We start from the raw sequence: 104,819 nt of genomic DNA, 5'->3' as shown, positions 1-104,819 counted from the left end.
CCTCGGAGACGCAGGATGGCCTCCACACTGCACCTGCATCTTGTGGGTTCAAGAGCTTCGGTTCCCCCGAAGGGACATGAAGACCCCACAGGGAGACGATGGGGTGCAGCCCCTGGATTGGGGTGAGCATCTCTCTTCCTGCAGCCTGGGTGCCTGCCCAGGGCCTTTCCAGAGCCCTGGTGTTTGGCACCTCTGGGGGAAAAGCAGCCTGAGCCTCTGGCATCCTGGTGGAGGGATGGGTGTGTCTGCCTGGGCCCGCCCCTTCCCGCCAAGGACCGGTCCTGCAGCTCCCCAAGCCCTGAGTGCCAGCCTGTGAGTGTCCCCAGCCCCGTGCTGGGTGTGCCCCACCCACCGCTCAGCCCCTGAGGACCTTCCCTGGAGGTGCTCCGAGCCCCTCCCCACCCCGGGACCAGGCCCCCCAGCCTCCCTGTGCCTGGTGCCCGGTGCGGGCGCCAAAGGGTTAAGCCAGTTGGTGGGACCTTTCCTCCCGGCTGGTCCCAGCCTGAGAACCTTCCTCCAAGGCAACTTCCGGCCTCTGGGCCTGGGCCAGGCCCACAGTGACCACCCCCATGGGTCTGAGGCCACATCTGGTTTGGATTAGCCAGGGCTGGTGACGCTGCCTTTTCCTGTCTGCATCCAGTGGCCTTGAATTCCTTGGACCCAACGGGGCAGCGGTGGGAAAAGACTCAGCCTGGGACAGGCTCTCTTCTGCCCGCCAGGGAGGGGGCATCTCCGTGGCTGGCACGGACAGGGAGGGCACGGTGGGGGGCACAAGGTGTTGGCTGGCACTTCTGCCAGGGGGCGCCGGAGGCAGGGTGGCCGGTGCGACTTCGGTTACCTCCCATCACAGGCTGGTTGAATCCCAGCCCTCCTGGCCCCCGCTGGAGCCTGGAGATGATTTGGCCATCGTGCCTGCGGGGAGGGGTGGGGGTTGGCTGTGGAGGCCTCCGGAACCCCAGCGGGTGGGAGGTCGGGATCAGGGTGAGGCAGGAAGGAAGGACCTGAGAGGGGGCCAGGACCCCAGTGAGAGTGACATGAACTGAGAGCAAGTGAGGAGAGTTGTTTTCCGGAGAGAGGGAGGGGGGCGTCCAGGGCAGAGGGGATCGGAGAGAGGATCGCATGTTCCCAGCCTGGGAACCGACAGCCAGCATGTCTGGGCCCTTTCTTTGCAGACAGTAGGAAAGAGGAAGTTGGTCTGGGGGGGGTTACTGGGGTCTCCAAGGCTAGACCAGAGAGTCCCAAACTTATCTGGCTGACTCTAATCATCCCCCTTCTCGGAAGGAAAATGACCCTGAAAATGTGCCATTGAAAGCAAGCAGGTAGCGAAGGTGCCCAGTTGCACCTGAGGCTGCAGGTTCCCCCCCCTCACCCTGCCCTGCCCCCATAATGGAGCAGCGTCGCCCACCTTGGGGAAGATCCGGCTACACTCACTGGGACAACAGGGAGTCACAGGAGGTTTTCGAGCAAAGGAGGGTCGTAGTCCAATGTGTGGTTCAGACTCCTGCAGCCACAGAGACCAGAGGGAGGGGCCCATGTCCACTGGTGCGACTGCCGACACCGTGGACTCAGGGTCAGGCGCCCGCAAGGTCACAGGCTGAGACGCGACTCTCCTCAGAGCAGGCTCCAAACCCTCTCCCCCCCACCCACCTTTGAGCTGCAGCTTCTGGTCCGTAGCAGTCGTGCCAGCCTCCCAGACTCGGGGCGAAGGTTAGCTGAGCTGTGTCATAGGGTATCTGGCACGGGAAACTGGGATTTTGTTGGTTATCACACCCAACAGTGCTCAGGACTTCCTCCTAGCTCTGTTCTCAGGGTTGACTCCTGGCAGGGTTCAGGGGGCCCTGTGGGGCACTGGGGGTTGAACCCAGGCCGGCCACAGGCAAGGCAGACACCCTAACCGCTATACTATTGCTCTGGCCTCTAGGTCTGAATTCTTTTTTTTTTTCCTTTTTGGGTCACACCCGGCGATGCACAAGGGTCACTCCTGGCTCTGCACTCAGGAATTACCCTTGGCGGTGCTCAGGGGACCATATGGGATGCTGGGAATCGAACCCAGGTTGGCCGCGTGCAAGGCAAATGCCCTACCCGCTGTGCTATTGCTCCAGCCCCTAGGTCTGAATTTTACTTCTGTTTATAATAAGTGCTTTGGCAGGGGCTGGAGGGGTAGCACAGCTGGCAGGACACTTGCCTTGCACGTGGCTGACCCAGGCTCAGTCCCGGGCATCCCATATGGGCTTCTGAATCCTGCCAGGATTCATCCCTGAGCACCGCCGGGTACCGCCTCCCCACCTCCCAAGAATAAAATCGGCGCTTTCTGTTGCTCCCCCTTCCATCCTTCACTGTGGTTGCCAGGGAGCATGCGCACACTTGGCTACACCTGTACACTTGCTCACAGGGTCCCCTGTTCGAACGGAGACGCTCACACACGCGCCGTTCCCACGCACTTGGTGGCTGTGTGTAGGGCAGGATACACACTGTGGCAGTGCCCATGTCCGGGGGGGTGGCGGTGGCCCCAGGGGTCAGACTCTCAGCCTAGCGCCCCTGCAGTGCTCAGAGCTGCCCCCCTCCCCCCCATCCTTGCCACCTGACCCATGTTTTGTTTTGTTGTGTGTTGCTTTGTGCCACACCTGGCTCTCTCCTGTCTCTGCACACAGGAATTAACTCCTGGAGGTTGAACCCGGGTGCCAGGCAAGTGCTCTACCCTTTAGACTATCTGTCCAGCCCCTATCTAGTCACTCCTATTTCTGCTGAGGAAGAAACAGGACTCAGAGGGGATACATTCACTTATTCCATGTCACACGGCAAGGAAGTGGACATGTGGGGGACTGAATCCCAGTCTTGTCTATAGAACTTCTGGACACTCCCTTGGGGGTAAATCAGGTTAAGGGGACGCGTCCCCAGAGCCAGGTAGCTCCTTCCCTTAGTAGCACTCAGAGCTGTCCACCTGTTGGACCCGTTCTGAGAGGACAGAAACCTGCAGGGTCCTCAAGCCCAGTTCTGGGGCAAGGGACTAGGTCCCATAGTTCACAGCACAGAGAGGAGAGCAACTGGCCGGGCCACCCCACCAGCAAGCTGCAGAACAGAAGCCGGGGCAACACACCCAGCGCTTCTGCCCCGGGGCGCTCCATCTCCACCTCTGCGGCCCCTGCGGCTTGGGTGCTGGGGGGGGGGGGGGGGGCTGCGGTATCCCGGAGCCGAGAGCTTGGGCCAGGGCCTGGATTCCTGAGCTCTGTCCACTCCCGCCGGCAGGCCTGCCCAGCAGCCAGCATGGCCTCCCCCGTCTCCTCATTACAGCTCGGCCTTGGGGCGCCCCACCCTGTGCAGGAGAGGGCCCCCCGCCCCTGGCCCGGGCGCAGTCTGGGCCGTGGCAGGAGCGTGGGGCTGTGGGCAGTGGAATGCCTGGACGGGGAAGGAAGCAGTGGGCGGAGGGGGGTGGGAGATAAGAGCTGGGTGGAGGCTGGAGGTCCAGAGAGGTGGCCTGGCTGGGGGTGGGGGTGGGGGGGAGAGAGGGAGGTGGGGGGTATGAAGGGGGTGGGGGCGGGGGCCGGGAGTGCACCCCACCCTCCACGCCTGCAGGTGAGCTGGCCCACATTCTCTGGGAGCTGCCGGCCCCTTTTCCCGGAACCGTGTGCTCCCCGCTCCTCCGCAGAGAGGGGCTGCAGAGGCCGGGCAGGAGACGCCCCGCACACGGTGCCAAGAATCTGAGCGGCCACGATTCAGAGGGGAATAGCTGAGCCAGAGCCGCTGCCAGCAGCCTCGGTTCCCACTTTCCCGATGCCTGCAAAGCCCAAAGAGTGCCCTGGGTGCTTGCACGGGCTGGCGGGGGGTGGGGGGGTGGGGGTGGGGGTGGGGCTGAGGGGCCCGGGCCCTCTGCTGAGAGCCGCAGCATGAACGAACGAAGGCAGCCGAGGTCCGTGCTTCTGCTGGGGCCTTGCTGTGTGCCTTTGCATCAGTCACTTACCTTTTCTGGTCTCGGTCTCACCGTCTGAGTCGAGATGCTCTCTCTGGCTCAGCTCGGTTTAGGAGTTGAGAATTTCCCCAAGAGCTCTGTGCCACACCCCCCCCCCAACCCCTCCGACCCAGCATACATCCCCACCCCTGCCCAGGTGGGGGTGGTCGGGCTGAGCCAGAGGGTGTCTGCTGCTTGTGGAAAGAATGTGAGGGCAGGAGGCCCAGAGGGTGGGGTCCCAGGCCGGACAGCACCGAGGGCAGCGTGAGATTACGTCGTCTGGGGCTCCTGCCCAGCCCCTCTGGGGAGGGTGGGGGGGGGTCTCTCCAGGCCACGCCCCCAGGTCAGAAACAACCACCTGTCCCCTGTCTCCTGGGGACCCAGTCTGTCCCGCCCTCCCTGAGGGCCAGGCCGTCCCCCTTCCGGCTGCCGTAAGCCCCCACCCTGCAGGTCTCTGCTGGGCCCAGGACAGGCCCCGTCCAGCCCTTGGCATCGTGCAGGCCCTGCACCAGGCCTGAGTTGCAGCGGGCAGGGAGTGCTGGACCCTGTCCTCTCCTGTTGACTAGGGAGGGGGTCCGACGGGAGAATGAACAGTGTGGACAATGTGGGCCGCTGCTCTTGACTGACCCTCCCTGTGTCCCCCAGGACAGGATGTGTGTGTGGCGGGGGGCGGTGGGGGGCGCAACTTTGTCCTGGCTAAGCCCCCCACTCCAGTTAACGTGCTGAGCTGTCAGACGGTGAGCAGGGCAGGAAGCAGGGCCAGCCTCCCCGTCCTCTGAGCGGGTCAGGCGGGAGGGGACTGGGGTCACCAGGTCTCCCCAGGAATGCGCCACAGGAAGCAGTGCCCGACAGAGGCCTCTGTCCCTGACGCAGCTGGGGAGGAGCCCCAGTCCTGTCTGTCTGTCCGTGTGACCCCCCCCCCCCACAGGTCCACAGGCCCACACGCCATGGACAGGCCCACCCTGCCCCAGCCCTCCCCGCCCCGGCTCTCCATGGGGTCCCAGTCTGGGATTCAGAGGGTGCAGTGGGGACCCCACCATGGGCCAGGCTGTCCCCCTCTTCCGGCTGCCGTGAGCCCCCACCCTGCGGGTCCCCATCCACCCCGCTGGAGTCTGTGGGAACCAGACAACCGGGGCTGCCCAGCAGACTTGCTTCCTCCCCAGCCCCAGGGGACCCGGCGGGGGAGGGGCCGGCCCTGCGGCTGGCCATGGCGGCCTGCCCGGGCCGGGGCCCCTAGAGAGGCCTGGGCTGCCTGCCTGGCCCCCGGCCCCCCTGGGTGTCACCCCGTGAGACTCAGGCCCCCTCCAGGCCCCTCGGCCCCAGACCAGAAAGAGGGGTCTCTGCCTGTCTCTGGGCCCCCTCTCTGCTCCCTGCCAGCCCTGGCGTAGACCAGGGAGGGGAGGTTTGGGAAGAAGGATGTTTGTTTGCCTCCACGCCGTTGGTACTGGGGATCAGGGTGGTTCAGACCCCTCAGGTCTGGGCCAGAGAAGACCATGAGCCATCCAAGGTCACACTGTCACTTCTCACCTGCCCTCACCCGGCAGCACCCAGCCTCCCCCGCTGAGAGTCACCCAGGCCATCCGGGGAGCTGTGTGTGTGTGTGTGTGTGTGTGTGTGTGTGTGTGTGTGTGTGCGCGCGCGCTGGGTGGCGATGGCAGATAGGAGGTCGGGGCTTGCCTTTCGGGCCTGGTGCTCCACGCCCCCCTTCTAGGGGTCACTAGCTCCCCTGTGACCCCGTGTCCTCAACCAAACTGTAGCTCGGGGGTGGTGGGGAGTCTCCGAGCTCTGCTTTCCATTTCCTCCTGCCACTCAGAGCCGGCTGAAACAGGCGGGGGGAGGGAGGGGGGCGGTGAGCCCCAAACCCTGAGCCTCCCAGGCCCTGCCCCGGGAAGGGCTGCTGCCACATGGGGCGCAGGGAGCGGACGTGGCCAGCTGTGGGGCACAGCGTCACCGCCCTCCGTGTGGACCCCGTGTAGTTCATCCCTGCTGCAGTCATGGTTTGGGACAGAGGGACCTCTGCCCCCGTGGCCTGGGTGGGGGTGTTCATGGCGGGGGTCCTCCTCTCCCCTGCCCCCCTTCCTCTGTCTCCCTGGGAAACTCCCCAGAAAGTCCCCAACTGGAGAAGGGATCACGAGGGACACTTGCATCTGGGGTCCCCTGAACACCCCACCACCCCGCCCCCGAGAGTCCCCAATCAGCCAGCAAGTGGACCCTGAGGATCACATCAACTTTATTGGCCCCGAGAGGCGCAGAGCAGACTTGCCAGGGGCCCCGCGCCCTCACCCCCAAGTCGCCCCTCCAGTCTTGGCTTCTTGTCCCGGGGCCGTCGGCTCGCCAGAGAGAGGTCCTCGGAGGGCTCCCCGGAACCCGGAGCCAGGCGCGACCTGGCAGGAGCTGCCCAGGGCCAGGCCGGCTTCATTCAAAGAAGAACATTCCTGGTGTCCGGTAGAGGCAGGGTGGCAGCCCCAGTGGGTAGCCAGAGCCTCCCTGGACAGGGAAGCCTCCGGCCACCCAGGATTCTTTGGGGTCAGCTGGCAGGGGCAGGGGGGCTCGGAGCGAGGCTGGCGGGGTGGGGGGCGCCGGAGAGGGGGCTGCTGAGGCCAAGAGGTGCTCCAGGCCCGAGTCGCTTCCCACGCAGAAGTTCAGCGTCTGCAGCCGGCACTGGTAGCTGCTCGCGATGCCCGTTTCGGGGGCCAAGATGGGCGTGGGAGTCTTGCCGAAACCCTCAGCCTCGGAGAAGCCCGCGGGAAAGCCGAACGCTGGGCAGGGGGATGGCGAGGTGCCCACGGCGAGCTCCCCGGGACCCGCGGGCTTGGGGGTGGGCATCTCCTTGGGCTCCGCCAGAGGCCGAGACCTGCTGTCAGTGGTTGCCGGGCACAGGGGCCCTGGCAGAGACCCCACCAGGCCCCCGAAGCCGAGGCCCTTAGGCTCGGGCAGCTCCAGCGGGAAGGGGCACTGCCTTCCCGTCGCGGTGCCCGGGGCACCTGCGTCCTGGCTGCCGGCTCTGCCGGCGCCGCGGCGCGCCTTGGCAGGGCCCCTGGTGCCCTCGGTGCCCGCCCGCCGGGTGAAGCGGCGGCGACGGCGCAGGAAGCTGCCGTGCTCGAACATGTCGTGGCAGTCGGGGTCCAGCGTCCAGTAGCTGCCCTTCCCGGGCTTCCGGTCGTCGCGGGGCACCTTGACGAAGCACTCGTTGAGGGACAGGTTGTGGCGGATGCTGTTCTGCCAGCCGGGCCGGTTGTGGCGGTAGAAGGCGAAGCGGCCCATGATGTAGCGGTAGATGCCGCTGAGCGTGGCCCGCTGGCCCGGCGAGCTCTGGATGGCCATGGCGATCAGGGCGATGTAGCTGTAGGGAGGCTTGGTGGGCTCAGCCGCGGGGGCCGGGGGCCCGGGCGGGGGCGGCTGCTGCATGCTGGCCGGGCGGGCTGGGCTGCGGCGGCTGGGACCACAGGGGCCGGGCAGGGCGTCCAGAGCTGGCGGCCGGCACAACTGCCCGGCTGGTTAAAAGGCCCACTGGCCCAGCCTCCCAGCCTGGAAAGGCAAAAAGGGGTGGGCCCCGGCTCGGCTGCCCTCCCTTTCCTCCCTCGCCCCCTCCCTCGAGGCCCAAGAGGGGCGGGCAGGAGAGGCCTGGAGGGGGTGGCTGAGAGCAGCCGCCAGGGGTGAAGAGAGGGGAGGGCAGGGACGAGGACGACGGAGACCCCCAGCCCTCATGCTAACGGGCTGCGTGCTGGTAGCTGGGAGCTGGGACAGGATGTGAGGCAGTGGGACAGAGATGGGACAGAAAACAGACAAACAGGCAGGGGAGGGGGAAGAGAGAGAGGGAGGAGAGAGAGAGGGAGAGAGAGAGACACAGAGAGAGAGAGAGAGAGAGAGAGAGGGAGAGAGAGAGACAGAGACAGAGAGACACAGAGAGAGAGGGAGAGAGAGAGCAGAGGGAGCAGAGGCAGAGACATAAAAAGAGGGGGCAAAAAGCAAGCTGAGGTCGAGGCATGCAAGACAGGAAACACACACACACACACACACACGCGCAAACGCACACGCACACACACACGCACACGCACACGCACGCGTGGATCGGAGGCAGACCAGACCCATCCAGAGCCATGCAGAGAGAAATAGTATACAGAAGGTTAGAATCACCGAAGCACAGATGGGACAGAGAGAGATCAGAGACGCAGACACGGGGAGGGAGGGAGAGGCAGAGAGAGCGAGAGCCCCCAGGCTTCTCAAGGCCCCCCTGGCTCCCCGCCTTCTCACTCGGTGCAGAGCCGGCAGGCCACCCTATTCCCAGGCCTCCTCGCAGTGGGTGTTCGCCGGACGGCTGCCCGCTGGCCAGGAAGGCTTCCTGACCCTTTCTGCCGAGCCCCAGCGCCCTCTAGTGTCCTGCGAAGGTAGGGCAGCCACCCGTCCAGACTTCAGCAAGTCCCTGTCTTGGTGTGAGCCCCAGTTTCCCCTTCTTGAAAGTGGAAACGGGGACCCCTCAGCTGTCTGGGCCATGGCAAGGAGCACTGGGATCCCTTACAGAAAGAGAGTCCCTGGAGAGTTGCACACAGAGAAAAGCAGGGTAAGGCTGTGGCTCTGGACTGCAGGGTGGGGTGGGAGGGCTCTATCTCTGAAGACTGCAGCCTTGGGCTGGGGGACCACCAACCCGGCACAGCTGGGCCTTCTGATAGAGGCTCAGCCTCCTCTAGCCTCTCCCACCCCCGAGGAGGGATGTTGGCCAGGCAGCGAGTGTTGCCACTCGACGAAGACCAGCTTCCTGCGCCCTCCTCGGGATGCCTTTGACCCACTGCACCAGAAAGCCGGTTTATTCGAGAAGCACAAGAGGAGACAGAGCTCATGAGTCACAGCACCAGGATTTGTATCTGGATCCTCTACCTCCTTTACACCACCCCCTTTTGTGAGGAGTAGGGATGGAACAGCCCTGAGATACACACACACACACACACACACACACGCACACACACACACACACACGCACGCACGCACGCACATGCTGAAAAAAGTGACTGTGAGCCCCAAGGGAGTAAGGACCTTGCTCTGCTCTAGCAGTTCAGTACTAGACTGGAACAGAGGAGAAGCTCAAAAAATATTTTCTGAATGAATGAAAAAAAATTAAAGATCCAATTGACCTGCATCTTCTGTTGGATCAATGCTCCCTGATAAAAAAAAGGCTAAGAGAAGTATTAGATCGTCACCTGAGTTATCTTTATTTCACTTTTGTTTTTTGGGGGACACACCCAGCAATGTTCAGGTGTTACTTCTGGCTCGGTGCTCATGGCAGTGCTTGGGGGCCCATATGTGGGGAAGGGGACGGAACCTTAGTCGGCCACATCAAAGTAAGCACACTACCCGCTGTACAATCTATTGCTCCAGCCTAAAACACCCGAGGCTAAGCTCAGTTGGGCTTACTTTTGGCTCTGCACTCAGGAATTACTCCTTGCGGTACTGGGGATGGGGACCTTGTTTCCTGTTTCACTGTCCCCCCCCCGCCCTGTTGCTGGAGATGGAATCCCAGGTGGGGCACATGCAAGGCAAATGCCCTGCCTGCTGTACTATCTCTCCGGTCCCTTATTTCTAATAGGGGCTACCCCCGCAGTGCCGGAGGGGCGTGATGCCCAGGATCACACCTGGCGATGTTTGGCCTGGAAGTGGGACCTTCAGTGCTCAGTCTGGGTAACGCAATGTTGCTCAGGCCATGGTGCTCAGGGCCACGAGGGTCATATTCAGTTTGGGAGTTTGAAGGTCTGCGTCAGTTTCTCCAAAGATGGTCTGGGCAGGCACCAAAGGTCGCATCCTCGTTTTAGAGTTTAAGTCTTCTGTTTCTTTTGTTTGTTGGTTTGGTTTTTGGGCCACACTAGGCGATGCTCAGAGGTTACTACTGGCTCTGTACTCAGGAATTACTGTTAGTGGGGCTCGAGGGACCATATAGGGTGCCAGGGATCAACCCCAGTCCAGTCACATGCTAGGCAAATGTCCAACCTGTTCCCGTTGCACTATCTTTCTGGTCTTTAAGTCATCTGGTGTTGAAAACCCTTCCCACCATACCCCCAAAGAGAAGAGACTTGTGGGAGGTGGGAGGGAGGGTCTGGAAATCCAGAGACCCTCCTCCCCACACACATACACAGAATACTCTGCCAGTAGGTGGCCCCCTCCAAACAGCCCTGAGGAGCTGACTATTGCTTGAACTCACTGCTGACTGCGGTACTGAAATTTGGGTGAAGCCACAGTCAAGTAAGAGCCCCACAGGGCACAGCGGTACCACTTTGTTATTCAGCAAATGTGCTCATGGGCTCCGGGGCAGGAAAGGCATGAGCGAGAGTGGCGTTCTACAGCCTTTCCGCATCTGCAGGTGGTGCTTGTCGTGCGGCAGCTGAAGGCCAGGCCATCCCGGCGAGGCCCCCAGAGATTGAGTCTTGTTTCCTCACCAGCAGTTCCCGGAACCTCCAGTGTAGCTGCCATTTCTGCCTGAGGAGCCGGGCCCAGGCCCAGGGCCAGTCTACCCGCTGCTGAGCTGTCAGAGGTGGGGGCTTCCACTGTCCCCCTGACCTGGGCCATGTGCGGTGAGGGGTTCCCTGGTTGCTGGCATGATGTGGGCAGGGCTGCAGGTAGTGTCAGCGGCCCGCTGCGCTGGGCACACTTGAGGGAGAGAGGCTGAGCTGGGCAGGGGGACTCTGAAGGACAGTCTGAGAGGAGGAAGCGGCTCTTCAGGCTGACTCGGCTGCAGACTCCGGGCCACAGAGCCCCCTTGGTTCAGACCCTTGGAACGAAGGAGGAGTTCTCGGGCGAAGAGGGGTTCCACCTGTGGGTGCAGGCGGTGAGCCAACCCTCTGTGGCACCCACCCCTGCACCCACCCTGAGCTTCCTGTGGAAATTGAAGCCCCCAAGGTAACTTATGTGCAGAGGCACAAACCATAGAACCTGCCAGCCTGCTGGGCTGGGGACCGTGAGGGACAGTCTGACAGGAGCTGTGCTGGGGGACTGTGACACAGTCTGTGACAGGGGCTGGACTGGGGACGGTGATGGACAAGGCTGACCGGGGCCGGCACGTGCAGTCGGCAGCTAGAGTGGAACTGACTCACGTGAACCATGATCAGCCGCTCCTCAGGCTGGCCCGGGGGCCCCGGGTACTCCTCCCCAAAGCACAGTCGGATCTTGTATTCGGGCTCCGGGCAACCATCCAGCAAGTGGGCATGCAGTTCTATGGCATGAGACAGCGGGTGTTGGACCCAGATGGGTATCCTACATGCCCCAGTGCCCACCTTGTGCACATAACCCGTGCCATGCCCTATAATCCCACCCTCACTGTGTGCCCAGGCCTTGCACCTACTTGCCGTCCTGATGCCTGTCTCGGGGGCCCATTTATGAATCGCCTTCAGCACCCAAGCTCCATGTCCTGTGCCCCTTTGCCCCAGCATTCTCTCTCTCTCTCTCTTTTTTTTTTTTTTTTTTTTTTTTTTTGCTTTTTGGGTCATACCCGGCGATGCTCAGGGGTTACTCCTGGCTTTGCACTCAGGAATCATTCTTGGCGGTGCTCGGGGGACCATATGGGATGCTGGGAATCGAACCCGAGGTGGCCACATGCAAGGCAAACGCCCTACCCGCGGTGCTATTGCTCCAGCCCCCCCCCCTCAGTATTCTCTTATGCCCACTCCATATCTACTGCCACTCTGTGCCTGGTAGTGGCATACATTGCTTGTGCCTGACCCGACACCCACATTAGGCTTAGTTTTCTAAGCCTACCCACGTGCCCATGCCCGATACTGGCTGCCCACCCCAGTGCCAGACTCCTGTTCACTTCCGGATGCACCTGCCCCAGACCGCTCCCAGTCCTGGGCACCTGGGTCCAGCCGAGGTCCCCGTCCATCCCCGTCAGCCCGCGTCCCTGCACCCACCTCTTGCCGGCCTCCCCTGCTGCCCGGCCGCGGGCTCCCCATGGCCTCACCCGCGAGGAAGCGGCGCGTGTCCAGCAGCTGGAAGGTGCGTTCGCGCTCCAGCTTGTTCGGCCGCGTGCGGTGCGGGGCGAGCGGGCCACGCCAATATACACGGCCCTGGCACAGGCGCTTGGCGAAGACGCCCTCGGGCAGCACCCACAGCAGCACGCCGCGCTCCAGGTGTGGCAGCAGGCGCCGCAGCACGTGGGCGCCGGGCGGGGGCTCCGGGAAGCAAAACTGCGCCACATGCCGGGGCCACCCCAGCAGGTGCTCTGCAGATCCGACGGCGGCCCGGGGGCACAGGTGGCAGCCCTCAGCCGTGTGCACTGTGGCCTCCCTCACCAACTCCGCGCCGTAGAACAGCCGCACGTGCAGCCAGCAGTCTGCCAAAGGGAGAGGGCACCTGAGACCTCACTGCACGCCCCCTCCAGCCCTCCCTGCAGAGGGGCTCCGGGTGCCTCCTAGGAAGGCATAGTGACTCTGTGGTACGGCCGCAGCAATAGTTGGAATGGCGGTGGTCGCAATAGCGGTGAGAGTAGGGTGGTGGTGGTGGCCGTAGCAGTAGCTGTAGTCAAAGTAGCAAGCATGGTGGTGATATGGCAGTGGCAATGGTACTGATGGGAGTAGCGTGATGGTGGTAGCAATAACAGAAGAGGAAGCAGAAGCAGTAGTAGCAGTAGCAGCTGTGGTGGGAGTAAATAGTGGTAGTAGTAGAGTAGCAGTGGCAATAGTAAGGGTGGCAGTGGTGGTAGTAGTAGAGTAGCCATGGAGGTAGTAGTAGAGTAGCGGCGGTGGTTGTGGTAGAGTATTAGCAGTGGTAGTAGTAGAGTAGCAGTGGTAGTAAAGTAGTATCAGTAGGAGTAGTAGAGTAGTGGTGGTGATAGTAATACTAGAGTAGTAGCAGTGGTAGTAGTAGAATAATAGTGGTAATAGTAGTAGAGTAGTAGCAGTGGTGTTAGTAGTAGTGGTAGTAGTAGTAGAGTATCAGCAGTGGTAGTAGTAGAGTAGCAGCGGTGGTAGTAGTAGTGTAGCGGTGGTGGCTGTGGCAGGGGGGGTTGATAGTAGTAGTAATGGTGGTGGTGGTGGTGGGAACAGTCATGGTGGTGGGAGTAGTGGCGGTAGTGGTGGGAATGGCAGATGGTGGTAGTAATGGGGGAGTACTGATAAGTCACTTTTAGTAGAAACAACTGGGAGTTGGGCTTAGGATCATCTGTACTATGGGGCACAAGCAAAGCCCTCCCAGACTCAACTTCTGGAATTCTTCTGGAGTAAGCGTCCACCCAGCAAACTTTTAATCCTGGAGGAAACAGTTGCCACCACCAAGCATGACCCTCACACGAGGTGCCAGCAGGGATCACGGCGGTGAGAGCCGTGGACTTCGCATCCCGACCTCTCACTGAGCCTCAGGGGTTCCCCAGCTGTGACAGGCAGTAGGTCCCGCAAGGGGCATGGGCGGACCGCACTCCCAGTGAGTGTCAGCTGTGGTCACTGCGGGTCTGGCTCCTGCCCTGTCTCTCCCCGGTTCTGTGCATGGTCAGCGGGCAGGGGCTCCAGCCTCCTTACCAGAGTGGCCAAAGTCCTGCCAGGGTGAGGGCATCCAGGGAAGAGACAGCTCCTGAGCTTGGTACCCTGGGGACAGAGCAGAGTGTGGCCCACCTCGTCCTGGGCCTGCACCCCTACATCCAGGTCATGCAGGGGACATGAGAGGTGAGGGGGAGCCCCGTCCTCGTTCTTACTGTGGTCAGCCAGAGGATCTGGGGGCAGGGCAGCTGGTGGCAAGGAACCCCTCTGGGCCCCTCGGGGATGCGGCTCCTCATCCTTCACGGTGGCTGATTCACAGCCATCCTGGGCGTCAGGAGAGACAGTCGTGAGGATCACAAGGGTGGGAGAGGGCGACTGTGGGCACAGATGTCCCCCGACTGTCCCATTGGGGTGGCTGGGGTGGGGTAAGACTTTGGGGTTCCCAGCCCCTGCCCCCTAACCAGAGGAAAAGAGAGAGCTGAAGACCCACTGAAGGTGATGGGTTGGAAACGAAGCTTGCAGGGAGCGAGTGCTTGGAGGGACCAGGGTGGGAGGTGCTGGAGCCATGGGACCAGCACCGGGATGGCTGCTGAGGGGCCCTAGGGATGGCGGATGGAACCCGGGTGATGGGGACAGAGAAATGAACCTCGTCAGAGATGCAGGTGAGAGGTAATGGGGCCAAGGTGGTGGTGGTGAAGGGGGTTCGGGCGGAGGGAGATGATGGAGTGATGGCAAGAGCGAGATGGGCCGAGGGCATGGGCAGGGACTGAGTGGTAGGACTGGAACTGCTCGGGAGTGGAGTAGTGGACGCTGAGGGAAGTGTGGGCAGAGGGAGGGCGGCAGGCGATGGAGGTGAGAGCGTAGTCGGGGAGAGGAAGCAGCTGCCCAGGGTGGGGACAGGGACCCACGGGGCTGGAAGGTGGGGACATGCTGACCTTTTCTGTGCTGTGGTCCAGCCCGGTCACTTCTCCAGGGGGCGCCTGCTGGCTCTGGAAATGGCCCTTCTTTTCAAGGGGAGCAAAATCCTGGGGAACTGGATGGAGTAGAGTGACCTGGTTGCCTTCTGGGTGACAAGAGAGAACCCTCCCTCTCCACCAGAATGATCCCAGACACGAGTCCCTCCCTGCAATCCTGGGCACGCCTGGCTCTCTCTGGGCCTTGGTTGCCCCCTTCTTGAATGGGGAGAGAACTGGGGTTGGTCTGTGAGGGGCTGAGCGACCAGCCCAGGACGCGCGGCTCCGGAAGCCCACCACATCCCATCCATCTGGCAGAGTGGTAAAGTGAGCTCGGCTCAGCCGCGTGGCAGGGGCAGCGATACCTGGCCGGGGGGCTCCATCTGACACAATCCGGTAGACCTTGTAGGGGTCGTCACAGTCCAGCTGGCTGCTCTCCCGCACCTCGAGGAAGTCGGTGCTCTTGTTGAGGGCACAGCGGAGCCGCGTTTTCCAAGCAGGGGGGTCCTCCTTGTCAATGCCCTCCTGGTGTTTGCCCTTGTATATGGCCCAGGCCTGGGGGTAAGCAGGGGGCGTTTGGGGGGAACAGCCTGGGAAGGCAGCAGCACCCCGTGGAGGGGGAGGACGGCTTTGCCTCCCACCCTTCTCTGAACACCCCCATGTCCTTCCCTCTCACACACATATTCTGGAAATTTTTTTTTTTCTTTTTGGGTCACACTGGGCGTTGCTCAGGGCTAACTCCTGGCTCTGCACACAGGAATCACTCCTGGAGGTGCTCGGTGGACCATATGGGATGCTGGCAATCAAGCCCGGGTTGGCTGCGTGCAAGGCCGCCCTACCCGCTGTGCTTCACTCCAGCCCCATATTCTGGAAAATTTAAAAAATTTAAAATTCTGAAAACTATTGGGGGATATACCAGGCTGTCCTTGGAGGGGCTGTGTGGTGCTGGATTTGGGGTTCCCCACATACAAAGCATGTACTGCAGTCAATTGAGCTATTTCCCTGTTCCCTTGGGAGCTGCTCTTAATTACCAGAGCTAGAGGTTCAGGGCTGAATGGGGGAACACTATGACATGGTCCCTGTTTCCAAGGAACTCAAGTCTAAAGGATGCAAACAGCTGAGTTTATTACAACTTCCAAGGAATGGATTGTGATCAACAAAAGCTAGAGGGAGGTGAGATAAAAAACCCATGGTAGCGATTTGCTATCCGGAGAAACATCAAACAAAATCCTGACCCATTGACACAGATGATTAAGAAAAGCAAAGTTAAGAGGTGGAACGGGGTGGGGGGCGGCTGGAGCAACACACAGCCGGTAGGGCGTTTGCCTTGCACGTGCCAACTCGGGTTCGATTCCCAGCATCCCATATGGTCCCCTGAGCACCTCCAGGGGTGATTCCTGAGTGCAGAGCCAGGAGTAACCCCTGTGCATCGCCAAGTGTGACCCAAAAAGCAAAAAAAAAAAGAGGTGGAACGGTAAAACAGATAGAAGATAATATAGGAGAAAAATCTACAGGCAGAGAGGGTGCTTCTTAAATAGAACTTCAAAGGCATGAACCACGAGGCCAAAAAAAAAAAAAAAACTGTAAAAAATCCACAAAGAAACAAAAACCAAATCAGCAAGAAACCAAAATCTAGAAGCTACAAGAAACTTCTGCAAATCAACAAGAAACAGAACATTCCTCATCACACCCCTGCAAGAAAAAAATTTCCCTAACAAAGGAGAAGAACAGTTTCCAGTACAGACACGAAGGGCAGCAGATTATATGATCCCATTTATAAGAAATCTTCAAAATAGAACATTGTTAGGAAATAATTAGTGATTGCCGGCTGCTGGGGAGGGTGGAGCAGAGAGTAACCATACAGGAAGCAGAGTTTCTTCTGGTGCTAAAACCACTCTGGTGTTAGCATGGAGATAGCAGCTTGACTTTGAGAAGATCCTAAAACCCTGCACTGGGTTCATTTCCTCAAAAGGATGAATTGTAGAACATGTGAATTATAACTCAATAGAAAAATCTACGTGGTTAAAAAACAAATTCGTGCTTTACGAAGGAAGCTGGATACGTAGAAGCACACAAGAAAGTCCTTAAACTCACTGGTATAGACAGATGCAGATAAAAATAGGAGCTGCCATCTCCAAGTTGACCAAGACCAGGGCTGGTCAGGATGTGGACACGATGGGCGGAGCTTGGCACAAGAAAGTGCTTCTGGGTGGTGACCTTAAGGGAAAGTCTCTTCTCTGAGCAGAAATTTCAATTCCAAAGGAATTCTCACAGATGCAGGGACATCCACAGCAGGGTGACTTGGTGTCAGAGAGGGACCTGTGTCCCTTCTGAAAAGGACTATTATGGCAGTAAGGAGAACAGGAGATCAGGAAAAAGAAACTGTGAATATCCTCCAGGCCAAGTTTTTATTCTAGGGACCCAGGGTCCCTGAGGGGGTTGGAAGTCGGGTGTGGGGGGGAGTTAGTGTGTTAAGGGATGGGTCAAAACAGCTGGAAGGGGGGGGGGCTGGAGCGATAGCACAGCGGGTAGGGTGTTTGCCTTGCTTGTGGCCAAACTGGGTTCATTTCCTAGCATCCCATATGGTCCCCCGAGCACTGCCAGGAGTAATTCCGAGTGCAGAGCCAGGAGTAACCCCTGTGCAATGTCAGGTATGAACCAAAAAGCAAAAAAAAAAAAAAAAAAAGCAGCTGGAAGGAAGTGGGGGACAGCCCTCAGTATTTCCCGCCTCCGAACAGCACATACATCTCTATCTAGGAACAGATCATGCAGCCAGATGCTCTACACTAACTAAGTACACCCTGAGTAGTGCTTAGCATTCCCAGGGAAAGTTGTGGCAGTGGGTGGGGGTGGGGGAGCAGAAGGGAGCAGGGGTGAGTTGAGGGAAGCAGAGCTGGAGCTGCCTGCACGCAGCTCCTCTGAGAAGCAGCTGTTTGCGCTGAGCACGAGGGGTGTTGGCCAGGCAAGGAAAAGTGTTCCAGGCAGAGGGAAGCACGTGTGCAAAGGTCTGGCCGTGGACCGAGATGCGAAACATTTAGAAACCGAAAGAACCGTGGAGCCGGGTGTAAAGTTGAGGTGGGTCGTGGAGAGAGATGAGGCCAGGGAGGAGCCATTTCTGCAGGGCTTAAGGTCGTGGTGAGGAGGTGGGACTTTATCCTGAGGACACTGGGGAGCCACAGAAGGATCCTGAGGATGGGAGTGTCAAGGCAAGAGGGACACTTAGATCCCTCTGAGCAAGATGAAAGCAGTGGCTGGAGTGGTGGAGCGCTTGCCCTGCATGTGGCCAGCTGACTCGGGTTCGATCCCTGGCACCCCACACAGTCCCCTTAGCATCGCCAGGCAAGTCCCCTAAGCACCACCAGGCATAATTCCTGAATGCAGAGCCAGGAATAACCCCTGAGCCTCACTGGGTGACCCTCCCCCCAAAACAAAAACTATGAAATCTAGCAAATAACTGCAACATGCACAGAACAAGAGGGTATTAAGCCGAGGGAAATCATCCAGAGGGAGAGGGACAAACGCAGAATGAGCTCTCTCAGGCGTGGAGCATAAGGAAACCGAGTAAGGGCATCACAGATGGCCAAGGTCCTTCCTCCGTGGTAAGACCCCGGGTCTGCCCAGGGGGCAGGGTGGGGGCAGGGGGAGACCTCGGGACTTTGGTGGATGGACATTGGCACTGTGGGTGGATGTGGAGTTGTAACATTATACACCTGAAACGCTAACATTAACAGAATTTTACATCACGGCGCCTGAATAAAACTGAGGGGAGAGAAAACTCCCTCTGAGGGACCGAGGGGGGATGAGGAATGGGTGATGCAAGAAGCCATGGGCACTGTGGCAGTGGGGAGGGAGTGTCTTGGGGAGTAATGGTGGCAATGGGTCCAAGCTGCAGGACTGGAGGAGGCACCACTGGTCTCAGTAAGGGATCGGGATGAGGTTGGGACAGCAGTGACAGGTTGGGGCACCTGCCCTGTGTTCGGCTGTGTGGGCCTCATCTCCCACAGGGGAAAGGGGAGTGAGTAGGGGGGAGCTGAGGTGTGTGGTCCGGAGCTGTGCTGAGTGGGAGAGGTTTGGGCCACTGAGGCACAGTGTCCAGAGGCCCCTGACCAGGAAGCGTGGGGCTCAAGGCTGTGGTGGTGGAAACGCAGCAGAACAGGAATTTAAGGGATTCAAGCACAGAAGGAGATTGGAGGGTGCGGGTCTCTGGAAGAGGAGAGGCTGGGGTTGGAGGCTGAGAAACATGGACCAAACCGGGAAGAGGAAACTGAGGCAGGTGAGGATGAGAGGTAGGGACAGAGGTTCTGAGAGCATGGAAGAGGGAGGGACCCCAGCCTCTGCCCCCCCAGAGGTCAGAGTAGACAAAGGCAGTTGATCCCAGCCTTAAATCTAGTAACTGGAGAATTGGGCAGCAGCTGGGGCGGAGATGGCGGTGGGGATGGGATCAGGAATCGGGGGCCGGCAGAGATCAGGGGGGCTGAGGTGGAGGCGTCTGTGCGTGGGGTGGGCTGGCCGCTGCTTACGCTCAGGGCAGAGGTTCCCGCGTTTAAACTTTCGGTGGGCGAGAGCCTGCCCGGGGCAGAGAGTGAGTGAGGATTGAGCAAGGGAAGCGACGCCCTGCGGGGGAGGGGACCCCTGAACACGCTTTCAGCGGGGAGTTGCCGGAATTTCCAGCCCGCAGTTGGCGGGCTGTCTGATTTCGCCCTGGGGAGTGGTGCAAAGAGGCATCGGGAAGAGCCCAGGCGGTGTCCAGGGGCGTCCGAGTGCCCCTTCGGCAGGACTTACCCTGAAGAGCGCCGCGTCCCGCTGCGCCCGGTAGTCCTGCTTGGCCGCGTGCTTCCAGGGGATGCGGAACACGGTCTTGGCCGCGTCCTCCCAGCGCAAGCCCGCGTAGCGCCCGCTCTCGATCTGCGCCACCAGCCAGTCGCGGAGACGCAGGGGTCGCGGGCCGCCGGGGCCCTGGCCCTCCGCCGCGCGCCAGGGGTCGCGGGCCATGCGCGCGGGCCATGGGCGCGGGCGCGGGCGCGGCCACCTGCAGGGTGCGCGAAAGCGAAAGTCGCCGGGGCCCGGCCGGTCGGGTTTCACTTTCATTTTTTGGGCTCCCCGGGCCGGCCCTTTCGAGGTCGCTGGGCGCGGAGGGCGGACGCGCGGGTGCGGGGAGTTTTCCTCTTCCCAGGAAAGCGGGCGCTTTGGGCTTCTTTCTCGGGATCGGCGGGGAGGGGCTGGCAGGGTTTCAGGGCTTCTCACTTCTCCCAAAAGACCCGGGGACACAGAGGCAGCTAAGGGCGCCTTCTCTACTGCCCACCTCTTCCAGAGCAGCACGCAGGGAGCAAGCAAGCTCTGAGCACCACCAGGTGTGCCCTCCAGCCCCCCTCCCCCCACACACAGGCTCTTGGGTCAGACATATAGTTCCCTGGCTGAGCACGTGCTTCACATGCTGCAAGCACCTTTGGGTGACCCCCACCGTTGCCCCCCTCCTTTCCCCCACCCCCATCTTGCATATTCTTAGCCTCTGCCTGCAGATCTGCAGAACCAGATTTTCTGGCCAGGAAGCCCAGCAACCCATTCTAAGGAACCCCAGTCCCAGGGGACGCTCCCAGCTCTGTGCACAGCCACACTCGAGTATGATTTCCTTCCATAAAGCCCTGACACACCCATGTACTGGCTGACCCCCACAGTGCCAGGCTTTGCTAGAGCCTTTCCTGCATTTACTGCTTCTGAGAGGAGGTTCTGAGAGCACCAAGTTCTGTAACAAGGTTCTAAAGAGGTGCCAAGCTCCCAAGAGGCGAAAATCTCTTCGTGGGATTCGAACCTGTGTCCCTTGGCACCAGGAGCCTACCCCGCCTCTCCGTGTACCCGGCAATACAGCGAATGAATTCCTGGTGGTCTGTGATCTTCTCTTGGCAAGGGTTCTGTTAGCGTTTGCATCACTCCTTGCCGAATGGGGTAGGTGGGTGGGAAGAGGGTCAGGAGTTCCGAAGGAACCTCCTTGCTGAGTATGTGCAGAACAAACTGGAGGGCAGAGGCTCCTTCCTGTGACCTCCAAGTCTAGAAAGATCTAGAAGGATCCAAACAATCGCCCTAGGATTAGTGCTGCTGAAGTTCAAATCCAGTACTTCAGCAGCACTGTTGCGGTGTAGCTCTTGGGGTTTTTCTCTGAGCTCTTTCCCAGGTGGGGTGGTGGTGGTGGTAGTGAAGGGACCACCTGCAGGGAGAAGTCGGTGTAGGGGCTTCTCCAACTACATCTAGGGAATATAAGGCTGGGGGCGGGGAGTGCAGGGGCGGTAGCCAGGTAAGGTGTTGCCCTTACCCTCAGCCCGGTCAGGCCAGGCGCGACCCCTGAATGCAGAGCCAGAAGCCCTGAGCAATGCCAGGTGTGGCTCAAAAAAAAAAAAAAAATCAAGAATGGGCGGGGGTTGAGGAGGTGGAGAGGGGCTGCAGAATGAGAGAGACCGGGGTTGGAGAAGAGCAGAGCCCCAAAGCCTTGCTAAGACGCCGGCGGCGGCGCTGGGGGAGAGGTGGAACGCGCGCGGTCGGGGAACCGGTACCCTCTCCGAGTTCCTTATGGAGAAGGGCGGATTCCCGGGCCTTCGGGGCTGCAGACCTACCCCTCTCAGCCCTGCTTTCTGTGGGTCTCAGACCCTTCTCCTGCCTTCGCTGAATGATCGAGAGACGCTCACACAGGCAACTACTGTGTCTCTTTAATATCCACCAGGCCGCGTCCAACCCACCGCCCACCCGCCCCTCCCGCCGCCTTTAAGGGGAGGCCCCGGGTGCCCCCTTCACCAGCCCCAGGATAAGGCACCAGGTGGCTGCAGCAGGCCGCCCAGACACAGAGACCGAGGACACAGACGCGGACAAGCGAGGGGGGGGGCGGGGGGGCCTCGGGCTCTGGGTCCGTCCCGGGAGCCGTGGGAGGCCCCGGCAGCCCCCGGAGGCAGGGAGCCGCGGTCGGGAGCGAGAGGGGAGCCGCGGCGGGCGGGCGCCTCACTTGCTGCCTTTGCGGGACAGACAGCGCGGGAGGCACGAGAAAGTCTGCTTGACGCGCGCCAGCAGCGGCAGCGGCCGGTGGGCGTCGCGGGCGGCTCGCGGCACCAGGCGCTGCAGGGCGGCGTCCGAGCCGCGGGGCTGCTGCGCCCCCGACGCGCCCGACGACGCCGAGCCCTGGCGGCAGCGCTTGCACAGCGGCAGCAGCGTGCGCACGTCCTCCTCGTCGCGGAACGGGCTCTCGCCGAAGCGCTCCTCCAGCTGCCGGCGAAGCTGCGGGGGGCGGGGGGGCGGCGCGCGCCGCCTCGGTGGGTGGCCGCACCCCGGGGCCCCGCTCCTCCCCGCCCCGCTCCTCCCCGCCGGGGGTCTCCAGCCCCTCCAGGAGTCCCTGCCCTGGCCCTGAACCACCCAGCTCCAGAGAACACAGCGGGGACCACTGAATCCCTCCGCCACGGCACACACACACACACACACACACACACACGAATCCCTCCCGCTGCGCCCCACGCACACGCGTGCACACACGTGAATGCTTCCCGCTGCAACCCACACACACGAGCGCGCGCGCACACACACAAATCCCTGCCGCTGCGCCCCATGCACACGGGTGCACACACATGAATCCTTCCTGCTGCAACCCGCGCACATGAGTGTGTGCGCGCGCGCACGCACGCACACACACACACACACACACACACACACACACACACACACACACCTGCCTCCTCCTTTGCTTCTTTCCCCTCCAAGGGTGCGGCAGGACACCTGTTGAGGGCCTTCAGGTTTCCTTCTCTCTTGCTTCTCTCTCTCTCTCTCTTTCTCTCTCTCTCTCTCTCTTTCTCCTTCCCTCCCTTCCTCCCTCACTCTCATTTGCTTGCCCTTACTTGCTTGTTTTCCTTCTTCCATTTCTCTCCTTCTGTTTCTGTCCCCTCCCTTCCCCTTCTTCCCTCCCTCCCCTCCTTTCCCATCCCCTCCCCTCTTCTCCCTCCTCTTCCCTTCCCAGAGCAGCTCAGTTTCAGACTCTGTATGTGCTTTCTGCCCCACAGGTATTAGAGAAGAAACTACTTGGGCTTCCTCAAGGACCCAGAGATGGGACAGGAAAGGGACAGAGAGATATTTCTCCCCAAGGGGTCAAACACTCAGATGCTTTCAGGGTCCAGGTAGGTGGCTCAGGCGGCATTGGAATCTGGTCAAAGGGAAGGGTGAAAGGTAGGCTCCATGGCCAAGCTCTGAATTAGGAAGGGCAAAGAGACCGTCCTGGCCAAAGAAATCATACCTGTGGGGGTTTAGGCTAGCACAAGAGTCATGAGGTCAAGAGCCCAGAAAAAAAAAATCTTTGGATGGAAGATAATCTCTTTTCCGTCCATGCTCAGAGGGCAGGAGAAGGCTGCCAGCCCCCACCAGCCCCTGCCAGTCCCTACCTTCCGGGAATTGCCCCAGCCAAACTCTTCAAGCTGCTGCCGAAAGCCAGGGTTGGGGTTGGCGATGGGCCGCGTGGCCTTGATAGCGTCCAGCACGTCCCTCCAGCCCAGTCCTGTGACTGTCATCACATAGGCCGTCACGATGGTGGTGCTGCGGGAGATGCCTGCAAAGCTGGGACGCCCCCACCCCGGGCTTCAGGTAAGGCCCACTCCCCTCCACCAGACACCCCAGCCTCCACCCTCCCACCCCCAAGTGGGCCTCCCTGAGCTCTAGCCACCGCGGGCAGCTCCTGGCAGCCACCTCCACACGTGCCCCTCTGTGCCCTCTGCCCGGAGCACCCCAGGTGTTCTCGGCTTCAGCTCTACTCAGGCATCTAGCTCTTTCTCAGGTACTGGAGAGACGGTGGGGAACGAAATGGACCTGGACTCTGCAGCTCGGGCCCTTACCTTACGGCTGCGGGGAGCAGACACTGACCCAGGAGATAATTCCAGGCCAGTGGCCATGGCTTTGAAGATGAGTCTAGGGCCAGGAGTTTGTATAGGAAGAGATTTTAATCTAGTGGGGGTCAGGGACTGTTAGGGAAGGGACATCAAACAGCCCTGAAGATGGGTGGCGAAAAATGTTCTGGGCACTGTGAAGATGATGAGAGAGGAGCCCGGGTGGATTGAAGAGCAGAGGGAGAGGCCGGGGAAGTGAGTGCAGGATGCAAGATGGAGCGGAGCTCTCGCTCTGTCTGGAACTCAGGAGAACCACCCAGCAGTGGAGAAGGCAGGGGCTGGCTGACATCCATGAAGCCAGACACCCGGGGGAAGGTTCCTGGGTTCTTCCTCCTAGCCTGGGTACCAGTGTGTGTGCACCATCACCTCACAGGCCAGACAAGAGCCAGGAGTATGGGGGTGGACGGTGGTGCTGGCCTCTCAGAATGACCTTACCTCTCTCTGACCATAGCTTGCCAGATCTTCGTCCCCTCCCCCACCCCTGCCCTCCTTTACAGAGGCAGAAGTTGAGTTTGGGGGAGAAACAGCTCTTTGGGCCAGAGTCCCCCAGCTGTTAAGGGACAGAGCCCAAATTGGAGCCCCCCCTCCACACTTGGTCTCTCAGCAGGCACTGTGCTCCTATGTCTGGAGGATACCCCCCCCCCACACACACCGCCCCTGCACTCTCCACCCCCCCCCCCTCACCAACTCACCAGTGCACCAGGCAGTTCCCCCCATTGAGGCGGCAACAGTGGATAAAGTTGATACATTCTTTGAAGTGTTTTTTGCTGGAGAGGAAAAAGATAGTGTCCCCGCACTGGCAGGCAGGAATTCCTGGAGGTGGGACTTCCCATTGATGAATTGATGAGAGTCCCAGTTCTGGGGAGCTCTGGTCAGGCAGGGAGCGGGTGCCAGTACCGTTGAGGGGGGTGTGGGTAGTGATGGGGGCTAAGTCCTGTTTAGCAAGGGCAAACCCTGCGGTCCAGGCAAGAACAGCTGCTTGGGGCCTGTGGATTCTGTTTCCACCTTTGTAGGGAGCCGGGGGTCCAGGGGGCAGGATTATCTCTTCCAGCAGCACAGACGTAAGCCGTTTTGCAAACTCTGGGGACCTTTACCCTGTAGGACCTGACTGGGAACCTCAGCTCAAGCCATTTGAGCTTGGAAAATCTCTTATTTTATTTTTTCTTTTTGAGCCACCCTGACGGTTCTCAGGGAACCATACACGATGCCCGGGATCAAAAGCAGGTTAGCACATGCAAGCAAGAGCTCTCTACCTGCTGTACTCCGTGATGGTGGCCGCACCCCCCACTTTTTCCTCTCAGAGAGAGGTGGTATGCCTAAGGTCACACAGGACTCAAACGGCAAAGGCCGGCCAGAACCCAGATATCCTCTGCATGGCTCAGCCGGACCCTTGGGAATCGTGGAGGTGTATCTGATGGGGGTGCGGGCATGGGGGGCACTTTCTCCACTGCGCCACTGCAGAGGCAGCTGAAGGAGGGCAGGTTAAGAGCCAGTCAAGGGGTGTGAGTGAGGGGGTAGCTGAGAGGGGGCAAAACCCGGATCTGGGTCCCCAGGACAGCTCTCTGGCCTGTGTCCTCTGTCCTCCCCAGGACACCTCCGGCCGGCCCCACCCCGCCCCTTGCCACCCCCACAGCGGTGGCTGCCTTGTCCATGTGTGGGTCCATTCAGAACTTACATGTGTACCTCAGGGGTGTCACCCACTGGGATGCGAAGGTAGGTTATGTCCTGCAAGTACAAAACAGCTTGGGCAGTGGGTGGTCCTTACCTGTGCCCCCTTCCCCAGCAGGGCCACCCAAGCACCTTGAAACCCCAGGCCAGCTCCTGGCCAGCTCCTGGCGGGCCACCATTGCCCTCTCTGGCCAAAGAGGGTGGATGCCACCTATCAGGGCCTTCTCGCTCTGATGGCAATTTCAGAGCCTTCTGAGCAGGTTTTACTACATAGGTGACTTGGGCAAGAGGTCTTACTTGAAAGGACCCAGAGGCCCTTTTATTGGACAGCCCAGAATGAACAGCTGAAAGTGACTCTTCTCCAGATGAGGCTTAGAGTTACACAGGAAGAAGGGCAGAGCAGGTTTTTTTTTTTTCTTCAAAAACAGGTGTTTTTATCTTGAAACTAACAAAATAATCCATAAGGGCTGGAGTGTTAGTATAGCGGGTAGGGCACTGTGGTTTTGATCCCCAGTACCCCGTATGGTCTCCCAAGTCCTGCCCAGAGTGATTCCTGAATTCAGGGCCAAGAGTATCCCCTAAGCATTGCCCGGTGTAGCAAAAAAAAATTTAAAAAGTCCACAAATGGGATTTTAAAACTATGTCCTACATATCAAAATGCTCCACCTGAAAATTAAATATTTGTTGGGAGGGTCACACCCAGCAATGCTCAGGGCTTACTTGTAGCTCTGCGCTCAGAGATCGCTCTGGGCAGGGCTCAGGGGTCCCTATGGGCTGCCGGGGTTCCAACCCAAATCAATTACATGCAAGGCCTTACCCACTATAATTTCTCTCTGGCCCCTAAAATCAATCATTTTAAATATTAAAATAATCACTGTCTGTAATTTCTCTAATAAACTTGCAGTAATAGCCTTTACTTTATGCTTGACCCTCAGACAAGATTATAAAAGTCGATTTTGCCATGTTCCAAGGATCTCATCATCTTAACAAGGACCTCTCCCATTTTTTTTGGGGGGGCTGCCATCTCCGACCGTGCTTAGGGGCTACTTCCAACATAGTGATGGGGGAACCAGGTGATGCCCAGGATGAAACTCAAGGTTTCCACATACAATGCATGTGCTGCGGCCCTCTGAGAGATCTCTCGGATCCAAGAATCTCTCTTAATCCTGTGATTGTCAAATGGCCCTTTTCAGATGCCTTTTCCTTTGCTGGCTTAGAAAGCCTGGGCAGGTCCTCATTGCTTATGGCTGTGTGTAAAACTCCTGTCCTTCCCTAACTCACTTTCTCCAAGGTCGCAAATTCCAGCATCTTTTGCAAGGTTTGCGATTTCACTTTGCAATGCATTTGGCCTTGGGTTGGCTGGACATTATCAGACCCTGACTAGTAATCTCACTGCAGAGAGGGGAGGAGAGAAGCTTGTGAGCAGAGCCAAGGGCTGTTAGAGCAGAGACTCATTTTGTAAGCAGGTATTCCATTAGTAAATATATTCATGACTTGACAACCTTCTCGTACAATCTAATGACTTTCTACCCCAAACACTCAAAAATAAGCCTGCCCTATGAAGTGAAATTGGACTCCAGTGACCTGGAAAGCTCTTATTGGAATGACACCGGGAATCACAGATTAGGGGCGACTGCTCTTAGCTACTATCCCACCTTACACGTGGGGAAAGTAAGGCCTGGAGAGAGGACCCATCCTGCTCAAGGTCACACCTCAAGCTGTTGACAAAGCCTGGTCTGGATCTCAGCTGGCCAGTGCCCTTTCCTGCTCACAATTCTTTTCCTTTAGCTGGTGACACGGGCTCTGAAGAGCCAAGGAGGGGACTCTATTCATGGGCTACGAAGATGATTAACTTGGCTATTTTAGCAGCTGTCATTTGTCAAGAATCTATTATGTGGCTCGCAATAACTCAGATGCTGGTATCAAATTCCCTTTTTACAGATTAGGCAACTGCAGCTCAGCGTGATCAAGGTCACTGAGCACAGTGGGAGGAGATGGACTTTCCCTAGTATGCGTGTGGTCTTAACGGGCTCCTTGCCTCTTGAGACTCACAGCACCCTTACCCTCCTTTTTTTTCCAGGACCTGAGACTACCAGTTCTAATCTGCTGATGGGGACTGTGCCTGGCAGCAGATAAAGCATCTTCACTCTTCCACAGCCCGTTTGCAGCCTTGTGACAGCCCTGAGTGGCAGAAAGAGCTAAGGCCCAGAGTCCTGGAGTCGAGGTCACACAACCAAGACCCAGAATCATCTACTTGGAATGGCGTGTTCAGCCAAGGCAATGGGAAGGCCACGTGGGGCCTTTGAAAGGCTCAGGCCTGTGAGGGTGGACGACGGACTGTGTCCAAATCCCACTCTTTAGCTTCTTGGATTTGTGGCCCTAGGTGAGGTAACCTACCACTCTGGCCTCAGATGTCAAAGAAGGATGCTAGTGTAAACCAGGCCCGTGTTTAACCAGAGGTACCAGCCTGCATCAGGAAGGTCATAGTTTCAGATAGCTGATAATCTGGTGTTGCAGGTTAAGTCGGAGCACTTCTTCTGACCTAGGCAGAAGCTTGGGGGAGGGGACAGGAATACCTGGAGTAGAGGCTGGGGGGACTCATGGATGGAAATGATGTGTGTGATCTTATTCCGGCTCAGCTGATCCAGGTCTTTGGCATCTGAAAGAAACAGGAAGCTCAAGCCAGTCTGACAGGTGTGACTTGTTCCCTTCCAAAGCCCAAGCTCTCCGCTGGCTCCTCCTGCTCCCAGAGCCTCACTCTCTGTGGGCTATCTCTCTGCGGGCTGTCACTCCTCAGGCCTTCCCCACCTCCTCCTTGGTGCTACCAAACCCCAAGGCTTCAGTCTTGTGACTGGGAAACCAACAGCAACTGCCCAGCCTCTCCCTGGTTTTGCCTGTACTGTTTATTGTGTTTTTTTTTTCATTGCCAACATGTTTCCCTGGCATCTTCTTGACCCTGTAATTCTACTTCTAGGAAACTTGTCTGCAGAACGCTTTGCTGACGCAGAAAGTTGAGAGGAGAACATGCTGTTGGATGCAGTGCTGCCTGGAACAACAAACCCGCTGGAATCGTTAAAAAAAAAAAAAAAAAAGGGAACGCCAGGGCCATAGTACAGCGGGTAGGGCGCATGCCTTGCATGTGGCTAACCCAAGTTCAATTCCTGACACCCCATTTGGTCCCCTGAGTTGAATAAGGAGTAAGTCCTGAGCACCACCAGGCACGGCCTCCAAACAAGCAAACAAACAAACAAAAAATGGGAACAACTTAAGTGTCCACCCAAAGGGAATGGGATAAACAACAACCCACTCATGGAGTGAAAACCATTGAAAAGGTCCCATGTGCTGATGCCAGGATGTCCAATATTTTAGTGAACGGGAAACACAGCTTACACAACAGCATGCAGCATCAGTTTCTGCCTTTAAATATTCCATCGTGGCTGTCTCCAAGGGCGAGCTTTTCAGCACATGCAAACCTCGTATAATCAGTGACTTATAACCAGCTACGTGACTAAGTGACTTCTCCCCCTCTCACTGGAAATATCCGCTTTCTCCTTGAACACATGCTTCCCAAGCACTTGCTGTGTACAGCCTGACCAGGGGGCTTGGGGTCAACTACTTGGTTCCTGCTCTCTCACTGGCTACCTGGACAGAAGGTTCAGGTCTCACTGAGCCAGATTCTCCAAGACCAAATGGCGTGAAGTGCTCAAGCCACTCTCAAGAAAGATGGGGACCCTAAAACTGTCCCGGGTTCCATCTCCTGCCCTTTCTGCGGCTTTCTCTAGTTTCACAAAGGCAAATGACTTTTCCCAACTTGGGATCTCCCAAGTCCCAAACCAGCCTGTCTTCTGGCCTAGGACAAGGCCCCAGGACAGAATAGGCCTGGCATGGCCAAGGACAAGGCCTCAGGACAGAACAGGCCACTGAGGTCCAGCCAGACTCCAGAGATGTCCTCTTCGCTTAAGAGCTGGTGCGGGGAGGGGAAGGAGGAGAGATTCCAGCTTTTCAGCTAGAAGCAGCACCCCCCTTCCCTCAAGTTCAGATGCTCAGGCAGCAAGAGCTCTTAGAGGCAGGTGGGCCTTGCGCTGAGGGGGGCTGAAGCTTGGAGCAGACTGGCCCAGAGTCAGCACGCGAGGGAACCTCGTGGACTCCACTCCCCTGGTCCTCAGGCGCTCTGGATACCTCCCAACCTGGCATCTCTGCCCTGCCCCCCCCCTCCCCAGCCCCCCAGCCCTCCTTGGAGCAGAGCATGAAGGCAGGTTGTGGGCCTGCGGCCAAGGGAGGGAGTTCTCACCAATGAAGTTTCCGAGGTAGAGTCCAGGAAGTACCTAAGGAAAGACAGGCAGGCCTCGCTTAGGGGCTGTACCCCAGGCTCACAGCCCCCCCTTGGTCCCAGGAAGGCCAGCTGGCTGGATCGCAGGACTGGGAGAGTAAATCCTCCTCTCCGGGCCTCCGCAGGGTGAGAGGGGCAGGGGAGGGGGCCTGGAGGGAGGCTAAGTGGGTAGAAATGAAAGGGGAGGGGGCAGAAAGATCTCGAGGGATGGGAGGAGCAAGCGGGGAGGGGCTGGGCCGGACCACAGAGCAAAGGGGAAGGCCTTTGCCAGCTCCCTGCTGACCCCAGGTTTGGGTCCCAGCACCCCGCAGGATGGCCCATGCATCTCCAGGAGTGATTCCTGAGCACAGAGCCAGGAGTAAGCGCTGAGCAGCACGGGGTGTGGCCAAATATAAATAAATAAATAAAAGCAAATGGGGTGGTGGTGGGGGGGGAGGTGGACTTGCGGGTGGGTGGGGGAAGCCGAGATGGGGAACGGGAAGGCAAGGACAAGTGGAGGGTCCTGCAGATGGGGGCAGGGGGAGGATGAAGCGCCAGTTCCACAGAGCCGATCCCAGCGGTCGGAAACGAGGGGGACTGAGTCTGGGAGGGGCAGCCAGAGAGAGACCGGGGGTGGTGGGGTGGGGGTGGGGGAGGAGGACAGGGACAGGCAGGCACAGGTCCCCAGGCAGGGCAAGCCAGTGAGCCCGGGCGACCCGGCCTGACACCCGGGGAGACCCGAGCAACGGACCCGGCGAGACTCCGAGCCCCGAAGGTCAGAGTTGGGGGGCAGCGCGGCCGTCCGGGGCAGACCCCGGGCGGGCTGCGCGCACCACCCCCCCCCACACCTCCCGCCGTCTTACCTTGGTCATGCCATTCCCCATGGTCCTGAGGACCGGGGGCCCGGCGCACCCCCAGATCGTCGCTGGGACGGCTCTGGGCTCACAGCTGCACGAGCGGCCCAGGCTCGGCGCCTGCAGCCTGCCGGGGACCCGCGGGCCTGGCGCGCCCTGGCCCGCCCCGTCCTGCCCCGCCGCCGCCGCCAGCAGAGCCGGTGCCGGGCTGGGAGATGATGGTGAAGCCGCCGCCGCCGCCACCGCCGCCGCCGCCGCCGCCACCGCCGCAAGCTCCTCCTACCCCCTCGGTCATGTGGGCCCCCCTCCCCTCGGGTCGCGGCGGGGGGCTGGACAAAGCCTCAGTGTGCCGGGCCCCAGGCCCGCGGGACAACGGCAGCTTGTTGGGGCCGCGTGGGGCCGCCCCCTCCCGGGTGGGGGCGGGGAGCCCACCCTCCTCCCCTCCCCCCCACCAGCCCTGGCACTGTCAGGCGCGGGCCGGCCGGCGCACCCCTGGACAGAGCCCCTCGCCGCCGAGGACGCGGGGGCCCGGGGCTGAGTGCGGGCTCTGCCTGCTGCCTCCCTGCGGGGGGCCCCCCCGGGACGACCCGGCCAGCTCCTCAGTCCTCAGGCCTCTGCTTTCCAGCAGAAACGGCAAGGGGGCTGGGCTTGGAATGCTTGAGTAACGGTGCTCTTGAGATTCTGTTGGAGATGAGGGAAAGCGGGTACACCTGTCTTCTGTACATCCCCTCTCCTGCCCCCGCCAGGCCCTCCGACTTTCTACCTGCCAGCCATCAGCCTCCCAGACTCAGTCATCGCTTCCTTCCTTCCTCCTTCTTTCCTCCCGTCCTCCTTTCCACTCAATTAACCATTCATCCAGTTCAACTAACCATCCATTCATCCACCCATCCATCTATTCCTCCATCCACCCTCCTCGTCTATCTATCCTCTATATACTGAACCATCCACCCACTCAACTATCTATCCATCCTCTCCATCTATCTATCCTTCTATACATTCAACCGTCAGTCTGTCCATCAATCCATCCATCCATCCATCCATCCATCCATCCATCCATCCATCCATCCATGTATTTCTCCATCCATCCTCCTCATCTAGTCTTTATACACCCAACCATCCACCCACTCATGTAAACACCCATCCATCCATCCATCCATCCATCCATCCATCCATCCACCCATCCATCTATCTATCCACTCACCCATCTATCCATCTTCTCATACCTTTCTTCTATCCTTTGGCCCCTATGAGGATGGTCCCATTTGGGTCAGCTCTGCTGGAACCAAGCATAACTTCCCTAATGGGTCCCCTAAAATCAGAGATAAATAGGAGGAGGAGGAGGGAGGCAGAGTTACAGTCACTTTAGTCCCTTGGAGGAGAGGAGACTTCAAGGGATGGAGTGAAAAGCAAGAGTCCTGGACGATGAGTCTGGAGACCACAGTTCAAGAATCTGTTCACCGCTTACCTTCTGGGCAACTGTGGACAAATTCCCAGGGTGGTGTCAGGAATGGGCTCAGTGCTAGAGTTCATGCCTTGTGTTCTATCCCCAGCACCATATACATGCAGACAGGTCAACTTGGGGTCCCAGCTACCCTGTATGTCTCAGTGTGTTGAAGTTGCCCTTCCTGGCTTCTAGGACCAGCTTAAGAGTGTCAAGTAAGTGAGATCAGAGGGACTGAAATAAAAAGAGTGGAACCAGCTTTGTTTCTCCAGTGATCCCCTGTCCCTACTCCTTCGACTATACTAGTGATCTTCGTGGGCAGCCTGATGACACATAGCAGGATGCAGAGTGGAGAAAAATAAAACCCATCAGCAGATTCACAGTGTACACAGGCCTTACTCAAATTATGCAATTTCTCTGTGCCTCGTGTTCTCATAAAGACCAAGTTACTTGGCCAGAGAGAGCGAGTATAGGGGCTAAGGAACTTGCCTTGCATGTGGCTGAACCAGTTTGATCTCCAGCACTGCACGGTTCCCCAAGAACCTTAGGAGTGACCCCCTGAGCACAGAGCCAGGAATGGGCCCTGAGTAGCACCAGATGTAGCTCCATTCCCCTCTCCATCCCCCAAATAGCAATTACTCTATATTTAGGGAACATCTACCGTATTGTAGGTACTAGGGACACAGAGGTAGGCAGAGACAGCTCTTACCATCATTGGTAATACTCTAGCCAACGTTACCCAATAGGAATATAGGAGGCACTTATGCAATTTCACATGTTCTAGGAGACACATTATAGAAGTAGAAACAAATTGTTAATATTTGCATTTAACACAACAGATCCAAAATAACACATCAACACGTTTATCAGTACTCATAAATGACTGATGACAACTTTCACAGTCTTTGATTATATTAAACCTTAGCGTTTCAGCGTGTCTTTCAAATGGAGCACACATCTCGGTTCAAGCTAGCTGCAAGTCAGATGCTTCATAAAACCCTGTTTGGCCAGTAGCCACGCGGTGGATATCCCAGCTTAAAGAGGGAAGGTGAAGGAACAAGTGAGGCAAACAGAAGAAGCCTATACAAATGGAAACATTGTTCTCTGAGGAAACAAAGGCAGGGCAGGAAGAATCTCTCTCAAGAGATGACATTTGAGATGAGACCTATCTCTGAGCTATTTAAAGACTGCAGAGAACATTCTCCAGCAGATGGAACAGCAGGGGCAAAGGCCCTGTGGTGGGAAAAGTTTGACCTTTGTGAAGAATTAGGAGAACTGGAGGAATGCAGACCTAAGGAAGTGGCACAAGACCAGAATAAAGAGGAGAGTGGGGGACCCAGTATGCGTGACCATTTATGGCTGGGATGGGTTATTACATTTCCTGGGGAGACCAGGGAGGCTGACTTACCTGGAGCCTGGAGTGAGACGGGATGAGGGGATAGTGAGGAGGTAACTGTACAGCCGGGGAGGACGAAATGATGCCCTGAGACAGAGTGGGAGCTAAGAAATGAGACGCGGGAATGGAAGGGCCAGATTCAGCATATATTAACCTTTCAGCAAGCTGCTGACAGCACTTGCAGATCGAGTGGATGTTGGGCAAAGGAAGGAGTTTTGGGACCATTTCCAATGCCCTGCCCTGTAAATCACTGTCGGGGCACAGGAGGAAAGCTGGGATTATTTATCTGTTCATCTGATGTTTACCAGGTACCAAGTTTTACATGAAAAACTGCACACAGAATGTGCTGCTGTCTGGCTCGTTTCCCAGAATGCCCCACCCCATGGCATAAAGAAAAACTGAACAAGGGACCTGATCAACGAAGCCCTTTGTACCCATACTTGGTTGCTGGGAGGAGAATGATTTCACAGACACAGAAAAACTGCCGTTTAGTTAAACATCCTTTAAAAAAACACAAATGTAAGGGACTAGAGTGATAGGACAGTGGGGAGCATGCTTGCCTCGCACACAGCCAGCCCAGGTTTGATCCCCGGCATCCGATATGGTCTCTTGAGCCCCGCTAGGAGTAATTCCCAAGCATGGACCCAGGAGGAGTCTCTGAGCAATCCCAGGTGTGGCACCCAAACCAAAATAAAACAAAATCAAATGTAGTTACACATTTAATATGTACATACTATTGAGCCTTTGAAAATGTGAGTTGTCTCAAAGTCCAATTTGCCTTAAATAAGTCATGAAGTGACTGCTTTGTAAAACCAATTATATGAAGAGGCTGAGATGTCAGGTTTCACTTTGTCATTTCTTAAAACCCTTCAGTGATTTATTATGATGTGCCAAGTAATTGAGGCAACCAGTAGCATGAATTTGGTATTTATCTGTGTTTTTAAACAGATACTAATATTGCCATACCCATATGTATATTGAATTACTTTTGAGTATGTGTTTATATCTAACACAGAATGTAATCTTTAAAAAGTACTTAGCTTTTTACAGCTTATACCTAACACAGACTGTAATCTTTAAAAAGTACTTAGCTTTTTACAGCTTTCTTTCATGCATTTAAAAAGTTTGGAGGATATTTCCATATTGATAAAAATCTGAATATTAATTTATTATATATGTATGTATATATGCTATGTTTATGCATATATATTTTTGCAGTGCCGAGGATCAAATCCAGGGCTTCACACATGGTTTACTGTGGAGCCACACCCCCAGCCTTTAAGCATTTATTTTTACCACTGTATAGTATTTTCTTATCACTTATCCCACTTTATTCATCTCTCTTCCTATAAGTTACATTTAAATTGTTTCTGATATTCTCTATAATGGAAAATGTTGCAAAGAATACCCTTATACATATGGCATACATATTTCACACTTGTGAAAGATTTCCTAGGAAAGGTTGTAACTTTGCACACTAGCTGCAAAATAAAAAGTTGTTGGTTGTGCAGCTATATTTGGAGCTACAGCAAAATATATGTCCAATAGCGAAATTGATGGGTTGTGTGCTCTGTGTATTCTCAGCTTTGGGATATTATCAAATTGCCTTCCAGAGTGTGAGTTTTCCAGAGCCTATAAAGGTTTCCATTGCCCAACCTCCAAATACTTGGCATTGATGTAGTTTCTATTTTTTGTCCAACTGGTGTAATTCAAAGCATATCTTGTACTTGCTTTAATTTCTCTCTCTCTTTTGGATCAAGGTTGGTGATGTTCAGGAGCTACTCCTTGCTCATTGCTCTGGGTCACTGTTGGTGGTAGTCAGGGGACAATACTAGGGATCAAACACTACTTACTTAGATGCAAAGTATGTGCTCTCACCCGCTGAGCTGTCTCTCCAGCCCTGATTTGTATCTCTTAACTTGCTTATTGGCTATTTGGACTTCTCCTTTCCTTTGTCCATCTTTTGTCCACTTTTTCTTTTATAAGACTTTTCTCCCCTGGGTGCTGGAGTGCAAGTACAGTGGGTAGGCCATTTGCCTTGCACACGACCGACCCGGATTCGATTCCCATGGTCCCCTGAGCACCACCAGGAGTAATTCCTGAGTGCATGAGCCAGGAGTGAGCCCTGTGCATCGCCGGGTGTGACCCTAAAAAGCAAAAAAAAAAAAAAAGACTTTTCTTCCCAGTGGTTTATAGGAATTTTTTTTTGAGGAATAGTTTTTTTTTTTTTTAAATAAATGATGCAGATCCTTGTCTGTAACTTGTCTTTAAATTTATAGTAAAGTTACAGTATCTCTATGGGTGGGGAAGAACCTGGGGACACTGATGGAGGGAAGTTGGTACTGGTGGTGGTGGTGGGATGGGTCCTGGAAGATAAACTATGAATAACTTCGTAAATCACTATGTCTTAGTGAAAAAATAATAAATTTACAGTATCTTTTGTTAAATGGCAGTTTGAATTTTATGTTACACAAGAAAAGTTTCATTTTTCTTTTGTGAGTTGTGCTTTATTTTTGTTTTTCTAATAAATTCATCCAACTGAGACTATAAGTGCACATATACATGTTTCTATTTTTATTTTGGGGCTGCACTCGATGGCGATTAGGGATGACTCCTGATTCTCCGGTGAGGGATCACTCCTCCTGGCAGGGCCCAGGGGACCGTATGGGGTACCAGAGATTGAACCTGGGTTGTCTGTATGCAAGAAAAGCATCCAATTGCATTCATCTGGGGAACATAAAGTAACAAAATAGGAGACTAACACCCAAGAATAGCAGAGATAAGTGCAAGGAGGATTACTCCATGGCTTTGAGGACAGCTGCACACGCTAGAGGAAAAGGCAGCTCAGGTAGACAAGGGAGCACCAAATAAAGGGTGTTGGGAGGTTCCTCTCAGGATGGGAAATGCATGATGAGAGTAGACTATAGACCAAACAAGATTGCCACTCAATGTCTCTTTTGCAAACCACAGCAGTCAAAAGGAGAGAGATAACAAAAGGGAATGCCCTGCCACAGAGGTAGGGTGGGATGGGGGGCATGGGGGGTGGGAGGGATACTGGGACTGGTGGTGATGGAGAATGGGCACTGGTGGAGGGATGGGCACTCAATCATTGTATAACTGAAACACAAGCACAAAAATTTGTAAGTCTACAACTGTACCTCATGGTGTTTCACTAATACAAATTTAAGGAAAAAAAAAGAAGAAAAGCATCCAACCTGCTGTACTATAACTTCAGTCCCTATACATTTCTAATAGCTTGAAATATTTGTCATATTTACCCTTCCGTTCACTTGAATTAGACACATATTCTTTGCTCTCTGGAAGACAATTTCTCTGTACCATTTACTGAGTCCTCAATCTTTGAGTGGGGGCTGTTGGGCCCCCAGTGCTCAGGTACTATTACTGGGTCTGTGCAAAGGAGTTATCCCACGTAGAGCTCAGGGGATCATATCCTGTGTCAGAGATTTAAATCAGGCTAGTGGAATACAAGCATCTTTATCCCTGCATTCTCTCCAGACCAGAGTTTTCCATCCTTTCCACACTAATTTATGATGCCTTCTCTATTGTATACCAAATTAAAACACCCCCCTACACATATACCCATAAAACACCCATGGCTATTTATAAGATCTCCGTTGCATTCCATTGATAGTTTCCTTTCCTTGCATCATAGTGGAAATGAAATGACAGAGAAATATCTTCCTGATGCCCCACATTCACTTAATTCCTTTGGTGTGGCAAGGTCTCCCAAAAATCCTGATTGAACTTGGAAAAATACATATTGTCATACTGTCTTCTCATCCACAAACATACATAGTATATTCCTTCATTTATTCATGTCTCTTTAATGTCTTCAGTAATTTTCTAATCTTGACAATATAAACTCCCAAAACACTTTGTTGATTTTGTTCATTGTTGTATGCAGAGTCAAGAAAAGGACCTGACATAAGAGTATAGTTAATAGACTGGAGAGAAAGTCCAGAAGTTCAGGTGCTTGCTTTGCATGGGGACCCTGCCCCATCACCACCGGCTAGATCCAGGATTAATGCCTGACACAGTTGGGAGTAGCCACACACTCCCCAAAGAGAATACGTTAAATAAGACTTTTTGGTTTAATGAAATGTCTCCATATATTTTATACGTGTATTTCTACATTTTGGTTTTGAGCTACACCCAGCTGTGCCCAGGGCTTACTCCTGGCTCTGCACTCAGAGATCACTCCCCAGGTCTATTATGTGCAAGACAAAATCCCCACTCCCTGTAGTCTATTCAGCCCCTATACATTTTTTTTGTTGCTGTAAAACAGCAATAAAAAAATAGCTTCTAATCAGCTATGATTGATATATAGACCCAGAGGGCAGGAGAGAAGTGAGACAAGGACAGGGAGCCAATCCAGGTGCAACAGCAAATTGCCACCTGAGATTGTAAGCAGGGTTTTTATAGAGATCCCTTGGCTTCAGGACAGAGAATGTTTTTGAACGCGACAGGGCGAAATGGCACTAGCAGACTGTCAGGACACCGTTGAGGGCAACTCGCATAGAGTTAGTGCCTATGAACTACTGAGTTGGAGAGAGCAAAAGTGACTGGCTGTTTCACCAGCTGACCAACTGAGCTGGTCACTTATTGAGGGACTAAGAAATCTTAGTACTATTACATTTCCCCAACCCTGGCAATTTTTCAGCCAGAGTCCTGAAGTCTGGAGGTGTTGCTGCGCCGGAAGTGGTCGCGGAGGCGGGAGGGAATAGAGGGCGGTCTCAGCGCGCAAGCCAGCGGCTCGGATTGGGCGCGGCGTGTTTACCGCGCGGGAAGAGCCCGTGGCTTGTCCAATCAGAGCGGCGAAAGGCTGGCGGCCGCTACTCTATCACTATGGCAACAGGACGCACTGGCGTGTGCCGGGCGCGGCGATGGTTTGCGTCTGGTGCCGGGGACAGGCTTCATGTCGCGCCCGAAGGTAGGCGTGCCACTCGACCTGGGACTTTTCCCCGTGCCCCAGACGGGGCATTTGGAAAGTCCCGGAGGAGTCAGAGCTTGGGCAGGAGGCCTTGCCGCCGCGGAGAGATTCCGGACCCGGCTGATGATTAATTCCAGGCCAACACCAAAGTCCTCCCCGACGCGGTCAGAACAGCCGCAGAGAGCCGGCAGGCGGCAAATGTAGGAAAACCCGGGGGGGGGGGGGGGGGGGGGGGGGGCTAAGCTCTACCTAGCCATTTCTGTGAACCGGGGCGGAGGGGAGCTCCGAACCTTGCAATTCCTGCCCTGGAAAAGCTCTTAGAGATCTACTTATTCCACCACCCGTTTGCCCGTCCTCACTATTTCATAACGCATCCATCCAAAAAAAAAAAAAAAAGTGAATTAATACCCTTTTCCGAGCCGAGTTGTCCTAGGGCGAAACAGGTGAAGCAGACAAGCTCCTGCCCTCTAGGAATGCACAGACGACCCTTTCTCCATTTTAAGAATGGGGGGGGCGGCGAAAGGAGACCCCCAAGAAAGTTGAGAATCCAGCTCCTCCGGCCCCAATCTGCCTTTTTTTTTTCTTTTTGAGTGACACCCAGCGATGCTCAGGTGTTGCTCCTGGCTCTGCACTCAGGAATTACTCCTGGCAGTGCTTGGGGAAACATGTGGGATCCGGGGGATCGAACTTGGGTCCGCCACGTGCAAGGCAAACGCCCTACCCGCTGCATTATGACTTTGACATTACTCCCGCATCTGCTTTTGATGCCTTCCTTCTCCCACCATTTCTGAATGGCAACCCTGTTTCTTTGATTCCTTCTCATAATGAAAAAATGAGTGATTGGGTCCATCCAGCAAATTCAGGATTCTCTCTAATGTTATTGTTGTTTAGGGGCCTCACCAGACAGTACTCAGGCGAATCCAGTGTTATCTCTATATTATTATTATTATTATTTTTGTTTGTTTGTTTGGGGGCCACACCCAGCTGTGCTCAGGGCTTACTCCTGGCTCAGCTCTGGAAGATCACTCCTGGTGGCGCACAGGGCACCATTTGGGATGATGTGAATCTAACCTGGGTCTGCCAGGTTCAAGGCAAGCTCCCTACCAGCTGTACTATTGTTCTGACCCAAGGGTTATCTCTATTTCAAAGTCACTTAATGAGCAACCTTAATTTCATCCTTAACCTAATTTCCCTTTGCCATATAACTCATATATTTAGAGGTTCTCGGAGATGTGACATGGACATCCTCTAGGGAAGAATTCTATCTTCCGGGATATCATTATCAAATAATTAAAAAGTGAAAATTTGAAAGTACTGTGTACAATCACGCAAGATCAAATATGAACAAATTTAATTAAAAGCATACTGAGAGATAGGAAACACTGTGGTAGAAATTAAGACAAATTAATGGAGCAGGGAGCTATATTCATGAATAAAAAGATCCAATATCTTTTGTGTCACCTATTCCTAAAATGATCTATAGATTCAACACATTCCCAGTCAAAATTCCAATTGTGTAGAGATTAGCATGCTGATTCTGAAATTTATATTGACAAATAATTTATATTGACCCATAATTGCAAAAATAATTATGAAAAGCAAACAAAAACAAATTTGGAAGAATTAGGCTACTTAATTTTTAAGGTTTACTAGAAAGTTAGTAATTAGGACTGTCTGGTAGTGACACGAGGATAGACAAAAAGGGAACAAAGTAGAGATGAACCCTTATGTACACAGTCAATTAAATTTTAACAGTACATAATGCAGCTCAGCTAGGAAAAGAAAACTTTGTCAAAGACTCTGACAGAATGTGATAACATTGAAAGCATGAGAGTATGAAAGATATAATTTTTAAACCAGGAGAACACTTGACTAGAGCTATAGAGTTGCTTTTGTGAGGTGCTTTGTTCTGACAGTTTTGTGAGAAACTGAACTCAATGAACTGAAACCCTCTATCTCCTTCCACTGGCTCTTTGACAGAACTCTGAGAGGGCCTCTAAGATTCTTGTCGCTGGTGTACACAGCTTGCATAATTCCCTTCTCTGGAGTCAAGGTGGAGTTTGTGAATTTGATGGGATGGTTATTAGCATGGCAAAAATATACAGGTAACTCAATTGTAACTGACTCAAAAGCGGGAAGCTTGGAAGTCCTTTTCACACCTGGCAATGCTCAGGGGTTACTCTTGTCTCTGTGTTCAGGGATTACTCCTGGTGGGCTCAGGGATCGAACCCTGGTTGGCTGCATGCAAGACAAGGTCTTTACCCACTGTACTATCACTCTTGCTGCCAGTTCTTCCTGTCTTTAGTTCCAAGTCATGCCCCAGCTGGTCTGGCAGAATGTAAGCATCTATGTTTAGCCATGCTGACCTGCCTAAGGGAGCCCCATTGACAGGAACTGCAATGGCTCTGGGGTCAAGAGCAGCCCTCTGCCGATGACTGGCAAGTAAACAGAGATCTCAGTTCTACACACTTACCAATGAATTCTGCTAACAATCCAGATGATCTTGGAAGAGGACCCTAAGCCCTGAATGAGAACAGTAACCCAAGTCTTTTTTTTTTTAATTCTAGTTGTAATTAAATTTTTTTTTACTTTTTTAAGTGAGTCACTATGAGATAGACCCTTCCAAAGCTGTTCATGATTAGGTTTCAGTCATACAGTGTTCCAAAACTCATCCCTCCACCACTGTAAGAAACTGAGTCTTGAGTATAGCTTTTTGAGCCCTGAGAAAAGCAGCCAATGAACTTGGGCCCAGACTTTGGACAATCTATATTGCCACTGTTTTAAGTTTTTGATGTTCCATAATAGAAAACAAATGCAGTTAACTGAGTCTATCCAAGCTGCAAAGTCATATGCACAAGACCAACTTTATTTTTCCAAATACATGCCTTAGGGATTAGTTTTACCAGGTCTAGGGACCAGATCGTTTTGAACATGGCAGGAAATAAATAACACCCTTTGAGAATTTGAAAGGTTTATTTTGGGTGGAGAAAGTAGAAGCTGCTTGGAGTCTTCGACCCAACCCCTTCTGAGTCCTGGGTTATCACTGTCACTGTCCTCCCGTTGTTCATCAATTTGCTCGAGCAGGCCCAGTAACATCTCCATTTTGAGACTTGTTGTTACTGTGTTTGGCATATCGAATACGTCACGGGTAGCTTGCCAGGCTTTGCCATGGGGGCGAGATACTCTTGGTAGCTTGCCAGGCTTTCCGAGAGGGGCAGAGGAATTAAACTCGGGTCGGCCATGTTTGCTGCGTGCAAGGCAAACGCCCTACCACTGTGCTATCGCTCCAGCCTGGGTTATCATACATTCAAAATATGTAGAGTAGAAAGTCTAGATCTCTCCTGCAGAGTTTCCTGAGATCAGTCATCAAAACTTGGAGCCCTGAAAATCATTCTGTCTAGATCATAATGATCATAGTGAGACTTATCCTTGGATAGTTGAAAGGTCTTTCTTTCTTTCTTTCTTTCTTTCTTTCTTTCTTTCTTTCTTTCTTTCTCTCTCTCTCTTTCCCCTCCCTCCCTCCCTCCCTTCCTTCTTTCCTTCCTTCCTTCCTTCCTTCCTTCCTTCCTTCCTTCCTTCCTTCCTTCCTTTATTCCTTCCTCCCTTCATTCTTTGTAAATTCCATCCCCTCCTTTCCTTTCTTTGTTATGGTTGATGTTGCAAAGACCAGGATTGCACACGTGCCTGGCTGTGATCACTGTTCTCACACAGCCTTAGTCAAGCTGCTCACCAGGGCCACGAATCAGGTTGCAGTGCTCACTGAAGCTTTTGCTCCTTTTGCTGTGGTGCATGCATACATACTTGAATGTTTGTCACACTCATAGTTGATGTCCGACAAGTTATTGTTATGGTGCTTCGGGGGTGACTCGCTAGTGCTGGCACTTCTTGGCTCTGGTGCTCACACATCTTTTAGTTAAGATGCTTTTGAGGGGGCACACCCATTTTTTGATGCTTTTGCACACGTGACTGAAAATTGCTTGTGGTACTGAGTGTTGTAGACAGTACAGCTGCCAGGATTGTGCTTGGCGCATGCAAAACATTGAAGACTTGAACTTCTGATTGTACACTTGCACCGCAGACTCTAAGCCCCAGTGTTATTGTTCTGAACCCCTAATTTTGGAGGGGGAGTTTGGGGGCCATGCCCCATGTTGCCTAGGAGCTACTCCTGGTGGTGCACAGGGGACTGTGTAGTAATGAAGATAAATCTTGGGCTTCCCATACCAAAGTATGCACACAAGCCTGTGGAGTTATCTCCCTGACCCTGGGATCAACATTCACTTGTATCATTGTCCGGTTGTTCATCGAGTTGCTTGAGTGGGTGCCAGTAATGTCTCCGTTCGTCCCTGTTTTGTGCTAGCGGAACCCAATGGCATACTAGGGGCTCTTTCTGGGTTAAGGGAATGAGATCCGTTATTGTTACTGTTTTTGGCATATCGAATATGTCACTGTAGCTTGCCAGGCTCTGCCGTGCAGGTGGGATACTCTCTGTAGCTTGCCGGGCTCTCGAGAGGGAGAAACTGCATTACTCTCTTCCAGGAGCTTTGTTTTATAGTCTCAGGATCTTGGCCCGTGATGAGATAACATGGTGCTGGGGGCAGTTTGTGGGTGTGACTGCCAAGGATTGCACACGTGCACACGTGGAAAACAGGGGATCTGGGTGGAGGGGGCCCAGTCTCGATCTGAACAGGCCTGGAGATCTCAGCCACGGGTCCTGCATACCTGAGTTCTTCTTCTGGTTCCTTCATGCGTGAGGCTCGTCCAATCAACATTTAAAAAAATTATTATATTTTATATCCACTTCCCCAGTGGGGCCACTTCTGGTGGTGCTCAAGAGAGCCATATGATGCCTGGGATTAACTCGGGTCATCATGGATCCAAGACACCCCCTTACAGCTGTCTCCCTGGCCCCTTTGGAGCTTCATTTCAAAAACCAGGTTTTTGGGCACATGGTGATCAGTGAGAGCTTGGCCGGGCTACATAGCTGTGCTTCAGGATAGGGATGGTACTGCATCTGATAGCTGGAACGTTTTATCGGCAGTAGGTTGAGCTGATGAGATAGAACAAATATACAAAACAAGGAATATCACTTACATCACTTTCCTTTTCTCATTACAGAATCAAATTTGCAAGGGCCATGGAGCATCAAAGGGAAAAGAACGGTGAGTATCTTACCCTATCCAATAAACACAGACTTTTTTTTACAATAAAAAAGTCTCTTCCTTTCTTCTACCCCAGCTTCTTGTTTCTTTTCTGCCAGTGATGATAATAACAGCAATAAGAATATTAAGCAGTTATTGGACTCTTAGGTGCCATTTTCTGAGCTAGTCACTTTGTGTTACCTTGTTGACTCCTCTTTACCATAGTCCTTGAAGGTAGATACCACCACTGTGTCCATTTTACAGATGGGGAAATCGAAGATCAGGGAACTGGTTCAAGTGAAGTTCAATAACTTGTTCAAGACCCTGGAATCAGTAGTGGCTGAGCTTGTTGAACTCTACCTAGTTTCTGCCTCCTTCCGTGGCCACATGATGACTTGGATTTTTTTCCCAATGTCAGCTCTTCCCGAGCCTCTGCTCCACTCTGCATCAATAACTGAAGGCGGAACTCAGCACCTCTTTGAATTTCAAACACAGTTGCCTTGCACACGGCAGGAGTGATGAATGTAGGCTCCGATGAAAGAGTACACGGTTACAAAATACAAAGTGTTAGAGGATGTAGTTTGTATTATACCCATGATGGCAGATACTTGAGATATTGCTTCCATTAATTATTTCTGTTTCCTTTAGAGTCTCCCTGCCCCCCACGGCTGTGCCACCTCTGGGGAGGGGAGCTGCAGTTTCTGATCCTTCTCTTATGCAGGGCCCATCTTTGCCCTTTTCCTCCCAGTACTGACTCTACCCTGTCATTTTCAAATCTCTCACTTTCTTAGGCAGAACAGTCCAGCTCCGTTCTGGATCTTGCACTGAGCTTACACACCCACTCCCAGCCCAGCGAACAAAGAGCACTTCAGTTACCAGGACTCACCCACCTGTTTGGTTTTTGTTGTTGTTGTTTTTCTTATTTCTTCAGGCAATTGGAAATGTGTTTGGCTACAAGTAGCAGAAAATTCAACTAATCATAGCTTTAAAAACGTGTATCTGATTTTTTTTTTTCATGTAACCTGATGGGCTGATGGTGTGGTTCCACAGTGTCAGAGTGGGTGTTCCCACATTTTCCTTATGGATACTGGGTTTGGTGAACTTCTAAATAGGAACCTTCCGTTCCTACCACCTCTGCCAACCATCATGTTGTGTTCTAGCTCTGCTGTTTGACTGCTTTCAGTATGAGGAGACTCACACAATAGTTGTCCTTCTGTAGCAGTTTATTACACTGAGCAGAGTCCTCAGGGTTCACCCATGTCATAATTGTCAGTGATTTTTAAGGCTGGTAAATATTTCATTGTATATATATGTCCCATTTTGCTTATTATTATTTATCTGCCTCCTTGGAATAAAATGATGGCTTGTTATTTTGTTAGTGGATTGCTTCCACATTTTGGCCACTGGGACTAATGCCTCTATGAACACGGATATTCTCAGGTCTCTGAGGTCCTTTTATTTTATTTATTTATTTTTGCTTTTTGGGTCACACCCAACCGATGCTCAGGGATTACTCTTCGCTCTGCACTCAGGAATCACTCCTGGTGGTGCTCAGGGGACCATATGGGATGCTGGGAATCGAACCCAGGTCGGCCTTGTGCAAGGCAAACGCCCTACCTGCTGTGCTATTGCTCCAGCCCCCTCTGAGGTCCTTTTAATTCTTGGAGTATATGCATAGTAGTGGAATTGCTGGATAATATTCTAATTCTCAGTTTAAAATTTTGAGGTGCTCTTACCCTATTTTATCATGGAAATGTCACCATTTTACATTCCCACCAACAGTTCCAAAGGGTTCAATTGTTTTGTTTGTTTTCTGTTTTGTTTGGGAACCATTCTTAGCAGTGCACACAGGCTATTCCTGGAGGTGCTCAGGGATTGTGTAGGACTGAACTGGTGTCGTCTGCATGGAAGGGAAGTGCCTCACCACCCGTGCTTTCTCTCTAACCCCCATTTTTCCATATCCTTGCCAACACTTTGTATTTTCTGGTTTTAGGACAGCATCCCTTCTAATGGGTGTGAGCTAGTACCTCATTGTATTCGATTTGCATTTCCCTAATGATAGAAGTGGGGGTGCCCCACCGATTTGTTCCATAGGGCTTGCCTAGAGTTGAGCAGTTATGCTATCTCTTGTCTTGCTAGATTGCCTCTCTCCTGATCCTTTACAGCCTACTTTTTTTTTTTGGTCACACCTGGCGATGCTCAGGGGTTACTCCTGTCTCTACACTCAGGAATTACTTCTGGTGGTGCTCAGGGACTATATAGGATACTGGGAATCGAACCCAGATCGGCTGTGTGCAAAGCAAATGCCCTACTTGCTGTACTATTATTCCTCTGGCCCCCAACAGCCTAAAGTCCTATATGTGGTAACTGAATGTATAACTGCATGGGGGGAGGGGTAGAAACAACCTTGGCAACTCTAAAAGGTTTCTGCACACACAGTGACCCTAAATCAGTGAAACATCAACTGCAAGTGCATCATGAACCTGAGGTTTTTATGGCAGCATTAACTCATGTTGCATTTCTTGGACAAAAAGGTGTGATGAGTGATAAACGCTTAAGGAGCCCTGCTTGGAAGCAGGCTTTTTTTGGCCTGTTACTCATTGACAAGTCTGGCCAGCTCCTTTGCCTCCTTCTCTGGACCTATGAGGCAAAGGGACCGTGCAGGGGAGTTCTGCCACGCTGTTCTGTGAGTCCTGAGTTACTAACCGGCCTCCTCCAGCCTCCGTGGTCTTGTTGGTTGCATTTGTTTTACATGTCATTGTCCTGGGGTTCCGGTTGTGATGGTTGAAGGAATAGGGGAGAATATTCCTATTTTACCTTCCCCGACTAATGTCAGAAAAGGAATGTGCAAGCAGCCGTCGTTTACTATAAGAAGGAGCTATGGCATCTGTGAGGCAGCCAGACCATTCCTGGCACGTCGTGGGCGTGGAATAAAATGATGGCTTGTTATTTTGCTCTTCTTTCCCAGTGAGTCAGAGTCTATCGTTCTCAACAGGATTATATGAAGTGTTACATGCTATGACTCTAAATGTTGAAAGTTGATAATTCTGTGGGTTTGGGTGGGGTTTTTTTTGGGGGGGGGCATTTACTTTCCTATTTTCCCCTTCCCCTTTCTTGGTCTTCCTGGACCATCCTGGGTGGGTCCTGAGCAGGCGTCCCTGTGCCTTGTCTTTCAGAGACCAGAGAGTACTGATCCGGTTCAAGGCCACTCTAGTGAACACTCTCATGGATGTCCTTCGCCGCAGGCCAGGCTGGGTGGAAGCAAAAGAGTAAGCCAGCCCTCCCTCAGCTTCCTCCCACCTTCCCTTTCTTTTCCTTCCCTGCATCCAGAGGAATGGAGTGTTGGGGCGATGAGCAAAGGGCTCTGCAGATCAGGGTGGCATCTGGGTAGGGGCATAGTCCTGACCTGTGAGGTGGACCAACTCATCCCTTTGGCCTCCTTAGCCTCATTCCATGTGAGTTTCCTGGCCAGCCTGAGAGTTGGCTTGGTGCAAATGGTTTAGGAATCCTTGAAGCACATTGCTTGTAGCTGAGCCCGAGTTGCTTAAGGAGCCTCCAACAAAGCCCACAGGACAGGTTCTTTAGCTCAAACAAGGCTCTGTGACTTGTGACCCCTTATTTAGGCTCTGGGGTTGGGCATCTCCACACATCAATGCAGTTTCAATTCAGACCATTGGCCTATTCAGACACAGTTTGGAACCAATGTGGCCAGATCAACCCTTTCCCTTGCTTTCCACGGAGAAAGCCAATGCGATGCCTGGAGTAGCAGCAGCCTCTCTGACCCCAAAGTGATGAGCAGAGTCCAGCACTTTAGGAATGGAGGCCTGGGGATGGAGGAACTGAGATCCCTACTGACCAAGCTGGGTAGTTTTGTGTCATATCGAGTGTCATATGACTATGATCATCCTGCAATTGTATGCAAGGGAATGATCTTTCGTAATTCGAGAGGAATCCAAAGGCTCTTCCTGATTGTCTCCTGCCCTGCCCACAGTTAAGCCTCATCTCTGGCCTCTCTGCCCCCGGCTGTCTCTAATGCTCCTGACCTGGCCACACTCCGCTTCCCTGAGCGCTCAGCTGAAATGTCTCCTCAGAAGCATCAGCCCCGCAGCAGCTCTGCCTCCCGGCCTCCTGCTGGGCTCGGGGCACCTTCTCGGTGTCTCATCATGGAGATCTAGGGTTACCTGCCTGTCTCCTTGTTTCACATGCTGTATACTCCACCTGTCTCCTTGCACCCAGCCGTGCACCCCACATTGTCTCTGACACAAAAGCAACTTACATATGTGTTGAATGAGTGAACAAATAATGCATTATTCATCCATTCATCTATTATTCATAACCTCACAACAAAAGGGTGAGTTTTTCTTTCTTTTCTTTTTTAATTTCTTTACGCTCACTTTGGAAGGAAAAATTTGATTGTTAAGAAATCCAGTGACCTGAGTTAAAATCCAGCTGAGGCACTTACTGGCTTTATGAACTTGGGCCAATTGTGTCACCTCTCTGTGCCTCAGTTTCCTCCTCTATGAGTTGGGCATGATACAGAACCTGGGACTGGAGAGATAGTTTAGGAGTTAAGGCTCTTGCCTTGCAAAGTGGCTGTTCAATCCCCAGCACCTCCTGGTTCCCTGAAGGTAGACCTGGGTGTGTTCCACGAGGGGGGGGGGAGTCCTGGGTAATTCCCAGCACCCCAGGGCCTGAGCAGTGCCATAGTCTTTTTCCTTCACTTGAACTGCCAGGCTGGTTGGCTAAAACTTGTTGGGAGGACCCCCAGGACCCACTGAGCATCGCTTGTGACATTCCCCACCCCCAATAATAGAACCTAACACTCGTTCTGGAGATTGAGGAGTTAATATTCGTCAGGTACTTGGAATAGTGCCTGGCATGTGATAAATAGTAAGTCTTGGCCCTTAAAAAGTAAAAAAAAAAAACTTGCAATCTCGGGGGCCACATACAGGCAAATAGTAAAACCATGAAGAAACTTCTGGAAATGGCACACTCCAAATGCAGACTCAGCACTACTTTGGGGGTGGAGAGGAGGAGATGGAGCCTGATAGAGTCATAGAGCGGCTTGCAGTTCTCTCTGTAATGTTGTCCTTAAAGCAATCAGAAGCAATCTTGGAGAAGCTGTTTTATTTCCTATCCCACAGTCCTCCACCCCCACTTCCGTCCCCTTTGATATTGTCATTGTAGAGACTGGAATCATATTCTGTGCTTCTGGAATCACACTGGACAGTGAGGGGTGGTTATGGGGGTGTTCAGGGGAACAACCAGTCTCTAGCCTGCAAGCTAGGTCCTCTCATCATCGAGCTATTCCCAGGCCCTGTCACATGTGTTTTAACACCCCCTCCCCCCGTCTACACTCCACCTTTGGAATCTGAATTTCGTGGATTCTCCTGGATTCGCATTCCTCTCCCTGGCACGGTGGTGAAGAATAGGGTCAGCATTTAGTGTCAGGCAGCCCCGAAGTGAATCCTGATGTAGCTTTGTCCGTGGTCACCAAGTCTGCCCTTATCTCAGGGCTGCAGAGATGAGCCTAGTCATTTGGGGGCTTCTCTGGGGGCTCAGGGAAAGGAAGGGAAGGCGCCCAGATATCCCTCAATCCCACTCCCTGGTCACCCAGGCTGGAGGGGCCAGGTGACACGTGCAGGTGAGCTTGGTTGGTTGTGACGAATCAGGGATGCAGGGAGCCCTGCTCTGGAGAGGGGGATGCCCTGTTCTAGGTGGGGCCACTCCCTGTCCAGCCAACAGGTGCCAAGAGGTCCCTGTGCTCCATGCACCCAGAGCCGGTGGCCCACAGGATGCCTGGGTTGTCAGGGGCACAGTCCCCAACAAAGTAGACCGTGGGCCACAGACACAGCCCGGGGGCCCCTGGACCCAGAGACTTGCATGGACTCAACACTGCACCCCTGGGCCCCAGGTGAGGCAGGGTGCCAAGGCCTCAGGTCACAGCCTTTGTCCCCTCCCTGCCACAGCGAAGGGGAGTGGGATTTCTACTGGTGTGACGTCAGCTGGCTGCGGGAGAACTTCGACCACACCTACATGGAGGAGCACGTGCGCATCAACCACTTCCGCAACCACTACGAGGTGAGCAGGAGGTGGCACTCGGGGCGGGTGGGACACGGACTAGAGGGAACCGGGGGCCCTTGGGGTTATTGTCGCACCCCAGATGAATGATGAACTGATAACTCGGGAGAGGGAGTTAGCTAAGATATTGGGGCGGCCGTCTTGGGAGAAGAGCTAAGATCAAAGTGCTGGTTGGAGGTCCAGCACTGGAGAAGGACAGGGTGGCGGGATTGGAGTCTCATGATGGGAAGGGACTGGTTGGAACCAGGCCAGGGAGACAGGACTAGAGGAGCCGGCGATGACAGATATTTTATTTTTAAGACTTTTTTTTTTTGAATCACTGTGAGATAAACCCTTACAAAGCTGTTCATGATTAGGTTGCAGTCACACAGTGTTCCAACACCCATCCCTCCACCAGTGTACATTTCCCAGCACCAGTGTCCCCAGCTTCCCTCCCATCACTCCCTACCACTGCCTGCCTCTATGGCAGGTGCTTTTCTTCTCTCTCTCTCTCTCTCTCTCTCTCTCTCTTTCTCTCTCTCTCCCCCCCCCCCCCGCCAGTGGTTCTGAGGGGGAGGGTCTGGGGCCACTTGTGTGATGCTTGGCCTTTAGAGCTACACCAGAGGGGCTGGGGCGGGGTGGGGGCCAGGGATGGTTGTGTGACGCTGGGTGGAACTCAGGGCCTGACACATGCTAGGCATGTGCTCTGCCTCTTAAGCTATCTCTCCAGCCCCAGAGGAAGGAGATTTTGCGGCTTACAGAAGCATGAGCATGCAGGCCTGTCAGACCCTGGCCGTGCCACCCTCGCTGGATAGCTTGGGCATCGTGACATGTCTAAGCCCCACCAGACTTGTCAATGGGGATAATTATTTAGTCGCAGCCTTTCAGTCAACATTGCTGCCTGTTCCCACCGCACCCCCCATTTTTTGGTGCTTGGAGGTTACTCCCAATACTTGGGTGGTTGTTTGGGGGGCCGTGCAGTGCCAGGGATTGAGCTCAGAGCTCAAATGAAAACTTGCACTCAAACTCTTCCAGTCATGTCCCCAGCTCTGAAGTGGTGTGTGTGTGTGTGTGTGTGTGTGTGTGTGTGTGTGTGTGTGTGTGTGTTGGCAGGGGAGGGCACAAAGGCTTTGGGGGCCACAAGTGCTAATGGCTTGCCACAACCCCCACCTCTAACCCCGGTGCCCAGCTAACCCGCAAGAACTACATGGTGAAGAACCTGAAGCGGTTCCGGAAACAGCTGGAGCGGGAGGCGGGAAAGGTGGAGGCAGCCAAGTGCGATTTCTTCCCCAAAACCTTTGAGATGCCGTGTGAGTACCACCTGTTTGTGGAGGAGTTCCGCAAAAACCCGGGAATCACCTGGATCATGAAGCCCGTGAGTGCCCAGTGCTGGGGGAAGGCAGATGGAATTGGGGCAGGAGGGAGAGGAAGCCCCCCAGGCAGCAGGGCTGGGGTGGGTGAGGGGGCATTCCGGGCACCTTTCAGGACAGGATGCAGCCATGGGCATCCTGTCTGCTTCCCCTGAAGAGCAGACTCCAGACTCCACCTCCTCCTATCTCCATCACATGGTCCCAGTAGGTGCCCCCAAAGAGCAGGAGATGCTGGGACAGGCGGGTGGAGGAGGCAGAGCCTCGCTGGAGCTTCCAACCCTGTCTCTTCTTGACCCGGAAGCAATTAGTAGCCAGGTGTGAAACGTGCTGTGCTTGTTCCCTCAGTTCTCACCTCAGTCCTGGGAGGAGAGGGATTACCAGTCCCTTTTTTTTTTCCTTTTGGGGTCACACCTGCGATGCAAGGAGTTACTCCTAGCTCTGCAATCAGGAATTGTTCCTGGAGGTGCTCAGGGGACCATATGGGATGCTGGGAATCGAACCCGGGTCAGCCATGTGCAAGGGGAATGCCCTACCTGCTGTGCTATCGCTCCAGCCTCCACCAGGCCCATTTTAAATTTTTTTCCTTTAAAACATTTTCCCCCTTTATTTAGACCCCATGGTTTGCAAAGTTGTTCATGAATTGAATGTTATTGAATATTGAATGTTACAGGCATTCAATAATCCAACACCAATCCCACCTCCAATGTGACCGTTCCTCCACCATTGTCCTCCTTTCCCAAACCACCCCCAAAACACGCTCCCTTAGCACGCACACAATAATTCATTATTTATTGCTTGCCACAACCAAATGGCGAATGGAATTATCAAAAATTACTTCAGTGAAAGAAAATTTGTGAAAATTATCGTCTCCCCCACGGAGTCATTAAGTCCTTGTCTGAGGGTTTACTGAGCCGTTTGTTGCTAGCTGAGCCTTCTGTGTTGGTGCTTTTGTTCACTGAGCATAGTTGGCGTCTGTTACTTCCCATGGTGTGCTCCTACAGGGGTGTCAGTATTGTAGAGTTTGGAGGTGTCCAGAAACTCCAGAATATTTCACTGGGCCGTGAGTTTCTATAGCAGCAGTTGTGGGATGTGGGTGTGGCTGCTGGAGCTTCCAGAAGTATGGGGGTGGGGGGTGACTGTCACCCCCACTCTGAGAAGACCCCAGAGTTCTCAGCCTGGAGGTCAATGTGCCTGGAATCACTGGCAGTTTGTTGTCTCTGCAGAGCTCAGTTGTGCGGGGTGAGCCCAGCTATTGGGATGGCGGCAGCTGTGGCGTGGGGGTGTGGCTGCCGTGGCTTTGGCAGGGTGATCCCAATCTGCCCCCCATCCTGAGGGCGCCCCAGAGTTTGCAGCCAGGAGATCAGTGTATCTGTAAATTTCCGTGGCTGGTTGATCTCTTTTGAGACTTAATCATGAGTATGTAATGCTGGGTCAATGGATGAGCTTACATGGCGGCGGGTTGTGGGACATCCTGGTTTTTTGGTTTGGGGCCATACCAAGTGATGCTCAGGGATTATTTCTGGCCGTACACTCAGGAATTACTCCTAGAGGTGTTTGGGTGACTATATTGGGTTCGAATCCAGGTTGGTCATGTGCAAGGTAAATGCCCTACCCACTGTACTATTGCTCCAGCCCCATTTTAAAGAGAAGGAGCTGGAGCTCTCCTTATGCAAGCATCACCCAGAAACTTCCTAAGAACTTGGCACATGCTGGGCCTAAATCTAGGTACTGGGGAGTTGGCCGCCAGCCAGCGAAAGGGACTCATGCTATGGTTACAGTTGTGCTGAGGGTGACCTTAGGTTCTGAAGGTTGTGTCAGGTGGGTCGGCAGTGGGAGCACGGCCCCTACCACGCAGGCTTCTCTGGAGAGGGCAGAGACCGGGTTCTGAGAAAACCCGCCCCAGGTTTAAATACCAGCTGCACTCATCACTAGCTGTGTACTACAGGCAGGTTGCTTAGCTTCTCTGGGCCCTTGGAGGCTACTGAGTAATCTCTTTAACATAATGGTTCTGTTGGACTGGGTGAGTTAACCCAGGCAAAGCACACTTAAGGAGTCAAACATGGTCGTAGTGGGGCTGGAGCGATAGCACAGCAGGTAGGGTGTTTGCCTTGCACGTGGCCAACCCGGGTTTGAATCCCGGCATCCCGTATGGTCCCCTGAGCACTGCCAGGAGTAATTCCTGAGTGCAAAGCCAGAAGAGACCCCTGTGCATTGCCGGGGTGTGACCCCAAAAAATGGTAGTAGTTGTTATTCTAAGAGTTAGTGTTGAACTGTGGTCTGGATGAAACATAAATATCAGCCTAGAGTTTTGTTCCATTTCTTTTAGAGAAATTAAAACATTTCATTGACTTCAGACTCTATGTATACTGTTGTTAATAAATAAGCTGGTTCTGGTCTTCACTTCCGCAATCATTTCCTAGACTCGAGTTCCCCTTCCCCAAATCCATGGCCTTCACAAGTTGCTGAGAGATCCTACACAAAAGTGAGTTGGATGGAACCATCCTCCTGACCATGGCCAATGAGGCACTAAAGACTTTGCAGTATTATAGATACAAATAAAGCCTTTTAGGTTTATTTGATATATCATTTTGTATAATTTTTTGGGGGGGTTTGGGTCATACCTGGCAATGCACAGGAGTTACTCCTGGCTCAAATCCTGGTGGTGCTCAGGGGACCATATGAGATGCTGGGAATCGAACCCAGGTTGGCTGCATGCAAGGCAAACGCCCTACCCGCTGTGCTATTGCTCCAGTTGTCAAAAATACATACAAAATCCATCATAAGTATAAAATATGTATTGTTTGGAGATTTTTTTTCAGAACAAGAATTGTTAATTTTACTTAAAAGTTTAAAATGTAATTATTGTGAGTTACAAAGTTGTTCATGACTGGGTTTCAGGCTACACTGTTGCAACACTCATCCCTTCCCCAATGTCCACGTCCCCCCACCAACATCTGCAGCTTTCTTCCTGCCCTCCTCCTGCCTCTGTGGCAGGTGCTTTTTCTTTTTCTTTTTGTCCTTTTAGGCACTGTGATTTACAGTCAGGGTTACTGTCAGGGTTTCCTGCACATCACTCTTCTTCCTTGCAGCACCCAGTCCTCGTGAGAGTGAGCACTTCCTTCTCTCGTTGTTGGAGTGGTCCCTTTCCTGACCATTTCCCCCCCTCGCCCCAGTGTCAAGCTTCCTACTATGGACCAGTTCTCTTGCTCTTCATTTCTATTGTCTCTGGGCACTTGTTATTCCCCTACCATGGTTCTTTATATCCCGCCTATGGGTGAGATCTTTCTGTGTCTGTCCCTCTGACTCCTCTCACCCAGCACCATACTCCCCAGCTCCATCCATGGAGCAGCAAATCACGTGACTTCATCTTTCCTTATGTCTGTGCCTTTTTTTTTTTAACCTTCACTGGCTTTCTGACTTAAAAGTAATGAGGGAAGAAGTCAGCCTAGAGAGGTTGGAGGGAGGAGGAGAGGGACCTGCAGGCAATACGACCTTGTTTTTCGGGGTTGTCCTCTGGGTGTGAGAACTGAGCAGGGAACAGAGATAGCAGAGCTCCTGTGGGTCTGAGACTGCAAAGCCATGGGCCAGCAGAGCCCGGGGCAGAGGAGAGTGTGGGGCCGCAAGAAGGGAACTTGGGGAAAACCCTTGTGGCGCAGAGGGAAACCAGGGTTGCTCTCAGAGAAGCCCACCAGGATTCCCCAGCCCCTCGCCCTGTGCAGCCTGCTGGGAGGAAGCTTTGTGGTCCCTCCAGGGGAGGCGCAGAGGAGAGGCCGTGAAGCCAGAGCAGGAGGGTTCCGGCTGAGGGAGGCTGCAGCCCACTGGGTAGATTCCAGCTCCCAGCCTCATCCTCGAGACAAATGGTAATTTGTGCTAATTGGGAACAGGCAATCGCATATTAAGTTGATTCCTTTCCCAGCCCACAGCCTTTGTTCGCAGCAGACGCAACGACAGCTGTAATTAAGAGGAAGAATCTGGGCACTGTTTATGCGTGCCTGTGAGTGTGTTTGTGTAAGTGTGTGCACCCGTGCCTACGCATGTGCGCCTGTGTGAGTGTGTGTATGTGTGCATGCCTGCCTGCATGTGTGCATGTGTGTGCATGCGTGCCTGCATGGGTGTGCGAGACTATGCATATGTGCCTGCATGAATATGTAAGCATATGAATGCATGCCTGCATGTGTGCATGTGTGAGTGTGTGCATGAGTGCCTGTGTAGTGTGTGAGTGTGCATGTGTGCCTGCGTGAGTGAGTATATGCATGCATGCCTGCATGTGTGTATGTGTGCTTGTGAATGTGTGCACGCGTGCCTGTGTGAGTGTATGTGTGTGCCTGTGTGAGTGTGCTTGCATGCCTGTACGTGTGTGAGTGTGTGTGAGCGTATGCTCTGTGTGCCTTCTGAGTGTGTGCACGTGTGCCTGTGTGAGTCGCGAGCATGTGCTTCTGTGTGCGTGCTGCGCCCTCTCTTCTGCACAGCTGACGCATCCCCGCCACTGTGTGGAAGGTAGGGGGTGGAGAAAGCCCCTTCTAATGTGACTGGCTCAGCCTGTTGTTTCCCCACCTGGCGCTGTAGGACACCGAGCAGGTTTCCCAGCCCCTTCTAGGGAAGAGGAGGTAACAAGCCCTCCCAGCCTGCAGAGTGAGAAGCCAGAGAGCTGGGCATCCTGTCCATGACTAACGCAAGGCACATAAAGCAGCTGGGGACTGTATGGATATTCCAAGGGGGACAGCGGTGAGCATCATATGATCGGGGAGCCATGGTCTGAGTCTAGGGGGACCAGCCAGGGATGGGGGAGGCCACAGGAAGGAAACAGACTGGAGGGGGGCCATCGTTATTATTATTAGTTACTGGGAGTAACTCATGCCCAAATTAGGGGATAACTGATGCTCATAGGAGGGCATAGCTCACACCCACAGTAGGGGAATAACTGATGCCCTGAGTTGTGAAACCCTGAAGGCCGGGGCATTTAGGTATCAGTAATTGATCTCTTTCTGTTGTTATTTCCTGGGGACCCCCATGTCTTCTCTTCCACCTGCCCCTGGAAACCCGAGGTCAGTGCTGCCAGGCGTACATGTGCCCCCAGGGCCCTGGATGTGATTGCAGAGCCTGCTTGGGCAGGGCAGATGTGGTTCAGAGTCTGTTTATGACCGGTTCCTGGGCAAGTCCTTTGCTGCACGTGGAGGAGTGGGAATGCGCAGATGCGTTTCTCACCGCAGACAGCACCTCAGACTGCGGTTTCCACCTCCCAGTGCCCCCAGGCCTGGGTCAGCAGGCCTGCTTACTGGCTGGGAGTTTTCCATTTCTTTAACTTTTTTTTTATACTTTTGATGATTTTTTGGTTTTATCAATAGAATATATATATACACACATATATATATATTATATAGAGTATATCTATTTTGCATTGTCCTCCTGTTGTTCATCGATTTGCTCAAGTGGGCCCAGTAATGCCTCCATTGTGAGACTTGTTGTTACTGTGTTTAGCATATCGAATACGTCACGGGGTAGCTTGCCAGGCTTTGCCATGCGGGCGAGATACTCTTGGTAGCCGGGCTCTCCAAAAAGGGGGAAGGAATCGAACTTGGGTTGGCCTACCTGCTGTGCTATCGCTCCAGCCCAGAATATATATATGTAATATATATATAATATACTATATATATACACTATATATTATATATATATAATTTTGTTTTGGGACACTCCTGACACTGCTCTGGCGACCATATGGGTGCCAGGTATCTGCCCTAACTGCTGTTCTATCTCTCTGACCCCCCCATACTAATTTTTATATGTGCCATGCTGCTAACTGCAGGTACAGCAGAGGATCTTGTGTGTATATAGTGACTGAGGCACAGGATACCAGGGGGCTGACAGTCTGCGCTCTGCAGAGCAGATGAGCAGGCCAGAAACTCAGGCACGAGTGCTCTGTTAGCATCTTGGGGCAGAACGGCTTCTCTTTCCGAAACCTCAGGTTTTTCTCTAAGGCCCTGACTGTTTGGGTAAAGCTCCTCACCTCCCCGCCCCCCCCACCTGGTGGAGGGGTCTACCCTTGCTCTGAGGTGTCCTGGAGACCTATGTGAGTCATACCCTCAAAATGCCTCTACAATGCTACCGGATGTCTCTCTGACTGGGCAATGGGCACGTGGCCCAGCCAGGCTGGCCATGAAGTGGACTGTCATGCCAGCTTTTGCGGGTGCAACTGGCCTAGACACCATAGCCTGAGAACAGGTGGCACAGAGGTCAAGCCATTCTGGGAGCTGCCACTTGGGTTCCTTTGGGATAGAAGAAGGGAAGAGAAAGGCACCCAAATTATTTTATTATTATTATTTAGGGGCTTCTTTAAATCAATGAACGTTAAACAGAGCGGCATCTTGAACTCCTGAGAAGCCTCAATGAGCTTGGTTATCGTGTGGATATGGTTGATGGTGCTGAATCCTTTGCGGAACCCGGCTTGCTCGCATGGTTGTCCTTCATCTAGTGTTCTGCCAATCCTATTTAGGATGACTCGAGTGAACAACTTGTAGATGACAGACAATAGGCAGATCGGGCGATAGTTGCCAATGTCATGGATGTCTCCCTTCTTGAACAGTAGTACGGTCCTGCTGGTTTTCCATTGGGACGGAACCTTGCATTCAGACAGGTAGCGAGTGAAGAGCCGAGCCAGTGTATTGATGAGTACTGACGGCAGGTTCTTCAGGTGTTCAGGTCTGACCTTGTCTGGGCCGGGTGCTGTTTGTTTCTTTACCGACGAAATGGCGTGTTGGATTTCGGAAGGGAGAACGTTGGGAAGGACATATCCATCCTGTGGAATTTGGTATGTCGGCAAGTGGACATGGCTATCGAAGAGATTTGAGTAGAAGTCATGGATAATCTTCTCCATTGCCGTTCTGGAGGATGTGATGGATCCATCAGGACGTCGGAGGGCAGTCATCTTGGTCTTGTAGTTGGCGAAGGACAGGCGGGCCTTACGAATACTTTTCCCGGCTTCTGCCGCATCTACCAGTACTTCTGCTCTTCTCTCTTTGAGGTCTTCCTTGATCGCATCTCTGCACTGCTTTGCGAGCTCAGACGTTAGCTTGCGGTTGCCTGAGGCATGCGCCAAACCACACTGGCGAATTAGCTCAAGAGTTTTCGAAGACAGGCGTTTTTTTGTGGCTATCTCTCTCTTGGCATTCCTCGCACATTCATGGAGGTGCTGAACCAGTCGATTGTATTCCTTGTCAATGTTGTCAACAATGGCATCTTCCCATGTTGCCACAATAGTGCCAAAGAGTTCCCAGTTGGTGGTCGTTCTGGGAGTTCTCTTTTTGAACTTTGCAGCCCTTTCTCCCTGCTCTGTGAAGTAGAATTTTGCACGAAGGAGACGGTGGTCCGATCCCGTTCGAAATTTTGGGACAACAGCGACATCAGTCAGGCAAAACCGTCGATTGAATATGACGTGGTCTATTTCGTTGTGGAATCGTCCACCAGGAGACTCCCATGTCCAACGTTTAGATTCTGCCTTCTGGAACTGTGAGTTACCATGGATGGTCTTGGTCCACATGATGAACTCAGACAGTCTCTCACCCTGTTCGTTCCATTCTAGGCCATGGGTCCTGATGTGAAGTTCTTCAGCTGATCTTCTCGGTCCTATCTTGGCATTAAGATCACCCACAATGATCTTGTAGAAGGTGTGGTCTTCTTTATAGAACTTCTCCAGCTCCATGTAGAACTTCTCGATTTCTCTTTCATCATAATGAGATGTTGGTGCGTAGACAATGAAGATAGAGACTGCAGGCAGTGAGCCACATCTATTCAAATGTAAATGTCCGATTCGGGTTGTTAGGCATTCGAATGAATCAATGCTCATGGCCAAGTTTGTGTTGACAAGGACACCGACTCCGACACCTCGTTTATCGCATGTTCCGAGGAACAATTCTTCTCCAGTGTTGAAAACGGCATGGTGAGATTCGTGCCTTCTTGTCTCGATCAGACCAATGATGTCGTACTTGATCATTTACGCTTGTACCATCAGGTCCTCGATGGATGCATCTGATGCTAGCGTACGTGCATTGAAAGTACAGACGTTCATTTTTGTCTTCCTTCGTTGTGGCAGCCTAGTTCGGCCTTGAGATTTTGTCGGCCTCTCCTTTCTCATCCTTCTCAGTGCTGCCATGTCGGTGAAACCTTCAGGGTCAGGTGAATGAGACCAGTTGTAGTTACTGGTTACTTTGATTCTGTTGAGACGGAAGCGGTCATTGAAGCCCTAGCCAATCAGGGCATTCAAGCCCAATACATCAAGATCCTCCGTGAGCTGTATTGCGGATTCACTACCAGGATCTCACCATTCTACAAAGAAGTGATCGTTGATGTCAAGAGAGGGGTTCGGCAGGGTGATAGCATTTCACCGAAACTCTTCAGTGCCACCCTCGAGAACATCATGCGACGACTGGAATGGGAAGGAATGGGAGTGAAGATAGATGGTCGGCAACTACACCACCTCTGCTTTGCTGATGACATTGTTTTAATAACACCAAACATCAGCCAAGCGGCACAAATGCTGGCCGACTTTGACCGTGAGTGTGGAAAGGTAGGACTACAGCTGAATCTTACGAGGACAATGTTTATGAGAAACAGCCTCGTTCCTGATGCCCCATTAGCTCTCAATGGAACGACCATCTCTGAATGCAACAGCTATGTGTACCTAGGTCGAGAAGTCAACATGACAAATGACCTGGCACCCAAGCTGCGCAGGAGGAAGAGAGCGGCTTGGAATGGCTTCAAGAACGTCGAAGAAATAACTAAGAGGACGAAGAACCTCCGGCTCCGGGCACATCTCTTTGATTCCACTGTTCTTCCTGCATTAACATATGCCTCAGAGACCTGGGCCCTACGCAAACAGGATGAAAATGCTATTCAGGTCTCCCAAAGAAGAATAGAAAGAGCTATGCTTGGAATATCAAGTTTCACTCAAATGAGAGAACGAATCTGGAGTTCTGACATCCGTCGATGATCAAGAATCAGGGACGCTGTCTCATTTGCCAAGGTGTCAAAAATCAGATGGGCTGGTCACGTAATGAGATTTAAAGATGACCGCTGGACTAGAGGTGTTACCGACTGGATTCCACGGGATGTCAAAAGACCGCGTGGCCGCCCACCTACCAGATAGTCAGACTTCTTTGTCAAGATCATGAACGATCGGTTTGAGGCTCTTCATGTTCCCAGAGCGAACAGATTCCATTGGGCTACACTAGCACGCGACAGGGACAAATGGAGACGTTACTGGTGCCCGCTCGAGCAACTCGAGGAGTAACGGGAAGTTAAGTGATTAAGTGATTAAATGATTTAGGGACTTGGGGCCACATGCAGCAGTGCTCAGGGCTTTCTCCTGACTCTGTGCTCAGGGGTCACTCCTGGTGGTGCTCAGGAGACCATATGGGGTCCTGGGGATCAAATCTGGGTCGGCCACATGCAAGGCAAGTGCCCGATCTGCCATACTATCTCACCACCCACCTTCCAATTTGTTTTTCTTCTTTTTTTTTTTCTTTTTGGGTCACACACAGCGATGCTCAGGGCTTACTTCTGACTCTGCACTCAGGAATCACTCCTGGCGGTGCTTGGGGGACCATATGGGATGCTGGGAATCGAACCTGGGTTGGCTGCATGCAAGGCAAACGCCCTACCCACTGTGCTATCACTCCAGCCCCTCCAATTTGTTTTTCAATAGAAGTGGATTGTCCCCGGAGTCTAACTGCTCTTCCTGTGAGGTGGGTCTCTACGCCCTGCAGACTTCGTGCCCCTGAGTTTCACTTGGAAGCTGGGCCACACAGATCTACCTGTTCTCTCTGACCTTCTCAGTTTGGGTTCTGGGGAAGTGGGGGTCAACTTGGACTTAGGAACAGGCAGCTTTGTTGTCCCTTCCATGCCCCCTTCGGGGGACCCCTCATATCCCCCTGGCTGAAGCCCCAGCCCTTCATTTCTGGGCTCCGCTGTCTCTCACAGGGAATATAAGAACCAAGCCCATCCAGGAGTCCCATGTGGTGTAGGAATGGCATTGGTCCTCTCTTCTCCCCTCCCAGCCATTCTCCTCCCCCACCAGCCCAGGGCGTCTGGGTCAACGGAAAGGGAGCAGGATGTGCATCACGGGGACCATGCTGACTCCCCTCAGGTGCAAGAAGGCAGACGCTGGACTGTCCGTTTGTGTCCTCAGTGTTGAGGGCCCCGGACAACCAGTGGGATTGTTCAGCTTCGGGGTGGGGGTGGGGGTCTCAAAACACATGAGTTTATTCCAGTCAGCGCTCCTCAGATGTTCTCAGGGAAATCTCGGAGTTGGGTTGCTTCGGGCAGCAAATTAACAGCACACGCAACCCACAGTCGCTTAAACCAGAAGGCTGGGGTTCTGAACTGTTTTCATGCCTGGGGCCTCGGGCATCTGGGGAAATATGTGGGCCCAGTCACAGAAGAGTGTGTTGAGAAGCCTAAAAATAATTAAAATTTGATTCTGAAGGAAAGCAACCATATTGAAGAACAGTTACCAAACTGTTAGTCTGGGTCCACTGAGAAACAGATGCCCAGGCAAGATTCAACCTGCCAGAGTTTTGTCTGTGAGAGATAATGGGAGGGAGTGGGTGAGGCTGTCAGACAGCGAAGCCAGGAGTGAGGAGGGGGGCTGAGGAGAGGGGTTGAGGGGCTGAGAGGCTGAACAGAGGGTCAGAAGAAAGCGACTGACAAGAGGGGCTAGACACTGAGGGGCTGAGGGGCTGGGGGCTGAGGAGAGGGGAGGAAGGCTGGTAGAACTGCTAGACTCCCCCCCTTGGACATGCCTAAAGGCCATGCTGGCCAGGCCTGAAGCCAGAGTGCCTATAGCTGGGGCCCTGGCGCAGACTTTATGCCTCAGCCATTGGCTGGGAGCCCCATGGAGCCGAGCTGCTCCTGGTCAGTCTCTGTCCTGCAGGGCTGGAGAGACAGCACAGGGGTCAAAGCCTTGTAGGCAGCAGAACCCCATTTAATCCCCAGCCCTGCTTGTGTTCCCCCAGCACTGCCTGGTATGGCCCCCAAACCCAAAACAAAACAGGAACAAAAACACCAATCCGTGTCCTGGCGTTGGAGGCCAGTGGGTGTGATCCCATTCTGGCGGCCTCTTTTCCAATGGCTAAAACCTCTTCCTCCCCTGGATATAGAGGTGCTTCTCACTCACAGTGACAGAGGATCCACTAGCGGCCAGGGGCATGGCTCGGGGCTAGAACACAGACCTGTCGTGTGGAAGCAACTTAGATCCCCACCATCACATGGTCCCCCCAAAGCACCCCCAGTTATCCCTGATCAGCCCTGCCTCCCTGTTCCAGGCACTGGAACTTCAGCACACGTGGCCAAGTTTCACTCCCCCGGCTCCCTGGAGCACTTCTGGGGAGAGTCCCCACCCCAAAGAATTAATAATAGCAGGATGAACAGTTACTACAATTTCAAAGTCGTAATAATAACCATAAACCGTACTAGAGGTATCAACACTGTGACCAAGTCATGGAAAATACCCATTACTTTGAGAGCAGCCCTGGGCAAGGCTAATAGGATTATGAATTAATGCCTGCATTTCTTGTAGAAGGGCATGTGGAGACCTGATTAGGGGTTAGTGAAAAATCGAGTTGAACATTTTTTTTTCTCCTTCGAGTTGACAAACCCTGGGGATTTTCCTTGAGTGATGGAAGGGAATGGCTTCACATTCTCACCATTTTCCTCGACCTCCTCTTGGTTACAGCATGGCTGCCAGCTCCCTAGCTTCCACTGGCCTCCACTGGCCCCAGGAATAAAGGAACACCTGGTCTTTGTCCTCCTTTCAGAGAAGACTCCCCAGTCCTCCAGGAACCCCTGCTTCAGTCTCTATCTATGCTCCTCTCAGGGCTGGGGCCTCGGGCCTCTGTGAGGGCTCAGACCTTCAGAGAGGGCAAGACAGCCATAAGGGCATCCTGTTGAGGCCCGGTAGACTGGGAGGAGAGAGTTCGTTGTCTGCTGTGGACTCCCTCACCACATCTGTGGCATGAGGAACACCACAGCGCAAGTTCCACATGGTGAGGCGTCACAGGGGACCCAAAATCAAGTGTGGCTTTTCCACTCATAAACTGTTCTCCAAACCACTTAATTTTTTATTAGAAACAGCAACATCAAAATACTGCACTGTAGCACTGTCCTCCCATTGTTCATTGATTTGCTCGAGCGGGCACCAGTAATATCTCCATTGTGAGACTTGTTACTGTTTTTGGCATATCGAAAATGCCACGGGAGCTTGCCAGGCTCTGCTGTGCGGGTAGGATACTCTCAGTAGCTTGCCAGGCTCTCCGAGAGGGATGGGGGAATCGAACCTGGGTCGGCCGCGTGCAGGGCAAAAGCCCTACCCTATCACCCTGTCCATCAAAATACACCCCTCCCTTATTCTCCAGGAAGTCTGTTACTCCCAGAAGGAGCCCATATTCATCATGGGTCATTTCCTGTACCCCTGATTCCTTTGCAGAGGGCCCAGGAGAAACATGGGTGCAACTCCCATGGAATGCCACCTACTGGCCGAGTACTGTCGGCTGGTGGTGGCCTCTCTTTTTTTTTTTTAATTAACTAATTAATTTTGAATACCCATCTCTCCACCAGTGACCATTTCCCACCACCACGGATCCCAGTATCCCTCCCACCCCTCACCCCCCCCCCCATCCCACCCTGTCTCTGTGGCAGGGCATTCCCTTTTGTTCTCCCTCTCCTATTGGGTGTTGTGGTTTGTATAAGAGTTAAGCCTGATTTTCAGGGAGAAACGTTGGATGATTTACTTTCCATTGATCACTTTGTATATAGGGAGATATATATATATATATATATATATATATATATATATATATAGGCTTACGAGGCCGCGCGGTTTGGAGTAAAAGTCCTGGTTCCCGCATACTCGAGCTATGCTTGTAGAGGCTCATGGTCACCGGGGTTCCATCTGGAGGAGGTGGGATGTGGCACCTACCCCATCTGGGACTTCCCGGTGATCTCGGCTCTTTTTGGGACCTGGTGCATTCTCTGGGAACTGTGGAGCTGCCCATGGTGGCCTCTCTTTACCTTGGTTTCTTTCTTTGGGAAGGGAACACAGCACTGCTGCCGGCCTTTAAGGCTCTTTCCACGTTACTGAGGCCATGAGTGCAGTCTGTGTGCCTGGCACAGAGGAACTATCGGAGAAGAATTAGCGGCAGGTGTCACTATTGTTACACCTACCATCCCCCTGGCATTTGTGTTCTGGTGTTGTGGAGTCACCACCTACCCCCAGACTCAGCCATTCTGAATTCAGCTCAAGGCCTCCCATTTGGAGAGGCGCTTCCAGGCCTTGACAGGGAATGCTTCGGGCTGCTCCAGATCTCCTGGGCAGCCATGCCAGGGGCGGAGGCCTCGCTTCCAAACTGGCTCGCTCTGCTGGCAGCCTGGCAGCCTGGTGCTGGCTGGTGGCTGGGAGCATGGCCAGAGCCCCGGACTGGATGTCTCTGTTGTCTTGCACGTGGGGCTTCCCCAGGTCATCTGGGAGCCTCTCAGCTTGGGCGGCGTCCCAGGGGGAGCCTCTTCAAAAAGAAAGCCGCATGCATGGAAGTGGCCTTGCCTTTCGTGTCTTGGCACTGGGATTTATCTGTCACTTCTGGTGGGTACGGTGAGTCGAGATGGTCCTAAATGCTCTCCCCGTGTAGGGAGCAGGGACTCGGGCATTATCTCTGAAGAAGGAGGGTGGGCAGCAATGTTGAGAACAAAATATATGGAACTGAGGGGTATGGTGCTGCCAGCAGTCAATCTGTACCTGTGACGCGAGTGCATCAGCAGCCTGATGGCGCCTTCAGACTTCCAGATACTCCCAAATTGCTGCTGTGCCTTTGGCCAGACCCCAAAAATTTGGGGCAAAATTTACCAAGAAAGTAAACAGCCAAAAGTTAGGTATGTGGGAGACACACCCACAAACCACCTTCGGCTCAGCTATGTAATTGGAGGCATGGCCTCTCTGGTTCCTGATTGAACTGCTTAATGGCTATGATCCCAGAGACTCAAACAAATCTCGAAATCCAATGGCTTTTGGTAGAAATGCGTCCAGTCCCTGCAGTAGGCTACCAGCGTTGGCCACCCCAGGTGGGAATAGGTTTTGTGCCTTGGCTTATTTCCCCTTAGCGGCCTGGTGGCCATCATCCTCCAGAGGCCACTGAACAGTCAGGTTGGGGCCTCACGAGTTGGGGGTGGAGCTGGCCCTTTCCTCCCTATCCCAACAAGACTCCAAGTCGCTGCCCATGAATGGCCTCTCTGGCTCCTGATCAAGCTACTTAACAGCCACGATCCCAAAGACTCAGAAACAAATCTTGAAACCCAGCGGCTTTTGGCAGAAATATGTCTGGACCCCACAGTAGGTTACTGTCGCTGGGCCACCCCAGGGGGGAAAGGGTGTTGTCCCTCCACCTGCTCCCCCTAGGCGGCTCGGTGGCCGCCATCTTCCAGAGGCTATTGGACAGTCAGGTTTGGGCCTGCAGTGACGAGACACGTGGGGCCTCACAGGATGGGGGTGGAGCTGGCCCTTTCCTCTCCACCCCAACGAGACCCCGAGTCGCCTCCCACAAACGGCCTCTCTGGTTCCTGATCAAGCTGCTTAATGGCCATGATCCCAGAGACTCAGGAACAAATCTTGGAACCCAGCAGGTTTTTGGCAAGAAATTCCTCCAGATTTAAGTGTTAAAATTTAGGAATTTCTAAATCTCACAGCCACTACTGCAGCCATGCAACATCATACGTTATTCATAACCAGCAATAGAAAACAAATTGTCTACTGTTGCCTTTTCGGCAGATCTGAGTGTTGGGGTAAAATCCCAAATAATAATGGTGGGTGTGGTGTCTAAATGTTGAATGTAATCAAAGTATAGAGAGTAATTTGGAAATCATCTGCCCCACAGATAGGGGAAGGGTGTGGGATGGGGCTATACTGGGGATTTTGGTGGTGGATAATGGGCACTGGTGAAGGTATGGATGTTTCATTGTATGACTGAGACTTAAACCCCGAGGAGCAGGAGAGAGAGTACCTGGCTTAAGGAACTGTATGTGGGCACACCTAATTTGATCCAGCATCACTGGTACAGACCTAGAGACCCTCTCCACACCACTCCAAAGCACCTCCAAGAACGTCTTTGGAGATCCCTGAGCTCTGCTAGGATGGCCCAGAAGTTGCAGGACCCAGCCAGCATCCTTGGACTCTTGCACTAAACGGTGGGTCTGTTTGGTTGAGAATCACTGGGAGGGGCCCCAGGGCCTCGTGAGTACCACTTAGAAGGTTCCCCCGCCCCCAAGATACAAAATCAATAAAGAAAAATGAGCTACTACATGATTTCTCATCTTAACAGCCTGATATCTCACCAGGCAGGAGGTTTATTTCCCACTCTTTAGGGTTCTTCCCGTGGGGTGCCGGCTAGCCAGCTTGTCAGTTCCTAAGCCAGCTTTGGACCAGAGCGGCCTTTCAGTGACGTCCTACGCCCAGAGCGGTAGATCAGTTGGTCTCCTCTGTGCTGTGAGGCAGCTGTCGGGGTGACGGGCCTGACCCCTGAGATGGTAGCATTAGAGAAAGAAGGACAAGGACCGCCGAGGATGCGGCTCACTGCCAGGGCACGTGGGAAAGCCGGGGCTTGACCACCTTGTCTCAGGAGGGTTTGGGACACACACCACCCCAAACCCTCCTGAGACAAGGAAAGGGCACATCCCCCCCCTACCCCCACTTGTATACTCTCTTGCTTGCTAACATATACTTTTGTTTGTTGGTTTGGTTCAGTTTTGGGGCCACACCCTGCTCAGGGCTTACTTACTCTTGCTGTTCTCAGGTGTCACTCCTGGTGGGTTGGAAGTACCCACGGGCCATGTGTGGTGCTGGGCTGGCCCTGGGTCACCCTCACCTGCGGCAATATCTCTCTGGTGTCCCTTTCCCGTAAATAGAGGCTTTGGGGCCACACACCCAGGGGTGCTGAGGGTCACTTCCAGTGGCGCTGGGAGGACCATATGTGGGGCCAGGGATTGATCCTAGTTGACTGCAGGCAAGTGCCCTATCCAGTGTATGATGGCGGGGCTGGAGTGATAGCACAGCGGGTAGGGTGTTTACCTTGTACGCTGCTGACCCGAGTTCGGTTCCCAGCATCCCATATGGTCCCCCGAGTACTGCCAGGAGTAATTCCTGAGTGCAGAGCCAGGAGTAACCCCTGAGCATCGCCAGGTGTGACCCAAAACCCAATGTACTATGTCTCTGGCCCTTTCCCTTTAATATTTTTAACAAGGAGGAAAATCTTTTCCAGAAGCCCCAGAAAAATGGGGCTTCAATTTCATGGGCCATACTGGTCTCTTGGTTTCCATTAGTTGCCAGGGAGGATAAGAAGCAAGTATCTGGTCTTCCTCATCTCATATGGGGACATGGAAATGGTGAGGTTTGCTTGAAGAAGAGGAAGGGAATGCCTCCAGGGCAGGCAGCCAACAGCGACGAAGATTTCTAGATTAAAAAGTCTTCCATTTGGGGGACTGGAATGATAGCACAGTGGGTAGGGCGTTTGCCTTGCATGCGGACGACCCAGATTCGATTCCCAGCATCCCATATGGTCCCCCAAGCACCGCCAGGCGTAATTCCTGAGTGCATGAGCCAGGAATAACCCCTGTGCAATGCTGGGTGTGACCCAAAAAGAAAAAAACGTCTTCCATTTGGGGGGCTGGAGTGATAGTGCAGAGGGTAGGGCGTTTGCCTTGTACACAGTCGACCCGGGTTCGATTCCCAACATCCCATATGGTCCCCTGAGCACCGCCAGGAGTAACTCCAAAGCCAGGAGTAACCCCTGTGCATCACCGGGTGTCACCCAAAAAGCAAAAATATATAAATAAATAAATAAAATAAAATAAAATACAGTCTTCCATTTGGGGCTGTGCGATAGTGCAGCGGGTAGGGTTTTTGCCTTGTATGCTGCTGACCTGGGTTTGATGCCTGCCATCCCACATGGTCTCCCAAGCACTGCCAGGAGTAATTCCTGAGTACAGAGCCAGGAGCCAAGAGTAATCCCTGAGCACTGTTGGGTGTGGCCCAAAAACCTTTGAAAAGAAGGGAAAATAAAAAAATACTGGTTCAGTTCCTGGCACCACATAGAATTCCCTGAGCACTGCCAGAGTCAGGAGTAGCCCTAAGCACTTCAGAATGTGGCCACAACACCCTCCCCTCAGTATAATATCTTAAAAAACTAAATTGAAGTTTAATAAAACAAAAATGACAAATTATAAGGATACCATACCAGTTGATGCCTTTTTAAAAAGTGAGTGTACCCAAGTAACCAGCACCCAGTCAGAGATGGCATCACTAGCCCCTCAGCAGCACCCATCAGCCCTAACCCCTCAGTGCTAACCCCTCAGTGGCATCCCTCAGTGTTAACTCCTCAGGTGGCACCCCTCACCGCTAACCCCTCAGCGGCACCTCTCGGGCCCCTTCCCACTCACTCCTGCCAGTTCACCCCCAGCTTGGGCTGCTTTGCTCTGTCTTGTACTTTATATAATTGGAACCACATCATCTGGCTCTGGTAGCTGGTTTCTCCCACTCACCCTTATGTTCACGAGACAAGTGATAACTCAGTGGGGCTTGGAGCACATATTTGGCATGCAGGAGGCCCAGTTCAGTCATCCCCAGAGCACCACAGGGAGCAACCTCTGAGCACAGAGCCAGGAGTAGCCCCTGGACATTGCCTGGTGTGACCCCACTCCCAAACCAAACCCAACCCATTATGTTCATGTAATTCATTTATAGTGACAGGCGGAAATTGTAAAATTGTATATAATAATCACAGCTGTATGCTATTCCACTGAGTGAAGATTTATCCATTTGGAAGTTTCAGAGTTGTTCTTTTGAACTGTGGTACTGAGGACATTTCTTTTTGTTTTTGTTTTTTCTTTTTCATTTTTTTTGGGGCCACACCTTTCGATGCTCAGGAATTACTCCTGGTGGGCTCAGGGGACCATATGGAGTGCCAGCGATCAGACCTGGGTGAGATGTATGCAAAGCAAGTGCCCTGCATACTGTACTGTCTCTCCAGCCCCTGCTGAGGACATCTCTATACATGCCTGGGTGCCCACTGTAACTGTCACTGTCATCCTGTTGTTCATCGATTTGCTTGAGCAGGCGCCAGTAACGTCACCATTCGTCCTTGTCACATGCTATTGTAGCCCGATGGCATATTGGGGGCTCTTTCAGGGTCAGGGGAATGAGGACCATCATTGTTACTATTTTACATGCCCTGGGTGCCCATGGTGCATGAATTGCATGTGGGGCCAAGGAAAGGAATCACCTGGTCACAGAGAGCCTAGGTTCAGTTAGTGGACATGGTCAAATAATTTCCAAACAATGTACCTTGCCACGGGCTGGGGGATAGCACAGTGGGTAGGGCGTTTGCCTTGCACGCAGCTAACATGGCCAACCCGAGTTCAATTCCTCCGCCCCTCTCGGAAAGCTTGGCAAGCTACTGAGAGTATCTTGCCCGCACGGCAAAGCCTGGCAAGCCACCCGTGATGTATTCGATATGCCAAACACAGTAACAACAAGTCTCACAATGGAGACGTTACTGGGCCCGCTTGAGCAAATCGATGAATAATGGGAGGACAGTGCTACAGTGCTACAGTACATTGCCACCAAGCGTGTGGCAACGGAAGTGCCTTGTGTTCACCCCATCCCCACCAGTGGTCGTTTTTGTCTATCTCCAGTGTTGGCTGTGCACAGGCTAAATTTCTCGCCACTCACTCTGCAGGATTTTCATTTGCATTTCCCCGGAGACTAATGAGGCCGAGTGCCTTTGTGTTGTTTACTGGGGGTGACCCAGGGTGATCTTTGCGATTTCCCTCCCTTGCACAGCTCTGAGCTATTGGAAAACTAGCTGTGCTGTGCTGTTGCTCTGGCCCCAGGTTAGCAAACCTTAACAGCACGCGGGTTAGGCTCTGCCGGCTGGGTTGCTGCGGTAACCTGAGGCCCTGGCACCCAGGAGGCGCCTAGTCAGTGCCGCTCTACCACTGCTGAGTCCTGCAGGGGAGTGGGCCCTGGGCCGGGTGCGTCGGGGGCACGAGCAGATGTGCAAGGCCGGACAACCACTGTGGAGATCTCAGGCAGCCTTAGGCAAGGACTAAAGATGCTCTATGTCCCCTGCCTCTGGGACGCTATAAATTATCCATGCTGGGCTCCGGGAGAGGCAGGCTGACTTCAGTGTCAGCCAAAGCAAAAACCTAATTAGGAAAGCAAATTGATTTCCAAAAAAAGAATGGATGATAAGTCCCTAGGACTGTTTGAAACGGGGGCTCTAATTGTCTGCTCTTCTGGATTATTCATGCGCGTGTGTGACTTTGTGCGTGCAGGGAGCTGTCTCGCCCTCCCCTCCTGCTCCCTCCCTTCCCCAGCACCTTTGTCTGCTGCAGGGCAGCTCTAGGCTGTTCCTCAGGTGGCAGGGGGGTGCAGCGCGGGGGTCGGGGTGGGGGGAGCGCCAGAAATGCTGGGAGTGACCCAGGCCCGCATGGAGCCCAGCGCTGCTCTGTACTCCATCCCCAGGTGGCCCGCTCCCAGGGAAAGGGCATCTTCCTCTTCCGGAAGCTGAAGGACATCATGGACTGGAGGAAGGTGAGCTGGCCTCCCCGCTCCCTGCTCCTTCCGAACACTCCTCTGTCCTCACTGGGACAAGGGAATCTATGCTCCTGCCCTCAAAGCTCCAGAGATGGCAGAGTTCTGCCTGCAGGGCCGCCCATAGGCGCAGCGGTTCGGATCCTGACCTGGGCAGTTTTTACAGCTGTTTGCCCTTAGGCGAGTTAACTCACCTCTCTGTGCCCCAGTAAACTGGGGACCGTGCTAGCACTTTTAGAGCAGGCGATGGGTTCATATGCCTAAAGCCTGAGCACCTCGCCCTCATTCCCCGGGTCTTCCCTGGTCCTCCTCTGGGCGGGGGCAGCAGGATGATCAGGAGCTCCTAGGCTGGGCTCAGGACTGAATTCCCGCCCCCATGGTGTCCAATTCCTCCCGTAAAACTGTCAGGGCACTGCAGGCAAGAAGCTCACCAGCCTGGAGGCCCAGCTAGCCATGAGAACTGCCAATCCCTTGGGCAGCCACGTGAATAGACAGGGTGGCCTGGGCAAGGCCTGGCTGCCTGGGTCCAGGGCAGCCGGAGCCACATGGCAAGTTCCCAGCTCAGCGCTCCATCCCGCTGCATGGCTGCAAGACCTCCCCATGCCTTTGGGCCTTTGGACCTCTGTCTCTTCCAAGAAGGGCCTTTGCAGACGGGGTGCTGGGCACAACATGAGAGGGCACAGTCATCTGCCTAGGCTGGCAGAAGAGGGAGAGGAAGGTCGGTTGGGGGGACTCGCTGCCCAAACCTATAGCAGTTTGACAGCAATGGGAAGAGTTCTCCGGCATGGAGACCACCACCCCATGCTGACGCTGAGCACCGGAACTAACGCTTGGATGATGGGAGAACCGAAGTCTTCATTTCCCTTTGCTTATATAGAGGACAAGTGCACATCACTGACAATAGGCCATTGCCAGCCTATTGTAAAGCTCAACGGCAGGGAACATGTTTGTAGTTCTGGGAAACCCTGGGACTTTTGGGACTTCCATCTGCAGAACCTTTTCATCACCGGTTTCCCTAAACATTGCGCCCCCCCCTCCCCCGTCCACCTCCTGCCAACCATCCACCCACCAATATGACGGATAAGCAGAGTTAAACAGTAGCTGACCTCGTGGGACCGGATTGTTTCACTCACAGCTAATCCTTGCCTGTCACTTTTCCAGTTTCAATGTAAACAGTCACATGTGGTCGATGGGGATTGAGCTAAAATTTAATTGCCCAGTTTGTAGACCAGCCTGTGTGGCTCCAGTGGTATCCCGCACCCGCTGCGTGACCTCCTCACACTCCCTCTGGCGCTGGGAAACGCAGATAGCACAGGTCATTCCCAGCGAGGACTGATTTAGGGATACGAGCATATGTCCCAAGGAGCCACACAAGGCTCGAGCCACATTGATCGGAATTCTTACAACAACCAGGACTCAAGATGTACCGATGACCAGAAAGACGAGGTCACTGTGGAGAACTATGTGGCTCAGCGCTACATCGAGAACCCCTACCTGATCGGAGGTGAGAGGGCTCTTCCCACTGGCTCTCTCCTGAGTGACCGGTCAGCGGGTGGGGCCCAGCTCTGAACTCAGTCCACTACCAGGCAGTCCTGTGCTACTCTCTCTCCTCCTCAGGGGCATGGACTTGGCAGGCAGTATGTGAGAAGGGGTGTGACCCTGATGATTTCCTCTGAGGGAGCCAAGCACTCAATGGGGCATCATTGGCCAGCATTAATGCCAGTGGCCTCCTCTCTCTGTCTGAGGCTGTGTTCTTCCTCAGGAAGTAGTCCTAGGGTCACTTCTACTACCCCCAGGGACTTTGCTATCTGTTCCTGTCTGAGCCCTGACACCCTGGACCCTAAAGTGCTCACACACACACATACATACATGCACACACACACACATGCACTCAAGCATGCACACACACATAATCACAGACACACATACATACATGCACACACAGACCCACACACAGAGACATATACACACATGAACACAGAAACACAGGCACACATACCTACGCACACAGACACACACATACATAAGCATGTGCACACACAGACCTGCACACACAAATGCACACACACATACACACACAGCCCCTTGGGGACTGGGGGACAGCATAGGAGTTAGGGCGTCTGCTAGAACCCTGCTTCCATCCCTGGCACTGTGTTACTCCCCCCTCGCCTCTCCCTGGCACCCCAACATCCAAGGAGCTCCATATCCTTAGGTCTAGACATTAAATAGTCTGAGTTGCTGATCATCACCAGGAGAGCCTCCCAGGACCCTCAAGCACTTCCTCCAACCCCCGAATTAAAATCTAACTCCTGTCTTCCTTTCCTTCGGACTCATCCCTCGCATCCCTGGCTGCTTGGTAGAAGTCGGAGACTCTGACTCCCTCTCTCCCCAAGGCTGCTCCAGGCCCGGTGGTCCCTGTCCCCTTCATCCCACATCCACTGCCCCGTCCCGTCCCCTCCACACCCAGTGTCACCTGCAGAGGTGTCCCCTTAGGGGACAAACTCCCCGAAGGTCATATCACCTGCACCACCACCTCTCGCCGACCTCAGTGGTGACATCACCTGCCCCTTTTGCCCCTCGATGTCCCCAGTCACATGGTTCCTGCCCATCCCTCAGTCATCCTGGGTCCCAGCCTGGCCTCGATCTTGACTCTCACATTCCCAGTCCCCCTGCTTTCCTCTCAGGTGAGTACATGGGGACTCATGTCTCTGTCCCCAGCGGCACCCGGCAGCCACTCCATCTCACCCGTTAATTCTCCCCTTGTCCGACAGGCCGCAAGTTTGACCTGCGAGTGTACGTGCTGGTCATGTCGGTGAGTCCTGCCAGGAATGTCAGGTGCAGAAGCCGTGCTGGGGATGCCTGAGTCAGGAGTTTGGGTCATAGTCGGGTGGGTCTGAGAGTGGAGCGTGGGCATTGCCTTCCCAATTGTCCCGGAACCTGCATCCCTTACCTGCCCCTCCCTCCCTCGCCACCTGAAGCACCACTTTGCCCTGGTGTTGAGCAGGTCTTATCCAATTCTGTCCACCCCATAGCTGGGGGGTGGGTAAACTGAGGATTTTCCTCATTTTAGAGATTAAGTGACTCGCCCAAGGTCACGCATCTGGCAAGTGGTGGGGCTACTGTGATTCCGGTCCAGAGAGAGCCCAGAGCCTGCCCTGGTGATCGGGGAATTACAGTATCACTCCTCATCCTTTCACCAGTGCCAGAGACTTCAGGATGTGTTATGGGTGCCCGCAGATTGGGTAGCCAAGACTTGAGCCCTCATCTCTGGGGAACTATGGAAATAGCCAGACCTGGGGCTGGGTCCTAAGGAGGAAGAAGAAGGGAAGGAGACTTGGAGGGGGGTGCGTGAGGTGGGGAGGAAGGGCATTCAGGCAGAGGCTGAGCAGGTACACAGCCAGCAGGTGTGGATGTGCTTACCTGGCCACTCCCTACTCTCTCTCACCCGACACAGTACCTCCCGCTGCGGGCCTGGCTGTACCGGGACGGCTTCGCCCGATTCTCCAACACCCGCTTCACCCTGAGTAGCATCGATGACCACTGTATCCTGGGAACCCTGAAGCCCTCCCCACCCTCACCCCCCACCCGACCCCTGCTCACTCCCGCCTCAGTCCCAGGAGAACTTGTCCATTCCACAGCGTCCGCTGAGTTCTGACCTCTGGTCCCGGCACAGATCTGGCTGTGAATGAGACAGATCTGGTCCCTCCCTTGGGTAGCTTCAAGTGTTGGGGGTCAGGAGGGTTCCCCTGAGACGCAAGGGGGAAAGTATCTGTCTGCTCAGAGTTGCTCACCCACACTGCTTTGCTTGATGACTAGTCAGATTGGGGGTGCACCTACATTCCTACCAACTGGTGTTCTGAAGATGGGATGGATTCTGCCCCTCTGGAGAATAAGCACATGGTCTCACGAGCCTTCCTCGATGCTGGGCACGCTGTGTTCCCACAGCACACTGGCAGGGCCCGGCCTGCTGGCATGCTGGGTGGTGCATTGGGCAAATGCCCTACCCGCTGTACTATCACTCCAGCCCTGGGTGGGGCATTGGGGACAGATGTTCATTGCTGTGGAGTGGAAGTGGGAGGGAGGAGTTTGGCCAGCGAGAAGGCAGATGGACCCTTCTACTCAGCCGGCCCGGGAGCCGTGGGCGGGAGAAGGTGGCCCACCTGTTTGTGAGGGAAGGAACCAAAGGAATGGAATACTGAGCAGCTGTGAAAAGGACGGGGAAGCTCCAGGCCTGCATAGGAATCAACTCCAAGATGCCTGAGTCAGTTGGAAAATCACCCCCAGTCTAGAACTCTACTGGGAGCATGTGCCCTTCCATGCCCACAGTCTCGGGGCTGGGGAGACGGCCTCAGGCTCTCGGGGGCTTTCTGCCCTGGCTCCATCCCCAGCGCCACACGACCCTCTAAGCACGCTGGGTGGAACCCTCACAAATGGGGGGTAAAGTTGCATCACTGTGTTTTGGGGGGGTTTTCAGCAAGTGTTGGGGGTGTCTAGGAGCCACTCCTAGTGATGCTCAGGGCAGCACCACAAGTCAGAGTTCAGACCCAGTAGTGCTCCTGAGAGCCACAGTGCCACACCAGGCCACACCAGGTAGGAAGGGATGTGAGGCACCGGGGTGAGGTCTGGGGTCTCGGACACGTGATCCCTCCAGCCCTTTGGGCACTCCTCTGTGTCTGTATTTCTGGGCTGGCATCTCTAGAAGGAAGTACCAGAGATGGGAAGAGAAGGTGCTGTTGAGGAGAAACAGGTTGGTGAGGACAGGCCGAGGAAGAAATGATATCCTATGTACATTTCTTTTATGTTTGTTTTGGTTTGGGGGCCACACCCGGCAAATACTCAGGGGTTCCTCCTGCCTCTGCAACTCAGGAATTACTCCTGGTGGTGCTCAGGGCGCCATATGGGATGCTGGAGATCAAGCCCCAGGCGGCTGCATGCAAGGCAAATGCCCTACCCGCTGCTCCAGCCCCTTTCCTATGTACATTTCTGAGCCTTTTCACTTTGGAACCCAGTGAATGTATTATCTGCTCAAAATATAAACATCGTTGTTGTTTTTAAAAAGATTTTTAGACTTAAGCGTCAAGAGAATAGGTGCAGACAACTCAGAAGTACTAAGGGACAAGACAGCAGGACCTGATGGCCAGCCTTTGGGGAGAGGGGAAGGGGGCTTGCTGGGACTGGGGACCCCGGGCAGGGCAGGCACCTCCCAACCCCCTGGCCCTGAGCTCCCCTGTACTTCCCCGAGCGTAGGACAGGACTGGCCCTCTAGAGGATTTTTCATGAGTTGCCTTATGGTATTTTGCCAATTTGGGCATGTCCAGGATGTTTGTTTTTATGATTCAAGCAAGTATTTATCTTGCCCAGTAGAAGCCACTGAATTCATTTACTTTGTGCTGTTGTTTATCACCTTGAGTTTATTTAAAATTCAGTGATGCCCTGTAAAGCACGTAGAACAGTGTCTGGCCCAGAGGGACCCCTATCCCCCCCCCCCCCCCCCACCACCACACACACACACTATCCCAGATTTGAAAGTGTCTCTCCAGGCACTGAGAGGACCTCACTCTTATGCTGTCATTTTTGATTAGCATTAGTTTACACAGATAGAGGCCAGTTTCTATTTAATGAGACTTTGATATTTCCACAGTGAGTGAATGGAATTTCCCACTTCTTGTTTTCATTTTCTTTTACATTTTTCAATATTGAAATATTAAAAAAATATATAGGTCTTTGGGCCAGAGAGATAGTACAGGGGGAAGGTGCTTGCCTCCATGTGACTGACCTGGGTTCCATCCCTGGCACCCCATAGGGTCTCCTGAGCCCCATCAGAAGTGACCCCTGAGCAGAGAGCTAGGAGTAAGGCCTGAGCACTGCCAGGTGTGGCCCCAAAGCCAGCTAGCTAAACAGTGAAAGCACCAAGGGTGCCCACCCTGGAGAGACTGAGGCTGAGGCTTCACCCGAGAGGTCACAAACGTGGAGAAACGGTCTGAGGAGCATTCATTTTGGCTTGCACAGGACCTGTGTATTGAGACCCCACATCTGTGAAATGCCTCAGTGAGTCCTGGAGGTGTATCTTACTTAGGGCTATGTACCAAAGCTTGGGGTGGGGAGGCGGGTCCAGCCTTATGTAGCAATGCTGGGGGTGGCGTTGAAAAAGAGATATTCTGTTTTGTCTTTGTCCTGGCTTTGAGCTCAGGGATCACTCCTGGTGGTGCTCGGGGGACCATATGGGGTGTGGGGGATCGAACCGGGTTGGATGCATGCAAGGCAAACGTCCAACCTGCTGGAATGCCTTTCTGGCCCTGAGGAAGGGGTATTATGAATGGCTGTCACTTGACCTCCTGGAGCCCCAGAGGTCTCATCTGAGATGGGACCATTGGCAAACAGACACGATAATGTGTGAGCACATGCTCCGTGGGCCGCCGAGTGTGGCCAGGGGTGAGGACAGCAGGGATACTGAAGTCAGACTCTCGGGCCGGGCCCTGAAAGACCCTCGAGGTCCTGCCCCCATGACCCAAATGAATCATTTCTCCTATATTCCTTCACAGTGGCCCCCCAGCCGGACCCCTCTAGTGATCCAGAGCTCAGAATGACCTGTGGTGGCTGTTCTCTGCCAGCTGCTCTCTCTAATTTGTTAGAAAGTTTTCTCTGCTCGAGTGGGAAACACTTCAATATAGGCTGTGAGTGCTTCTGTGAAGTCACTTATCTGAAGTCTTGAAGAGCCCTGGAGGTCTGTTCATCTCTCTGTACTCTGATTTTCTCAGGGCAGGGGGCTGCAGGCTGGGAGAGGGTCAGAAGCCTGCTCAGGGCAGGATTTGGGCACAGGTCCGTCCGATCCAAACTTGCATGTGGTCGTTGTGTCACTTTTCTCCCCAGTTCCCAAGCAAGGGTCTTAGTTTTCCCTCTGGGGTCAGTGGATGGGGGCTTTCCCTTCTGGTCCACACTGGCCCTTGACTCCAACCCTGCCAGATGTTCACCTCACCAACGTCGCCGTGCAGAAGACCTCCCCCGACTACCACCCCAAAAAGGTGAGGAAACTGGGAGCAGCCTCTCCACCCCATGCTAGCAGAGGGAGGGGAGGACTCCAATGGCCCCAGGCAGGCCTCTCTTGGGCTGACGGTTCAGCAGCAAGCCCAGACCCACCCTTCCCATTTGTGCAAAGAGAGCTCCACACATCATGTGTCATCAAGTATTAGTGACAAGTGAAACCAACATACCCTTCAATAAAATGTTTCCCACCTTCCTACCTTGACAGATATTCCTCTACCCACCCATCTCGTCTTTCATCCTGCTTGTATGTCCATCTACCTATCCATCACCTCCATCTATCCATCCCATCTGTCTATCCATCCACCATCCATCCATTCCTCCATGGCCAGTCCACCTTCTCATCTATACCATCTGTCCATTTATCCACCCACCCACCCATCTATCCATCATCTACCCAACCATATATGCATCCATCATCCATCCCAGTCAGCCAGCCATTCTTATCCATCTGCCTGTCCATCATACAGCCAGCTTCACAGAGAGAGTTCTCTGGCAGCTCAGAGTTGAGAGCTAGAACTGAGGGACCTCGGGGGAGCTGGGCCTGAGCTCACCTCTGCTGATCTCTTTTCCCTTCCCCAGCTCTGACCTACACAGCTGGGGTGTGGGCATACCCTGCTACCACTCCTGGGTCTTGGATACGCACATGGCCAGTGCAAAGTATCCTCAGGGAGTCAGTGCTTGGGACAGGCCCACATGGCCATTTGGACAAGGGTTTCTAGGCTCCTGGGCTGTGCACAGGCTCTGGGTGGACACGCCCCGTCCCGCCCCAGGCATGCAGAATCTTTCCCACCCAAGGAGGGGCCCAGTTGGAGTCCTCTGAATCAGAGGGTTCAGGGCAGGGCCCCTCTTGTCCACACCCAGGGGCCAGGCTGAGGGCACTATTGGGGGGTCCCATTGGACCGAGACTCCCTCTCCCACTCCAGGGCTGCAAGTGGATGCTGCAGCGCTTCCGGCAGTACCTGGCGTCCAAGCACGGGCCTGCCACCGTGGAGACGCTCTTCAGGGACATGGACAACATCTTTGTCAGGAGCCTGCAGAGCGTGCAGAAGGTGATCATCAGCGACAAGCACTGCTTCGAGCTGTATGGCTACGACATCCTCATCGACCAGGACCTCAAGCCGTAAGCCGCTGCCCCGGGGCCCTGCCACAACCCAGGTTTGAGCTCAGCTCTTGCTGCTTCCAGGCTGGGCACACCCCTCTGCCTGCTCCTCTGCCTGTTCTTCCAGGCTGGACGCCAGTCCTCTGCCTGTTCTGGGCTGGGCGAACCCCCCTGCCTGTTCCTCTGCCTGTTCTTCCGGGCTGGGCGCACCCCTCTGCCTGTTCCTCTGCCTGTTCTTCTAGGCTGAGCTAGCTCCTCTGTCTGTTTGTAGAGTGGCAGGCGGGCAGGACGGTGGCCAGTGTGCCTGTGATTGTGGGAATCAGCACAGACATTCCCACAGATCTCTGCATCCCCCAGACCTGGCGCTAAGAGGCCTTCAGGGAACAGCTGCCAGGGCCCAGAGCTTCCGGGGCTACCAGGCAGGAAACCTGCCCTCTCCCCGCCCCATGCCGAGGATGCCAAGCGCTCCGTAAGGGAACGTTGTTGCCGCTACACTCCCACTTTGTCTGTGGAAGGGCGACAGGTCTCACAAGCCTGAGCTGGCAATGACCACAGCTATGGTGTCCATGGGACACAGCCGTGGTGTGCGCCAGGCTCGTGCAGGAGCTTGGGGTCATGCAGTGAGTCTGGGGCAAGGCAGGCCTGGGTCCCTGCACCTGGGCTAGGCTGCTCCCCGTCAGGACTGCGGTACCCAGGGGACTTTCTGCGACAGGGACAGGCACTGAAGCCACTGTGGCTCTCTCCCCGGCCGTCCCCTGCAATGAGAGATGGCTGCGGGCTAGAGAGGACACTGCCAGGGAAGCGAGCTTGGGCGGAGAAACAGAGTGCGAGGCCTCCCACCCAGACTTCCGGCCTCACACAGACAGGGCCAGTGCCCTACCCCCGAGCCAGCCCACTTGGTTTGCAGTCTGACACGTTGGCTCCCATGTGCTGCCATTTGTCTTCATTAAGCCGCCTTCAAGTGTGAGCCACTGGTGGCACGCACTGGCGTCCACATGTTACAAGCTCCCAAATTAGGACACTTTTACACGTGCCCTCTAGATCTCTGGCTTTTCTGGAAATCTCAAATGATCTCATGATCCCAGGAGCCCTTTCCAGAAGGGCAACATTCCCCAAGAGCTGACCAGAGCTCTCTGGTAGCTGTGGACAGGTCTCCTCCCTGTCCCCCACAGTCTCCACCCATCCCTACAGCCTGCCAGCCCTAACCTGACCTGTTTGGCCAGTTAGCATCTTCAGGTCACCATCACTAGGCCAGGGAAGCTCTGTGAGAAGAAGGAAGCTGGGCCCGGAGAGAAAGCAGCAGGATCCAGGCCTTGCACACCCAGACTCTGGTTTGATCCCTAGCACTGGCAAACTCCCCAAGCTCCACCCGATGGGCCCTTGGGCCCCTGAGCCTCAGCGGGTGACTCTGGCGGTCCCCACCACCACAGGGCCCCTCAGATTAGAGCATGCATCCTTCCCTCTGGTCTGGTTGGCCGAGAGTCACCAGGATCCGGTCCCCAGACTGCCTGAATACCACATGCGGAAGGTTTTTCCCTAAAAAAGAAGGGAAGAAGGAAGGGCGGTGACAGAGCCTGGAGCCCCTCCCCCCCCAGCCACCCTTGCCTCACTGTGCTCCCCGCCTCGCCTCCCAGGCCCAGGTCAAGGTTACATTTGTTTTCAGACATTTCCAGCCAGGGAAGTCTTCCTTCCAGTGGAAAGTGGAAGGAGCAGCTCTGGTTGAACAGAAAGTGCAGTCAGATTCCCATCTTGCCTCAGGGAGATACCTGGGTCTCCTCTCCTGTCCCCCCACCCCAGGTGGCTCCTGGAGGTCAACGCGTCCCCCTCGCTGACGGCCAGCAGCCAGGAGGACTATGAGCTCAAGACCTGCCTCCTGGAAGACACCTTGAATGTTGTGGACATGGAGGCCAGGTGAGGGGCGGGCAGGACATGGGGCCCCGAGGGAGAGGTACGAGGGACACCCAGGGAGCCGAGAGCACTCAGTGGGGCTCTGGCCCGGCCCCTCTGTCCATGGAGAATGGAGTCTCCACAAGGTTGGTCGCAGCCCCAGGTCTCTGCCTTTTGAAAGGGCAGAGCTGGCCAGTCCCGTCACTGTCGGATTCTGAGGTTGGGTCCAGCAGGTTTGCCAGGACATAGGATGAACCACGTCACCTCTCTGAGCCTCCGTTTCCTCCCCCTGACAGGAAACAGCCCCGTCAGGCTTATTGGTTATGTCCCGAGAGGGAGAAGCAAAGCGCTCACAGGGAATGTCAGGGACGGTGGTTGGCCGTGAGTCCCAGATGTGAAGGTTGGCGAGCCCGGCTGTGTCTCTTGAGCTCCCCAGTGCTGGCTAGTTCCCTCTCCCGCTCTCTCTCCTCTCTCCTGCCGGTGCTGCAGGACCCGACCTTCGCTGCTGATGGGTGGCTAAGCCACACACCCATCCCGGCACCTGTGGGCCAGACACACTACCCAGGGTTGGGCCAGCCCCCACCCAAGCCCTGTGGGTGAGGGGTCCTCAGCAGAGAGGACACACAGCTCAGGTGGCTGCTCTATCCACTGCGCTCTTTCTCTCCACACCCATTGGGGCCCCTCACACCTGCCAGGGGCCCGCCCTGAGCAAACAGTCACGAGTCTGGCGCGCCTCGGCTCGGCCTTTGAGGGCCTTGTGGGCAGGGAAGGATCGCAGACTGTATTCACTCATTGACTCACTCAGTCCCTTATTTATTTATTTACTTATTTATTTATTTTGGCCTCCCTCATGGTGCTCAGGAGGCCCTGGGCCCCCACTCAGCCCACCAGACCAGTGATGTCATGCAGAGGGCTGAGCAATGCCAGGGATGACCCATGTCACCCTAACAGTGCTCGGGGGGCCTCCAGGGCTGTGTCCAGTAATAACTCCAAGGATGAGGGGCCGGAGTGATAGCACACTGGATAGGACGTTTGCCTTGCACGCGGCCAACCCGGGTTCGATTCCCAGCATCCCATATGGTTCCCCAAGCACCGCCAGGAGTAATTCCTGAGTGCATGAGCCAGGAGTAACCACTGTACATCATCGGGTGTGACTCAAAAAGCAAAAAAATAAAAAAAAAATAACTCAACGGATGAAATCATACAGGGATAAAGCTGGGTTGGGCTCATGCGCTTTTACTGCTGTGTGCTAGCTCCCTGAGGACCACAGACTACTTCCTGGGTTCTGGGCCACACTCGGCGGTGCTCCGGGATCACTCCCGGTGGACTCAGGGGACCATATGTGATGCTGGGGATAGAACCTGGGTCAGCTGCATGCAAGGCCAGTGCCCTTCCGGCTGCACTATCCCTCTGGCCCCAGAATGGCAGGTTTTATTTATTTTTCATTTTTTTAATTTATTTTTTTGCTTTTTGGGTCACACCCAGTGATGCACAGAGGTTACTCCTGGCTTTGGAGTTACTCCTGGCGGTGCTCAGGGGACCATATGGGATGCTGGGAATCGAACCCAGGTCGGCTGCGTACAAGGCAAACACCCTACCCGCTGTGCTATCAGTCCAGCCCCAGGACGGCAGATTTTAAACCAGAAAACAGAAATAAGTGTGGGTCATGGAGATCAAGTGTGGGAGCAGGGGCCCTTATGAAGGGAAAGGACCCTCTTAGGCCTTCTGGGTACCTGGGAAATGGCAGGTGACCAGACAGACAAAAGAGGGAATTCTGAGTGTGGGCACTGGAGGGCCTGGGGGCCAGGGGCCAGGCCTGGTCGCAGGGGCCCAGCAGGTGCATCCTTCACAACCTCCTGTGTCTCCTGCCTATCCAGGCTCACGGGCCGGGAGAAGAGGGTCGGAGGCTTTGACCTCATGTGGAACGATGGTCCTGTCAGCAGAGAGGACGGGGCTCCTGACCTGTCAGGGACAGGCACCTTTGTCACCAACACGCACCTTGGTATGTGGGACTCGGCGGGTTTTGGGCAGCAGGGTTGTGCCATGGGAGAGACCAGACAGCCAAGGAAGCAGTGCAGCCTGGTGGCTCGGCTGTTTTCATGAGATCTGCAGTCTATCAGCTGTGTGGCCTTGGGCCGAGGACTTGACCTCTCTATTCCTCCTCTGAAACAGATGAACAGTTTCCATCTCATTATATGCCTACAATGCCACCTGGCACAGAGGGCAGGAGACTCACTGATACCAATCAAAGACTCCCAAATTAATTTGGCCTACCACCTCCTTTTCAGAAAAAAAAAATCACTCAGCATCCTCCACAGAAATCTACTTATTTTTTTAATTTTGGTTTGGGAACACACCTGAGGGCACTCAGGGCTTATTCCTGGCTCTGTACTCAGGAATCACTCCTAGCGGGGCTCAGGGGGACCTATGGGATGCCAGGGATTAAAATCAGGTGAGCTGCATGCAAAGCAAGCACCCTACCCACTGTACTATCTCTCCAGCCCAGAAATCTACTTTCTTTTTTCCTTTTCTTTTTTTTTTTCTTTTTGAGTCACACCCGGCGATGCTCAGGGGTTACTCCTGGCTCTGCACTCAGGAATTACTCCTGACAATGCTCAGGGGACCACTGGGATGCTGGGGATTGAACTTGGGTCAGCTGCGTGCATGGCAAACACCCTACCCACTGTGCTCTCTCTCTAGTCCAGAAATCTACTTTAAGTGAACAAACAGGAAGCACCTGACTCTTACTCCACCATCCCACCCCACCCCGAACAAACTATCATTTCAGCGACACCCAGGGTGCTGGGGCCAGGTACTTTGGGAAACATCTCCTTTCCTGGTCTCAGGAAGTGGATTTCAAACTGTTTATGTGGAAAACAGGCTTCCAACATCAGGTACTCTCAAGCGAAATCAAGGACTTCAAAAATTGTCTTTAAACTAAGTTTGTGAAAACGTACACATATATATATGTATAAAATCCCTGATTATAAAAATTGTTCACACTCATTCTAGAATATTTGAAAACTAAAGAAGGAAAAATTTTAAAATCATCCAGACACAACCAACTTTAACAATCTGGTGTGTTTCCTCCCAGTTTTTCCCAATTGCATACATTTCATCCTTTCTTTTCCAAAAACTTGGCATCGGGCTGGAGCTTCGGGTCCCCCTGTTCCACAAACCATTTCCATGTCATCTGGCAGTATTAGTTGGAGCCTCCCTTTAGAAACCTCTTTGGCCGGCCTGTCCAGACTGCATATTATACGTGATCTCATTTCATCGGAGTCCCGGTTTTATGATTGTTTAACAGACAGGAAAATCACCTCCAGATGTTTCATCACTCGCTAAAGGTCTTGGTCACAGTGTCGAGCCCAAGCGTGGCCTCACAGTGGCCTAACTCAGACCTGGCGTCTGTGGATACCCAGAGCTGTTGCAGGCCAGCACCCCTAAAAACCAGACACCCACAACCCTGCACATTATCCTCTCCTGCTGGCCTACACCCCCAAATGCACCAGTCAGTGTGTTGTAATTGGGCACTTGGCCCAATTCCAGTTTTTCATTTTTATCCATAATGCCGGAGAGAACATTCTCTTATACACTGCACAGCTCGATTGAAATTCTGGCTCCTTCTTTTTTTTTTATTTTGTTTTGTGTTTTTGGACCACACCCAGCAAGGCTCCAGGGTTCCTCCTGGCTCTGCACTCAGGAATCTCCTGGCGATGCTCGGGGGACCATATTGGATGCTGGGCATTGAACTCAGGTTGACACGTGCAAGGCAAACGCCCAACCCAAAGTACTGTCTCTCAGCCCTAAAATTTTGGCTCTGTGAGATACCTAGAAGTAGAATTACTGGGTGAAAAGGATTTATCACAGCCAATTTGCTTTCTAGAAATATTACACAAATTTGCCGGCTCTGAATATTTAAAAAAAAAAAAGGCAGTCTTGGGCTGGGGATGTAGCTCAGTAGCAGAGCACGTGCCTTGAATATGAGGCCCTGGGTTTGATCCCCAGCACTGCCAAACCACCAAATCTTTGCTAACTTGACTCGTTTGGTAACTAGGGAAGCTCCTGGTTTTTACATCTGCATTTCTTCTTTTGTAAGCTGTCCCTTATTTCTTGTTTTATGGAGCCATGCTCAGTAGTGCTCAGGGCTTACTCCTGACTCTGTGCTCAGGGATCACTCCTGGCAGGTCTCAGGGGACCATATTGGGTGCCGGGGATCAAACCTGACTCAGCCACATGTGAGGCAAACACTCTGCCCGTTGTACTATGGCTTCGGCTCCCTCCGTTATTTTTCCATGTTTTCTTGTTGCTTCGTAGTGCTGGGGACAAACCCAGGTTCTCCCACTAGAGCCAAGTCAGTGCTTTACTGCTAAACTTCCCCCCGCCTCACCCTTCTTGTCTTCTTTTGACTTTTCCCCCCTAAATTTATAAAGGCCTTGGGTATTAATATGTTAAGGATGTGAGCCTCTGCCAAATGTATTATAAACCTTTTCCTAAGTCTCATTTGGTTTTAGAACGTTGCCTGGAGAGATAGTACAGTAGGTAAGGCACTTGTCTTACACATGGTGACCTGGGTTTCATCCCCGGCATCCCATATGGTCCTCTAATCCTGCTAGGGGTGATCCCTGAGCTTAGAGCCAGGTGTGAACCCTGATGTGGCCCTCAAACAAAGCAAACAAACACACTGGGGCTAGAGAGGTTGTACAGCGGATAAGCCATCCCCAGCCAGCATCCTATGCAGTTCCCTGTACGCTGCCAGGAATAACTCCCGAGTGCAGAGCCAGGAGTAACCCCTAAGCATCGCTAGGTGTGGCTCAGAACCCCAAAACAAAAATGTTGCTTGTGTATTTTTAATGACGTGCTGACTTTTTTTAGGGCTTGCTATGATTTTAGGATTGAATTTGGCAGCAAGCAACTAAGAAGCCAACTCATAGCTACACAGCAGGACTCATTTGTCTGAGCCACCAGGAGGCTTAGGGTTGGTCGTACAGACACCAGGCCTACATGGTGCTCCCGAGGACCTAGCTTTTGTCCTTCTACTTTGCCATGGTCCACAGGGCTGCCTGGGTGTGTATGTTTGTTGCCTCCTGGTTGCAAGATGACTGCTCCAGCTCGAGATTACATCCTCGTCCCGGGTAGGAAGGAGCAAGGTCAAGGCCTGGACTTTAAGCCTGGACTACTGTAAGCACATCCTCCCAGGGCCCGTGGCTACTATCTGCCAGACCAGGTGACATGTCTGCTCCAGCTTCACGGAAGCCGGGACTGTTAAGCAGTTTGCCTTGATGAAGGCAAAGGAGACCAAGTACACGAAGAGCTTTTCTGTAGCAGGTCCCTACTGTCTGCCACATTGCTTTGTGAAGAGGATGGTGTGGAGCTTTTGATGTGTACGCAGTATCTTGTTAGGATGCAGAGGATGACTTAAGTAGGCCTGGGGTACAGGCTGAAATTCTGTATCCCTAGCAGGCTCCCAGGTGATGCTCTTTTATTACCAGGATATAAACCCACCCCAAACTAGCTGCTTAAAGCTTCTCTTGGCTGAAGAGCTAGTTCAGGGGTTAGGGTGCTGGGGAGGGGGGGCGGGGGGAAGGGGTCAACAGCTTGTCCTTGGAAGCTAAGTCGTCCGGTTCAAAGTACATTCTGCTGAACGATGTGATTGCAGCAAAGCAACCTGACCTGTGTTTCGGTGCTATCGCACATGGGTGCTGCGAGGGCTCAGTTCACCCCACCGCCAGCACCTGAAGCTCCCCTGCAGAGGGAGCCCCAGCACCCCCTTTCTATTATGCTTCTGCACGATCCTTATGTTCACCCCCATAAAGCAAGTGTCCAACTTAGGGAGAAATGTACAGGATGACCTGGTGCTGTCAGAGTCCCCGTGTCGTGGCCCATCACTTGGGTGGGGACCTGGCCCCTTCCCCAGGCCAGGCCGTGACAGCCAGCGCTTGGCTTCCCTTCCAGGCTGCGTCAATGATCGGAAAAACCAGCTGAGGCAGCTCTTCCGCTCCCTCCAAGGCCACAAGAAAGCTTCCAGCTAACCTGTGAGGAGAGTGACCGTGGAGGTGCCGGCCATCCTCCGGGTACCAGCAGAGCGCCTCAGATCATGCGCCTCCCTCCCGCCGTGGCCTGGCAGCCACTTTGCTGGTTCAGCAGCAGTTTGGCTGCGTGTTCTGGGGCCTCCACCCCGGCCCCGGGCCTCTCTGCAGCAGGAGACAGCCAATCCCCGGACTGGCTTGGCGCGCGGGTCCGAAGAGGACAATGCAGAGCGGTCCTGCGCCCCCCAGAGCCTGTCTAATAAACAAGCATGGGCTCCACCTGGAGTGACTGGCACGGGCCGAGCTTGGGGGCAGCTGCAAGCAGCAACCATGTGGCCTTGGCTTTGACCTTGTGACAGCCAGCGCTGGACAAGGCGCCTCAGCTATTGACAGGGTCCTTTCAGCAGTGGTTCGGAGGGAACTTACCTCTAGCAGTGACTAGATTACATTTACTGGGGCCCTGGGGGAGACTGAGCCCTGTGCATCCTGTGCTGCTGGCCAATACCCAGTGTGCGGCGTATCGCATCACAGGCTCCTCTGGCTTCCTGCCTCTGAGTACGGGCACTCCACCCCGGAGTGGGCCGTGGGTTCCCTGTTCCCTGGAGAAAGGACCTGATGGGCTCTTTTTTTACCTACCGACTACCCCCGCCAACTTAAACCATGTTCACATGTGGGACCCGTGAGCCAGGTTGTTAAGAAATCATTCACTGAATCCCGAAGCTCGTTTGCAACATGATCACTGTGGCACTGTCACTGTCACAGGGATGTCTGTAAGTGCAGCTTCCATCCTCAGGGAACTGTGTCATATCTGAACTCGTCAGTTATTAGACGTCCATCAGTCCGGTGCTTCTCTCACCTCGGGGTGGGGCGGTCTGCTTCCTGATTGGCGCTGCCAGTTCCCTCAGCCCTGCTACCATAGGTGAGACTTTTAATTTCCACTACTACATGCCCTACTTCTCAGGACCACCACGGGGAAAACACGTCATTTCTACTTGCAAAAACAAACAAAGGGCCCGCAGATAGAGCCAAAGTTGACCTACGTAAGCTATTTTGTTTTTGGCAATCACCCAAGCTTTGCAGCTTTCTGAATGTGCAGTAGTGGGGAGGGGGTTCAGCCTAACGGTCCTGGTTCCCAACCCTGGACCAGCGGCAGGCACGAGCTCCAACACCCTCACCAAGGTTCCCACTCCCCATGTCCCTGCCTGAAATACTTCCATCCAGGCCAGGGACTGCCCGCCTGCCCTTCGTGGATGAGTCTGAAAGGAGCAGCCAGTCCTCAAATAGGACTGGAAGGATGGAAAGGTGTGAACTGCATGTGTTCATTCTGGCAGTTTATTGAGCCCCCAGAGGACACAATTTGACCCTCCGAGCCCGGTCACCTAGGGAGCTGGGACAACTGAAGGCAGGTGGGACTCCATTGGCAAGGCCCTCCCATGACAAGTACAGGGGTGGCCAAGCGGCCCCCACACTCACTTTGTCCGGGGGGCCACTCTGGAAGGGAAGAAGGACCATAATAGGTTCCTGGGGGGCAGTGGGCTCCTCTGCACCGGCCACTCTGTCCTCCCTGAGCCTCTGCTGGGTCCCACTGCCACCCACAGGCCGTGTGGATGCCTCCCTTTTGGAGAGGAATACTGGCACGAGGCTCCCTCTGCCCCCGTCCTTCCCGAGTTCACTGGACAGCCGGCCATTGTCTGACATGCCCACTGCAGTCATACCCACCCCCACAGCGCAGCCCCCACCCATCCACTGGCAGCGGCTGGCGGGCCTGTCAATGGGCCTTGTGTCCAGCCAGGGCAGCAGCCGAACCCGGCTTCCACCAGTCCACTCGCAGGGTTCCAAGCTTGAGAGTCCAGGGTCCTCTGTGACCTCAGCGGGGATGATGGTCCGAGGTTCCCCATCCTCGGTCTTGAGCTTCATCCTTTCAAGATGACCTTGATGGCTTTGAGCTCATCTTGGTTGAGGGGCGTCAGATTAAACCCCTTCAGCTCTGGCTTGCCTGTGGAGGAGGGAGACAATCTGCTCAAGTCGGGCGCTCAGGCCACCACACCCTGGGCCGGGCTGAGGAGGAGCCTCGGGCCCGCCTGGGACGCAACACCTGCCTCTCCCCACACCAGGCTGTTGCAGCCCTGGGCCTCTCTGCGGGAGCTGGACAACCCCGGAAACTCAGCTCGGAGCTCCGGGCCCTGCCAGGCCTAGAACGCAGTGAGCTCGCCCAGGGCTGCTCGTGGGACCGAGACCTAACACTTGCCTCTAGTGTGGCGGCCACCACTGCCCACAGCTTCAGAGCCACTCATATGCCGTCCTGGCCTCGCCCAGCTGGGAAAGACGTCCCTGCCTCACCCTTCCAAGCCCTCCCCAAGGGCCCTTCAAAGGGCTCCCCCCAACCTGCTCCCCCTATTTCTAGCCCTCCCACGCCAGTACCTTGGGCCTCAAAGAGGCGGTTGACCTTCACTTTCAGGCGTTTCCGGATTTTGTCAATTTCTTTATTCAGATGTTCCTGATCTGAAGGAAAACACAAAGGATAAGGTTAGGCTACAGACACGCAGAGGGCGTGAGGGACCCAGCATCTGGAGAGCCAGGGCTCTGAGCACTCGGGAAGGAAAAGGCCTTCAGAGACCAACTGCAGGACCACAGCCAGAGACGGGAGTGGCCTGCCCGGGCCTTTGTGGGCACCTGGCATAGGCTGGCCCTTCCCGGATGGGCCCTCCTCAGGACAGAGGCTGCGGAGGGAATAGCAAGGTTTCAGCTGTGGGGCGGTCACAGAAACTCCCAGCGTCAGAACACGATGGTTGTTAAGACTTGAGGACAGATGCTCCTCCGTGGTCGCAGGCCCTGGAGGCTGGCTCCCCTTACAATCTCCATTCTCAGCTCAGTCTCAGCAGTAGACGTGAATAAAGTTCCTGCTGCCAGGCTCTCTGGTGGCTTTGGGTAGCAACATGACTTGGTTTTATTTATTTTTGGTGCTTGTGGTCACACCCAGCAATGCTGAGAGGTTACTCCTGACTCTGCACTCAGGAATCACTCCTGGCTGTGCTCAGGGGAGCATATGGGATGCCCAGGGATTGAACCTGGATTGGCCGCATGCAAGGCAAATGCTCTACCCGCTGTACTATCGCTCCAGCCCTAAATGTGATGCAGTTCTGCCCAGGAAGTGGACAACCTTAATTTCCCAAATAAGCCAAGGCTGCATGTGGACCAAGCCCCTGCCTTACCCCGTCTGCACATGCACAGGGGCCTGAAGGGACAGACTATCGCGGGGGTGTGCCAGGCGCACATGGTCTGTCCTCAGCAACTGCACTCAGAAGACCGCACCCCTTTAGAGACACGCTACCAGCCGTCACATGGACACTAAGTCCCCCATCACCTGCACCCTCTAACACAATCCCCTTGCGTCGGGCTGTCCAAGCCTGACTGTCCTGTCTGGGTGAAGAGGATAATGGTATAACTCGGATGGAATTGGGAGGGCACCACGTTCAAGTCAGTCAGAGGGAGGAGGACAGAACCTGATGATCTCACTCATCTGTGCACAGACAAAACCAGGGAAAAGGCAGTTGGAGCGATGACAAACCCTTGGCCTCGGAGTGCAGAATTCAGATGGCAGCAGCGGGGTCAAGAGAGGGGACACGAGGCTGGGGGCTGGGAGGGGCTGGGCAATTCGGCGGTGGTAGAGGTGAAGAACCATAAACTATTGTAACCGGGACGGAGAGAGTACAGGGGTGAAGGGACCTACCGTCCATGCAACCAACCCAGGTTCCACCTCTGGCACCACGTATGTTCCCCCGAGCAGTGCCAGGAGTGATCCCTGAGCACAGGGAGGAGGCAGGCCGAAGCACCGCTGGGTGTGGCCCCAAAGAACAACAAAAAGCCAAGGCTGGAAGGGTGAGCAGCCTCACCCCTAAGCCACCCCCCGAAAGCCTTTACCTTTCTCGAGCATTTCCTTTGTCTCCGGGTGAGACATCTTGATAAACATGTTCCCGAAGCAAACCGCCACATCTTCTGAAATGACAAAGGGCCGACTCTTCAACAAAATCATCTCTGAGCACTTACCACTCGCCCTGCAGTATTTGAGAGGCCCACACAGAGCTGGCAGTACAGTGGCGGAGAGGGAATAAGCGAGCAGAGACTCAAGGTGACAGATACTGACGGGTCTGAACACTTAAAGAGGGGCTGGAGAGGGCACTTTCCTTGTACGTGACCGACCTGGGTTCGATCCCCGGCATCTCACATGGTTCCCCGAGCACCACCAGGAGTAATTTCTGAGTTCAGAGTCAGGAGTAACCCCTGAGCATCACCGGTTATGGCCCCCAAACAACAAATAAAACCAAAAAGAAAAAAAGTAAGGTGGGAGAGAACGCCGGTGCCTCTATCAAGAGGGACATATTTGTGCAGGTCCCCAGAGGTCTCTGGATATGTGGCTTCTGAGGGGAAAGATCACTTTCCTACACAACAAGCCAGCACCTAATGGCCTATCACGGGGGCCCGAGTCTTGCAGACGTACGAGGCAGGCAGAGAAATGGGAATGGCACAACTGAGTCTCATGCTTGGGAAGTAAGGACACCAGCAAGACAGGCTTGAGAGATGGGGAGGAGAGAGGAGGACGGAGAGTCCCAGGGGGTGTGGGTCCTACAGGCTCCTGCTTCAAGAAGCAGCTGGAAGCTTCCGAATTCCCCATGCTCTGTGAACAAAACTCTCCCTTCCCCTGGAGCCTCAGGACCTCGGTCATAGCCCGGTCTCTCTTCATCATGGCGCGACCTTCTCCTTGTCGACTGTCACAGCTATCTGGCCTCCTGGAAGGAGGCGCCATCCCTTCTGCCGATGCCCAGCCCACGTCCAATTCCTTCTGAAATGTCCTCCCAGTTTTCAGTAATATTCTTGATTCCTTTTACCCACTTGGGGAACACAAGGACGGGAAAGTGTTTTCCACATCCTTCACCCAGCACCTTCCTACACGACAAGCCAGCACCTAATGGCTGTCACCAGGGAGAGCAGCCGAAACCCTGAGCCACGCTCACACTGACATTCTCCGAGTGGGTTCCTCCACCCGTGGCCTCCGGCTGCTCCCAACCAGGATGACTTTGCCTGCCATGACAGCAAACTGGCCAGGCCTCAGGGCAGCAGTCGGAAAGCCGCGACTTACCGGAGAGGCTGAGATCCCGCTGCAGGGCCCGCAGACCCTCCCGGTTCTGATTCCGTTTGGTGTCCAGGTCCACGATCTGAAAAGCACGGGAGGGCACTCAGTCATCTTCGACCCCAACCTGGCAGCTCCCGCGAGACCACAGGCTGTTAGAATCCAACAGAGCTGAGACGGCACAGGGATTAAAGGCTCAGGCCTAGCATGCTGCCAACCCTGGGTCGAGCCCCAGCACCACATGGTCCCCAAGCATCGCTGGGTGCAGCCCTGGAGACCCCCGGCCACCACCAGGACAGCCCTGGTAATCTCTGGCACTGCAGGGCCCGAACAGCACCACCTCCTCCACGCCTGCACGGAACCACCAGACCAAGAATCTCTGCAAGGGACCCTGGGGCCTCCCAAGCAACGCCTGGGAGACCCCCACACGGCCTGGGAGACCCCCACACCCATTAAAAAAAGAAAAAGCCTGAGAGAAACAAGAGACAGTGTTCCTGGGTTACTTTCTATGTCCTGCCTGTTTCTTCCCCCTGCTCTGTTCCTGGGCTAGAGTGATAGCACAGCGGGTAGGGCATTTGTGCGTGCGTGGCCAACCAGTTTCGATTCTTCCACCCCTCTCAGAGAGCCCGGCAAGCTACCTAGACTATCCCGCCCGCACAGCAGAGCCTGGCAAGCTCCCCATGATATATGTGACATATGTTTGGCTCGATATGCCAAAAACAGTTACAACAAGTCTCACAATGGAGACATTACTGGTGCCCGCTGGAGCAAATTGATGAACAACGGGAGGACAGTGCTACAGTGCTCTGTTCCCAAGTCCAAAAGACTAAGCTTGGTGCCCCACCCCCTCACTGCCCTCTCCAAACAGTACTGGGTAAATATGTGCTCATTAAACCCATCAGACTACTCTAATCCACTAGAAAACAAGGTTATTTCAGAACCACCCAGGCACGGACAAGCTCCTCTGGCTCTTTCTGACCTAGTGGCAGAAGGAACCAACGGCACTCCTGTGGGGGGATGTGTGTGTGTGAGGGGACACAGACAGTTCTACATGACAAGGTGACAATGTGACATTCTCAGCTGGAGAGCTTCAGAGCTGATCCCCAGGCTGGCATCCTGCTGCCTGCTCAAGTTGCCTAAATTCGCCTCTTTTCCCCTCTAAACCCTGGGAACACTCCAGACCTCACAGGTTTGGAGCCAGAAGTCAGCACAGTCTCCGAGGCCCGTCATCCCCAGCACACCTGGAGGCAATGGCCAATGGCTCGTCCCCCAAGTCAGCCCCTTCCCAGGAGGCCCTGAACAATCCCCTCCAGTCTACCTGGAGAGGATCAGTGCCACTCCCGGCACCGCCCGCCCCACCATGGCCCACCCTCCTGCACCAGTCATACCCGTCTCTCACTGTTCCGGGGCAGGAACCAGACACCGGCGCCTGGGTCCCCTCCATTCCGCACCAGAACGATCTCTTAGCTAACAGACCAGCACCTCCGCCTGCCCTTCCTACCAACTCCTTCCCTCCATTTAGAACCAAGGGCCACCTTCCTCCTGCACCTCCATCACTCAGGCCTGTGGTCCTTCCTCTTCTCCCCTCAAGTCCTTGACAGGGGCCCCCAGGACTGCTTTCTGTGGCAAGTAGTCAAATAATCTTCCAACTCCTGTCCAGCATGATAATTCCTAACTATTATCGTCAAGAACTGAGTGTTGAAAGTAGGTAAAGGGATGTACACGATAACCTTTCAGGATCTATATTGCCAATCACAATGCCCAAAAGGAGGAAGAGGAGGGGGAGGGGGAGGGAGAGGGAGAAGAGGAAGAGAGAAAAAGGCGGGGGGAGGGAGAGAGAGAAGGAGAAGAAAAGTGCCTGCCATAGAGGCAGGCTGGGGTGGTGGGGGTGGAGGTATTTAGGGGGTGGTGGGAGGGAAGGGGGGGGACACTGGTGCTGGGAAATGTACACTGGTGGAGGGATGGGTGCTGGAACACCGTATAACCGAAACCCAATCATGAACAGGTTTGCAAGGGTCTATCTCACGGTTATTTAATTTCAACAAATTAAATTGTAACCTGCCCACACGGCAGAGTCTGGTAAACTCCCCGTGGCCGTACCCAGTATGCCAAATACCAGTAACAATGATGGGTCTCATTCTCCTAACTCTGAAAGAGCCTTGAATATGGCACTTTTTAAAAATCTCAGGGCTAGGATGAAGGAGACGTTACTGGGGCCTGCTCGAGGCAATCGACGATTACCAGGATAGTCGTGATCGTCGTGAACAAATTAAAAATAAAAACAACCTCCGAGGCCGGCGGTGAGGGGCAGAGCGAAAGGCCGCGTTCACTCCAAGGGGCCGAATCAAAGTGCTGGAGGGGCGCGGGCCGGGCCTGAGCCCACCTGCCTCCCTCCGCCCGAGACCCGCGTCCACGGCCCTGGACCCACTGGTCAGCTCAGGGCCAGCCGGCGCCGCCACGGGCCCCCGCGTCTCCCACCTGCTGCTTGTCGGCCAGCACGTCCTCGGCGAGCTCCTCCACCTCCGCCAGGTAGCGCAACACTCGCTCCGCCTCCGGGGACAGCATGATGCCGAGTGGTACCCAGAGGTACCCAGCGGCGCAGCCGACCCCGCACTCCTGCGCTGCGACGTCTCGACCCGCCTGCGCATGCGCCGCGCTGAGCCCGCTTCCGGCGCGCACGCGCAGATCTGGGAAGCATGGAGGCGAGTCACCGGAGGGCGGCGCTCGGCGGGCACGAGGGGCGGGGTCTAACTTCGGGGCGGGGCTGCAGCGCCCCCTGCAGGACACAAAGGTACCTTTCCCCTCCGCGAAGACCCAGCGCCCAGCGGCCGGTCACTTCATTGCTCCCTTCCAGGATTTCTTGAGCTTCCTCCGACGATGGGGAAGTTTTTAGGTGCTGAGGATGCGGCAGTCAACGAAACAGACAACTTTCCTCAAACAGCTTCGTCCTAGCTGAGTTACACCGACAATCAATCACAAAACAAAAACTGCAGCGGAGAGGGGCGCTTGCTTTGCACGCACTGGACCTGGGTTCCATCCCTCCGTCACATTTGGTTCCCCGAGCCCTTGGCAGGAGTTACACCTGAGCACCAAAAGCCAGAACAAAATAAAACTATAGGGGCCGGTGCCATAGCATAGCAGGTAAGGTGTTTGTATGCTATGACCCGGGTTTGATCCCTGGCACCCCATATGGTCCCCCAAGCACCACTAGGAGTGGTCCCTGAGCGCAAAGCCAGGAGTGAGCCATCAGTACCGCCAAGTGTGATCCCCAAACAAACAAACAACAAAAAACAAAAACGCAAGACAAATTTGAAATATTATATATAGGGACTAGAGACATTGGACAGGGTTATGCACTTCTTGCTTTTGGTACCAAATATAGTATAGATCCCTGATCACCGCCAGCTGTGACCCCTGAACACAGCTGGGTGTGGAAATATAGAGATAGGTAGGTAGGTAGGTAGGTAGATAGACTGACCCTGGGGTTTGTAGTGTCCACTTACACATGGTTGTGGGTTCCCTCCCTGCAACCATTCCCAGGTTCCACTCTCATTGTTTCAGTGTTAGTTGGTTGAATGCATGGATGCAGAAGCCCATGTGCACATATAGAGGTCTCTTTGTACATGGCAGCTGGAGGCACTGCAGTCGTCACCCTGGTTCCATATCCCCCACCTGTTCAAGGCTCAGCAGTTCCATGGCAGGCACCAACCGGGCTCTGGAGAAATGCAAACCACGCCCTCCCCCCCATGTTAGAGTCCACCAAGACCTAGTCCACCAAGGAGGTCCACGAATCATTCATTCTGATATGGTCAATGACCAGCTCACAGAAAGGGAGTAAACAGTCCCACCATGCGGCTCAGATTGTCTCTTGGCAGGGTGGAAAGGGAGCAGGGAACTTTCAGAGGCTTGTCTGGCCGCATCCATTCTGATTCTCCTCTTGGTGACCCAGGGAACAGGCCCTTTTATGCCCTCTTTCCTTCCTCGAATTCCTCAAGCACCTTTATGACGCAAGTCATTCCCGTCTCACTTCTCAGCTGCAGACAGGCCCGGGAAGGCTAGAGAGCCTGCGATACGTGGCAGCAGAGGCAAACATAGGTCTAGAAGCTTCCATCTCACGGTCTCCATATCATGGCTCTAGACCCTAGGAGGAAACAGCCCTTCCCCAAATCGTGGCCTCAGACGTCCCCGAGGCTGTGCTGCTCACGCTGGCCTTTGACTGCCGTCAGCTGCCAGAGACGACACTCATTTCCCCCGCAGCCGCTCCATGTGGGGAAAGAAGGAGATTCATTAAGGATTCTTCATTGAGGGTGAATTTGTCGCCAAACCCAGGATGTTTTGTGTAAACACCTTCTGGTTCAGAAAAGCAGACGGGCCCTGGAAAGGAAAGGGGAGCGTTTGCTAAGGAGACACAGACTCTCCAGGCGTCCCTGCAGCCTGGACCCCCAGGACTGGGTCTCCTCTACCTTGGGGCCCAAAGAAGGCTGGACCAGGCTGACCCCTGACCTTTGCAGAGAGGCCTGAATGGGGTGAGGTTAAGGGAAGCTCCTATATATTTCTTTTCCATTTGAACAGCTTTTTTTTTTTAATTCCCCCTTACATCTTACTGTGTAAACACTGTGGTTTACAAAGTTGTTCATGATTTGTTACAGATATTCCAATCCCAATCTCACTGCCATGGCACCTTCCCTCCACCATTGTCTCCAATTTTCCCAACCATCCCTTAAGCGGGGCCCCATCAACTCTGTCTCTGAGCTGGCTGTTCAAGGACACGCCTGCAGAACCCCTCATAACACAGTGGTGTCTCTAGAGGCTGCTGAAGGCAGTTAAAGGTCACTGTGAGCGAGGGGTCAGGCAGGGCTGACACCACATGTTGTCACCGCCCGGGACTGGAGTCAGTCTGACCTGTCAGGACTCTTAAATTAGAGCCACTTATATTTCTGAATTGCCTGTTTTATAGATATGTACTAACTGCCCTGGCTCTGTTTCATAGGCTATGAGCAAGGCCAGACATAGTCTTGCTCAGAAAGCTTCTGATCCAGTGGGAGGATGGTAAATAAAAAAAAAAACACCATTATCATGTCAGGCAGTATACTAAGTGCTGTGGAGAACAAGAGTAGGACACAGCAGAGAGAGAAAGATGAAAGTGGTCCCAGAGGACTTCTCAGAAGAGGTGGCATTTGAGCAGAGATGTGGAGAAGGTGGTGGGTGGCACATGCCTCTCTGGAGAAGGTGCTTCCAGGCAAAAGGAACAACAGATGCAAAGGCCTTGGGGGGAGCCTTTGTTCGGCCAACTGGAAGAGCAGTGAGGCCGGTGTAAGTGGAATGAGCGCACGAGGGAGACATGTAGGGGAGGAGGTGAGAAAGGGAAGGAGGTGTGGAACACATGAAGCTCTAGAAGGAGCCACAGGTGGCCCAATCCATGGGCATGGCCCTGGGGCATGCCTGCAGAACATGCTGCCCAGGCCCATGGCTTCCTGCCTATGCCTACCCATGGGTACAGGGGGTGAATACATATTGTCCAGGGACTATCTGCAGGAGGACCCCTCAACAGAGAAGAGGTGGCAGCAGGTGTCCTTGCCTCAGAGACCCTCTGCCAGCATTTTTTTCCTCTCCCATACTCGGTGGTGCTCCCAGCTTACTCCTGACTCTGTGCTTTGGGATCAATGCTGGACAGTGCTCAGGGGACCTTATATGATGCTGGGATCAAATCTGGCAAGTGGGGCTAGAGCAATAGCACAGCAGGTAGGGCGTTTGCCTTGCACACGGCCAATCCGGGTTCGATTCCCAGCATCCCATATGGTCCCCCGAGCACTGCCAGGGGTAATTCCTGAGTGCAGAGCCAGGAGTAACCCCTGTGCATCGTCGGGTGTGACCCAAAAGGAAAAAAAAACTGGCAACTGTCCTATCTGCTGTACTATGGATTCGGTCCTCTGCCAGCTCCACTATCTCTCCATAGGAGGTGACATGCTTCCTTCTTACACATGGCATCATTCCCCACTCGGTTCCTCATCATCTCCATTCCTCATCGTCACCCGGGGCAGGACCTTGTCTGTCTGGTCTGCAGCTAACTTCTGAGCCCAGCAGCGTCAATAGCAAGTAGAACTTGCCTTATTATTATTTTATGTATTTTTTATATTGACTGGAGTGATAGCACAGTGGGTAGGGCATTTGCCTTGCATGCGGCCAACCGGGGTTCGATTCCTCCACCCCTCTCAGAGAGCCCGGAAAGCCACCAAGACTGTCCCACCCGCACGACCGAGCCTAGCAAACTCCCCGTGGCGTATTCGATATGCCAAAAACAGTAACAACAAGTCTCACAATGGAGACGTTACTGGTGCCTGCTCAAGCAAATTGATGAATTGATGAACAACAGGAGGAGAGTGGAGAGAGAGAGAGAGAGAGAGAGAGAGAGAGAGAGAGAGAGAAAGAGAGAGAGAATTTATTTTTAGTTTGGGGACCACAGCTGGTGGTGCTCAGGGATTACTCTTGCCTCTGTGTTCAGGGTTCACTCCAGGTGGAATTCAAGGGAATATATGGGGTTTGGGGCAGCGAACAAATTCAGGTCAGCTGCATGCCAGGCAAGTGCCTTACCTGCTGTACCATCTCTCTGGCTCTGATTGTAGCACTTTCTATCATTCTCCATGATCCCACATGAGCAGCTCTCTCCAGGGCCATGAACCCCCCATCCTAGAAGGAACACAACCCAGCCCACCACAGGTGGGGCACAGCAGAGATTGGTCCCTACTGGTTCTTTCCTAATTACAAAGCCTCTTCCAGGGCACACTGGAGTGTGGCCCTCATCTTCTACCCCACCCCCAGCCCAGATCTAAAGGGACATGGTTGCTAAGGATTTAGTTGGGGGGGGGGCAGGAAGGAAAGGGGTCCTAGAGCAAGATGTGCCACTATTGCCCTGAAATCCTCCCTTTTTTAAAACCATTTTTCCAAGCCCCCAAGTGCTCAGGAGCCATTCTGCACTTCTCTCCCCAGGGGATACTGCTGCAAAATAGTTCCTGCTTTCCCCACCTGGTTTGAGCTCATCACATTAGGGCTATGCAAGCCCACCTTCTGGGCTGGGCTGGGGTAGGAAGTGAGTGACCGGTTCTGCAGTACCATAAGCACTCCTGGAGTCTGGGTGAGATAGCTCAAAGGGCTGGAGCACCCGCTTTGCGTGTGGGAGGCCCCACGTTCCATCCCTGACACCCTGAGCACCACTGGAAATGCCCCCCAAACACTACCGGGCATTGCCCGGCTCCCCAAAGACTTACACTCGAGGGTTCCCTGAGTCAGGCTGCAGGGGTCACCTCAGGTCACCCAGAAGCCCTGTCTGGCCCCTCCTCAACCCTGTGTTACCTCCCCACCATGAAATGATCAAAATCCTCCAAGTGAATCTTCCTAACTCACTAGCAAAATCAAAATCCTCACTGAGGCCCACAAGGCCTTGTCAGACCTCCCCCACCTCGCTCCTGCCCCCTGATGCCTCTACAGGACCTTGGCACTTCCCCCTGGTGCTTACGTGCCCCTCTTGCCCACCTACAAGGTTTTGTTTCAGTTTCATCTTTCTGGCCCCACCACACACACACACACACACACACACACACACACACACACCCAGTCTTTAAAATCGGTGCCTACCCTTCAAGCATACTCCTGATTCTACTCCCCTTCTCTTTCTTGCTGCAACTGACATACTTACATGTATTGCTCATCTCCCTCTACCAGAAAAGAAGCTCCATGAAGGCTGAAACAGGGCCTCATTTTTTAAATATTTATTTATTGAGACACTGTGGGAAAAGTTACAAAGCTTTCAGGTTTAAGTCTCAGTCATGCAATGATCAAACACCTTTCCCTTCACCAGTACTTATTTTTCACCACCAAGTACCCCAATATACCCCCCTCCCACCTTTCCCATTGCCTGTGAGGCAGATGAATTCTACTTAATTCTCTATCTACTTTGATTACATTCATTATTTTGACAATAGATGCACAATTATTGTTTAGAGTTTACACCCAACAATCAGAACTGTTGAAAAGGCATTGTGAAATAATTTGTTTTCTACAGCTGGTTATGAGAAGCATATGATGTCATGCGGCCACAATAGCGGCCGCGCGATTTTGAATTTCTGATATTTTACTTACTAAGCCTGGAGGGATTTCTGCCAAGAGCAAGATAATTACGAGATTGGTTTCTGTGGCTCTGGAGCCATGGCTGTGCCAGAGAGCCGCTCATGGGGGGCAACTCGTGACCTCGGTAGGGCATGAAGGACGAGCCAGAAATGCCCCCCTTCCCATGAGGTTGCAGATGCCCCATCACCGCTGGCTCATACCTGGCTTTCCAAAAAGCTCCGAGGTGGCCACCATCTTGCTGCCCAGGGGGAAAAAGGCAGAAGGGAGCAACACCCCTTCCCTCCCGGGAAGGCATGGTACCATGGATTAACGCATAGTCCATTCACTTTTCTGCCGCAAGCTACCAGGCTCTGCATTAAGTCCTTGTGCCTCTGGAGCCATGGTTGTGCCAGAGAGCTGCTCGTGGGGGGCAACTCGTGACCTCGGTAGGCGTGAAGGACGAGCCAGGAACGCCCCCCTTCCCATGAGGTTGCAGTTGACAGGGCCTCATTTTTACTGATATTTTTCAGTACTGAGAACAGTACCTGGCCCATAGTACATGCTCAGTAAGAAGTTTTGAATGAATGAATGAATGAATGAATGAAGACAAGAGCCAGATTTTGCTTTGGCTCTTGCTTTTTGTCATTGCTAATTTGTTTTGGAGTCAAACTCAAGCATTTTCAGGGATGACTCCTAGCGCTGCACTCAGGGATCACAACTGGAGGGCCTCAGGGGACCGTATAGGGTGCCAGGGATCAAACCTACATTGGCCATGGGCAAGGCAAATGCCCTACCTGCTATTACTCCAGAGTCCGAGTTTCTAACCAGGATAAGAGTCTCTCTGAGATCAGGCCCTGAAATGTCATGCTAGCTGTGGGGAGTGCGATTAGCAGACCCAGTCCTCTGGCTAAGCTAAGAGGACTGGACTTTGTCCTCCAATCTATGCAAAACAAGTAAAGTGATTGTGATTTTCTTTGTGAAAGCCCCCTTTGACTGAGGGGATGGATGGGAATGAAAGGGGAAGGGGCTAAGTGTGATGTGATCCTCCATGTTTGTGTTGGTGTGTGTGCGGGAGCATGACCCAGTTGATGGAGGTCTGGAGAGGCAACAGGGTTGTGGCAAGCGGGGCTGGGAGCTGTGAGAAGGCGGCTCATTATCTCAGTTCTCCAGGCAGCCTGGGTGGCTGCCCCCTGCGCTGTGGCCTGTGAGTGGGCCCCGCCAGGCCTCCCAGCTGCTGACAACATGCCCCTGTCCTCCAGATGGCCTTTTGCTCTCCTGGGTGGTCCCCAGCTCCTCCCTCCGCTTCCTCTGTGCCCTTGTGGGTTTGGCAGGTGGAGGGAAAGCCTCCCCTCCCGCACCTCCCCGGAGCCGGAGAAGAATCACTTATATTCATGCAATTCTCCTGTGCCCTCTCCTCATCCGCCTACATCCCTGGGCAACACAGAAATATGATTCCCTTGTGGGAGACCGGGACAGCGAGGCCCAGAAAGGGGATGAGACCTTCCCGAGGTCACATACCAGATGGGGACACCAGGTGGGGACCTGTCTCCTGACTCCCCAGGCCTTGATTTCATCAGGCAACAGATGGTCCCATGATTGGACCTGAAAAATCTTAAGTCACCTCAAAGAAAGGACTAGCCCAGAATATTCCCAGCCTCTCTGAGACAGTCTTTTTTACCTCCTCGAATACTAAATCCATTCATCGCGAATGCCACAAATAGGTCCTTCTTAATGAAAACCGAAACGCTACAGAGATGACAGAAGTTCCTTTTGGCTACCCTTCCCCAAGCTCAGTTCCCTCCAGAATTCCCACTTGGGCGTGCCCTTGTACAACTGAGATTTGCAGGTAAACACAGCACCAGGACCCCAAAGCACAAACCAGGGGAGATTCTGGGTGCAGCAGGGGAGACAAGGGGGACAGAGGGGTCTGCACCCCTGTCTCTCTGCAGCCTGTTGGTTTGGGTCATCTCTCTGGCGCACTTCCATCCCCTGTCTGTTTTCCACGAGCTTTCAGATATTCTGTAGCGTATTCTCATGTGTTTACCCAGTTCTTGCAAATACATAAAATTTGCATTTCTTTCTCAGGCACTAAAGTGCAAAGGGGCGGATTAGTCCCATCTTTTGTTTTATTGCTGGACGGGGGGGGGGGGGGGGGGGGGGGGGGGGGGGGGTGCTCCCTGGTTGTGCTCACAGAATCTAGGGACAACTTCCTATACCTGACTTGGTTGGGTGGTCAGACCAACGATGGGGAGGTGAGAGCCCCCAGGGCTGCACCCTAGGTGTGAGGGTCCGGGTGAGACATGCAGTGATAGGGATGGAGCTTGAAGCAGGATCTCCTAGCCCCCCACCCGCTCCCATTTCTATTGTTCTCCTTTCCCTCCACCTCCACCTAATCCTGTCCTCTCTGAAGGCCCCCTCCACTGTTTTATATGTGTCCTTAAACATTTGTGTGTCTTACAAAAAAGTCTAGTTGTTGCTTTATGTACTTCTGTATAAAATTCTTAAGGTATAAGACCCAAAGGAAAATCCACAGATTGTAAGCGCTTGTGAACTTTCAAACCCTAAACATTCAGGCAACCAGCACTCTGATCAAACAACAGACCATCAGCAGCTCCTCCAGGACATTCCACATCCCACCCCCAGACCCTGCAACCACTACCCCAAGTGTGGCTAGATGCCAAGGAGCAGTGGGTTGAAGGGGTAGGAGATGAGGATGAATGGGTAGGTAGGAGTTAGGACATAAGGAAGAGTCTGCTGGGCAGAGGGAAACTGGAGAAGAAATTCATTTATTCAGGAAATAATTATCGGACACATGCCATTGCTAGGAACAGTGAGCATGTCGGGAGGCCCTGGACCCCACAGACTGAGCCATCTGAGGGGAACAGTAGCATTAAACAGAGGAAGAACATTGTGCCTCTAAGGAGGTTCTCTGTGCTGGGAACTGTGTCCAGCTCTTTCCAGAGCCCTTTCCGATGGGACACCATCCCATCTGACATTCTTCACTATCCCATGAGGTAAACATCTCACTGAGGAGGACACAGGCTCGGCATGATGGGGTGCTGCCCATCTGCCAGCTGTCTTGAGGACTATTACAGTGCATTTTGCTTTTATTTATAAATAAGAGCTTACTCCTGGCTCTGTGCTCAGGGATCGCTCTTGGAGGGCTCATGGGACCATACAGGAAGCCCAAAATCAAACCCAGGTGGGCTGCATGCAAGGCAAGTGCCCTACCATACTATTCGTCTGGTCCCTGTCATGGTCCATTCTAAAGGACCTTTTGCCAGCATCTTTACTCAAGGCAGATGTGGAAGGAATAGATGGGTCTATTTCCTGGAGAGGGCATCTATCAGTTATAAATATTCCGACCACAAGCTCATTCTACATATACCCATTATCTACAGATGTACCGTGTGTCCCTCTGAAATGTTGAACTGGGATGGAAATGATTGAACTGCCCATCATTTCGTGATGGTCATGACGTGAAGTAGGTTGTGGTATGTCCAGGCAATGCAATGCTGTGACGCCATGAACTAGAACGTGTGCTCTTTGTGCCACAGAGAGGGATTCCCCAAAATAACTCGTCATAAAAGGTTCACTTGCTTCAAAATGGCCGAACAAGAGCCCAAGCGATAGTACAATGGGTAAGGTGCTTGCCTTGCAAGCGATCAACCTGAGTTCAAGCTGTGGCACCCCACACGGCCCCTGAGCCCCCCAGGAGTGATCCTTGAGTACAGAGCCAAGAGTAAGCCCTGAGCATCGCCGGGTGTGGTTCAAAAACAAACAAAAAAATACCCCCCCAAAATGGTCCTTCTAGCCAGGAAGAAAGCCCAAAGGATTTTAGCACATGCCTAGCAGAAAGGAACCCTGGGGTCTATCCCCAGGACCACAGTGGCCATCCAAGCACAGCCTGGGGTATCCCAGCTGGCCCCACCCCACCACCAACCTCTGATGAGCTCCCACAGCACCAACTAAAATGACCCCTCTGGCTAAGGGTCAAGCTGAAACATTAGAAGCCTAATGAGGAGACTGTTGCAGCCTTTATTCCAGAGAGAGGTGACAGATAGAGGCTCCCGCATGCTGTGATGGGAGCAGAGGCCTCTGCCTGTGTGCAAAGAAGTGATTGGATGGGAAGATCCCTCAGGGCTTTCTCCCAGGTTCCTTCTCCAAGTTGCATTTGGTCATTTGGTGAATATGGAACAGACACTGACTAAGTATACCCAGGTGCCTTCTTTTCTTTTCTCAAAATCCCTCAGTTTCCCCTCTCAGATCCTGGATCTGAACAGAGCCCAGTGATCTGGGGCTCTGCGTGGACGCTCCTGCCCATCCACAGCCCTGCCAGCCTCACTCTCGCCCCCTCTGCCCAGGGACAGATGGGTGGGCAGCAGGGAGCAGCTGGGCCTCCAAGCCCCAGGGCCCCGGGGGAGGGAATGATCTGTGAGTTCACAACCTCTAACTGCCTTCCAGATCTTGCGTTAAAAGCCCCAAATGTCATTGCCCTAAGGAGCCCGTGTTGAGGGGTTCTGGGGGAGGAGCTGGGTAAGCTCTTTTGAGCCCACACTGTCCACAAGGGGGTGCAGACCTGGGGTGCAGAGGGCTTAGAGGGCTGGGGCTACTATGGAGGACAGGGGGCCTCAGGCCGTGACTGACCTATTTATTTGGCCTAAAATATATTTGAGAAAAATCGGATCCATCTTGATGTTTAAAATTCAATTTATTAGGGGCTGGAGTGATAGTACAGTGGGTAGGCAGTTTGCCTTGATTGGGGCCAACCTGGGTTCGATTCCCAGCATCTCATATGGTCCCCCCAGTACCGCCAGGAGTACTTCCTGCACACAGAGCCAGGGGTAACCCCTGAGTATAGCTGGGCGTGACCCAAAAGCAAAATATATGTATATATGTATATATACACATATATATATATATTTACATTGTACAGTAAAATCGAATTTCCTTATTTCTCTTGAATAATTAGAAACTCATCATATGAACCACACCTTGCCATATGGCAAGAGTCAGCAGTTACTGGACGATTTCTGCTTTTATTTTATTTTATTTATTTTTTGTTATGTAGGAGTACTGCTATTTATTCAGCCACTAATTAGCTGATTAAATTGGGCATGAACTCCACTCTCCTTTTATTTTAGTAATGCACGGATACATCCACAAGGTCCCTCCACCCAAATTTTATTTTATTTTATTTTATTTTATTTTATTTTTTGGCTTTTTGGGTCACACCCAGCTGATGCTCAAGGGTTACTCCTGGCTCTGCACTCAGGAATCACTCCTGGCGGTGCTTGGGGGACCATATGGGGTGCTGGGAATCGAACCCAGGTCGGCCGCATGCAAGGCAAACAACCTACCCTCTGTGCTATTGCTCCAGCCCCCACGCAAATTTTAATGGGATAATAATCAAGTCTCACATTCTTGTTCCTCTTCTGCCCAGGGCCCCCTTCAGTAATCT

General features: G+C 53.8%; 5 protein-coding genes across 7 annotated transcripts; 1 reads left to right on the top strand and 4 right to left on the bottom strand.

The window, feature by feature from the left end:
- Positions 1-6,248: 6,248 nt before the first annotated feature.
- Positions 6,249-7,543, bottom strand: LOC130017184 (forkhead box protein S1-like). Its single transcript, XM_056107890.1, has one exon. It carries the CDS (start codon positions 7,352-7,354, stop codon positions 6,362-6,364), a length of 993 nt encoding a protein of 330 aa, XP_055963865.1. The 5' UTR covers positions 7,355-7,543; the 3' UTR covers positions 6,249-6,361.
- A 1,598-nt stretch (positions 7,544-9,141) lies between these two features.
- LOC130017132 (interferon regulatory factor 4-like) lies at positions 9,142-19,369 on the bottom strand. Its single transcript, XM_056107830.1, has 8 exons — positions 19,134-19,369; positions 14,717-14,906; positions 14,334-14,431; positions 13,614-13,722; positions 13,441-13,506; positions 11,889-12,260; positions 11,026-11,144; positions 9,142-10,745 (listed from the first exon to the last, which is right to left on the bottom strand). The coding sequence occupies exons 1-8, from the start codon at positions 19,341-19,343 to the stop codon at positions 10,461-10,463; spliced, it is 1,449 nt and encodes a 482-aa protein (XP_055963805.1). The 5' UTR covers positions 19,344-19,369; the 3' UTR covers positions 9,142-10,460.
- Positions 19,370-21,220: 1,851 nt separating this feature from the next.
- LOC130017133 (dual specificity protein phosphatase 15-like) lies at positions 21,221-30,349 on the bottom strand. Of its 3 annotated transcripts, XM_056107831.1 has the most exons (7): positions 30,095-30,349; positions 29,214-29,247; positions 27,499-27,581; positions 24,930-24,979; positions 23,947-24,021; positions 22,757-22,928; positions 21,221-21,608 (listed from the first exon to the last, which is right to left on the bottom strand). In XM_056107831.1, the coding sequence occupies exons 1-7, from the start codon at positions 30,113-30,115 to the stop codon at positions 21,336-21,338; spliced, it is 708 nt and encodes a 235-aa protein (XP_055963806.1). In that variant the 5' UTR covers positions 30,116-30,349; the 3' UTR covers positions 21,221-21,335. The 3 variants fall into 3 exon arrangements, with proteins under 3 accessions (XP_055963806.1, XP_055963807.1, XP_055963808.1); XM_056107832.1 differs by lacking the exon at positions 24,930-24,979; XM_056107833.1 differs by lacking the exon at positions 27,499-27,581.
- A 7,501-nt stretch (positions 30,350-37,850) lies between these two features.
- Positions 37,851-86,278, top strand: LOC130017192 (probable tubulin polyglutamylase TTLL9). The gene is made up of 14 exons (XM_056107896.1): positions 37,851-37,873; positions 42,989-43,032; positions 46,188-46,280; positions 48,981-49,092; positions 50,261-50,446; positions 70,000-70,068; positions 71,482-71,572; positions 72,840-72,880; positions 73,523-73,610; positions 77,032-77,090; positions 78,036-78,232; positions 80,009-80,122; positions 81,976-82,100; positions 86,054-86,278. The coding sequence occupies exons 1-14, from the start codon at positions 37,859-37,861 to the stop codon at positions 86,128-86,130; spliced, it is 1,311 nt and encodes a 436-aa protein (XP_055963871.1). The 5' UTR covers positions 37,851-37,858; the 3' UTR covers positions 86,131-86,278.
- A 1,570-nt stretch (positions 86,279-87,848) lies between these two features.
- LOC130017185 (p53 and DNA damage-regulated protein 1) lies at positions 87,849-93,841 on the bottom strand. Its single transcript, XM_056107891.1, has 5 exons — positions 93,734-93,841; positions 91,265-91,340; positions 90,049-90,123; positions 88,549-88,629; positions 87,849-88,123 (listed from the first exon to the last, which is right to left on the bottom strand). The coding sequence occupies exons 1-5, from the start codon at positions 93,818-93,820 to the stop codon at positions 88,041-88,043; spliced, it is 402 nt and encodes a 133-aa protein (XP_055963866.1). The 5' UTR covers positions 93,821-93,841; the 3' UTR covers positions 87,849-88,040.
- Positions 93,842-104,819: the final 10,978 nt, after the last annotated feature.

This window comes from Sorex fumeus, unplaced genomic scaffold (assembly GCF_029834395.1).
Source record: "Sorex fumeus unplaced genomic scaffold, SorFum_2.1 ptg000178l, whole genome shotgun sequence".
NCBI classification, from domain to species: domain Eukaryota; kingdom Metazoa; phylum Chordata; class Mammalia; order Eulipotyphla; family Soricidae; genus Sorex; species Sorex fumeus.
The sequence above is the reverse complement of the archived record's forward strand: the minus strand, read 5'-3'. Positions and strand labels throughout refer to the sequence as shown.

What these genes read in the sequence shown, in the direction of transcription:
- LOC130017184 (XM_056107890.1), bottom strand. Translation starts at nt 7,354, where the DNA reads ATGCAGCAGCCGCCCCCGCCCGGGCCCCCGGCCCCCGCGGCTGAGCCC.
- LOC130017132 (XM_056107830.1), bottom strand. Translation starts at nt 19,343, where the DNA reads ATGGCCCGCGACCCCTGGCGCGCGGCGGAGGGCCAGGGCCCCGGCGGC. An exon ending in GGGACGCGGCGCTCTTCAGG is followed by an intron (nt 14,907 to 19,133) that starts GTAAGTCCTGCC and finishes GCTTACCCCCAG; the next exon opens with GCCTGGGCCATATACAAGGG. An exon ending in AGATGGAGCCCCCCGGCCAG is followed by an intron (nt 14,432 to 14,716) that starts GTATCGCTGCCC and finishes TACTCCATCCAG; the next exon opens with TTCCCCAGGATTTTGCTCCC.
- LOC130017185 (XM_056107891.1), bottom strand. Translation starts at nt 93,820, where the DNA reads ATGCTGTCCCCGGAGGCGGAGCGAGTGTTGCGCTACCTGGCGGAGGTG. An exon ending in TGCTGGCCGACAAGCAGCAG is followed by an intron (nt 91,341 to 93,733) that starts GTGGGAGACGCG and finishes CGTGCTTTTCAG; the next exon opens with ATCGTGGACCTGGACACCAA. An exon ending in CCGCCTCTTTGAGGCCCAAG is followed by an intron (nt 88,124 to 88,548) that starts GTACTGGCGTGG and finishes CCTCCTCCACAG; the next exon opens with GCAAGCCAGAGCTGAAGGGG.
- LOC130017192 (XM_056107896.1), top strand. An exon ending in TCACCTGGATCATGAAGCCC is followed by an intron (nt 50,447 to 69,999) that starts GTGAGTGCCCAG and finishes CTCCATCCCCAG; the next exon opens with GTGGCCCGCTCCCAGGGAAA. An exon ending in TGTCACCAACACGCACCTTG is followed by an intron (nt 82,101 to 86,053) that starts GTATGTGGGACT and finishes CTTCCCTTCCAG; the next exon opens with GCTGCGTCAATGATCGGAAA.
- LOC130017133 (XM_056107831.1), bottom strand. Translation starts at nt 30,115, where the DNA reads ATGGGGAATGGCATGACCAAG. An exon ending in CCCCCCAGCCTCTACTCCAG is followed by an intron (nt 24,980 to 27,498) that starts GTATTCCTGTCC and finishes TTGTACTTGCAG; the next exon opens with GACATAACCTACCTTCGCAT. An exon ending in GACACCCCTGAGGTACACAT is followed by an intron (nt 24,022 to 24,929) that starts GTAAGTTCTGAA and finishes TTTCCTCTCCAG; the next exon opens with CAAAAAACACTTCAAAGAAT.